Here is a 144,179-nt window from a genome sequence, read left to right on the forward strand (position 1 = left end):
ATTCATGCCTGAAAACACCGTGACTGTCATCAGTCCTCAAACGACCAACTATGTCAAACGTCAATACTCGGTCAAAGCCCTACGCTGGTTTCATTAATTGTGCGACAAGGAAGACAAGTGGATTCAGCATGCCCGCAAAGGAGGGGGTGAAAAGACCATCGGAACGTATTCGGTTGATGGCTGGGACTTAGAAAACCCCAAGATCGTGTACGAGTTTAACGGTTGCTTATTTCACGGATGTCCCGTCTGTTACCCTGATCGTAGCACTAAAAATCAGTTTTTACAACGAACCATGGAAGACTTGTAGCAGGACACTTGTCAGCGACGCCTAAAGTTAGAACAGGAAGGATACCAAGTGGTGGAAATGTGGGAACACGAGTACGATCACCGTTTGAAAACCGATCCCGAGTTTAAACGCCTCGTGGAAACTTACCAGTTCATGGACACGTTGAACGCGAGGGATAGTTTGTACGGAGGAAGGACCAATGCCACCTGTTTGCTGTACCAAGCCGACGAAGAGAAAGGAGAAGAAATCAAATACTTGGACGTGTGTTCGCTGTATCCCTATGTGTGCAAATATTGTAGCTTTCCTGTAGGGCACCCGCAATTGTTCACGGAACACATCGACCTGAAAAACATTCGACAATACGAAGGCTTGATCAAGTGTAAAGTTTTGCCTCCCACGAACCTCTACCATCCCGTCTTACCTCACCATTGTCAAGGCAAACTGATGTTTCCTTTGTGCCGTACTTGTGCCGAAACGTGCAACCAAGACCAACCTTGTCAGCACACCCAGGAAGAACGTGCCTTCACGGGAACCTGGGTCAGCGTAGAATTGTTCAAAGCTCTGGACATGGGATACCAACTGTTAGAAGTGTACGAAATTTGCCACTTTCCCAAGACACAACAATACCACAAGGGTGACCCCAGTCTGAAAGGCATTTTCGCAGACTACGTGGATGCCTTTTTGAAACTGAAGCAAGAAGCCAGTGGCTATCCGTCCTGGTGTCACACTCCCGAAGACCAAAAACAATTCAAAGAGAAATACTAATAACAAGAAGGCATCACTTTAAATCACATCGAGAAAAACGAAGGCAGGCGATCGTTTGCCAAAGTGATGTTAAATTGCTTGTGGGGTAAAATGGCACAACGACCGTGTTTACCCAAGACGGAATATTTGACAGAACCTTCCCGCTACTTCCAGATGATTCACGACAAAACCAAATACATGAAGCACGTGGACGTCGTTCGAGAGAATTTGATCTTGGTCAATTACGAAGAAGATCTGGACTTTGTACAGTACGACCCTTTTGGAAATGTCATCATTGCGGCTTACGTGACAGCTCATGCTCGCCTAAAATTGTACGAAGCTTTAGAACTGTTAGGGGAACGCGTCCTGTACTTTGACACGGACAGTTGCATTTACATCCATCACCCGAGTCAACAGCACCCTGAGATCGAAGGAGACCGTTTAGGAGCCTGGACAGACGAGCATCCCGACGACAAGATTCTAAGTTTCGTCAGTGGCGGTCCCAAAAATTACGGCTACGAATACCGGGACGAACAAGGAAAAGTGCACACGACGTGCAAAGTGAAATGACTGACTCTGAATTATCGTACCAGTCGTGTGGTTAACTTTGGGGTATTGAAAGAAGTCTTGCAATCCGGAGAGGATGGAAACATTAAAGTGACCACCTATCAACCGAACAAGATTGTACGTTTACCCACTCACCACATCGTCAGTCGGCCCTTGGAAAAAGTCTATCAAATCGTGTACCAGAAGCGAGTGCGACTTCCCAATCATTTCACCTTACCGTATGGACACGTCGGTATTGGTCTGTATATAAAAAGGAACCCTAGGCAAGATCGATAGTTCATTGTGACTACCAAGACCAAGCTAACAAGAAGAATACTTTCAGAGAAACACAAAACAAGTTGTTTAGAAAGGCACAATTCAAGTGTGGGGCTTCTGAATTGGAATGCGATTGTAAGCCTTGCGATGGGTACGATGCTGCACGTTGTGACCTTAGCGATGCCGTAAAGCATCATGGTAACTTTAGTGTCACTACCCCTATCATGGAAAGTGATGGTGTGCGTGTCAAACCTGAGGCATGCGAAAGTGATGCCGCTCGTCCTCTTGGACATTTTACTGGGTTTTGTTTTACCTTCACGTGTACCCCCCTACGGATGTCATCCAGCCCTGAGCAAACTCCTGTTCATGTCACACAACCCTCATCGAAACGGACCTGTGAAAGACGAATATTCGTTTCCTGTGCGTTTGTCGGAATACTGCGACTTTGAAAATCGTCTTCAATCGTTCAAAGGAAAATGGCCTAAGTATCTGGGAGGACCGACCCCCGAAGAATTAGCCAGAGCCGGATTTTTGTACTTGGGCGAAGGATATAAAGTCAAGTGCTTCAGTTGCGGTGTGTCACTTCACCACTGGGAACCGCAAGATTCGGCCTACGTAGAACATGCTCGATGGTCACCGAATTGTCATTACTTACCCTTAGGGGGACGAGACATTGAAGTAACTTACCATAATCTGTTCATGGATACTTTCCACGAGAACATTCGTGCTTTGCCTGTGGAGTTGAGAGAACGCATTTACCCAGAGCTGGTCAAAATACAAGTGAAACGTAAAGAACAATTGCATCCGTTACGTCACCAGTGTTTGAACCACTGGTACCTGAATGCTATACAAGGACTGATTGAGTTGAAACTGTTCCATTGGACAGACTTTGATCAACGACCTCCTGGTTATAAAAAGAATTGGTTTGGTATGGATGATTCTATCTACTACATTGTAAACGTACTGGATCCAATTCCAGAGGAAGAGTTAACGAATTACCAACATCTTTTACGCAATGTCAACTCAGTGAAAGAGGAAACCTCTGAACGAATTTTAATGTGTAGATTAGTGATGAAACGATTTAGATTCGACAATGAATTAAAACCATGTCTGTGCAAACAGTACATTTCATGTGTCAGACCAAGGAGGATTTATTATGACCTATTCATGGATACTTTGCTAGAGAACATTCGTGCTTTGCCTGTGGAGTTGAGAAAACGCATTTACCGAGAACTGATCAAAATACAAGTGAAATGCAAACTCAAAGTTATTCATCCGTTTTTAAATTATGCTCTGTTCCAAAGTATAAGAAGACTGATTATGAGTGGATATTACATCAGGCACAGAGGTAAATGAGGCTATTGGCCACCACCCAAGGATTCCAAAAACAGTGTATATACTTATGGATACTGTACAAGAGAACATTTCGGGCTTGCCTGAGGAGTTGAGAGAAAGGATTTACCGATAGCTGGTGAAAATACAAGTCAAACGTAAAGAACAATTGCATCCGTTACGTCACCAGATCTTTAACCACTGGTACCTGAATGGTATAAGAGAACTGATTCATCAGAAATTGTTTCAATGGTCAGACATTGTTCAAAACTTTGAGGTCGCCAATGATCGACATGTTCATAATTATGGTTACTTCGAGATTCACCTAGTGCAACGCATTGAGGAAGACAAGGTAAAGGATTACCAACATATTTTACGTGGAATCTACTTAGCGGAAGAGGAAACTTCTAAAAGAACTCTGACGTTTCGGTTACAGTATGCAAGATTTAGATTCCCTACTGGAGAACGAAGATCTCTGGCTAGAAAGTACGTGTATTGCATCCGAAAAAAGAGAATATAAAAACAGGCTGCCAAGCCACGACTTATGTCACATGTCATTGAACAGATTCCGTGGAAGGAACTCAATGACCATATTCAAACCGTGGATCATTACCATCGATTATTATAAGAACTGTATCCATTCAATTTGGGTCGACAAGTGGTGTGTGTCTTAGTGACTTGTTTTCTGGGATTTCGTTTACCAGCCGATTCTTTGTGGACTCTTTACGATCAGTACTTACCACATCCCCATGGCCTTAAATGGTCACGAAAAACTCCTTTTGCTCAAAGCCTTGCGTTTTCATCTGGATACTTCTCGACCTCAACAGGAAAAAAAGATTCGTCAACTTTTAGCTACCCAAGACGTGTATGACGATGTGTGTGTAGCTTGTGACTTACATCCCCATTGGACAGATGTCCGTGCCTGGAAAGAATGGGATTTTGAGGCTTGGACCCAAGAAGTGGCCCAGTATGCACAAGAGTTGTTCAAGGAAAAAAGTTACTTTTCAACCCGTGTTAGTGACGGTGCCAGAAGAACCCGTCACCCAGGACGGGACTGTCGTGGACAGGCCTGAAAGACCCTTTCGGGAGGACACTTGTGTGACCTTACACCCTATTATAGAACTGGTTAGAACTTTACCCAAAACATGTTGTACAGACACTTGTTTCTATTCCACGTTAATGGTTATCATGTGCATTTTATCCTTGTACTTAAGCCTTTGGCTTTTATGTATTTTTGTCTTTCGTATTCATGTTTAAAACATTCAATAAACGTGTTCTGAAAAAAGTATATAAACTCTTGTCTTGTTTGTTTTCGTGTCACAAGTGACATTTCTCACACTATGGCTACCTCTGCTGTCTCTGCTCCCTCTTCCTCTACTGTCAAAGTCATCGACGAACACTTAGATCGTGCCAGTTGGGAGGCTTTGTATCTTCGCCATCCCTTTAACATGCTCATTGCTGGACCTAGCGGTTCAGGCAAAACCGAATTCGTCAAACGTTTGATCGAACATAAACATCATTTGATCGATCGGCCACCTCAACGAATCGTGTGGTGTTACAAAGAGTGGCAATCGGCGTACAGCCTCTTGCGAGAAAGTCAAGGCGATTCCATCGTGTTTGTGGAAGGCATTCGTAAAGGAGACGACGGCATCGTCTCTGACTCCCGTCAAACCCATTTGGTCATTTTTGACGACATGTTAGGAGAAGACGAAGAAGAAATTAAACTGTGGTTCACTCGCAAAGGGCATCACCGTAATGCCAGTGTCGTTTACATCACCCAAAATTTGTTTCAACAAAGTAAAGCCCATCGCACCATCAGTCTCAATGCGCATTATGTGGTCTTGTTTAAAAGCCCTCGAGATAAATCGCAAGTGCAAGTCTTAGCCAAACAGTTAGGAACGCCTTGGCTGACTCAGGCGTACGACGATGCCACTCAAACTCCACACGCCTATTTACTCGTCGATTTGAAACCTACGACCCCCGAGGATTTGCGATTTCGTACCCACTTTTGTTTCACCACTGGTGTCAAGACGGAGGGCCTGTCCTGTACACGTCTCCGTCCTCGACTTCATTTCACTCCACATAAAAAAATCTATAAAAACCTCAGACCCTTTTTGTCTGTCTCACACAGTGTGAACATGACGTCCCTTCAGTCGCATCTTCCCGTCAAATTGATTCGTGCCTTGTATGGCATCAGTCGAGAAGAAAATCCACAAATACGAGCTCGTGTCTTAGAAGCTAGTCTCAAAGAAGTCTTACGATGGTTCACGGTGACGGCACGTCAATTACTCCAAGGAATCATTCAGATTCCTCATCAAACCAAACGCTTTTTCGATCGAAACAAAGTCGCTTTGGTCCAACTGGCCGATCCCCGCATCGACACTCAAACCAAAAAACAAATCATTTTGAAACCTGGAGGGAGTGGTACTCTAGGAGGGGTCATCATTCGCTCTCTCTTAAGATGGGATCATAATGTCCCCAAACTTCTCCCCAAGAAAAAAGTCAAACAAAGCCCCAAGAAGAAGAAAAAGACCAGGTCCCCAAGGAGAACTTCTCCAGTGGCGGGACCCTCCTCTTACCAGACGCCACCACCCCGGAAAAAGAAAAGAAGCCCCCAGAAAAAGAAACAGAGAAAAAGTCCCCAGAAAAAGAAAAGCCCACAGAAGAAAACTAGTCGCAAGAGAGGCACTTCTTCGTCGGCCAGGACGCAACCTTACACTCGCAAACCACGACCTGCCACGGCGATGACTGCGTCTCCGACAGCATCACGTTCATCCACTTCTCTGTTGATGACACCAAGAACTGAAGAGTACTTGGAGACGTTGATCACACCAAGAACTTGTCCGTTGATGACCCCAAAAAGAACTTCCCCAGTGGCAGGACCTTCCAATTTAGTGACAGTGGCTGCTGCTCACAAAGTACCTTCTCCCAAAATCAAAGTTCAAGAAAGATCGGGTATGTTACAAAGTTTACTGGATTTGTCCAAGCAAGAACTGGCTCGATTTTGTCCGTTACGTACCCCTGCGCGACGTGTCATGCCTGTCCTCAAACTAATACGACGTAAAGACAATCAGTGGCGACGCGTTCCAGTATAAAAAAGACCTGTGACCAAGTCGGGGGTATCAGTGCTTTATGGTGCTCCTGAAGACTCAAAGATGTCACCCTCCAGAAAACCCCAAGGAAAGAAAAGAAAAGGACTACCACCACGTTTAGTCAAACATGGGGACATGTTATCTGTCCTGTCCAAAGCTTCTCCACCTCTACGAAAAAAACTCATTCAATCGGCCTCCAAAGAGGTCATCGATACCGTGTGCGAATGTTGTTTGAACGTCTTGAAAGGCACGATCCCTTTGTCCAAACACCAGAAACAATGCTTAAGCAAACATCGTCACGTTCTTCGCCAAATGGTTCAAAAGAAAATTCCCATTCGTCAAAAGAAGAAGATGTTGGTCCAACGTGGAAGCATTTTACTCCTCTTGTTAGGTCCCTTGCTGAAAGGAGTCTTGGGAACCATGTTGGGAGGACTGGTGGGAGCAAGATAAAAAGGCCCTCGGAAGTCCCAAGATCTCAGAATCGACCCTTGACAACCCCATGGAAGGACGAAAACTAGCTTTAGTGCCTTACAAACGATGGATGGAATACCATCGGTGGCAAGAAAAACGCACCCCGCAATTACCTCCCAATCCCCATTTGAGCGAGATGTCTCAGTTACAACACGAATTGCAGTCCTTGATGGATCGCCAAGATTTGTCCGAAACAGAAAAATCGCAAAAGTACGGTCAACTCTTGCAACGACTACAACTCTTTCACCAGAAAGCTTTAGACGAAACAGCTCTACCCACTTTGAAAGAATTTAAGACCTTGATGAAAAGTCCAGCTCCATCATCACTACCACCACCACCACCACTACTACCATCCCCAGGGGTCACCAGATATGCTACCCCACGAAGACCTGAGGAAGAAGAGATGCGAGAAGTGTTTCAAACACCGTCAGCAGCTCCCATTTCGAGCAAGTTTGCAGCAACTTTGTTGACCCCGTCCCCCACACCCCAACGAGAAGAAATGAAAGCTTGGGTTAAAAATATGATGTCCACTCCTCCTTCGACAGAAGTGAAAAAGAAAGAAGGGAAACCAGAAGTGAAAAAAGAAAAGAAGACCAAAGCCATTCCATTGCCACCACCGCCACTACCTTCGACTTCTACTCCCGTAGCCCATCGGACACGTAAATCCGTTTCTAAACCACCCTTTCGTCCCACCCAAAGTAGCATCACCGAAGAGTGGGTGACTTATTAACACACCATCCAACACAAAAAATGGAAAAAGTCTTAGCCAGCATTTACTACGATCCCTCGCATCCTGCAGGTTACGCAGGAGTTCAAAAATTGTATCGTGCTGCCAAAACTCGACTGAAAAGTCTCCGTTTACCTCAAGTGCAACGATGGTTACAAGAACAAGCTACCTACACTTTACACAAACCCATTCGACGCAAGTTTGCCAGAAGTCGCACCCGAGTGGAAGGCATCGATCATCAATGGCAAGCCGATTTAGCCGAAGTCTCTCATTTGGCCAGCTACAATTGCGGCTACAAATATTTGTTTTGTGTCATCGACGTCTTTTCCAAATTTGCCTGGGTCGTACCCTTGACTTCCAAATCGAGCAGCGAGTTAGTGCGAGCCCTGCAACGGGTGTTGAAACAAAGCGGTCGTCACCCTCTTCGATGGCAAACGGACAAAGGCACCGAATTTCTGAACCAAGCTTTCCAAAAAGAATTAAAGAAACGTGACATTCATTTTTTACCACCGAGAATCCCGAAACCAAAGCCAGCATCGTGGAACGTTTCCAAAGCACTTTGAAAGAACGCATGTGGAAATATTTTATGCATCACCACACTCTGAAGTACATCGACATCTTACCGCACCTGGTGCAAGCGTACAACCAATCTTACCATCGAGGCATCGGACGTGCCCCACAAGAAGTGACTCCCGACAACGAAGTGCTGGTGTTTGAGCGCCTGTTTGGTACGTCCCCGACGAGGGCTGTCCCCAAGAAAAGTGGAGAGTTGGCCGTAGGAGATTGGGTGCGCATTGGCAAAACCAAACGCACTTTCGACAAAGGTTATTTACCTAACTGGACGACCGAATTGTTTCGCGTCACTGGACGAGTGCATGGACGTCATCCTGCCGTCTATAAATTGGAAGACATGAACGGAGAAGTGCTGAAAGGAACGTTTTATTTGCCCTAGTTACAACGTGTCACCAAAAAAGAAGACGACGTGTACGACATCGAAAGCATTCTCGAACGCAGAACCCGTAAAGTGGGCAAACGACGTGTCAAAGAAGTCAAAGTACGTTGGAAAGGATATCCACCCAGTTTTGATTCTTGGATCGACGCTTCGCAAGCCATCGACTATAAAAAGAAGTGACCATCATGCCTTTTTACACAGACGCAGCTACGTCGACCACTCCTTCACCTAGTTCTTCTGTGCAAGATTTACAAAAACAACCCTTGTGGGTGTGGTGTGGAGAACGTGTGCCTAAAACGCAAATCGTCTTTCTCTGCCAAATCTTCGTGGTGTATTGTGTCATCGGGGCAGCCATTGCCAATTTGAGTTTGCAACAAGGAGACAAACAATTGTGGACCATTTTATTGAGCAGTTGCATCGGTTACCTGCTTCCTAATCCCTCCCTGAAATTCACCTCTAACGGGAACCACGGGAACCTTGTGTCCAGTGCCAGTGTCAGTCACCACTCCATCAATAATAACCACAACCAGAACCCCATTTTGGGCGGAGACACGCCTCTAACGTCCAGTAACCCCTCGGAGAGCCACAGAACTCTGGAATTATGAGTCACCAAAACCAGTTTTACTTAACCTTACCCAGTGACAGTTCCATGGAGGTGTTTCCCCACAACACGTTGTGCTGTTACACGGCCAAATTACCTCAGGCCATCCCGTTAGATTACGAGCCCATTGGGAAGTGGCTTTAGTGGAAATCATTCACCCGACCCAAGTCCTCAATGTCCTTCCCAATCAAAATTTTTTGAAGGTGGAAGTTCATGACGAGCAAATGCAAAAGTACTTGAATAATGTCAAATATGACAATAAAACCTATGATTACAAAACTAAAACGTGGACCTACAACTTGTTTATTTCCATAGGCTATTATTTTAGTGGTCAACATTTGGTCAGCACCATAAGCTCCAGGTTTAATGTCGTGTTTATGAAAGGTTTGGAAAATGCCCAAAAATTGTCACCATGGAGTACCACAAAGCAGCTCGTCGCTTCTTGATGAAATTTGAGCGGAGTAAAATCGTGTTCATTTTATTTTGTCCTGAATTGTTTGACATGTTGGGCGGAGACATGGACATGAGAATGGTCATGCTCAAGAACAACGAATTACCAATCGTTTACGACAACGAGTCTTTTAGCAAGTTATTTCGTGCCCCGGTAGAATTGAACCAAGGACTGAATTTGATGTTCGTATACTCCGATGTGGTGGAGTACAACGTGGTGGGACACACCTTCGCACCGTTACTGCGTGTCATTCCTTTCAAAGTGGATTCTGCCACGAACGCTGACGAGGAAGGTGGAAACACTTACTATGTCCACCGCGAATTTGTCCATCCTCACTAGGAGGAGATTTGGGACAAAATATTCCATTCACCAAAGGAAAAGTCACAGTGAAACTCCATTTTCGAAAACGGTTCTCTCACGACTCTTAAGTCATGTATCCAGTGTACCGAGGGGTTGCTCGACAGCGAGGACACGGTTTAGGAGATATGTTAAAATCGGCCTTTCGTTCGGTGGCCCCGGTGTTGAAACCGATGGTGACACGCGGATTGCACGCCTTGAAGGATGCGGCACTGACGCAAGGCAAAGAATTTCTCCAAAATGTCATCATCGACAAACAAAACCCTAAAGAAGCCTTCATGAGGGCAGGCAAAAATATCTTGCTACAAACGGGTAAAGACCTTTTGGGTCGACGAGACACACCTATAAATGCCCTGCACGCTACCGAGTCAGGCATTCAGCAAGGACAAGGCAGAAAGAGACGACGAAGAAAACACCCTTTCACCAGACTTCAAGCTAGAAAGGCCAAGAAAAGAAGAACCGTTCGAGACTTAGACGTTTTCGATTATTGAGAAAGAGAAAAAAATGATGCACCGAGAGTCTTGCGCTTGTTCAAAGTCGGAACTGGATCTGTTTGCCATGCCCCCCACCATGATGACGATGCAAGAATCCCAGTCGGTGGAATTTCACCCGGTCTCCTCTTTGACAGATTCCGCTCCCATCGAGTTTGACATCAAAGGACAGCCCGAAGATTACATCGATCTGAATAGCAGTTACCTGAATTTGAAAGTCAAAGTGATCAAAGCGGCGGACAACATCAATCCAGGAGCCAATGATAGGGTAGCTCCTGTCAACAATTTCATGCATTCCTTGTTCAGCGAAGTGGACTTGTACTTGAATAATAAACTGGTCAGCAGCAGCATGGATACTTACCCGTATCGTGCCTACTTGGAAAATCTGTTGACGTACGGAAAAGAAGCCAAGAATACTCATCTGGATGCTTGCGTGGTATGGAAACCTAACACGGCAGGTGTAGGTACGTTTAACGACACAGCTCTGACAGAAGATGGGAATGCTCACAATGTGGGGTTTAACACACGTAGAAATAAAATTCTTCAAGGGCGAAGTTTAGAACTGATGGATCGTTTGCATTTGGACATGTGGTTACAAAAAAAGTATTTGCTGAACGGCGTGGATATCCGCCTGAGACTGAATCGTAGCACTGCTGATTTCCATTTGATGGCCAATGCCAATGAATACAAAACTGTTATCCAAGAAGCCAGGCTCTACGTACGACGTGTGGAAGTGTTACCCAAAGTGGGAAACGACGTCAGTCAGACGTTGAGCAGAACCACTGCCAAGTATCCGATCCGATCGTGGAAGTGAAAACGTTCACCATTCCTGTTGGACAGCGATCCATGATCGAAGATCATCTGTTCCAAGGACAGTTACCCAAAGGTTTGATTGTTGGTATCGTCAGAAATTCAGCTTTCAATGGACTTCACAACGAAAATCCTTTTGAGTTTCGACACTTTGGCGTGTCCAAGATCGAAGTCAGTCGCGATGGCAAGACCGTGTGTACCCGACCCTTTGAGCCTAACTTTACCCAGAACAATTACTTGAGGTCGTACTTGTCCCTGTACGAAGCTACTGGTCAGTTAGGAACCAACACCAGTCACGGCATTACGTACGAGGATTATGCAGGAGGCTATGCTTTGTGGGCTTTCGATTTCACTCCAGACCAAGGCAGCGACGAGGGACATTTCCACCCTATAAAATCTGGCCAGATTCGTGTGGAAATTCAGTTTGCAAACCGAGACCCTGCTGATCCAACGTTGAACGTCAAACTGTATGCAGAATTCGATAATACGATAGAAATCAACAGTTTGAGAGAAGTCATTCTAGATTACTAGAAACCATGTAAGACTGTTATCCCTCTTTAACTAGTGGAGAAACTTTAAAGGTGAAATGTGAGGAAACTGTGGAAGAAGAATCCCAAGACAAAGACGAAGAAGATATCATGATAAAGTCAAGATGGCCAGAACAAGAAGCCCATTTAGTCTGCTGTTTTGCCAAACACTTGGTCGAAAAAATGACGGAATTGATCAAGAAAGATTGCTATGGATGTCAAAACGATCATCCCAGTCAAATTCAACACGACAAATGCCTGATGTTGAGTCAAGAAGAAAAATTGGACGAGTATCTGGACGATGCTTGGAGTCTCATCTCGGACGAAGTCGTGTGGCATCAGTAGTATAAAGACTTGCGAGAACATTCTTGTCCACCATTAACCACTCAAGAGATCCATCGTATCGAAGCTCTCCTGAATCAGAGTGAGGAGACGAAACGAAGAAACGGTTATTTGTCAGACATTTTCAAGCAAAAAGTCAGGATCGAATTGATGACATATTATTACCTGTGAAGAAGAAAAAAACACACAAAACATGGATACCTGGGAACTTTATTACCTTTTGAACCACAGTTCGTATACGGCTTCTTGGAATCCTGTCGTCTGTGCTAAAGATGAACTCTCTCATCGCAAACCTCAAAACCATCAAGCTTATGTGATCAACACGGACGACAGTCATCTCCCAGGAACCCACTGGGTAGCCGTTTACTTTCCTCATGAAGGATGTGTGGAATATTTTGATTCCTATGGACTGTCCCCTTTGGAAGACGATATCATTGACTTTATGAGAAGAAATGCTCAAACCACCCGATTCAATAATGAGAAATTACAAGGCACAGATTCCTTGGTGTGTGGACAATATTGTGTGTATTTTCTGCATCATCGCAGCCTGGGCTATTCCTTAGAACATTTAGTGACTCATTTTGATCCTCGTTCTTCGTCTAGAAATGATGTGAAATTAGATCGATGGTTTTGTGACCATTATGCTTATCTTTTGTCTCAAGCTAGGAAACGTAGTGTCCATCAATGGTCTAATGACTTCCAACAATGGAAATCAAAATTTCATTCACAACGTTGTCAGCCCTGTTTAAAGTAGAGTGTGAATTGAAAAAAATGTTTGTAATTAGAAAAAAATTGTTTGATGTTATATTGTTGGATTATTGTTAAAAATGTTAGAGTTGTTGTTGGTTAGTATTAAGTGATTTTTGAATAAAAAATGTTGTGTTTTAAAAAAAAATGCCTTTGTCGTTTGTTTGGCTATAAGAATGTTTGATTCATGCTCTTTGACTTCTTACTGTCCCTCTCATGTCACTCATTGAACGTTGCGACTCGAAAAGCGTGGAGGGATGTTTTCCTTCACGTCCGCGCTTTGACTTTAAGAACCGGGGGTTGTTTCCAGTCTAACCATCCATTGTCGACTCATCCTCCTACGAAGATGTGCTCCAAACTAGCTAAGCTAAACGAAGCCTACGTAAATTTGCATAGGGTCAGACACAGTCTGATACCGAAGCCAGAAGAGATAGAGAATGTGAGAATGTTAAAAGTCACTGAAGACCTGATAGAAGAGCTCTTCAGAGAAGAAGTGAACAGGGAGAAAGAAGAATGGACAGAAAAGTACAGACTTCAGAGACAGCAGCAACAGCAACAACAACAACAACAGCAGCAGCAGGAACCTGAACCTGACAGAGGCTTTGTCGATTGTCGTATCGACACCAAAGAGTTCTTCTCTTTCCGAAGAAGCAGACCTATCGTCAGAAAGTCTATCCTCAGAGGACGACGCATTCTAAGAAACTAAAAGATTGCCATAGCAAACAAAAAAAACAGCCCTTTTCAGGGCTACCCAATACTCTAGAAAAGAAATAACCATCGATTTGCCAATGTGTGTAGGTAGAGTAGTGTGAATATAAACACTAACTCTTTTTTATAGTGCGAGTGTATGTGTTTGTGTGTTTGTGTTTGTAACCGCTCACGTAAGTTGGTATGGATAGTAGATTAAGATGATGTTTTTTTTTTGGCTGTTTGAGGTGTGGGGAGAGTAGATTTGGGGGTTTGTTTGGATTGCTTTGCGTATGTGAATAGTATATTGAAGTGATTAATGAAAAATTATTTAGAACAGGAATGGGTAGTATAAAAAAGTGAGTGAGTGTTTCTTTTAGGTCCGCGCGTTGTTTTTTTTTTTGGTCATGATCTAGGTAAGATCAATTTTATGTTTTTAGGGGATGTTTTCCTTCACGTCCGCGCTTTTAGTATAAATTAAAAGTCACTCGTCAGTCCAGCTACCCTTGTTGATTGATCAACGCCAGAATGAACACCAGACTAGCGAAACTGTTGGAACTTCATGTGCATCTGGAATATGCCAGGCGCCTGTTGAACGAACTGGCCGCGGAAGCCATTGTGGAAGAGGGAAGGATGAGAGAGGAGGAGGAGAGAAGAAACAAAGAAGAGGAGGAGAGAAGATACAAAGAAGAGGCGGAGAGAAGATACAAAGAAGAGGAAGAGGGGAGAAGAAACAAAGAAGAGGAGGAAAAGGAGAGAAGAAATTTTAGAATCCCAGAGACAGAAAATTGGGATTCTGAAGCTATTTATCCCGCCTCTGCTCTCTCCCCCCAAAAAGTAAAAAGCAACTGGAGAACAAAATGTGTATGCGGCGCCAGGCCTGGAAGGTGCCACCATTAACCAGGTGTCCATGAAGTTCCAAAAAAACAGCCCTTTTAAGGGCTACCCCATAATCTAGAAAAGAAATAACCATCAATTTGCCAATGTGCGTAGTTAGAGTAATGTGAATATAAACACTGACTCTTTTTTATAGTGCGAGTGTATGTTTTTGTGTGTTTGTGTTTGTAAGCGCTCACGTAAGTTGGCGTGAATAGTAGATTATGCGTTTGTTTATTGTTTCTTAGCGTATGTGAAGAGCATAGTTTGGGTTTTATTATACGAAATGAGAAAGTAGGGGGATGTTTTCCTTCACGTCCGCGCTTTTCGTATAGGAACCCACAACGTTCGTCGTTCGCACCATTCTACAAATAATAAAAAAGAAGATGGCTTCAAACCACCTTGACAAAATGAAAAAATTGCAAGACGTTTTGGACAATTTAGGAATAATGGAGCAGATGTTAGTAAGACTCAATGAAGACCATTATTCTTATAGTCCCCATCGAGTAAAGATGGAAATTAATAACTTAAGAAAAGTAAAGGACATAATAAGTGGTGTCATGAAATAAATAAAGGAGGAGAAGGAGGATGAAGAGGAAAGGATAAGGATAAGAGAATGGAATGAAAAAATTGAAAAAGAAGAAGAAAATGAGAAGAGGAAGAAAGAAGAGGAGAAGAAAGAAGAGGAGGAGAACAAAAGAAGAGAAAGAGTGTAGGAGAGAAAATAAGAAGCTGGTGGAGAAAAAGAAGAAATTAGAAGCAGAAGAAAGCAGAAGAAACCCAAAGGCCCTTTTCAGGGCCACCCACATTTCTCGAAAAGAGATAGCCTTTCGATTGCCTACCCCTTTTTTTAAAAACATTTAAAAAAAAAAAAATCCCATGTTCAATTTCCCTTGACGCTATACAGTCCCACCCTGTTTAAATTCCCTTGACGCTCAACAGTCCCACGATTTTTCTCCATGCTAAATTTCCCTTGACGCTATATGTTCCCACGATTTTTCTCCATGTTAAATTTCCCTTGACGCTATATGTTCCCAGGGGTGTTTTTAATGCTAAGTCCCATTGACGCTATAGTATCCCTATTCACTACTATAAAATCGCAAAATATCTTGGCAGAAAAATAATAGCCGTATTCATCCAAGGAGGATCATATGATCATAAACGACATTGTACAAGATTGATTACAGATGATGCTGAACTAGATTTTATAATTGCTGATACAACGAATAGAAACACGTTTATATGTCGAAGTAATATTAATTTATCAGACGGAACAAAATTAGGTACAACTGTGAGTTATATTGATGATGAGTCACTGCAGTTTACTCATTTAAGATCTTCAATGCTCGCATACGTTTCCATAAATCTATTATCAATGATAAAATGAGTTTCTGAGTTTGCTGTCAGAGTCGCTACGGATTCAGTTTATATCAATAAAGAAATACAACAACTACACATCGGCCTTTATGCATCATGGGGTGAATAGAGAAAAAACGAGAAAATATACTCAATTATTCTGAATCCGCCGACGTTGAAATTAATGGGTTTTTTTACCCCCAAAAAATAAAATATCAAAATTATCATCTGCGCCGTCTGTATTTGATCCTGTAGCTAGACATAAAACAGTTTTTCTCAATGAGCCACATTTTAAACATTTACCTGTAAGTGCACACTTTGTTGTTGTTGTTATTATTGCTGTTAATTCACTTGTGGGGGTAGATGCTTTGCATCGAACGCAATATAAATTCATATTATTTATTATATTTGTACAACAAGGATGTCATTTATTTCTCATCGATACGAAAACAAGAGCCAGTCAAACATATTTCAACATTACTGAATTCCATTAGAAAGATAATAATAGGTCCATCTGTGTCCGGTAAAACACAATTATTACTTAATTTGTTAATGATATGGTTGAAATGAGATAAGTTGTATTTAGTGCCTCCGTCAGTTGATGATCAGAGATGCTACGAAGTACTTAAAGATTTTAATGAAAATGCAAAACTGCTGGACGAAAATGATAATGATATTATTAATTTTATTACCAATATTGATGAAGCCCCATCTGTAGATGATCTTGATGGATTTATTAATAAGCTCCTGGTATACGACATGTAATGCTGGACAACCATTCGAATCCAGCAAGAATATTTTCTCGAGGCAGACATATAAATACTGATGTGATTTATGTTACTCAGCGATATACATACATACTTAAAGTGATCATAGATAACTGCAATATTTTAGTTGTGTTTAATGGCGTGTATAAACATACTTTGCGAAATATTCATCAGACTTGGTGTAGTGGACATGAACATGATTAGATGCAAAAACTTCTTTTCAAAAGCACAGTCTACTCCACACGGATTTATAACAATAAATTTACATCGATCGATATCATACTGGTCTTGATAAAATATTTGGTCGAGAGATTGGTTTAATTGCTCATACATTTATAGCATCAGATGAGGTGCGACCTCAATGAAACGTCCGGCGAGTGAACGAAAACGCGCATACAAATTTAGAAATACACAAACGACAACGATAAAGTAACAAAAATCTAACCTAATTAGAGAAACTCTGGGTAAGTTAGCGGCTTGGTTTGGCATTATTGACCGTATATTTTTATTATCTTTTTCGTATGAGGTTTTATTTTTCAAAAATGACGATTCAGCAAAAGGTCTGTTCGCCTCCTCTGCTGCTCCCTACCCAGGTTTTGGAAAGATGTATATTTAGCGTGGTTAGAAGTTATCAAAATAGGAAAGAAAACTGTCGCTCTATAATGTAGTACCCAGATTGAGTTCAGTCTCCTCTTGACGACATAGAAGAATTAACCAGAAATAAACATATTCAGCTAAGTCACCAAGATCAAACTACGACATTCATTTAAATAGAGACGGTCAAGCAGTTCAACTGTACTGCACCCATGTTGATAAATTAAAGTGAAATTGTCAGTCTTATTGCCGTATAGTCTACCTCCAAGCAGGTATATATTGAATATTATTACACGCACTCGAGTATTTACTTGACCAAGCGGTTGTCAAACCCTGGCGCGATCCTAGCTAGAAATCATAAGTTTACCCCGACTTTCCAAAGACTTCCATATAACTTCAGTGGTAAGTTAGAAAGCCAGACGTGTCCATTGTATACCTAAATTTTACTCTAAATAACGCAAGACCACATATAAAACAACCTGCCAAATATCTATTAACCGCACATCTGCATGGTTTATCTTCATCATGTTTCCGTACCGCCAACCGTTCACGCCTTAGAAAATATATGAGTATCCCCTAATACTGAGAACTATTTTAACTCTGCCACCTTAGGCCAGTCAATGTATGCTTTACAGGCACATTTCGCCAATATAATTGCACCACATTTGCCCACATGGCGACATAAATGGTATCTGCCAAGTCCCTTCTTATTTATTCCCTTGTGTAATTTACCTGTTTCCTACCGTAAATACTGCCCTTGCAGTCACACCACCAATGTACAACACTAGATTTTAATATGGACTATCTTACGACAGGGACATTCATTCGGTTTTGGCCTGAATTCACTACTAGTGAACCATGGCATCATGGAAACTTACTAACACTTCACTCCGTGACGTTTGCTCATAATAATTGGCTATTTATTTTTCGGGCTAGGAATATTTCCATTGCGCCGAATTCCAATAATCACACAAGTAATCAAACAATTCTAAGAATTCCTTAAAACGGGGCGCTATAACCAAGTGCGCATACTCCATAGTTATTACAATATTGTACACGGTTTATCAAGTAAATTGCTGTACATTCGAGCCGTATTCTTGTCTTGCTGAAATTGCAGACGACGTTCCGATTGAATACATAGTAACAAAGATGACGGTATAAGCAGAACATGACAAATTTAGAGAGGACTTGTTTGTTAATTCAGGGATTGGCAAACTACTGCACTCGGGCCGGATCCTACATGTGACCTAAACTTATCATTTAATTACATGATAGGGTGTGGCTTTTAAAACCACTTATTAGGCCCATTCGTGTTCTAGAATATATTCACAGGTTGGGTTCGTCTAATTGCTTACAATTTATTTGTACACATACGCTATATATATATATATATATATATATATATATATATATATATATATATATATATATATATATATATATATATGTGTGTGTGTATGGAAATTGATAGCAACTATACAAGCCCTTGTGAATATCATCTGGTATTTGAGAACAAATCGGTCACGCCAAATCAATTTAAATATCAGATGGGAGATAACCACTACAAATTCTCGACAGTGGCTTCAGATATTTAACCAGTCAAATGGCAAAGCGGGTGAAGTACAATGGATGGCCTATTAACTGACGGTTGACCTCACCCGACACATCGCCCGCAATAAATACTAGCAATACAGTTTTCCGTTGCAAAACATTGAGCCAGAGACCGCTTTCTGTGGAAGTGTAGACATTAGTGTTGCTCTCGTCGTGCAAGCATGATGCGATTGTGGGTGCTACTGTGCATTCTGTTCACCGGTAAGAGAATCTCATAATATGCATGATTTTTTTAGTGTAAGTAAATAAATAAATCTTACGTGGAAGGAGAACGAAGGATATGTACATACTTTTCAAAATATGCAATGTTCTTATTTGAGTAAGATCTGGGCTCTAGTAACTAGCAACTATATCGATTCTTTTGATACATTTACACTGTTACAGCATGTGCAACATCATACACATACTTCATGCAACATCGTTCGACACTCTGTGGATTAGAACAAAAGGTAGGAGTTGGGAAATGGTGTGGCGGCTAGGATAACCGTATTATTTATATTAGCAAACAAGGGATCAAGTTAATGTTGTTAGCCTAAGGCGTGTTATATACCCATTTTCCAGACGTAGCCGCACAATCTAACTATCCTTCTCCCATACTGTTTCACTCCATCCACTCCAACAGGGAGCGGTGAGCAGGAATGTGTCGGTCAGCGGTGTCAGATGATTAAAATCTTTAATGTGGAAATTTATTCCAATCGTATAGAACTTGTAAGAAACATAGAGTCTGGCCGGTGAGGGTTCGTATCCTGTCACGAACTGGCCACTTTGGTAGTTCCCTTTGCCCCAGTTGCATTGGCACGAAATAGCCTTTCATGTGTTTATGTACTGCGAAACACCAAGCAAACCAGATCAAAAGGAATATCGCTGTTGGAATGTGGGATTTTAACTGCTGGGTTTGTTTGCTCGTGACACGTGTCACTGTTATTTATTAATATATATGGCACGCGCATTTGTGAGTCTGTTATAAATATAGGCTTCTACGCAGTTTCATATGACCTCCCAACCTGTATTAGATTCTTCCATCCCCCCCCCCCCCCCCCAACAGAACACTTTTAAAAGTTACTAATATCGACACAGGATACAAATTACCGTAATTTCAACTTTCCTTCACGTCTCTCGGTACTGTACATATACTGTTCACGCTTATGTAACCATTTGTCACGTGTACAACCACTAGTCACGTGTACTCAACAACAGCAGAGAACGCAACGTGACAAGTGGAATGGATGTAAAATCAACTACTCCCAGGCACACTACAATATCTCTCTCCCTCTCTCTCTCTCTCTTTCTATATATATATATATATATATATATATATATATATATATATATATATATATATATATATATATATGTGTGTGTATATATATATATATATATATATATATATATATATATATATCACGTGTTTAGGCTCAAATATCAGTATCACAAGAAAGAGTGAAAACAACAAGCTTTCAAAATAATACAATAATTTATTTTCTATGGAAAAATTCTGTAAAAATGAAAAAATATAAGTTAGGTTTTATAGAATCAAATCCAGAAACTATCAAAGAGTAATCCAAGAATAAAGTTTTAGTAGTCCTAATAACAAAATGTTCTATTGATTTCAAGTTGGAATCCCAACGGAGAATCCAAGATGGAAGACGATGACCTATGGTGAAATATGTAGGGTTGAATTCTACAGTTCATTGTAGAAACAAGAAGTATCAGTCCCGTTTTTGATACCGGAATAAATTTTCATAAAAACTGTCCTTGTGATCAGTTTCACACGAGCACACGTATTTTCCAGAAAAATAAAAAAATAAAAGAATTAATCCTTTTGAATCCACGTAATTTGAAATAAGTCCAAACAGCACAACATAAGCTACTAGTGTAAGAAAAAGCCCAGCTGCAACTAGAACAATTCTCCAAAACACAGGTTTTATCGTATTCTAAACGTTAAAAAGGGGTCACGTGATCATCTTCTAAAGCATTTAGAAGCTACGTACTTGTTGAAGGTCACGTACACTCAGTGTGACCATGGCAAAAACCAATCATTTTACTTTAAGAAATAAAAAATATTTTTTTTTTTTTGCTGACATCTTAGACCTGAAGTCTCATCATGACATCGACAACAACCAATCATTTTAAAATAAAGATATAACTTGTTTACGTGATTGCCTCAAATTGTGAAACAATGTCAGGATTTAGATCAACACTTTGTGTTTATAAACTAACAGTCAAGGTCAGTCTATTTTCTGAAAAATGTGTCATATATAGTGAATAAATTTACATGACAATATTATGTAATGAAAAATAAAATAAAAAATAAAACTGAGAATTATATATATATATATATATATATATATATATATATATATATATATATATATATCACGTTCTTTTCCCATTTAGGAAATATATGTGCCCGTACGTATGTTATTAAAATCTGTATCAATTGTTATGCATATTCCATTTTTCATCCTCTTTTCTCCACCATTTCTCACTTTCTCTCTCTCTCTCTCTCTCTCTCTCTCTCTCTCTCTCAGGATGAGGAATAAATCGTAAAATGGCTCAAGTATGTATTTACTTAAGCAACGAGGAGTCGCCTTTAGCAAATGCCAGAAAACGAACTCCAAACTAAAATGTGGCTTAAAGTAAGAACTTTTTCTTATAACTAGATCCATATAATTAATGTATCCTGTTGTTGTTCGATATTGTGAGTCTTATGTTTAGCCCCCCCCCCCCCCCCATTGATTAAATATAGTAATAACATTGTATAAGTAGCGATTTTAACTCTGACCACAATCATAGTCATTTTTTTGCAAACGATGGATAAATCGGGCATAGTTGAATGTTAATTGCAAACGGAAATTATATGTCCATGAGAATTTTGGTGCAGGGTCTGCAGCCCAACTACTAGACTGCAAACTTGCTAAAGTCACACAAATCATGTTTGAATATATATATATATATATATATATATATATATATATATATATATATATATATATATATATATAGAGAGAGAGAGAGAGAGAGAGAGAGAGAGAGAGAGAGAGAGAGAGAGACCTGCGCGTCTTTAAATTTGTCTGATTTTCACAATTTTGAAAAATAAATTGGAGTATTTAATTTTGTTCTTAAGCTATATTGCTGTCTCCCAAACGCGAAGATATAAGACTTCACCTGATTGGCTTGTAAAATTAGCTATTATGGTCACCAAAACATGTCCCATTAAGCGGTTGCTGTCAGATCTTCATGTAGGACAATGGAGATCTGATTTTAATCCGGTTGCTTCTCCTTTTTTTCATGCTTTCTACTGGATTGCCTGGAATATTTGTGAGTGTAGCATGTTAAGGTCACAGGCTCCTGCTTTTAATATTTTACAGCTTGATGATGTGAGGGTAACAAAAAGGGGGCAGCATAGATTGTTGACAATATTATAATCCCCAAACTCCCGTCGTTAGTGGTCTCAACACCACCCACTGCATTTACTGAGCGCTTGTACATTTGCACAGAGAGCGTAGCTGTTTAGCGTCTGCCCGTTAGCCTGGCAGATCTTCTTTAGGCGAAACCCTTGTGGATTTTGCATACTTGGATATAGCGACATTATAATTCCTCTTTAAGCAGTGATATGGAATTTATTTGGAGGAAGTGGTGGGGTTAACTCCCCAGTGGACAAGTACCTAACCTTTTGCCGTCAGCCTAACATATCGCTGTCAGTTCCTGGTGAGACGTCGGCGATGTCAAAGAAGGCCTCTGGTGCTTGATATCAGTAGGTATGGAAATAATACTTTATTCAACACGTCACCAACACTCTCCTCAAGTGACACAACATTACTATAGAGTCATATGTTAGCAAGTTCACCGACCATTTGTTTTTCTTGTCAATTACTGTGACGCGGCGATTGCGTCTTTTTCGAATATAGGGCTGTGTTTTGTTTTGCCGATGAGCTGAGCGATAGGGAACCCTAGATAGCCCCCCCCCCCAATAATCTTCCAGGACTTTTCGCTAAATGTGAGTGACTTTGTAGTAACAGCCACGCCTAAGAGTTCTCAGGGGCTAGTACTTTTGGCTGTTGTTCTGACGAAGAAATTGAAATCAACCATCTGCTTTGCTTCATCTTTTTACACTAATCTGAATCGGTGCCTGTCACCCAAAAGGAAGCGCAGATACTCTCGCGAGTAGTTTGTATTCCTTGTTGATGTCATACACTTTTTGAGCGGGTTTCATCAATACTCCGACCTTCTTGTCGATTTAAAGATTGATATGCTGCAGAAATGATTAGTGCTTTTTGTATCTGTCTGATTATAGTAGCCGACAATCAATAAGGTTGTGCACTGACATTTAGGCCATCACACCGGATGGTGTCTACTGCGACTGATATAAACGCGATGCTGGTTGTAAAGCTTTCTTTTAAGACACTAACGGGAACAGCAGACGGATTACTTCTGTCAATTTGTGCCACTTACACTCCCATTGTATGGATCGCAAGCGTTGCGCACATTCCATTATTATTTCTATGGAGGGTAATTAAGTAAAAACCGGCACCCAGTATAGTGATGGTGTTGTTGTTGTCGCAGAGGATAAAGCCATCAGCGTTCTGAAAGTTTCGCGTCGAATCACAGCGATAGTAACCAGACACGTTATTGCGGTAATTCTCCTGACTGAACTGATAATTACTTGTACTTCTGCTGGCCGTGCTAGCACTGCTAGGTTCGTGGGCGAGAGTTTCAGCTTTAGGGGCGACATTAAGCAGGGGAAATAACTCAAAGGTGCGTTGAACGCTGTTACTGGAGAAGCTAGAACCGTATAGATTCATAATAAGCCAGTACGTTTTTCACAATCGTTTTTAATTTCAAGGGTGACAGTGCGCTGCAGCATATTGTCCGATGAATGTCTTTCGTCTATGGAGCCTGTCGAGATCTGCTGGATGCCGCCGTCATGCAGTCTGCATCAGCGGGAAATTCCGTAGGAGACAGTACGCAACTCTCTATAGGGGTTTCTTTCGATCATCAATATTCCTAGATGGGTCCATTGTTAGAGGTGACTTAAAGACGAGGTATGCTGATAAACGCTGGAATATTGGGTGCCGAATGTGTACTAGCTGCTTAAAAATCGAGGACGTATTTGGCACAAAGAGGTCAGCCTTTATTTTCTCTTTTGAGCGTAACCATGCTATAGTATCTACGGGAAACGTAACTACTCGCAACCAACCGGTTGGGGTCGATGTCGCAGGAAATCCGCTGGTGCCGAGCGCACTCAAAATGTTGAACCATCACGAGCTTAACGAAATTTCTTGGAGTCCTACACGGGTACCAGCGCAAGTGCAAATCACGAGTTCTAGAGTAATCGTTCCAGCTTGAGGATTGGTCAGTACGGCGTTCATTTGCAATATTGCCACAAGAATTTCATTTAAACAGTGAATCAAAAGATAACATCGGGGTAGTTTTAAACTACATTGTCGAGGGTAAGGCAAACGTTACTGAAGCATTGCCTAACCTCAACATCTTTGTGCAAGAGGGTGTTTCGTTTTAAACCATATTAATAAATATGACCAAGAGGAACCCGCTATCTGTGGGATATGTTCACAAAAACAAGAACTAACTGTCAAATGCATTGTTGAAAAAATGTTGTAGATTATATTATATATCCTAATTCTATTTTATTGTCTTTGTCATTCCAACGTAATGGCCTATTTCGGTTCAATTGCAAATGTCTTCATAGCAATCTTTGTCATTCCAACGTAATGGCCTCTTTCGGTTCAATTGCAAATGTCTTCATAGCAAAGTGTATATCGTTTTGGTCATTTGCTAAATTTCGGTAACTTTATAGATATAAGCAGTGATATAGAAATCATTGTCAAATTTGCTGAGATCCAACTTTTCATCGGACGTCTACGAAAACAACAGGTTACTTGTTTAAAAATTAATATTGTTGGTATCAGGATTCATTCACGGAAGTGATTAGAATTCGATGGCATACAAAAAGCACGAGTGATCATTGTTTTTAACTGATGTATAATCATTTTTGTTCTTAACCCATTTTGGCAAAATCTATGTAAGTCACGTGCTCAACTGATTTAAATTCGCCGATGTTCAAATAAATGTTATTAATTTTATCAAACGTACTTTTAGTAGTCACTGTCATTTTTAAGCAAGCAGAGAATTCATATTGTCAAACAGATCGTTTAATATATTTTCCTTGGTTGAATTTATTTAGCGCGTATCCTAATACATTTTTTTTTATACATTCTCTTAGACGATCATACGCTTGGTATTGAATACTATTTGAACTATTGCCGTTAGTTTCCATCATTGCTCAGCTCCGATAGTAGTAGTTAAGGGGGATCTTATAGCGTCAATGGGAATTAGCATTACAGACCCCCTTGGGAACATATAGCGTCAAGGGAAATTTAACATGGAGAAAAATCGTGGGAACATATAGCGTCAAGGGAAATTAACATGGAGAAAAATCGTGGGACTGTTGAGCGTCAAGGGGATTTGAACATGGGAATAGGGGACTGTATAGCGTCAAAGGAATTTAAACAGGGTGGGACTGTATAGCGTCAAGGGAAATGGAACATGGGATTTTTTTTAAAAAAATAAAAAAGGGGTAGGCAATTCAAAGACTATCTCTTTTCGAGAAATATGGCTGGCCCTGAAAAGGGCCTTTGGTTTATGTTAATATGCCCTTAACATAAAGGGCATTTGCGACATCTTCTTGTCCTCAAACTTCGTCTTACAGCAGGGCCATACATCAGAGTCCTCTTGAGGCAACCTTGTCTCTCTATATAGACTCTTCTTATCCACAGACTGCTGTTGGTCCTGTGGACAACGGTCCACTTGGATCGGACATACATGAGCATGTCCGTCCTGAACATCATTGTTGACACAAGGGTTGAAGATTCAACGACGGTCCACATGTTGAGGCTCCGACAATAGGTGAATCAATGCAGTGAACTGCGCTTATTTATAGGGACAGAAAGGATTGAAACGGATTGAGTTCATTCACCAATCCGAACACGCGTTACAGAATTCAGTCAGCCCGCATCCAATCCGAAGAGAGCAGTCTGTGACGTCACGTAGTCTATATAGATTCGCTAGCGCTTGTGTGCAGTCAATCTATGCGATAGTGATTCAACATGACGGAAACTCAGAAAACGATCCAGTGGGGTGCACCAGCAGGGGAGACCGCCCAAGGGAACCCGGACTTACTTTCAGAAGAGGTGAATTGGGATTTTGTCGATTTTCTCTCCTCGCAAGAATTTGTTCCGGAACCTTCGTTACATTCTTCATTACCGCAAGTGGAGAATTTTAGACAGAGACAGAAAGAAGAATTGGAGAAATTTATACAACGACAAAAGGAAGCGGAACAGGCTTTTCTCCTACAGCAACAGCAACAAGAAGAAGAGGTAAGAAAAAAACAACAGCAAGAAGAAGTAGCAGCAAAGAAACAAGAGGGTGAAAATCAAACGGTCACGGTACTGTTGGACATTTTAGCGGAGTTAAGAAGTCTGAAACAAATGTATCAGACTTCTTTATCACGACCGAAGAGAATACGACCTTCCCGAGCTAAACACGTCAACCCTGTGACTAAGCCTACCGTACCACCCTTAGTGATTTCAACCCAATCATTATCATCATCATCAACATTACGCAGTCCAGAAGTAGGCCTTGGCCGTGGCAAAGGCATAAGGCAGTTAAAGTTGATTGCTTAAACTCACCCCTACATCATAAAGAAAAAAGGCCCTTTTCAGGGCCACCCACATATCTCGAAAAGAAATACAATTTCAATTTGCCAATAACTCAAAAAAAAAAAAAAAAAAAAATAACCCACCCATTTTACCCTATAGTACGTGTCTTTGTATGAGTGCGTGAGTGTAGCTTCTTATTTTAAAATCAAAACTCAAAGACTCTTACCTTATATCATTCATTTATTCTTTTCTCCATTTTTTACAATCCAATTCACAATTCACATCATAACACTTTAATTTAAAGTTCATTGACTTCTTCTTTTTCCTTGTTTAGTCTCTCTGTTTTTTGAATTTCTTCACTGTCACACTCTTTTCCTCTTCTTCCTCCTCACTTTCTTCCCTTCTTCTTTTCTTCTCCTGTTTCTTTTTCTTCACCTGTCTGCTTTCTTCCTCTGAAGAATTCCTCTCTTCTTCTGAAGAATCCCTCTCTTCTTCTGAAGAATCCTTCTTTTCTTCTGACTCCTCTTGTTTCTTTTTTGGGCAATCTGGAGACCAATGTCCTTTTTCTTTACAATAATAACAGGTATCTTGACTTTTGTCTTTTTTAGTCCCTGTTTTTGTTCTTTTTTGACGGTCTGGACACTCTGAAGACCAATGCCCTTTCTTCTGACAGATATAGCAAGTATCTTGACTTTTATCTCTAAAGGAAGGAGAGTAGTCCGTAGGCTGGTCTGAAGAGAATTTTCTAATGACCCCTCGCAAAGCTCTGACGAAACGTTCCATCTGGTTAGTCTCTTCCATCGTTGTGCTCGGCTTGAGAGTGAAATGAATAGTGAAAGGACAAGACACACACCCTTTTATATACGCTGGTATGCTATGACTATAAAGTAGCTCATGGTGTTTGAACTTGAGTCATTTGACTTTTTGCTTTCAAGATGAAACGATCTAATTCATTCGAGAAGAAAGAAGAAGAAGAAAGAAGTAAGAGGCAGAAACGTGATCTATCGCCTCGTACCAGGGCTGAAATCTTGGCACAAATTCATGCCAGTGATTTTGAAGAGGACATGAGTGAACCAGAATCAGAACCCTCTAAACCAAGTTCACCACCCTTAGTTAACCCTGAAAAGTACTATTCCATTCGAGAGACGGAAAAGCGCTCCTCTAGAAAATTTAGAACTACGGCTTACAAATACACAGTGAAGTTTAAAGATTTCAAGGCTGAAGTGCCGTTAGAGAAAGCAGAAGTGTTTATCACCGGAGTGTGGGATTCTTTGCTCACTTCACTCAAGCAACAATGTCAACCCAAAGAAGACGATCGCTTGAGACTTTCCATACAACACGACGGTTTGAAATCCCCTGTTTGGATCGAGTTTAGCACCCCTGCAGAATTGACCGCTTCCAAAGTCATGGACAAGATTCAACACGTGCAACAATCTAATGACCAGTTTGACATCACCGATGGAAAAGCCACATTGGACATGACCCACGTCTCTCCTCCTCAAGGGACCGGACGCAAAAAGATGTTATTGGTGAACGACCTTCGCAGCATTAAGCGTAGCCTTGTCCAAATTCACAACCCTCATGACCAGATGTGTTTAGCCCGTGCCATCGTGGTGGGACGAACCTATGCCAACAAGAACGACACGGTAGAATGGAAAAGAACCTGGAAAACTATTCAACAATCCGACCGAGCCAAACAACGAAACGAAGCAGAACTCCTGTTGCAACAAGCTGGCCTGTCCAAAGACACACCCTGTGGCATTCCTGAGATGCAAAAATTGCAAGATGCCCTAGCTCCACGCTACACCTTGAAAGTGCACCCTCAAGAAGTGCGAGGGCCTATGTTGTTTCGAGGGCAAGATTTTAAGGACGGAAAATACATTCATGTTTATCATCACGATGACCATTTCGATACCATTACCAGTATCACTGGATTCCTGGGATACGGTTATTACTGTGAGAAATGTGACCATGGTTATAATAATCGAGAGCAACACAAGCATTGTGGATGGAAATGCTCAGGATGTTTGGCCTCTCAACCCTGTCTGAGCGAAGAACCAGTGCCTTGTTCAACTTGTCTGCGTACGTTTGTCAGCCCTACCTGTTACCAACAACATCTGAAAACGCAAGGTTCACAGAAGAAATGTGCTTGTCAACTCCTGAGATTGTGCCCTACGTGTGAACAAGTCATACGTATCAATAATACCAATGCACACGTATGTTCAGGAAAGAAAAAATGTCACATTTGTCACCACATCGTGGACTTGGAACACCAATGTTACGTGCAAAAATACCAACCCCCACCAGAGAAAGAGGACGGTCACAAGAAGAAAGGCAATTTCATCTTTTTCGATTTCGAATGCATGCAAGAGACTGGCATTCACATTCCTAATTTCTGTGTGGCTCATCGAGCGTGCGAGAAGTGCATTCAAGAACCTATCTTCAGTCATTGCCCTCACTGCAGCAAGATTCCTGGAGGGCGTGAAAAAATATTTCGGGGACCGAACACGTTAGCCTATTTTGCCCAATGGGTCTTAGACCCCATCGACAAGATGTGGAGCCAAGAGGACATCGAACTTTACGGAGATTGTCATCGTCATGCCACGGTGATGGCTCACAATTTCTCCGGATACGATGGACAGTTTCTTTTGAGGTACTATGCGGAACAAGGCACCGAACGTCCTAAAGTGACTTTGAACGGAGCCAAAATCATTTTCATGCAAGTGGGACAAGTACAGTTTAAAGATTCGATGAGCTATTTGGCCATGCCTTTGAGTCGAATGCCTAAAACGTTTGGAATGACAGAAATGGCTAAAGGGTACTTTCCACACTTTTTCAATACGGAAGCCAATCAACACGCCGTTCTACCCCATTTGCCCGAGGCTCACTATTACGACCCCGACAACATGCGTACCGAACAACGAGAAGCTTTCTACGCTTGGTACAAGGCTCACGCTTTGGACCCTTTCGACTTTCAGGAAGAAATGTTAAAGTATTGTCGTTCCGACGTGGACATTTTACGGCGTTGCTGTGGAAAATTTCGAGAACTGTTCATGGAACACGGAGGGGTCGATCCTTTGAAAGAAGCTTGCACCATTGCCAAAGCGTATTCCTTAGTGTATCGACAACGATTCATGCCTGAAAACACCGTGGCTGTCATCAGTCCTCAAACGACCCACTTTGTCAAGCGTCAATACTCGGTCAAAGCCCTACGCTGGTTACATTACTTGTGCGACAAGGAAGACAAGTGGATTCAGCATGCTCGCAACGGAGGGGGTGAAAAGACCATCGGAACGTATTCGGTCGATGGCTGGGACTTAGAAAACCCCAAGATCGTGTACGAGTTTAACGGTTGCTTATTTCACGGATGTCCCGTTTGTTACCCTGACCGTGGCACTAAAAATCAGTTTTTACAACGAACCATGGAAGACTTGTACCAGGACACTTGTCAGCGACGCCTAAAGTTAGAACAGCAAGGATACCAAGTGGTGGAAATGTGGGAACACGAGTACGATCACCGTTTGAAAACCGATCCCGAGTTTAAACGCCTCGTGGAAAGTTACCAGTTCATGGACCCGCTGAACCCGAGGGATAGTTTGTACGGAGGAAGGACCAATGCCACCTGTTTGCTGTACCAAGCCGACGAAGAGAAAGGAGAAGAAATCAAATACTTGGACGTGTGTTCGCTGTATCCCTACGTGTGCAAATATTGTCGCTTTCCTGTAGGGCACCCGCAATTGCTGACGGAACACATCGACCTGGTCAACATTCGACAATACGAAGGCTTGATCAAGTGTAAAGTTTTGCCTCCCACGAACCTATACCATCCCGTCTTACCTTACCATTGTCAAGGCAAATTGATGTTTCCATTGTGCCGTACTTGTGCCGAAACGTGCAACCAAGACCAACCTTGCCATCACAGCCAGGAAGAACGGGCCTTGACGGGAACCTGGGTCAGCGTAGAATTGTTCAAAGCTCTGGACATGGGATACCAGCTGTTAGAAGTGTACGAAATTTGCCACTTTCCCAAGACACAACAATACCACAAGGGTGACCCTACTCAGAAAGGCATTTTCGCAGACTACGTGGATGCCTTTTTGAAACTGAAGCAAGAAGCCAGTGGCTATCCTTCCTGGTGTCACACTCCCGAAGACCAAATACAATTCAAAGAGAAATACTACGAACAAGAAGGCATCACTTTAGACCACATCGAGAAAAACGAAGGCAGGCGATCGTTTGCCAAACTGATGTTAAATTGCTTGTGGGGTAAAATGGCACAACGCCCGTGTTTACCCAAGACGGAATATTTGACAGAACCTTCCCGCTACTTTCAGATGATTCACGACAAAACCAAATTCATGAAACATGTGGACGTCGTTCGCGAGGATTTGATCTTAGTCAATTACGAAGAAGATCTGGACTTTGTACAAGACGACCCCTTTGGAAATGTCATCATTGCGGCTTACGTGACAGCCCATGCTCGCTTAAAATTGTACGAAGCTTTAGAACTGTTAGAAGAACGCGTCCTGTACTTTGACACGGACAGTTGCATTTACATCCATCACCCGATTCAACATCACCCTGACATCGAAGGAGACCGTTTAGGAGCCTGGACAGACGAGCATCCCGACGACAAGATTCTAAGTTTCGTCAGTGGCGGTCCCAAAAATTACGGCTACGAATACCGGGACAAACAAGGAGAAGTGCACACGACGTGCAAAGTGAAAGGACTGACTCTGAATCATCGTACCAGTCGAGTGGTCAACTTTGGGGTATTGAAAGAAGCCTTGCAATCGGAAGAGGATGGAAACTTTAAAGTGACCACCTATCAACCGAACAAGATTGTACGTTTACCCACTCACCACATCGTCAGTCGACCCTTGGAAAAAGTCTATCAAATTGTGTACCAGAAGCGAGTGCGACTTCCCAATCACTTTACGTTACCGTACGGTCACGTCGGTATTGGTCTGTATATAAAAAGGAACCCTAGACAAGATCGATAGTTCATTGTGACTACCAAGACCGAGCAAACAAGATGAATACTTTGAAAGAGACATCGTTCCAGTTTGGGGATTGTAAAAAAGTTGTATCTTCCTCTAGTGTGACTAATATTGGATGGATAAGACCCAGGCATTGCGACGGAAAATGTCCGGAAGGAAACTGCGATTGTCCATGTGGTTACCATTGTAATTGCGTAACGGAGTTTGCAGATGAGTGCGATTGTGAGCCTTGCGATGGATACGATGCTGTACCTTGTGACCTGAGCGATGCCGTAAAGCATCATGGGAACTTTAGTGCCCCTACCCCTATCATGGAAAGTGATGCTGTGCGTGTCAAACCTGTGGGATGCGAAAGCGATGCTGCTCGTCCTCTTGGACATTTTACTGGGTTTCGTTTTAAAGGGGAATGTCGACCTTCACGTTTACCTCCCTACGGATGTCATCCAGCCCTGAGCAAACTCCTGCCCATTTCACTCAACCCTCATCGAAACGAACCTGTGAAAAACGAATATTCGTTTCCTGTGCGTTTGTCGGAATACTGCGACTTTGAAAATCATCTTCAATCGTTCAAAGGAAAATGGCCTAAGTATCTGGGAGGACCGACCCCTGAAGAATTAGCCAGAGCCAGATTTTTCTACTTGGGCGAAGGAGATAAAGTCAAGTGCTTCAGTTGCAGTGTGTCACTTCACCACTGGGAACCGCAAGATTCGGCCTACGTAGAACATGCTCGATGGTCACCGAATTGTCATTACTTACCTTTAGTGGGACCGAGACATTGAAGTAACTTCTTACCATAATAATCTGTTCATGGATACTTTACAAGAGAACATTCGTGCTTTGCCTGTGGAGTTGAGAGAACGCATTTACCGAGAGCTGGTCAAAATACAAGTGAAACGTAAAGAACAATTGCATCCGATACGTCACCGGTGTTTGAACCACTGGTACCTGAAGGCTATACAAGGACTGATTCAATTGAAAGTGTTCCATTGGACAGACATTGATCAACGACCTCCTGGTTATAAAAAGGAATGGTTTGGTATTGACGATTTTATCTACTACATTGTAAACGTACTGCATCGAATTCCAGAGGAAGAGTTAACGAATTACCAACATCTTGAACACAATGTCAACTTGGTGAAAGAGGAAACTTCTGAACGAATTGTAATGTGTAGATTAGTGACTCAACGATTTAAATTCGACACTGAAGTGAAACCATGTTTGTGCAAAGAGTACATTTCTTGTGTCAGACCAAAGAGGATTTAGTATGACCTATTCATGGATACTTTGCTAGAGAACATTCGTGCTTTGCCTGTGGAGTTGAGAGAACGCATTTACCGAGAGCTGGTGAAAATACAAGTCAAACGTAAAGAACAATTGCATCCGTTACGTCACCAGATCTTTAACCACTGGTACCTGAATGGTATAAGAGAACTGATTCGTCAGAAATTGTTTCAGTGGTCAGACCTTGTTCAACACTTTGAGTTAGTGAATGATCGAAATGTTCATTATTTTGGTTACTTCGAGATTCACCTACAGCAATACATTGAGGAAGACAAGTTAAAGGATTATCAACATATTTTACGTGGAATCTACTTAGAGGAAGAGGAAACTTCTAAACGAACTCTGAAGTTTCGGTTACAGTATGCAAGATTTAGATTCCCTACTGGAGAACGAAGATCTCTGGCTAGAAAGTACGTGTATTGTTTCCGAAACAAAGAGACTATAAAAACAGGCTGCCATGCCACGACTTATGTCACATGTCAACAGATTCCGTGGAAGGAACTCAATAACCATATTCAAACCGTGGATCATTACCATCGATTATTACAAGAACTGTATCCATTCAATTTGGGACGACAAGTGGTGTGTGTCTTAGTGACTTGTTTTTTTGGATTTCGTTTACCAGCCGATTCTTTGTGGACTCTTTACGATCAGTACTTACCACCTCCATGGCCTTAAATGGTCACGAAAAACTCCTTTTGCTCAAAGCCTTGCGTTTTCATCTGGATACTTCTCGACCTCAACAGGAAAAAAAGATTCGTCAACTTTTAGCTACCCAAGACGTGTATGACGATGTGTGTGTAGCTTGTGACTTACATCCCCATTGGACAGATGTCCGTGCCTGGAAAGAATGGGATTTTGAGGCTTGGACCCAAGAAGTGGCCCAGTATGCACGAGAGTTGTTCAAGGAAAAAAGTTACTTTTCAACCCGTGTTAGTGACGGTGCCAGAAGAACCCGTCACCCAAGACAGGACTGTCGTGGACAGACCTGAAAGACCTTTTCGGGAGGACACTTGTGTGACTTTACCCCCTGTTGAACTAGTTAGAACATTACCCAAAACATGTGATTGTTGTACAGACACTTGTGTTTATTCCACGTTCATCGTTATCATGTGCCTCTTATTCTTGTACTTAAGCCTTTGGCTTTTATGTATTTTTGTCTTTCGTATTCATGTTTGATAAAAAACATTCAATAAACGTGTTCTGAAAAAGTATATAAACTCTTGTCTTGTTTGTTTTCGTGTCACAAGTGACATTTCTGACACCATGGCTACCTCTACTGTCTCTGCTCCCTCTTCCTCTACTGTCAAAGTCATCGACGAACACTTAGATCGTGCCAGTTGGGAGGCTTTGTATCTTCGCCATCCCTTTAACATGCTCATTGCTGGACCTAGCGGTTCAGGCAAAACCGAATTCGTCAAACGTTTGATCGAGCATAAACATCATTTGATCGATCGGCCCCCTCAACGGATCGTGTGGTGTTACAAAGAGTGGCAATCGGCGTACAGCCTTTTGCGAGAAAGTCAAGGCGATTCCATCGTGTTTGTGGAAGGCATTCCTAAAGAAGACGACGGCATCGTCTCTGACTCCCGTCTAACCCATTTGGTCATTTTCGACGACATGTTAGGAGAAGACGAAGAAGAAATTAAATTGTGGTTCACGCGCAAAGGGCATCACCGTAATGCCAGTGTCGTTTACGTCACCCAAAATTTGTTTCAACAAAGTAAAGCCCATCGTACCATCAGTCTCAATGCGCATTACGTGGTCTTGTTTAAAAGCCCTCGAGATAAATCGCAAGTGCAAGTCTTAGCCAAACAGTTAGGAACGCCTTGGCTGACTCAGGCGTACGACGATGCCACTCAAACGCCACACGCCTATTTACTCGTCGATTTGAAACCTACGACTCCTGAGGATTTGCGATTTCGTACCCACTTGTTTCACCACTGGTGCCAAGACGGAGGGCCTGTCCTGTACACGTCTCCGTCCTCGACTTCATTTCACTCCCCATCAAAAAATCTATAAAAACCTCAGACCCTTTTTCGTCTGTCTCACTCTCAGTGCGAACATGACGTCCCTTCAGTCGCATCTTCCCGTCAAATTGATTCGTGCCTTGTATGGCATCAGTCGAGAAAAAGATCCACAAACACGAGCTCGTGTCTTAGAAGCTAGTCTCAAAGAAGTCTTACGATGGTTCACGGTGACGGCACGTCAATTACTCCAAGGAATCATTCAGATTCCTCATCAAAGCCAACGCTTTTTCGATCGAAACAAAGTCGCTTTGGTCCAACTGGCCGATCCCCGCATCGACACTCAAACCAAAAAACAAATCATTTTGAGACCTGGAGGGAGCGGTACTCTAGGAGGGGTCATCATTCGCTCACTCTTAAGATGGGATCCTAATGCCCCCAAAGTTATCCCCAAGACAAAAGTCCAACGAAGCCCCAAGAAGAAAAAGAAAAAGACCAGGTCCCCAAGAAGAATAACTTCTCCAGTGGCGGGACCCTCCTCTTACCAGACACCACCCCGAAAAAAGAAAAGAAGCCCCCAGAAAAAGAAACAGAGAAAAAGTCCCCAGAAAAAGAAAAGTCCACAGAAGAAAACTAGTCGCAAGAGAGGCACTTCGGCCAGGACGCAACCTTACACTCGCAAACCACGACCTGCCACAGCAGTGACTGTGTCTCCGGCATCCTCACGTTCATCCACTTCTCCGTTGATGACACCCAGAACTGAAGAGTACTTGGAGACGTTGATCACACCAAGAACATCTCCGTTGATGACCCCCAAAAGAACTTCCCCAGTGGCAGGACCCTCCAATTTAGTGGCAGTGGCTGCTGCTCACAAAGTACCTTCTCCCAAAATCAAAGTCCAAGAAAGATCGGGCATGTTACAAAGTTTACTGGATTTGTCCAAGCAAGAACTGGCTCGATTTAGTCCGTTGCGTACCCCTGCACGACGTGTCATGCCTGTCCTCAAACTGATAAAACGTAAAGACAATCAGTGGCGACGCGTTCCAGTATAAAAAGAGCCTGTGACCAAGTCGGGGTATCAGTGAACTTGTAAAAGATGTCACCTCCAAGAAGCCACAAAAGAAAGAGACAAAGGCAGACGCGTCATCCGACAAAGCGCTTAGCCAAGCATCGACATTACCCTAAGAAAAGACACAGTCGTTCCAAGAAAAAGAGGCGTCAACAAAGGGGAGGATTCCTTGGCGATTTTGGGAAAAACATTGTCACCTTTATGACAAAGCGATAGTCCCAAAAAAGATAAAAGGGTGTGCGTTAAGTCATCGACGTTAGTGTCTGTTCGGTGAATGTCCCGGAACCCACAAGCAAAAATGTCACCCTCCAGAAAACCCCAAGGAAAGAAAAGGAAAGGACTGCCACCACGTTTAGCTAAACATGGGGACCTGTTATCTGTCCTGTCCAAAGCTTCTCCACCCCTACGAAAAAAACTCATTCAAACGGCCTCCAAAGAGGTCATCGATACCGTCTGCGAATGTTGTTTGAACGTTTTGAAAGGCACGATCCCTTTGTCCAAACACCAGAAACAATGCTTAGGCAAACATCGTCACGTTCTTCGCCAAATGGTTCAAAAGAAAATTCCCATTCGTCAAAAAAAGAAGATGTTGGTTCAACGTGGAGGCATTTTGCCTCTCTTGTTAGGCCCCATACTGAAAGGAGTCTTGGGAACCATGTTGGGAGGACTGATGGGAGCAAGATAAAAAGGCCTTCGAAAGTCCCAAGATCTCAGAATCGACCCCTGACAACCCCATGGAAGGACGAAAACTAGCTTTAGTGCCTTACAAACGATGGATGGAATACCATCGGTGGCAAGAACAACGCACCCCGCATTTACCTCCCAATCCCAATTTGAGCGAGATGTCCCAGTTACAACACGAATTGCAGTCCTTGATGGATCGCCAAGATTTGTCCGAAACAGAAAAATCGCAAAAGTACGGTCAACTCTTGCAACGACTGCAACTCTTTCACCAGAAAGCTTTAGACGAAACAGCTTTACCCACTCTAAAAGATTTTAAGACCTTGATGAAAAGTCCAGCACCATCATCATCATTACCACCACTACCATCCCCAAGGGTCACCAGAGATGCTACCCCACAAAGACCTGAGGAAGAAGAGATGCGCGAAGTGTTTCAAACACCGTCAGCAGCTCCCATTTCGAGTAAGATTGCAGCATCCTTATTGACCCCGTCCCCCACACCCCAACGAGAAGAAATGAAAGCTTGGGTTAAAAAGATGATGTCCACGCCTCCTTCGACAGAAGTGAAAAAGAAAGAAGGGAAACCAGAAGCGAAAAAAGAAAAGAAGACCAAAGCCATTCCATTGCCACCACCACCACCACTACCTTCTACTTCTACTCCCGTAGCCCATCGGACACGTAAATCCGTTTCCAAACCACCCTTTCGACCCACCCAAAGTAGCATCACCGAAGAGTGGGTGACTTATTAAAACGCCAACACAAAATAAAAAATGGAAAAAGTCTTAGCCAGCATTTACTACGATCCCTCACATCCTGCAGGTTACGCAGGAGTTCAAAAATTGTATCGTGCTGCCAAAACTCGACTGAAAAGTCTCCGTTTACCTCAAGTGCAACGATGGTTACAAGAACAAGCTACCTACACTTTACACAAACCCATTCGACGCAAGTTTGCCAGAAGTCGCACCTGAGTGGAAGGCATCGATCATCAATGGCAAGCCGATTTAGCCGATGTCTCTCATTTGGCCAGCTACAATCGTGGCTACAAATATTTGTTTTGTGTCATCGACGTCTTTTCCAAATTTGCCTGGGTCGTACCCTTGACTTCCAAATCCAGCAGCGAGTTAGTGCGAGCCCTGCAACGGGTGTTGAAACAAAGCGGTCGTCGCCCTCTTCGATGGCAAACGGACAAAGGCACCGAATTTCTGAACCAAGCTTTCCAAAAAGAATTACAGAAACGTGACATTCATTTTTTTACCACCGAGAATCCCGAAACCAAAGCCAGCATCGTGGAACGTTTTCAACGCACTTTGAAAGAACGCATGTGGAAATATTTTACGCATCACCACACTCTGAAGTACATCGACATCTTACCGCACCTGGTGCAAGCGTACAACCAATCTTACCATCGAAGCATCGGACGTGCCCCGCAAGAAGTGACTCCCGACAACGAAGTGCTGGTGTTCGAGCGCCTGTTCGGTACGTCCCCGACGAGGGCTGTCCCCAAGAAAAGTGGAGAGTTGACCGTAGGAGATTGGGTGCGCATTGGTAAAACCAAACGCACTTTCGACAAAGGTTACTTACCTAACTGGACGACCGAATTGTTTCGCGTCACTGGACGAGTACATGGCCGTCATCCTGCCGTCTATAAATTGGAAGACATGAACGGAGAAGTACTCAAAGGAACGTTTTATTTGCCCGAGTTACAACGTGTCACCAAAAAAGAAGACGACGTGTACGACATCGAAAGCATTCTCGAACGCAGAACCCGTAAAGTGGGCAAACGACGTGTCAAAGAAGTCAAAGTACGTTGGAAAGGATATCCACCCAGTTTCGATTCTTGGATCGACGCTTTGCAAGTCATCGACTATAAAAAGAAGAAGTGACCATCATGCCCTTTCACACAGCAGCAGACGCAGCTACGTCGACCAGTCCTTCTTCCCCTAGTTCTTCTGTGCAAGATTTACAAAAACAACCCTTGTGGGTGTGGTGTGGAGAACGTGTGCCTAAAACGCAAATCGTCTTTTTCTGCCAAATCTTCGTGGTGTATTGTGTCATCGGGGCAGCCATCGCCAATTTGAGTTTGCAACAAGGAGACAAACAATTGTGGACCATTTTATTGAGCAGTTGCATCGGTTACCTGCTTCCCAATCCCTCCCTGAAATTCTCCTCAAACGGGAACGTTGTGTCCAGTGTCAGTGCCAGTCACCACTCCAGCAACCACAACCAGAACCCCATTTTGGGCGGAGACACGCCTCTGACGTCCACTAACCCCTCGGACAGCCACAGAACTCTGGAATTATGAGTCACCAAAACCAATTTTACTTAACTTTACCCAGTGACAGTTCCATGGAGGTGTTTCCCAACAACACGTTGTGCTGTTACACGGCCAAATTACCTCAAGCCATCCCCTTAGATCACGAAGCCCATTGGGAAGTAGCTTTAGTGGAAATGATTCACCCAACCCAAGTCCAAAATATCATTGCCCAGCAAAATTGGTTTAAGGTGGAAGTTCATGACAAACAATTGCAAGAGGAGTTGGATAAGACTAGTAGCACATATACCAATAAAACCTATGATGACAAACTTAAAACGTGGACCTACAACTTGTCCATTCTCCCAGGCTATTATTTCAGTGGTCATCATTTGGTCAGCGCCATAGCCTCCAGGTTTAATGGCGTGTTCCATAAAGCTTTGGGGAATGTCCAAAAAAGTGTCACCCTGGAATACCACAAAATAGCTCGTCGCTTTCTGATGAAATTTTCTGAGGGGTCCAAAAAATTCATGTCTTTCATATTTTGTCCTGAATTGTTTGACATATTGGGTGGTGACACGGAGATGAGGAAGATAGGAGAACAAAAAAAAAGCCCCGAATTACCAGTCATTTATGACAACGACTCTTTTGCCAAGTATTTTCGTTTCCCGGTAGAACTGAACCAAGGACTGAATTTGATCTTTGTGTATTCCGATGTGGTGGAATACAATGTGGTGGGACACACCTCCGTGCCGTTACTGCGTGTCATTCCTTTCAAAGTGGATTCTGCCACAAACGCTGACGAGGAAGGTGGAAACACTTACCACGTCCACCGCGAATTTGTCCATCCTCACTATTTACCCGTCAGCAAGTCGTATTTGGACACGGTCAACATTACTATAAAAGGAGATTTGGGACAAAATATTCCATTCACCAAAGGAAAAGTCACGGTGAAACTCCATTTTCGAAAACGGTTCTCTCACGACTCGTAAGTAAGTCATGTATCCAGTGTACCAAGGGGTGGCTCGACAGCGAGGACACGGTTTAGGAGACATGTTAAAATCGGCCTTTCGTTCGGTGGCCCCGGTGTTGAAACCGATGGTGACACGAGGATTGCACGCCTTGAAAGATGCGGCACTGACGCAAGGCAAAGAATTTCTCCAAAATGTCATCATCGACAAACAAAACCCTAAAGAAGCCTTCATGAGGGCAGGCAAAAATGTCTTGCTGCAAACGGGCAAAGACATTTTGGGCCGACGAGAGACACCTATAAATGCCCTGCACGCTACCGAGTCAAGCATTCAGCAAGGAAAAGGCAGAAAGAGACGACGAAGAAGAAAACACCCTTTCACCAGACTTCAAGCGAGAAAGGCCAAGAAAAGAAGAACCGTTCGAGACTTAGACGTTTTCGATTATTGAGACACAAAACAAAATGATGCACCGAGAGTCTTGCGCCTGTTCCAAGACGGAACTGGATCTGTTTGCCATGCCCCCCACCATGATGACCATGCAAGAATCTCAATGGGTGGAATTTCATCCCGTCTCCTCACTGACCGATTCCGCTCCCATCGAGTTCGAAATCAAGGGACAGCCCGAAGATTACATCGATCTGAATAGCAGTTACTTGTACTTGAAAGTCCAAGTTCTAGAAAAAGATAATGGTGGAGTAGATGACGCTGACGAAATAGCTCCCGTCAACAATTTCATGCATTCCTTGTTCAGCTCAGTGGATTTGTACTTGAATAACAAACTAGTCAGCAGCAGCATGGATACATACCCTTACCGTGCCTACTTGGAAAATCTCTTGACGTACGGAACAGATGCCAAGGATAGTCATCTCAATGCCTGTGTGCTGTGGGTACCTGACGTAGCGGGCAAGTTCGACACAATAGATGGAAGCAATTCCGGCTTTGAGGCAAGAGAAGAAAAAATCTTAAACAAGAAAAGTTTAGAACTGATGGATCGTTTGCATTTGGACATGTGGTTGCAAGAGAAATATTTGCTGAACGGGGTGAATGTCCGCTTGAGACTGAATCGCAGCAGTGCCGCTTTCCATTTGCAGGCTGCTGATCCTGCTAAGGCTCCTAAAAGCATAATCCAGGAGGCCAAACTCTACGTACGACGCGTGGAAGTGTTACCCAAAGTAGGTAACGACATCAGTCAAACGTTGAGCAGAACGACCGCCAAGTATCCGATCCGACGTGTGGAAGTGAAAACCTTCACCATTTCTGCTGGACTGCAATCCATAACCGAAGATCATCTGTTTCAAGGACAGCTACCCAAGCGTTTAATCCTTGGTATGGTCTCGAATTCAGCCTTCAACGGAGCCATCAAAGAAAATCCTTTCAACTTTCAACACTTTTTAGTGAAGAAAATCGAAGTCAGTAGGGATGGCAAGACCTTGTGTACCCGACCTTTCGAACCTGACTTTGCCAACAACAATTACTTGAGATCGTACTTGTCCCTGTACGAAGCCACCGGCCAGTTAGGAACCAACACCAGTCACGGCATTGAGTACGAAGATTATGACAAAGGCTATGCTTTGTGGGCTTTCGATTTCACTCCAGACCAAGGCAGCGACGAAGGACATTTCCACCCTATAAAATCTGGCCAGATTCGTGTGGAACTTCAGTTTGCAGAAACACTGAAACAGACAGTGAACGTCATCCTGTATGCAGAATTCGATAATACCATAGAAATCAACAGTTTGAGAGAAGTCATTCTAGATTATTAGAAACCATGGAAGACTGTTATCCCTCTTTACCTAGTGGAGAAAGTTTGGAGATGGAATGTGAGGAGACCGTGGAAGGAGAATCCCAAGACAAAGACGAAGAAATTGTCATGATGAAATCGAGATGGCCAGAACAAGAAACCCATTTAGTCTCCTGTTTTGCCAAACACTTGGTCGACAAAATGACGGAATTGATCAAGAAAAATTGTTATGGATGTCAAAACGATCATCCCAGTCAAATTCAACACGATAAATGCCTAATGTTAAGTCAAGAAGAAAAATTGGACGAGTATCTGGACGAAGCTTGGAGTCTCATCTCGAACAAAGACGTGTTGCACCAGTGGTATAAAGACTTGCGTGAACATTCTTGTCCAGCATTAACCACTCAAGAGATCCATCGTATCGAAACTCTCCTGAATCAGAGTGAGGAAACAGAACGAATAACCGTTTATTCGTCAGACATTTTCAAGCAAAAAGTCAGGATCGAATTGACGACTTATTATTACCTGTGAAGAAGAAGAAAAAAACACAAAACAATGGATACCTGGGAACTTTATTACCTTTTGAACCACAGTTCGTATACGGCTTCTTGGAATCCTGTCGTCTGTGCTAAAGATGAACTCCCTCATCGCAAACCTAAAGACCATCAAGCTTACGTGATCAACACGGACGACAGTCATCTCCCAGGAACCCACTGGGTAGCCGTCTACTTTCCTCAAGAAGGATGTGTGGAATATTTCGATTCGTACGGATTGCCCCCTTTGGAAGACGATATCATCGACTTTATGAGAAGAAATGCTCAGACCACCCGATTCAATAATGTGAAATTGCAAGGCACAGATTCCTTAGTGTGTGGACAATATTGTGTGTATTTTCTGCATCATCGCAGCCTGGGCTATTCCTTAGAACATTTAGTGACTCATTTCGATCCTCGTTCTTCTGCTAGAAACGATGTGAAAGTAGATCGATGGTTTTGTGACCATTATGCTTATCTTTTGTCTCAAGCTAGGAAACGTAGTGTCCATCAATGGCCTAATGATTTCCAACAGTGGAAATCACATTTTCATTCACAACGTTGTCAGCCCTGTTTAAAGTAGATTGTCCATTGAAGAAAAGAATGTTTGTGATTTGAAAAAAATTGTTTGATGTTATAGTGTTGGATTATTGTTAAAAATGTTGTTGTTTAGCGTTAAGTGATTTTTGAATAAAAAATGTTGTGTTTAGAAAAAAATGTCTTTGTCTTTTGTTTAGCTATAAGAATGTTGGATTGATGCTCTTTCATTTCTTACTATCCCTCTCATGAACGTTGCGGCTCGAAAACCGTGTGGGGATGTTTTCCTTCACGTCCGCGCTTTAACTTTAAGAACCGGGTTGTTCCCAGTCTAGCCATCCATTGTCGACTCATCCTCCTAAGAAGATGTGCTCCAAACTAGCTAAGCTCAACGAAGCCTACGTGAATCTGCATAGGGTCAGACACAGTCTGATACCGAAACCAGAAGAAATAGAGAATGTGAGAATGTTAAAAATCACTGAAGACCTGATAGAAGAGCTCTTCAGAGAAGAAATGAACAGGGAGAAAGAAGAATGGACAGAGAAGTACAGACTTCAGAGACAGCAGCAACAGCAACAGCAGCAGCAACAACAGCAACAGCAGCAACCTGAAGCTGACAGAGGCTTTGTCGATTGTCGTATCGACACCAAAGAATTCTTCTTCTCTTTCCGAAGAAGCAGACCTATCGCCAGAAAGTCTATCCTCAGAGGACATCGCATTCTTAGAAACTAAAAAAAGAATGCCATAGCAAAAAAAAACAACAAAAAAACAGCCCTTTTCAGGGCTACCCAATACTCTAGAAAAGAAATAACGATCCATTTGCCAATGTGTGTAGGTAGAGTAGTGTGAAAATAAACACTAACTCTTTCTTAAAAAATGTGAAGGTATGAGTTTGTGTGTTTGTGTGATTGTGTTTGTAAGTGATAAAGTAGGTTGGTGTGGATAGTAGATTAAAATAATGTTTGTTTTTTGGGCTGTTTGAGGTGTATATTTTGGGTTAGATTGGATTGCTTTGCGTATGTGGATAGTCTATTGAAGTGATGGGTAGCATAAAAAAGTGAGCGAGTGTTTCTTTTAGGTCCGCGCGTTGTTGTTGATTCTTGGTCATGATCTAGGTAAGATGAATTTTATGTTTTTAGGGGATGTTTTAGTTCACGTCCGCGCTTTCAGTATAAATTGAAACTCGTTCGGCAGTCCAGCTACCCTTGTTGATTGATCAACACCAAAAATGAACACGAGACTTGAGAAACTGTTGGAGCTTCATGTGCATCTGGAATATGCCAGGCGCATATTAAATGAACTGGCCGCGGAAGCCATTGTCGAGGAGGGAAGGATAAGAGAGGAGGAAAGAAGAAACAAAGAAGAAGAAGAAAGAAGATATAAAGAGGAAAGAAGAAACAAAGAAGAGGAGGAGGAAAAGGAGAGAAGAAATTTCAAAATCCCAGAGAGTGAAAATTGGGATTCTGAAGCGACATATCCTGCCTCTGCTCTCTCCCCCCAAAAGGTAAAAAGTAACTGGGGGATAAGATGTGTATGTGGCGCCAGGCCTGGAAGGTGCCACCATTAACCAGGTGCCCATGAAGTTCCAAACAAAACAGCCCTTTTCAGGGCTACCCAATACTCTAGAAAAGAAATAACTATCGATTTGCCAATGTGTGTAGGTAGAGTAGTGTGAAAATAAACACTAACTCTTTATTAATAGTGGAAGTGTATGTGTTTGTGAGTTTGTGTTTGTAAATGATGAAGTAGGTTGGTGTGAATAGTAGATTATGGGTTTCTTTATTGTTTCTTAGAGTATGTGGAGAGTATAGTTTGGGTTTGATTATATGAAATGAGAAAAGTGGGGATGTTTTCCTTCACGTCCGCACGTTGTTAGGTTATGATCTAGGTAAGATCAATTTTATGTTTTAGGGGATGTTTTCCATCACGTCCGCGCTTTTTGTATAAGAACCCACAGTATTCGTGGTTCAAACCATTCTGCAAAGAATAAAAAAGAAGATGGCTTCAAACCACCTTAACAAAATGGAAAAATTGCAAAACGTCATGGACAATTTAGGAATGTTTGAGCAAATGTTGGTTAACCTAAACGAGGATCACTACTCATATAGTCCCCATAGAGTGAAGATGGAGATAAACAATTTACGAAAAATGAAGGTAATCATCAGTGATCTGTTAAAAGAAATAAAGGAGGAAAAGGAGGATGAAGAGGAAAGGATAAGGATGAGAGAATGGAATGAAAAAATTGAAAAAGAAGAAGAAAATGAAAAGAGGAAGAAAGAAGAGGAGGAAGAGAAGAAGAAAGAAGAGGAGGAGAAGAAAAAAAAGAAAGAGAAGAAGAGTGTAGGAGATAAAATAAGAACTTGGTGGAGGAAAAGAAGAAATTAGAAGAAGAAGAAGAAGAAAACCCAAAGGCCCTTTTCAGGGCCAGCCATATTTCTCGAAAAGAGATAGTCTTTGAATTGCCTACCCCTTTTTTATTTTTTAAAAAAAAATCCCATGTTCCATTTCCCTTGACGCTATACAGTCCCACCCTGTTTAAATTCCTTTGACGCTATACAGTCCCCTATTCCCATGTTCAAATCCCCTTGACGCTCAACAGTCCCACGATTTTTCTCCATGTTAATTTCCCTTGACGCTATATGTTCCCACGATTTTTCTCCATGTTAAATTTCCCTTGACGCTATATGTTCCCAAGGGGGTCTGTAATGCTAATTCCCATTGACGCTATAAGATCCCCCTTAACTACTGATAGTTATATGGCAAAACTGTTTCAATACTGGTAGCAAAAAAGATTTCGTTTTGAAATCCTTGCTTGATATCGTTGTTGAATTCTGATATTTATATTGTAAAACCATATTAACATAGGTACTGGTACACTACTCAGTTTTTTACTTTCGTTTCCCCCATCCTTCAAAAGTAAGAAATATACCAAATGAAACAACAATAAAAACATGTTTACGCTTTGTCATTCAATGTTTTCAACATAAATTTATCATGCACCTTGAGTTTGTATGTAACTATAGTACATGTCACACGTGTCATATATGCTCATTTACTCATTTTAAATTAAATATAACTTACTCTTTTAAATTTTAACACTGATTTTCATTAACTAAAGTCTATTTAATCCAGATTATTGAATGCTCTGCACCTTAACTGTCATCACAAAACTTGCAGACGATCGCTATGGACTTTTACAATGGTGGCCATGTTCTAAACTTGGGTCAAAATATGAGCGCGTCGAGTGGAATCGTCACAATCGAGGGTAGTACGAATTTGTTTATCGATATGCATAAGTAGGAAATGGGGTGAGATTAGCGACAATGGGAATTAGCATTACAGAGACCCCTGGGTCAGATTAGCGACAATGGAAATTTAACATGGCGAAAAATCGTGGGTCAGATTAGCGACAAGGGAAATTAACATGGGAATAAATCGTGGGTCACTCTAGCGACAAGGGGAATTTAACATGGAACTATAGTGTGGGTCTGTCTAGCGACAAGGGGAAATTAACATGGGGAATAGAGTTCGGGCTTTTGGGATTTTTTTTTTAAATTTAAATTTAAATTTAAATTTAAAAAAGGGGTAAGCAATGGAAAGGCTATCTCTTTTCGAGAAATATGGCTGACCCTGAAAAGGGCCTTTGGGTTTATGTTAATGTATTCATTAACATAAATGGTACCGCATTGGTCTTCTTCTTGTCCTTAGGCTACGTCTCACTGTTGGTCCATAAATCAGCACTCTTTTCAGGCATCCTTGTCTTTCAACGTAGATCCTACATATCCACAGGCTGGTGTTTGTCCTGTGGACTATGGTCCACTTGGATCGGACATACATGAGCATGTCCGTCCTAAACATCATGGAAGACACAAGCGTAGAAGATTGCACATCGATCCACATCTTGAAGCGACGAGAACAAGTGAATCAATGCAGTGAACTGCGCTTATTTATAGGTACAGGAAGGATTGAAATGGATTGAATTCATTCACCAATCCGAACACGCGTTACAAAATTCAGTCAGCTCGCATCCAATCCGAAGAGAGCAGTCTGTGACGTCACGTGGTCTATATAGATTCGTTAGCGCTTGTGTGCAGTCAATCTATGCGACAGTGATTCAACATGACGGAAACTCAGAAAACGATCCATTGGGGTGCACCAGCAGGGGAGACTGCCCAAGGGAACCCGGACTTACTTTCAGAAGAGGTACATTGGGATTTTGTGGATTTTCTTACCTCGCAAGAATTTGTTCCGGAACCTTCGTTACCTTCTTCATTGCCGCAAGTGGAGAATTTTAGACAGAGACAGAAAGAAGAACTGGAGAAATTTATGCAACGACAAAAGGAAGCGGAACAAGCTTTTCTCCTACAGCAACAGCAACAGCAACAAGAAGAGGTAAGAAAAAAACAACAGCAACAACAGCAAGAAGAAGTAGCAGCAAAGAAACAAGAGGGTGAAAATCAAACGGCTACGGTACTGTTGGACATTTTAGCGGAGTTAAGAAGTCTGAAACAAATGTATCAGACTTCTTTATCACGACCGAAGAGAATACGACCTTCCCGAGCTAAACACGCCAACCCTGTGACTAAGCCTGTCGTACCACCCTTAGTGATTTCAACCCAATCATCAGAAGTAGGCCTTGGCCGTGGCAAAGGCTTAAGGCAGTTAAAGTTGATTGGTTAAACTCACTCCTACACCATAAAGAAAAAAGGCCCTTTTCAGGGCCACCCACATTTCTCGAAAAAAAATACAATTTCAATTTGCCAATAACTCAAAAATAAACCCCACCCATTTTACCCTTATAGTACGTGTCTGTGTATGAGTGCTTGAGTGTAGCTTCTTATTTTAAAATCAAAACTCAAAGACACTTACCTTATATCATTCATGTATTCTTTTATCCATTTTTTACAATCCAATTCACAATTCACCACAGAACACTTTAAAAAGTTCTTACACTTCTTCTTTCTCCTTATTTAGTCTCTCTGTTTTTTCAATTTCTTCACCGTTTTTTCCTCATTTTCTTCCCTTCTTCTTTTCTTCTCCTGTTTCTTTGCCTCTTTTAAATAGAATTGTCTTTCTTCCTCTTCTTCCTCTGAAGAATCCCTCTCTTCTTTCGAAGAATCCCTCTCTTCTTCTGAAGAATCCTTCTTTTCTTCTGACTCCTCTTGTTTCTTTTTTGGGCAATCTGGAGACCAATGTCCTTTTTCTTTACAATAATAACAGGTATCTTGACTTTTGTCTTTTTTAGCCCCTGTTTTTTTTTTTTTGACGGTCTGGACACTCTGAAGACCAATGCCCTTTCTTCTGACAGATATAGCAAGTATCTTGACTTTTATCTCGAAAGGAAGGAGAGTAGTCCGTCGGCTGGTCTGAAGAGAATTTTCTAATGACCCCTCGCAAAGCTCTGACGAAACGTTCCATCTGGGTAGTCTCTTCCATCGTTGTGCTCGGCTTGAGAGTGAAATGAATAGTGAAAGGACAAGACACACACCCTTTTTATATACGCTGGTTTGCCAAGACTATAAATTAGTCTATGGTGTTTAAACTTGAGTCATTTGACGTTTTGCACTCAAGATGAAACGATCCCATTCATTCGAGAAGAAAGAAGAAGAAGAAGAAAGTAAGAGGCAGAAACGTGGTCTATCGCCTCGTACCAGGGTTGAAATCTTGGCAAAAATTCATGCCAGTGATTTTGAAGAGGACATGAGTGAACCAGAATCCGAACCCTCTAAACCAAGTTCACCACCCTTAGTCAACCCTGAAAAGTACTATTCCATTCGAGAGACGGAAAAGCGCTCCTCTAGAAAATTTAGAACCACGGCTTACACCTACACGGTGAGTTTAAAGATTTCAAGGCCGACGTACCCTTGGAGAAAGCAGAAGGGTTTATCACCGAGATGTGGGATTCTTTGCTCACCGCACTCAAGCGACAATGTCAAGCCAAAGAAGACGATCGCTTGACACTATCCATAGATCATGACGGTTTGAAATCCCCTGTTTGGATCGAGTTTAGCAGACCCGCAGAAATGACCCCTTCCAAAGTCATAGACAAGATACAACAGGTGCAACAATCTAATGACCAGTTTGACATCACCGATGGTAAAGCCACACTGAAAATGGCCCACGTCTCTCCTCCTCAAGGAACTGGATGCAAAAAGATGTTATTGGTGGACGACCTTCGCAACACCAAAAAGAGTCTCGTCCGAATTAACAACCCTCAAGACCGGATGTGTTTAGCCCGTGCCATCGTGGTGGGACGAACCTATGCCAACAAGAACGACACGGTAGAATGGAAAAGAACCTGGAAAACTATTCAACGATGCGATCGAGCCAAACAACGAAACGAAGCAGAACTCCTGTTACAACAAGCCGGACTGTCCAAAGACACACCCTGTGGCATTCCTGAGATGCAAAAATTGCAAGATGCCCTAGCTCCACGCTACACCTTGAAAGTGCACCCTCAAGAAATGCGTGGAACTCTGTTGTTTCGAGGCCAAGATTTTAAGGACGGAAAATACATTCATGTCTATCATCACGATGACCATTTCGATACCATTACCAGTATCACTGGATTCCTGGGATACAGTTATTATTGTGAGAAATGTGACTATGGTTATAACAATCGAGAGCAACACAAGCATTGTGGAATGAAATGCCCAGGATGTTTGGCCTCTCCACCCTGTCTGAGCGAAGGACCAGTGCCTTGTTCGACTTGTTTGCGCACGTTTGTCAGTCCTACCTGTTACCAACAACATCTGAAGACGCAAGGTTCACAGCAGAAATGTGCTTGTCAACTCTTGAGATTGTACCCTACGTGTAGACAAGGCATACGTACCAACAGTACCAAGGCACACGTATGTTCAGGAAAAAAAAAATGTCACATTTGTCACCGCATCGTGGACTTGGAACACCAATGCTACGTGCAAAAATACCAACCCCCAGCAGAGAAAGAGGACGGTCACAAGAAGAAAGGCAATTTCATCTTTTTTGATTTCGAATGTATGCAAGAGACCGGCATTCACATTCCTAATTTCTGCGTGGCTCATCGAGCGTGCGAGAAGTGCATTCAAGAACCTATCTTCAGTCATTGCCCTCACTGCAGCAAGATTCCCGGAGGGCGTGAAAAAATCTTTTGGGGACCAAACACGTTAGCCGATTTTGCCCAATGGGTCTTAGACCCCATCGACAAGACGTGGAGCCAAGAGGACATCGAACGTTACGGAGATTGTCATCGTCATGCCACGGTGATGGCTCACAATTTCTCCGGATACGATGGACAGTTTCTTTTGAGGTACTATGCGGAACAAGGCACCGAGCGTCCTAAAGTCACTTTGAACGGAGCCAAAATCATTTTCATGCAAGTGGGACAAGTACAGTTTAAAGATTCGATGAGTTACTTGGCCATGCCTTTGAGTCGAATGCCTAAAACGTTTGGAATGACAGAAATGGCTAAAGGGTACTTTCCACACTTTTTCAATACGGAAGCCAATCAACATGCCGTTCTACCCCATTTGCCTGAGGCTCACTATTACGACCCCGACAACATGCCTACCGAACAACGAGAAGCTTTCTACGCTTGGTACCAGGCTCATGCCTCCGACCCTTTCGACTTTCAGGAAGAAATGCTAAAGTATTGTCGTTCCGACGTGGACATTTTACGACGTTGCTGTGGAAAATTTCGAGAACTGTTCATGGAACATGGAGGGGTCGATCCTTTGAAAGAAGCTTGCACCATTGCCAAAGCGTGTTCCTTAGTGTACCGCCAACGATTCATGCCTGAAAACACCGTGGCTGTCATCAGTCCTCAAACGACCCACTATGTCAAGCGTCAATACTCGGTCAAATTGGTTACATTACTTGTGCGACAAGGAAGACAAATGGATTCAGCATGCCCGCAACGGAGGAGGTGAAAAGACCATCGGAACGTATTCGATAGATGGCTGGGACTTAGAAAACCCCAAGATCGTGTACGAGTTTAACGGTTGCTTATTTCACGGATGTCCCGTCTGTTACCCTGACCGTGACACTAAAAATCAGTTTTTGCAACGAACCATGGAAGACTTGTACCAGGACACTTGTCAGCGGCGCCTAAAGTTAGAACAGCAAGGATACCAAGTGGTGGAAATGTGGGAACACGAGTACGATCACCGTTTGAAAACCGATCCCGAGTTTAACGCCTCGTGGAAAGTTTCCAGTTCATGGACCCGCTGAACCAGAGGGATAGTTTGTACGGAGGAAGGACCAATGCCACCTGTTTGCTGTACCAAGCCGACGAAGAGAAAGGAGAAGAAATCAAATACTTGGACGTGTGTTCGCTGTATCCCTACGTGTGCAAATATTGTCGCTTTCCTGTAGGGCACCCGCAATTGTTGACGGAACACATTGACCTGAAAAACATTCGACAATACGAAGGCTTGATCAAGTGTAAAGTTTTGCCTCCCACGAACCTATACCATCCCGTCTTACCTCACCATTGTCAAGGCAAACTGATGTTTCCCTCGTGCCGTACTTGTGCCGAAACGTGCAACCAGGACCAACCTTGCCATCACAGCCAGGAAGAACGTGCCTTGACGGGAACCTGGGTCAGCATGGACTTGTTCAAAGCTCTGGACATTGGATACCAACTGTTAGAAGTGTACGAAATTTGCCACTTTCCCAAGACACAACAGTACCACAAGGGTGACCCTACTCAGAAAGGCATTTTCGCCGACTACGTGGATGCCTTTTTGAAACTGAAACAAGAAGCCAGCGGCTATCCTTCCTGGTGTCACACTCCCGAAGACCAAATGCAATTCAAAGAGAAATACTATGCACAAGAAGGCATCTCTTTAGACCACATCGAAAAAAACGAAGGCAGGCGATCGTTTGCCAAAGTGATGTTAAATTGCTTGTGGGGTAAAATGGCACAACGACCGTGTTTACCCAAGACGGAATATTTGACAGAACCTTCCCGCTACTTCCAGATGATTCACGACAAAACCAAAAACATGAAACACGTGGACGTCGTTCGAGAGGATTTGATCTTGGTCAATTACGAAGATCTGGACTTTGTACAAGACGACCCTTTTGGAAATGTCATCATTGCGGCTTACGTGACAGCTCATGCTCGCTTAAAATTGTACGAAGCTTTAGAACTGTTAGAAGAACGCGTCCTGTACTTTGACACGGACAGTTGCATTTACATCCATCACCCGATTCAACAGCACCCTGACATCGAAGGAGACCGTTTAGGAGTCTGGACAGACGAGCATCCCGACGACAAGATTCTAAGTTTCGTCAGTGGTGGTCCCAAAAATTACGGCTACGAATACCGGGACAAACAAGGAGAAGTGCACACGACGTGCAAAGTGAAAGGACTGACTCTGAATCATCGTACCAGTCGAGTGGTCAACTTTGGGATATTGAAAGAAGCCTTGCAATCGGGAGAGGATGGAAACTTTAAAGTGACCACCTATCAACCGAACAAGATTGTACGTTTACCCACTCACCACATCGTCAGTCGACCCTTGGAAAAAGTCTATCAAATTGTATACCAGAAGCGAGTGCGACTTCCCAATCACTTCACCTTACCGTACGGTCACGTCGGTATTGGTCTGTATATGAAAAGGAACCCTAGGCAAGATCGATAGTTCATTGTTCATTGAAGTAACTTACCATGTCGTTGACGAAGAAGAAACCAGATTGGTTAGGAGTCAAATGTTGGACATCACCGAGACCAGGGTTTTGAGGCTTGGACACAAGAGGTGGCCCAGTATGCACGAGAGTTATTCAAGGAAAAAAGTTACTTTTCAACCTGTGTTAGTGACGGTGCCAGAAGAACCCGTCACCCAGGACAGGACTGTCGTGGACAGGCCTGAAAGACCCTTTCGGGAGGACAATTGTGTGACCTTACCCCTACTATAGAACTGGTTAGAACTTTACCCAAAACATGTTGTACAGACACTTGTGTTTATTCCACGTTAATGGTTATCATGTGCCTTTTATTCTTGTACTTAAGCCTTTGGCTTTTATGCATTTTTGTCTTTCGTATTTATGTTTGAAACATTCAATAAACGTGTTCTGAAAAAGTATATAAACTCTTGTCTTGTTTGTTTTTCGTGTCACAAGTGACATTTCTCACACCATGGCTACCTCTGCTGTCTCTGCTCCCTCTTCCTCTACTGTCAAAGTCATCGACGAACACTTAGATCGTGCCAGTTGGGAGGCTTTGTATCTTCGCCATCCCTTTAACATGCTCATTGCTGGACCTAGCGGTTCAGGCAAAACCGAATTCGTCAAACGTTTGATCGAACATAAAGATCATTTGATCGATCGACCCCCTCAACGAATCGTGTGGTGTTACAAGGAGTGGCAATCGGCGTACAGCCTCTTGCGAGAAAGTCAAGGCGATTCCATCGTGTTTGTGGAAGGCATTCCTAAAGAAGATGACGGCATCGTCTCTGACTCCCGTCTAACCCATTTGGTCATTTTCGACGACATGTTAGGATAAGACGAAGAAGAAATTAAACTGTGGTTCACGCGCAAAGGGCATCACCGTAATGCCAGTGTCGTTTACATCACCCAAAATTTGTTTCAACAAAGTAAAGCCCATCGCACCATCAGTCTCAATGCGCATTACGTGGTCTTGTTTAAAAGCCCTCGAGATAAATCGCAAGTGCAAGTCTTAGCCAAACAGTTAGGAACGCCTTGGCTGACTCAGGCGTACGACGATGCCACTCAAACGCCACACGCCTATTTACTTGTCGATTTGAAACCTACGACTCCCGAGGATTTGCAATTTCGTACCCACTTGTTTCACCACTGGTGCCAAGACGGAGGGCCTGTCCTGTACACATCTCCATCCTCGACTTCATTTCACTCCCCATAAAAAAATCTATAAAAACCTCAGACCCTTTTTCGTCTGTCTCACACAGTGCGAACATGACGTCCCTTCAGTCGCATCTTCTCGTCAAATTGATTCGTGCCTTGTATGGCATCAGTCGAGAAAAAAATCCACAAACACGAGCTCGTGTCTTAGAAGCTAGTCTCAAAGAAGTCTTACGATGGTTCACGGTGACGGCACGTCAATTACTCCAAGGAATCATTCAGATTCCTCATCAAACCAAACGCTTTTTCGATCGAAACAAAGTCGCTTTGGTCCAACTGGCCGATCCCTGCATCGACACTCAAACCAAAAAACAAATCATTTTGAAACCTGGAGGGAGCGGTACTCTAGGAGGGGTCATCATTCGCTCACTCTTAAGATGGGATCCTAATGCCCCCAAAGTTATACCCAAGACAAAAGTCCAACGAAGCCCCAAGAAGAAAAACACCAGGTCCCCAAGGAGAACTTCTCCAGTGGCAGGACCCTCCTCTGACCAGACACCACCACCACCCCGGAAAAAGAAAAGAAGCCCCCAGAAAAAGAAAAGTCCACAGAAAACTAGGCGCAAGAGAGGCACTTCGGCCAGGACGCAACCTTACACTCGCAAACCACGACCTGCCACGGCAGTGACTGCGTCTCTGGCAGCTTCACGTTTGTCCACTTCTCCGTTAATGACACCCAGAACTGAAGAGTACTTGGAGACGTTGATCACACCAAGAACTTCTCCGTTGATGACCCCCAAAAGAACTTCCCCAGTGGCAGGACCTTCCAATTTAGTGGCAGTGGCTGCTGCTCACAAAGTACCTTCTTCCAAAATCAAAGTTCAAGAAAGATCGGGCTTGTTACAAAGTTTACTGGATTTGTCCAAGCAAGAACTGGCTCGATTTAGTCCGTTACGTACCCCTGCACGACGTGTCATGCCTGTCATGAAGTTGATACGACGTAAAGACAATCAGTGGCGACGCGTTCCAGTATAAAAAGGGCCTGTGACCAAGTCGGGTATCAGTGTTTTTTGGTGCTCCTGAAGACTCAAAGATGTCACCCTCCAGAAAACCCCAAGGAAAGAAAAGGAAAGGACTGCCACCACGTTTAGCCAAACATGGGGACATGTTATCTGTCCTGTCCAAAGCTTCTCCACCCCTACGAAAAAAACTCATTCAAACAGCCTCCAAAGAGGTCATCGATACCGTGTGCGAATGTTGTTTGAACGTTTTGAAAGGCACGATCCCTTTGTCCAAACACCAGAAACAATGCTTAGGCAAACATCGTCACGTTCTTCGCCAAATGGTTCAAAAGAAAATTCCCATTCGTCAAAAAAAGAAGATGTTAGTGCAAGGTGGAGGTATTTTACCTCTCTTGTTAGGCCCCATACTGAAAGGAGTCTTGGGAACCATGTTGGGAGGACTGGTGGGAGCAAGATAAAAAGGCCTCGGAAGTCCCAAGATCTCAGAATCGACCCCTGACAACCCCATGGAAGGACGAAAACTAGCTTTAGTGCCTTACAAACGATGGATGGAATACCATCGGTGGCAAGAACAACACACCCCGCAATTACCTCCCAATCCCCATTTGAGCGAGATGTCCCAGTTACAACACAAATTGCAGTCCTTGATGGATCGCCAAGATTTGTCCGAAACAGAAAAATCGCAAAAGTACGGACAACTCTTGCAACGACTGCAACTCTTTCACCAGAAAGCTTTAGACGAAACAGCTCTACCCACTCTGAAAGATTTTAAGACCTTGATGAAAAGTCCAGCACCATCACCAGTACCAGTACCAGTACCACCAGTACCCGTGACCAAGACAGAAAAAGGAGAAGAAGAGGAAGGGTTTCAAACTCCACCAGAAAAAGTACGCAAGTTAACAACACCACCTACCTCCAGAATTGGATGGATTAAAAAGATGATGGCCACCCCTTCTTCCTCACAAGAGAAAAAGAAAGTGAAGACAGAAGTGAAGACAGAAGTAAAACAATAACCGATATCCCCCGCTCAGACATCCTTCTCCTCTTCGACACCTATTGCTGGCCGCACACGCAAAGCATTGCAATCCAAGAAAATACCCCAAGAGAAAAAGAGTAGCATCCTCCAAGAGTGGGTGTCTTATTAACACACCAACCAACAGAAAAAAATGGAAAAAGTCTTAGCCAGCATTTACTACGATCCCTCCCACCCTGCAGGTTACGCAGGAGTTCAAAAATTGTATCGTGCTGCCAAAACGTGACTGAAAAGTCTCCGTTTACCTCAAGTGCAACGATGGTTACAAGAACAAGCTACCTACACTTTACACAAACCCATTCGATGCAAGTTTGCCAGAAGTCGCACCCGAGTGGAAGGCATCGATCATCAATGGCAAGCCGATTTAGCCGATGTCTCTCATTTGGCCAGCTACAATCGTGGCTACAAATATTTGTTTTGTGTCATCGACGTCTTTTCCAAATTTGCCTGGGTCATGCCCTTGACTTCCTAATCGAGCAGCGAGTTAGTGCGAGCCCTGCAACGGGTGTTGAAACAAAGCGGTCGTCACCCTCTTCAATGGCAAACGGACAAAGGCACCGAATTTCTGAACCAAGCTTTCCAAAAAGAATTAAAGAAACGTGACATTCATTTTTTTACCACCGAGAATCCCGAAAACAAAGCCAGCATCGTGGAACGTTTTCAACGCACTTTGAAAGAACACATGTGGAAATATTGTACGCATCACCACACTCTGAAGTACATCGACATCTTACCGCACCTGGTGCAAGCGTACAACCAATCTTACCATCGAAGCATCGGACGTGTCCCGCAAGACGTGACTCCCGACAACGAAGTGTTGGTGTTTGAGCACCTGTTTGGTACGTCCCCGACGAGGGCTGTTCCCAAGAAAAGTGGAGAGTTGGCCGTAGGAGATTGGGTGCGCATTGGCAAAACCAAACGCACTTTCGACAAAGGTTACTTACCTAACTGGACGACCGAATTGTTTCGCGTCACTGGACGAGTGCATGGCCGTCATCCTGCCGTCTATAAATTGGAAGACATGAACAGAGAAGTGCTCAAAGGAACGTTTTATTTGCCCGAGTTACAACGTGTCACCAAAAAAGAAGACGACGTGTACGACATCGAAAGCATTCTCGAACGCAGAACCCGTAAAGTGGGCAAACGACGTGTCAAAGAAGTCAAAGTACGTTGGAAAGGATATCCACCCAGTTTTGATTCTTGGATCGACGCTTCGCAAGTCATCGACTATAAAAAGAAGTGACCATCATGCCCTTTCACACAGCAGACGCAGCTACGTCGACCACTCCTCCTTCACCTAGTTCTTCTGTGCAAGATTTACAAAAACAACCCTTGTGGGTGTGGTGTGGAGAACGTGTGCCTAAAACGCAAATCGTCTTTTTCTGCCAAATCTTCGTGGTGTATTGTGTCATCGGGGCAGCCATCGCCAATTTGAGTTTGCAACAAGGAGACAAACAATTGTGGACCATTTTATTGAGCAGTTGCATCGGTTACCTGCTTCCTAATCCCTCCCTGAAATTCACCTCGAACGGGAACCCTGGGAACCTTGTGTCCAGTGCCAGTGCCAGTCACCACTTCAATCACAACCAGAACCCCATTTTAGACGGAGACACGCCTCTGACGTCCAGTAACCCCTCGGACAGCCACAGAACTCTGCAATTATGAGTCACCAAAACCAATTTTACTTAACCTTACCCAGTGACAGTTCCATGGAGGTGTTTCCCAAGAACACGTTGTGCTGTTACACGGCCAAATTACCTCAAGCCATCCAGTTAGATCACGAAGCCCATTGGGAAGTGGCTTTAGTAGAAATGATTCACCCGACCCAAGTCCTCAATGTCCTTCCCAATCAAAATTTTTTTGATGTGGAAGTTCATGACGAGCAAATGCAACAGTGGATGGATAGCAATGTCAAATATGACAAGAAAACCCGTACACAAAAGTACACCACTTATCACTTGTTCATTCCCCCAGGCTATTATTTTAGTGGTCAACATTTGGTCAGCACCATAACCTCCAGGTTTAATGTCGTGTTTCTGAAAGCTTTGGAGCATGTCAACAAAAATGTCACCATGGAGTACCACAAAGCAGCTCGTCGCTTCTTGATGAAATTTGAACGGAGTAAAATCCTGTCCATTTTATTTTGTCCTGAATTGTTTGACATGTTGGGCGGAGACATGGACATGAGAAAGACCATGATCAAGAAAAACGAATTACCCATCGTTTACGACAACGAGTCTTTTAGCAAGTTATTTCGTGCCCCGGTAGAACTGAACCAAGGACTGAATTTGATGTTCGTGTATTCCGATGTGGTGGAGTACAACGTGGTGGGACACACCTCCGTACCGTTACTGCGTGTCATTCCTTTCAAAGTGGATTCTGCCACGAACACTGACGAGGAAGGTGGAAACACTTACCACGTCCACCGCGAATTTGTCCATCCTCACTATTTGCCTGTCAGTAAGTCGTATTTGGACACGGTCAACATTGCTATAAAAGGAGATCTGGGACAAAATATTCCATTCACCAAAGGAAAAGTCACGGTGAAACTCCATTTTCGAAAACGGTTCTCTCACGACTCTTAAGTCATGTATCCAGTGTACCGAGGGGTTGCTCGACAGCGAGGACATGGCTTAGGAGATATGTTAAAATCGACCTTTCGTTCGGTGGCCCCGGTGTTGAAACCGATGGTGGCACGCGGATTGCACGCCTTGAAAGATGCGGCACTGACACAAGGCAAAGAATTTCTCCAAAATGTCATCATCGACAAACAAAACCTTAAAGAAGCCTTCATGAGGGCAGGCAAAAATGTCTTGCTGCAAACGGGCAAAGACATTTTAGGCCAACGAGAAACACCTATAAATGCCCTGCACGCTACCGAGTCAGGCATTCAGCAAGGACAAGGCAGAAAGAGACGACGAAGAAAACACCCTTTCACCAGACTTCAAGCGAGAAAGGCCAAGAAAAGAAGAACCGTTCGAGACTTAGACGTTTTCGATTATTGAGAAAAGAGACAAGAAAATGATGCACCGAGAATCTTGCGCTTGTTCCAAGACGGAACTAGATCTGTTTGCCATGCCCCCCACGATGATGACGATGCAAGAATCCCAGTGGGTGGAATTTCACCCCGTCTCCTCACTGACCGATTCCGCTCCCATCGAGTTTGAAATCAAAGGACAGCCCAAAGATTACATCGATCTGAATAGCAGTTACTTGTACCTGAAAGTCAAAATTCTAGATAAGACTGGAGGTGCTATAGACGATGAAGCAGTAGCTCCCGTCAACAATTTCATGCATTCCTTGTTTAGTGGAGTGGACTTGTACTTGAATAACAAACTGGTCAGTAGCAGCATGGATACTTACCCTTATCGTGCCTACCTGGAAAATCTCTTGACGTACGGAATAGATGCCAAGAACACTCATCTCAATGCCTGTGTGGTATGGGAAGCTGACGAACCTACCAAGTTTGAAATATTGGAAACTGATGAAAAGAAAGACAACAATGATGGATTTGTAGAACGAAGAAAGAGAATCACGGGAGCCGACACAAGTTTAGAACTGATGGATCGTTTGCATTTGGACATGTGGTTGCAAGAAAAGTATTTGCTGAACGGGGTGGATGTCTGCCTGAGACTGAATCGTAGCAGTGCCGCTTTCCATTTGATGGCTGATAGTGACGGTTACAAAACCAAAATCCTAGAAGCCAGACTCTACGTACGCCGTGTGGAAGTGTTACCTAAAGTGGGAAACGACATCAGTCAGACGTTGAGCAGAACGACCGCCAAGTATCCCATACGACGCGTGGAAGTGAAAACCTTCACCATTCCCAAGGGACAGCGATCCATGATCGAAGATCATCTGTTCCAAGGACAGTTACCCAAACGTTTGATCGTTGGTATCGTCGAGAATACAGCCTTCAACGGAGCTGCCGAAAAAAATCCTTTCTACTTTCAACACTTTGGCGTGTCCAAAATCGAAGTCAGTCGCGATGGTAAGACCTTGTGTACCCGACCTTTCGAACCTGACTTTAAAAAGAAGAATTACTTGAGATCGTACTTGTCCTTGTACGAAGCCACCGGACAGTTAGGAACCAATACCAGTCACGGTATTACGTACGAGGATTATGCAGGAGGCTACGCTTTGTGGGCTTTCGATTTCACTCCAGACCAAGGCAGCGACGAGGGACATTTCCACTCTATAAAATCCGGCCAGATTCGTGTGGAAATTCAGTTTAAAGACCGAGACCCTGATGAAACGGTGAACGTCATCCTGTATGCAGAATTCGATAATACCATAGAAATCAACAGTTTGAGAGAAGTCATCCTAGATTACTAGAAACCATGGAAGACTGTTATCCCTCTTTACCTAGTGGAGAAACTTTTAGTGTTGCATTGTTGTTAAAAAATGTTAGAGTTGTTGTTGTTTAGTGTTAAGTGATTTTTGAATAAACAATGTTGTGTTTTGAAAAAATTGTTTGATATTATATTGTTGGATTATTGTTAAAAATGTTAGAGTTGTTGTTTAGTGTTAAGTGATTTTTGAATAAAAAATGTTGTGTTTTGAAAAAAATGCCTTTGTCTTTTGTTTAGCTATAAGAATGTTGGATTGATGCTCTTTCATTTCTTACTATCCCTCTCATGACACTCACTGAACGTTGCGACTCAAAAACCGTGTGGGGGATGTTTTCCTTCACGTCCGCGCTTTGACTTTAAGAACCGGGGCAGTTTCCAGTCTAACCATCCATTGTCGACTCATCCTCCTAAGAAGATGTGCTCCAAACTAGCTAAACTCAACGAAGCCTACGTGAATTTGCATAGGGTCAGACACAGTCTGATACCGAAGCCAGAAGAAATAGAGAATGTGAGAATGTTAAAAATCACTGAAGACCTGATAGAAGAGCTCTTCAGAGAAGAAATGAACAGGGAAAAAGAAGAATGGACAGAGAAGTACAGACTTCAGAGACAGCAGCAACAACAACAAGAGCAGCAGCAGCAACCTGAAGCTGACAGAGGCTTTGTCGATTGTCGTATCGACACCAAAGAGTTCTTCTTCTCTTTCCGAAGAAGCAGACCTATCGCCAGAAAGTCTATCCTCAGAGGACATCGCATTCTTAGAAACTAAAAAGAATGCCATAGCAAACAAAAAAAACATCCCTTTTCAGGGCTACCCAATACTCTAGAAAAGAAATAACAATCGATTTGCCAATGTGTGTAGGTAGAGTAGTGTGAAAATAAACACTAACTCTTTTTTAAAAAAAATGTGAGGGTATGTGTTTGTGTGTTTGTGTTTGTAAGTGGTTAAGTAAGTTGGTATGGATAGTAGATTAAAATGATGTCTTTTTTTTTGGTGTTTGAGGTGTAAATTTGGGGTTAGATTGGATTGCTTTGCGTATGTGGATAGTCTATTGAAGTGATTTATAAAAAAATTTTAAAATAGTGATGGGTAGCATAAAAAGTGAGTGAGTGTTTTGTTTAGGTCCGCGCGTTGTTTTATGGTCATGATGTAGGTAAGATCAATTTTATGTTTTTAGGGGATGTTTTCGTTCACGTCCGCGCTTTCACTATAAATTGAAACTCGTTCGGCAGTCCAGCTACCCTTGTTGATTGATCAACACCAAAAATGAACACGAGACTGGAGAAACTGTTGGAACTTCATGTGCATCTGGAATATGCCAGGCGCATATTAAATGAACTAGCCGCGGAAGCCATTGTGGAGGAGGGAAGGATAAGAGAGGAGGAGGAAAGAAGAAACAAAGAAGAGGAGGAGAGAAGATATAAAGAAGAGGAAAGAAGATACAAAGAGGAGGAGAGAAGATGCAAAGAAGAGGAGGAGGAGGAAAAGGAGAGAAGAAGAAGAAATTTCAGAATCCCAGAGAGCGAAAATTGGGATTCTGAAGCGACATATCCTGCCTCTGCTCTCTCCCCTCAAAAGGTAAAAAGTAATTGGGGGATAAGATGTGTATGCGGCGCCAGGCCTGGAAGGTGCCACCATTAACCAGGTGTCCATGAAGTTCCAAACAAAAAAAAAAACAGCCCTTTTCAGGGCTACCCAATACTCTAGAAAAGAAATAACGATCGATTTGCCAATGTGTGTAGGTAGAGTAGTGTGATTATAAACACTAACTCTTTTTTAAGATAGTGTGAGGGTATGTGTTTGTGTGTTGGTGCTTGTAAGAGCTCAGGTATGTTTGTGGGAATAGTAGATTATGGGTTTCTTTATTGTTTCTTAGCGTAGGTTAAGAGTATAGTTAGGTTTCTGTAAGCGCTCACGTACGATTGTGTGGATAGTAGATTATGGATTAGTTTATTGTTCTTAGCGTATGTGTTTGTGTTTGTGTGTTTGTGTTTGTGTTTGTACCCGCTCACGTACGATTGTGTGAATAGTAGATTATGGATTTGTTTATTGTTCTTAGCGTATGTGAAGAGTATAGTTTGGGTTTTGTAAGCGCTCACGTAAGATTGTGTGGATAGTAGATTATGGATTTTGTTTATTGTTTCTTAGCGTATGTGGAGAGTATAGTTTGGGTTTTTATTATATGAAATGAAAAAGTATAGTTTGGGTTTTATTATATGAAATGAAAAAGTAGGGGGATGTTTTCCTTCACGTTCGCGCGTTGTTTGGTCATGATCTAGGTAAGATCAATTTTACGTTTTAGGGGGATGTTTTCCTTCACGTACGCGCTTTAAGTATAAGAACCCATAGTATTCGTCGTTCAAACCATTCTGCAAAGAATAAAAAAAGAAGATGGCTTCTAACCAAATGGACAAAATACAAACATTACAAGACGTTTTAGACAACTTAGGAATGATGGAGCAGATGTTAATAAGACTGGTTGAAGACCATTATTCCTATAGTCCCCATCGTGTAAAGATGGAAATTAATAACTTAAAAAAGGTAAAGGACAAGATTAGTGGTGTCATGAAAGAGATAAAGGAGGAGAAGGAGGATGAAGAGGAAAGAATAAGAATAAGCAAATGGAACGAAAAGATTGAAAAAGAAGAAGAAAATGAGAAGAGGAAGAAAGAAGAGGAGGAAGAGAAGAAGAAGAAAGAAGAGCAGGAGAAAAAGAAAGAGAAGAAGAGAAAGAGTGTTGGAGATAAAATAAGAACTTTGTGGAGAAAAAGAAGAAATTAGAAGCAGAAGAAGAAAACCCAAAGGCCCTTTTCAGGGCCAGCCATATTTCTCGAAAAGAGATAGCCTTTCCATTGCCTACCCCTTTTTTAAATTTAAATTTAAATTTAAAAAAAAAAATCCCAAAAGCCCGAACTCTATTCCCCATGTTAATTTCCCCTTGTCGCTAGACAGACCCACACTATAGTTCCATGTTAAATTCCCCTTGTCGCTAGAGTGACCCACGATTTATTCCCATGTTAATTTCCCTTGTCGCTAATCTGACCCACGATTTTTCGCCATGTTAAATTTCCATTGTCGCTAATCTGACCCAGGGGTCTCTGTAATGCTAATTCCCATTGTCGCTAATCTCACCCCATTTACTACTTGCATACCGTACATTGTGACATTACAGCAAGCGACATTCAGTCTGGATTGTACTGGATCAAACCTTTAGGATCATTTCGTCCAAAAATGTCTACGTACTTTAACATTCATTTTGCCGTATGCACCTATGACCTTTCAAAGGAATATGGATTTATACGACTCCAAATGAAGTGAATACTTGCCTCTTAAAGGTACGTAGAATCATTCTCTAAATCATGTCACCCATAACTGAAATAGTCGGTGTTGAATGCCTACATGACCCAAGTGAATATGCATTTTTCTTCCATATCCACGTTCAATATTGTTTTCCACACGTTTTATGATAAACCCGTTATTCCCATTGTGCATTCATCTTGCTGGTGTAAATGCCAAACAAATAACCTTACAAGCCAGAGCATACAAAACAAAACAAAACAAAATTAACCTTGAACACATGCGGACAGGTAGAAACAGTTGAACACACTCTGTTAGAATATAAATTATAATAAATTATACAACTCTGAGGCAACATTCCGTTATAAATTTCGTTTGTTTCGGCACTTTTGATCAAATCCAACAGACGTTACAAGTTCACAGCCACCAAGACATTTTTTTTAAATATCTTTGTTACTAACCCGAAAACAACAGAGCAACACATTGGCATCATTTATGTTGCCGTTTCTAAAACAAAACGAAAAGGTTTCATTTCATTAAATTAAATTAAAGGCGTAGTGCAAGAGACCTTTCAGAAACCATCCGAATTCTACGCATTAGCCATGATGTTGAACTCACAGGTGTTCGACGCGAGCTTGATGTTAAAAAAAAACAACACAATAATCTAAATGAAAAAAATCATACAGAGTGAAAAAAATACCTTAGATATCCTCGATGACCCGTTCTGACATAGGACCCTCTCTATCATAATATATATATATATATATATATATATATATATATATATATATATATATATATATATATATATATATATATATATATATATTATTATTATTATGATAGAGAGGGTCCTATGCCAGAACGGGTCATCGGGGTAATCTAAGGTATTTTTGTCACTCTGTATGATTTTTTTCATTTAGATTTTTTTTTTTCTTTTTCTTAACATCAAGCTCGCGTCGAGCACATGTGGTTGAACTCAGTAGCGACCGCATTTCCTGAGTAGGCGTCAGTAATGCTTTTTATTGAGTCTAAGTAACTTTCGTCATTGGTTAACAAATCTCCATGAACAATCAGATTCAAAATATGAATGATTTTCCTTGGGACTACAAAGTGCAGCCGATCTGATATGTTCAGTTAGAGATATGATACTTTAACTCTTTGGCTTATTGACTTCCGGTCAGCGCCAGTTCAGTCAATGTCGGGTTATAGAGGTCAAAAGTAATCCCAGGATTGCATTGGTTATTAGGATGGAATCCATTAATATATAAAACTCCAAATGTCACATCATGCTATCATCTGCTCTATTTTCGAAATAAAATAATGCATCTAATGATATGAAGAAAAGAGCAAAAATGAACAGAGAACTCTTTTATTTCCTTACGTATGGACTGAGTTGAACAAATGGAAAAGTTGAAGATTTAAAAATTTAATAAGTTATTAAGTTGAAGAGACACAATAATTAATAAAGCTGTAACCACAGTGTGGTGACATCTCAGAAATAGTGTCTATGATCTTTGGGGCGACTTCAGGCACAGTAGGGCGATTTCACCAACTATCGTGGAGGGCCTTATCCTGACATCTGGGGTGAGTTCTCCATGGGGCAAGTCACATGGGAAAGGATTCAAACCTCTTTGGCAAACATCAGCAACCACCTTTATTTTAGGCATGCTATCAGTTGAGGCTGGCATTTTGCCTACAAAATAAAACAACAAGAACTTAAATAAAAAATCAACAAACTGATCATGGATACACCTGCGCAGTTGACAGTGGATACACTAGCAAAAGGGACTGAACTGTTGGAATGACAAGCTCAAGAAGTGACACAGGTCACCAAGGTTAAAGACCTAGGTACAGTTGCTGCCGGGTTGAGAACATAGCATGGACAACCAATACGACTGCTTCTCCAGTAGAAACGACGGCTCAAGAGAAGCAGCAGGTGGTGATGCCATCTTATGTTCCCTGGGGTGGCCTAGCTTTGATAAATGGCATCCTTTACTTCTCATCCCACGCTTCAGCACTACTTCGTGGAATGGTAGTGCAAGACTTATGCATATGACCTTGGAAACCTTGCTTACCATGGAGCCCTATTTGGCGGCCTTATTTTGGGTTACTCAGTAAATGCTAAAAACAGAGATCAAGATTGATCTCAAAGATGGTACATCATTCCTCCTATTATTATAAAGTCTGCATGATGTCCTCAGGTGCAATAATTGTTGTCAGAGCTATTGTTAACGCCATTGTATTTGCAGGCTTAAACTACCTTTTATATTTGCTAAACCCAACAAGAAGCCTACACTGAATGAATATGCCCTGACAGAGCATTGGAACATTACCAGACTGAATACATCAGCAAGTGCAGCCAGAGTATCTGATGTCTTCCTGGAAAACAGATGAGTAAGGCTGGTTCAGCAGACACCACAGCCATTTCCAGCTCCACTACTGCCAGTCCTGACTATTAAACTGTCAAAACAGTTGTTTATAACTTTATGGGAACAACAAACTGTTTCATGGTGTAATAATGCATTGCCTTAAAAGTTAACAAGTTCTGGAATAGATGAGCAGATATATTGCAAACAGCTTGAGGTTACACTCATGGAAAGACGATGTGGCATGGAGATGCCTTTGGTTCAAACTATTCAAAACAATGTATAATGTCTACTACATGCAATAGGCAGCCACATTAGCTGTCTGAATGGCATCATTTTAATTTTGTATAAGCAAGACAAAATTATAAGTCTTTAAGTGAACAACCATGTTGGTTTGACGATCTATTCAGACAGAGTAGCTATAAGTTTCATACTGGTTCTCTGAGCAGCATAATTTCATTTAGAAGAACATCTAGACCACTGAAAGTGGAAAGTTTCATAGCAAACCTAAATGAAGTTTAGAAGCAGTAGTGATAACAAGCTTGCAATAACAGATGGATTTAGGAAGGACAACAGACCATTCAGTAAGGTCTTCTGTTCTAAGGCCAGCAGAGCTAAACAATGAAATACACAAAACGGTTGCCAAGCTTTCCAGTGTACTTGTGCAAGGTGGCAGAACGCCATTACAGGCTAGCCTTCTCTTGGTCATTAGAGGAAAAAAAGTAGCCTTGAGCTTAGATTGGGAACAAAATCTAATATGTAACACAAGTTTGAAACTGAATGTCATATATCCCATGCGCAGAGACACTAATGATTACGGGAGGGAGGCCATCACTCTACAGCGCCTGATCAACCACAGACCTGAGTGTGCTGATGGAGATGCCACCATTGACTGCTATGACTAGGTCCTCTGTGATGATATTCCCACCTTGTCTTAAGAAACCCAAGCAATACTCTGAGAAAAACTGCCCCAGAATGTAGGATTTTGGGGATGAACTATTGAGATTATGCAGGCAGCAAAGGAAACCATGAGAACGACAAGCACACGTGTGAGAATGGATTCAGAACAATGGGAGAACAGTATGCAATATGGACTGCATGAATGCCTGGGTGCATGACAATGAACACGACACAAGCCAATAGAAGATTGGCAACCATGCGATCAGCTGCACACATTTGTTGGGTGGCAGAAGGGACAAAGATCAACTGAAAGGTCAAATATTTCAGCAGGTTTTGAGGCTGTGACAGTGTGGACCAGATGTTGACATGAAACAGTGCTCCTAAACTCCTTCGTAGGTCATGTATCACAAACGTAGAGAGATGACCACAAGACAACACTCTACATTCACTGAGCCATCAGCAGACTGGTGATGTTCAGATCGTTCTGCAGAGTGTTCAAGCTCTGTCACATTATGACTAAAGTTATAGTCCCACATGACCATCTCATGTGCCTCTCTTATCTTATAATCAAAAAGTGAATCCAATGGTGCAACATTGCGGACAAAGTTGACCCCAAAATCATGGAAACAAAAATAGATGACAACCGTGCATGTGCAATACATGGATTCTTATATTTATAGAAACACATTAGGACAATTGCCCCGTCTTGATGACAAGCAAGTGCAAATATGACACAAAACAAATCGGCTAGCGTTTACCATAAGGAAGTGTCCCGCATTGATCAGTGAACATCCATCGGATGGAAAACCATTTTGATGTGGGACCGTTCACCTTGAAATGCATGTTTGGGACCTTTAGGTATTACATGCTACAAGAGGCCTCCGTACCAGCTAGTGCATCACATGCTGTACTTGCGTAATCGGTAACAGTGGTAACACAACAAGAACAAATCGGGGGCCAGGTTGATTGAAAACTGGCCTATGAAGATTTCACACCTCAAGCTATCCACAACATTTACACAGTGGTACCAGCCAATGAGACTGCTGCGCTTACATTCATCAGAATGATGCTATACAGTCGCACAAAGCATATTTGATGCTTGCTTGTGTTCTGCTATGAAACGCCACACTATTTATAAACATTCAAGAACGAATCACTGACAACAGTATCATTTTATACCATTGCTAAAGGCACGTAAAAGTCACAAGGCTTTGGCTGCTATAAGTTTGGACATCTTTTCCCGTATTCCTGAGCTAACCTGTACCAAAAACATGTTTTGCCATAAGTCATGACATCTTTTCCCATATTCCTGAGCTAACCTGTACCAAAAACATTTTTTGTCATAAGTCATGACATCTTTTCCCATATTCCTGAGCTAACCTGTACCAAAAACATGTTTTGCCATAAGTTTGGACATCTTTTCCCATATTTCTGAGCTAATCTGTACCAAAAACATGTTTTGCACTAAGTCATGACATCTTTTCCCATATTCCTGAGCTAACCTGTACCAAAAACATGTTTTGCCGTAAGTCATGACATCTTTTCCCATATTCCTGAGCTAACCTGTACCAAAAACATGTTTTGCCGTAAGTTTGGACATCTTTTCCCATATTCCTGAGCTAATCTATACCAAAAACATGTTTTGCACTAAGTCATGACATTTTTTCACATATTCCTGAGCTAACCTGTACCAAAAACATGTATTGTCATAAGTCATGACATCTTTTCCCATATTCCTGAGCTAATTTGTACCAAAAACATGTTTTGTCATAAGTCATGACATCTTTTCCCATATTCCTGAACTAACCTGTACCAAAAACATGTTTTGCCATAAGTCATGACATCTTTTCCCATATTCCTGAACTAACCTGTACCAAAAACATGTTTTGCCATAAGTTGCATTTTAGTGGCTTCTCTTTTAACCGTTTGCCTTCTACTGCAACTTGGCGAGATAATTTATTATAACATAGCTAATTCCCTAAGACCAAGAAAAGTAAAACTAGTAGGGATATTGCATGTGACTTGTTGACCAATGGTCAGTTTTTGGAAGACCCTTTAGCCACCATGTTATTGTTATATCAACTAGCCGTAAAAGGTCTTTCTTTTAGTCTAGATTAATGCCAATAACTGTTTGGATTTACAAATAAATTGGAGTCAGGTGAGTGATATGGCCGCTTACTCTTTTTGTTGTTTTACTGACAGTGCCTTGCCATGGCGATTCGACAGGAGAGTGCTCAGAGGCCAAACGGACCAGTAACCCCAGTACCTGTTTGCGTATGATGATGATCAAAGCTCAGAACGTTGATGAGTTTTGGTTTGGCACAGAATATTCCCAGCGGTGTCCTCCTGGTTCTCCTGCTTCTATGTCACTGGAATGCTTTAATCCTGATTCCAGGGTAAATGACAGCCTAGCTAGTAGGATGTTCCTATCGACCTTTAACCCTGCTTTGGTGGATAGATATCTGGATGTGGTGTTTCAAGTTCAAGCAGGTAAAGTATTTTTCTTTTCTCAACAAACGAAGCCTTGTTTTCATCAGCCAATCTCAAGTCCAGAATTAACTAAACAAAAGAATACAAGAATACAGAAATCTGATTTTCTTTTCAATTAAATTTGACTTACAATTGAGCAATCAAATGTCTTAAATCTGGATTAAATTTTAGAATTAAGCTGGGTCAAATATGGGGCATGGACCCTCATAGGTTATAAATATCCATGAATTACTGTACTAAAATTTTGATACTGTTGGGCCTAAGTTTCCAGCTAACCATTTTTATGTGAATACAGGGCCAAGAAAATGAAGTCTTTATCTCGTTGTCTTTAAAACAAATCAGTTTTCCTCATTCACAGCAAAATGAAGGAATAAAAATCGAAACAGATTAAAAAATAAAAGAAAAAGAAACTAGGATTAAAGGAAATAAAGATTTAAAAAAATGAATTCATTGTGGTTGTTTATAGAATTTGTATGTTGAATCTCATCCATTCCTGTTCACACAGAGAGAGAGAGAGAGAGAAAATCTTACAAAGCTGTCATTTTCATGATTCTTGCATTTTTGTCATTTTTGTCAGCATCATTATGTACAGGGACTCACAAAACAAACTGATATTGTTTTAATTCATCATTGTCTTTTTCCTCTGATATTAGCAAAATCCACTCATAGTGCAGGACAGAAAGCACCAGATAAGAAGTATATGCTAATAAGATACAATATTAACATTAACTGTTTGGTTTAGATACCATTTTTGTAAAGTTTAAGGCATCAAGGAGAGAACATATGGGAGATTGTTTATTCTAGTTTTTCTTTGTATAATTATTTGGGCTTGACCTTTTGTGTTATTTTACATAAAATGAAACTGTTAGCATTTTGGCACAGTGTAAGCTGTGAGGGGCATGATAAACATTTGGCATGATATAGAGTAACTTCATATGTATGACGTGATGTCAGTAAGATATATTGTATATGTCAGCATAACCAGTGAGGGGCATGATAAACATTTGGCATGATATAGAGTAACTTCATATGTATGACCTGATGGCAGTTAGATATATTGTATATGTGAACTATACCATATTTCTTTGAGTATAAAAAATAACTATGTCTTCATGTAATGTGCCATTAGATCAAAGTCCAAGTTCACCGGATATCCCAAATTTCATTACAAATTCAGTAAGCATCAAAGATTTTTTCACAGTTATGTTGTCTCGAATTAATTTTGAAATGAATCTTATTTCATATGTGATGAAAATTTGAGGAATTCCTCAACTTACTTTTCAAGAATACTGTTTTAGAACTAACTTGATGTTTTTAATTCATATATCATAAAGGAGATAAATAAAATTTCAGTTTAGGGAAACATTTTGAGACATGTAATGAAACTAAGGATTGGGACCATCAAATCATGCATAGAATGTACAGGATACACCCTGACCTGTAGGTATACTATAACAATTTAGATTGGGGTCTGTGTGTTTGCAGTTGGAACTGGTATTATACACAATCAGATAGATCGATTGCATGATAACAATAGTCTCGATAGTCTCAGATATCAGCCAATAATAATAGTAGTCTCTGATATCAGCCAATAATAACAGTAGTCTCAGATATCAGTAAAGCCTCACAGTAAGGATTTGTAGTCCCTTGTATCAATACATAATATCAGTAGGGACAGTAGTCACATATATTAGTAAATAATAATGGAAGGGATTGTAGTCTCATGTGTGAATACATAATATCATTAGGGACAGTAGTCACAGATATCAGTAAAGCCTCACAGTAAGGATTTGTAGTCCCTTGTATCAATACATAATATCAGTAGGGACAGTGGTCACAGATATTAGTAAATAATAATAGAAGGGATTATAGCTTCATGTGTGAATACATAATATCAGTAGGGACAGTGGTCACAGATATTAGTAAATAATAATAGAATAGATTGTAGTCTCATGTGTGAATACATAATAAAATTAGGGACAGTAGTCACAGATATTAGTAAATAATAATGGAAGGGATTGTAGTCTCATGTGTGAATACATAATAAAATTAGGGACAGTAGTCACAGATATTAGTAAATAATAATGGAAGGGATTGTAGTCTCATGTGTGAATACATAGTAAAATTAGGGACAGTAGTCACAGATATTAGTAAATAATAATGGAAGGGATTGTAGTCTCATGTGTGAATACATAGTAAAATTAGGGACAGTAGTCTCATATGGCAGTAAAAGTTCATTATTCTTGTAATATGTGGATTTTTTATTAGTTGAGCTCATGTTGAATAAACAAAGATTATTTTTTCTTTACATACTGATTGCAAGAAAATTTTACTGACTTCTATTGACATTTCCTGGGCTTAAAATTACATCTTTCTTATTTGCCTTTCAGACTTTGAAAGATTTTCCTTTTTTGCAAATTGTTTTATTGCAGTAATAGCAGTTATTCCTTCAGAATGAAAAACAGTGATAAAAAGTGCCAACATATGTATTTTAGGTTACATGAAAATACTGAAATATTATCGTTATAAAGTTTGAAAAGACCAGGTGCTGTTCATTCTTTCTTTTCATTCTTAATAATAATAATAATAACAATACTACTACTACTACTACTATTATTATTATTATTATTACTATTATTAAAGGTCAGTACAGTGCATGTGGGAATACCTATGTGAAGGACGGAATAGAAAACTTAGCAGTTGACCCCCTAACCACCCAAACCTTGACCCCATGGGATGTTAAGATGATGCCATCTATCAAATGGAACAGCAACCCCGGGGAATACTACATGATGTTTGTGTACGATGTTGGATACTACATAATTCATGGCGTTTATATCAATATACAGAATAATGATATTAAAAATGCAGAGGTAAGATTTTGATGTTTGTGTATGATGTTGGATACTACATAATTCATGGCGTTTATATCAGTATACAGAATAATGATATTAAAAATGCAGAGGTAAGATTTTTTATCTCGCCAAGGACATGAAGAAAGTCACATGGTGAACATAGCTTCTGCTTGGAATCAGATTAAAAAATCATGATTGATTATTAGTTTCTCCAAACCAATATCTTCTAGACACATTTAATTTTAAAGCTCCTTCATTCCCCTTTACAATGATTTTCTTATCAAAATAGTGGGAGAGGCTTTTAATCCAGAAAAAAGTGAAATATGTCATCTACAGGACATAGTGTCAAGAATGCTTCCTATAAGACATCACAAACATAAATCATTGGCTGTGATGCTAAAATATCTGTTGGTCTAACACATAGAAAATTTCAGATTTATTTGTGAAATTGAATGTTCAGGTTTAGAAACCTGAGCTCATAGAAATAGTCATTCTCAATACTGGAAGTGTTACTAGTAGGTCACATGTATAGGTTATTCATAAGGTCTAATTTACCGTCTAAAGGGGTAGTTATGTAATGGTAATTTACCATCTAAAGGGGTAGTTATGTAATGGTTATATTTATGTTTTTTCAGTTTGAATAGGACAAAAGCAAAAAAGCAAACCATTTCATGGCATTTAAGATGCATTTGTCAAGACTTTGTTTCCTTTAGGGTCACATAACCGACTGACATCATTATAGCTGGGTATTCAATAAAGATGCAGTGAGTGTTTTCTCTTGACTTTTTTCTTCTCTGGTTTGAACTAATGTTACTTGATTTTATAATGTATTTAATTCTACCAATAAAACATTGGTTTTAAGTGAGCAATAATATTCTTCTAGTGAAGAATAACATCCGTCTAACAGAAACTATCATACTACAAGGTGCTACAAAGTTGAAAACCTTAAGTAGAAGATTATTTTAGTATCATCTGTCTCTTGGTTTCACCATAGTCCACTTGTCTCCTAAATTCACCTCCATGAATACCTAAACGGCATCAACAAGTGAATGATACCCTTCAAGTGCATAGTTTTCAATGTTAATTGCCTGATGAGAACAATTTGTCAGGTTTATGCTGCTGCCAGCAGTCATTGATCCACCATGTTAAATTTAAAAAAATCCGATTTCTGTATTCTGAAGGTTAATCCTGTGTCTCAGGCTCAAGAGTTAATTTACATATGTTTGAGCATCTGCCATTATTCTTGTCTTTCTTTCTGCATCAGGTAGTGGCAGTTTGCCATTTTGAGTCTGCATTCTCTTGTTCTGTTTGTTTATCTCGCTTTCATATCACAGTGTCTACCTTTAGTTTGATTGTTCTTACAGAATAATCAATATATAAAATATAGGTATATAGCATATCACTAACTTTATATTATTCCAGATAATTTTAAAATGTTTGCATGTAGTGAATGATGTATGTGTGGTGAAAACATAACATCAGTTCAACTTGTGTGTTTGTGTGAGGAAATATTACAATGTAGCAAGAGGTTACAAATAAAGAAGGTAGAAAAATGGGAATGATCTGTGCATGATGCAGTCATAATATCTAGATGCTATAGTTGAAGTGGAAGTATTAGCTGTGGGGTTTAACAGCACATCAGCACACTACTGACTACACACTGCTGATTAAAAGTTGATCAATAAAACTGTAAATAAAATGAATTACCCAAGTATATTTAGGAAAATAAAGCCTTCCAGACTGCATAAACTTTAAGTACCAAATGATAATAGTTGAATGTAAAGAAGTTACATTTCTGTAAAAGGTATGTACAATGAACGATAAATGCAAAACATGTAATCCTTAAAACATGTTGTCAGATATTATTTTATAAAAAGTTTCCCTCAAATAGACTTTAATTCATTGGTGCTATATTGTCATAAACTTCAATGAGTTCACATAACAATACTTTTCTCTCATCTCTTTACTTTAAACACAGCATCACACAGTATACAAATATACCTGGTGGATAGATTATCGCACAGATTCATCAGTGGCTGTGATTTAGAGGACATATTTGCCCAAAGGCTAAATTATCACAATTATAATACATATTTTGTATATTGCCTTGAAATCTTTAGTGTGTACTTAGTATAAGAAAGGGAATTCACTTTTTGTAACCAAAATAAAATAATTATGATTAGACCAATCAATGCCGGGGAGTGTGTTTTGCGTTATCACTTGCCACTAGTAATAGTATCAAGTGTGAAACACAAGTTTTACTAATAATTTTTATTTTTTCTTGTACTACAGGTAATAAAATCATATCGAGGAGCATTGATTACTACGACTTTAAAGAATCCATATGCTTTCCTGTTATTTAAGCAAAATGGGACTCTCAGACTTACAGATGAATGGAGAAACAAATTTAATTCAACAGTACCAGGGCTCTTCAGACTTTCACAAATGGTTACAGCATTGTCTTTGACAGGTACATAATCATGTCTTGCACGATTTCTGTTGTTTGCAAGTAAGACAAAAGGTTGAGAATTATTTTCAGTGCAAACAAGTTTTATCCATTATTACTGCACTGTGTTCTTAAAATAAGTGACAGTAAAGAGTGAGAAGCATCAAGTTTTGTAAAATTCAACAAATTTATTTCCCTAAAATACAAAGTTGAAAATGTAAGAAGAATGTATGTTATTGCAAATTACATCTCAAATGATCCTAGAATTACTAACACAAGTCCTAATGATTAAAGTTTAGTTATAATTGAAAAGTATGTTACTATAATTATGATAAAGAACATGGTAAATTCAATGTCTTTGACTCAGGCTAAGATAATAATCCCAATAGTTACAGAAAATATTAGCCATGTGAACGTTGTTTATAGAGTTGAAGAAACCCAAACAATTATTGAATTATTTGCTTACCAGAAAGAGATTCATACCCCATATCTTAGAGCTATGATTATTTTTTGAACAAATTCAACAATATTATTATACTAATAATGAATATGCAAGTAAGTTATAATTTTATAGATAATGTTTCTTATATAATACAATTCAAAGTTTAAAGAAGAATTTTTGTCCAAGCCTACTATTGTTGTCTTACATCCATAGCATTTCCCAGTTGATGCGGTGTTAAGCAACTGAAAATAGTGATTCCCATACAGCACAGTCTATTGGCTGTTAATCCCAGTTCATTAAAAGCAAGGTTGATTGAGCCAATATGGGATAATTGAACAATGTTTCCAGATTCACTTATGTTCATCAGTGGTTTGACTTCACATATCTTGTTGGTGAAGCTTTAACAAAGTTCAAAAACTTTATTAAAATAGTTATAAATGAAATTGTCTTTGATACTGCTTCATAGAGAGTAGATCTGTGACTAAAGGATATACACATTTTCGAAAGTATATCATGTATTTAGCTTCCAAAAAGATTGAAGTTCACTTAATAAGAAAGTTTAGAAAATGTTTAGAAAAATATAAGAAATGAAACAAAACAAATATGACAGTACAAAAAAAACAGAAAATGATAAAATGAAAAATAAAAACATACTATATCCAGAGTTGAATATTAATTTGAGATGTCCCAGTCATAAGTCCACAATGACAGCAGCTGATATGTGCTACAACTTCATCTCATTGTCTTGGAAGATATTATTATTCCATCATAATTCAATGCCATATTTTAAAGTTATTATTATTCCACCATAATTCAATGCCATATTTTAAAGTTATTATTATTCCATCATAATTCAAAGCCATATTTTAAAGTTATTATTATTCCATCATAATTCAAAGCCATATTTTAAAGTTATTATTATTCCGTCTTAGATCAATGCCATATTTTAAAGTTATTATTATTCCACCATAATTCAATGCCATATTTTAAAGTTATTATTATTCCATCATAATTCAAAGCCATATTTTAAAGTTATTATTATTCCATCATAATTCAAAGCCATATTTTAAAGTTATTATTATTCCATCTTAGATCAATGCCATATTTTAAAGTCATTATTATTCCATCTTAGATCAATGCCATATTTTAAAGTTATTATTATTCCATCTTAGATCAATGCCATATTTTAAAGTTATTATTATTCCATCATAATTCAATGCCATATTTTAAAGTTATTATTATTCCATCATAATTCAATGCCATATTTTAAAGTTATTATTATTCCATCATAATTCAAAGCCATATTTTAAAGTTATTATTATTCCATCATAATTCAATGCCATATTTTAAAGTTATTATTATTCCACCATAATTCAATGCCATATTTTAAAGTTATTATTATTCCATCATAATTCAATGCCATATTTTAAAGTTATTATTATTCCATCATAATTCAATGCCATATTTTAAAGTTATTATTATTCCATCATAATTCAAAGCCATATTTTAAAGTTATTATTATTCCACCATAATTCAATGCCATATTTTAAAGTTATGATTATTCCACCATAATTCAATGCCATATTTTAAAGTTATTATTATTCCACCATAATTCAATGCCATATTTTAAAGTTATTATTATTCCATCATAGATCAATGCCATATTTTAAAGTCATTATTATTCCATCATAATTCAAAGCCATATTTTAAAGTTATTATTATTCCATCTTAGATCAATGCCATATTTTAGTTATTATTATTCCATCATAATTCAAAGCCATATTTTAAAGTTATTATTATTCCATCATAATTCGGGGCCACGAGTGGCCGAGTGGTCTAAAGCGCTCTCCGTTACGGATCACTGCCATCTCACCTCTGTCTGCATGGGTTCGAGTCTCGGATTCGGCCAATGTGGATATGTGAGAAAGCTTGCCAGTAGCTTCTCGAGGGTCGGTGGTTCTTTCCGGGGATTTCCCGGGTTCTTCCTCCACCATTAATACTGGCCGCCATGTATAGCCTATCGTGTGCTGAAAAATGGCGTTAAAACACTACAACAACAACAACAATTCCATCATAATTCAAAGCCATATTTTAAAGTTATTATTATTCCATCATAATTCAAAGCCATATTTTAAAGTTATTATTATTCCATCATAATTCAATGCCATATTTTAAAGTTATTATTATTCCATCATAGATCAATGCCATATTTTAGTTATTATTATTCCATCATAATTCAGTGCCATATTTTAATGTTATTCCATCATAATTCAATACCATATTTTAAAGTTATTATTATTCCACCATAATTCAATGCCATATTAGGAAAAATGTTTTATTTGTATCAGGTCCAGTTGCTCTCAATTGGTTTGTCGCTACCGGAGACCCGTATGCTATACAGCAAATGCTGACCATGCGGATTATGAACCTTTGTCCACGTCTTGTGACGACTGGTACGTAATACCATGTCCTATCATTTTTTTGTATTTTTTACTGTTATTTAACTAGAGGCTAAATGCAACTCGAATGAGCCAATCAACCTCACACTAAATAGAAAACAAACCCTATGAAACATATTTTTCTTAAAAATTGAAGAACAATTTTGACCAGATTAAACAGATATTTTAAATATGTTCAGATGATGCATATCTACCTTCCAATAAGGCCATCATAACTAAACACAGAAAAATAAATATCCTATCAGAATTCACTCAACAAAATTTGACTAAATGTCACAAAAACTAAACACAGAAAAATAAATATCCTATCAGAATTCACTCAACAAAATTTGACTAAATGTCACAAAAACTAAACACAGAAAAATAAATATCCTATCAGAATTCACTCAACAAAATTTGACTATATGTCACAAAAACTAAACACAGAAAAATAAATATCCTATCAGAATTCTCTCAACAAAATTTGACTAAATGTCACAAAAACTAAACACAGAAAAATAAATATCCTATCAGAATTCACTCAACAAAATTTGACTAAATGTCACAAAAACTAAACACAGAAAAATAAATATCCTATCAGAATTCACTCAACAAAATTTGACTAAATGTCACAAAAACTAAACACAGAAAAATAAATATCCTATCAGAATTCACTCAACAAAATTTGACTAAATGTCACAAAAACTTTCTGGCCTTCAGATATAGTTGTCAGTATTAAAAATAGAAACTGATCAAAATTGCTAAATAGAATTTGACCAAATCTGATATAAATCATTCTGGCCAATATATTTCTAAACTTATTCAAATAATTCAGATATGACATCAACTGTGGCCATTATGATAAAAATAGAAGACATTTACATGACTGCTTAGAAGGTGCTTAACAGGATTTGGCAAAATTTGCAGAAAGTATGCTGTTGTAAAGGCCACTAAAAGCATCAGAAATAATGGCGATCTGTCCTAAACAAATGGGCATCGATACTAAACTCAGAAAAGAAATCCTATAAACGAACCTTTTAGAAAAATGTCAGCAGTTTTTGATCAAATTTGACAAACTAGCATTTTATGACAGGTTGTCAAATTTATACAAATGATTCTAAGCAACCATCAAATATAGCAACCATTGCAACATTTAGAAAACAAAAGATTAAACTAAAAAATTGTACCACATTGGACAGAAATCATACCACATCAAAGGATTTCAATTTTATATAAATAATGTCAATCCACCATCAACTATGGCAACCTTTAATAAATTAGAACAAAAATATAATGCATTTTCTCAGAAGTTGCTAAACTTAATTTATCAAATTTGACAAAAGGCATCCTGGCCTCAAAAGTGTTTAGATATTGTACAATTAATGCTAGATTCTTTTTCAAATTTCTATTAGTCTTCTTCATTGTATATCTGCAAGAATTGTATTATGCATTCAGTAATCTTCTGAAATGCTCTTGAATCTTTTTTAGTGGCCAGAAACCGAAATGAAAGCTTTATTCCCATTAACATCAACTTAGTTGTCTCAGTTGATGTAACATTCCACCCACCACCTCTTACCTTCCAAAGCTGTTGCACAGATTATACGTATCCGTAAGTATTATGTCATATTATGAGTCAAAATGTCTGTCTGTCTGTCCAGACTCATTAAAACTTAGTTTGCCATCTCTATATCGGATTTGGAAGTTTTGATTGGATCTCTGAGTTCTTTCCGATAGAGTAGGAATAACACTGTATATGATTTTTATGGTTTTATTTTATTTGGTTATTTGTCTGTTTTTTCCCCCAGAATTTGCAATTTTCTGAAATAAAGATAACATAGCTTTGAAATATCTGAGGTAAGTAGCATAAATATAAATGTATAATATTTTTTTCTCTTGCATTAGCAAATTATTTAACTAATAGAGTTAATTTTAATGAAAAATAGTCTTTGATCCTTATTTGTGTTGGTATGATTTAGTATTCAATCACTTCAAAATCTTATTTGCTAATGAACTGTGTTTATCTCCCTTAACCTAGTCAACCTCAGACTGCTGAGCCTTGCACTCACTAAAACTGGAAAAGTGTTGGAGTGAACATAATACAGATTTCAAAGTCTTTCACAGTAGAATGCATTTTGAGCATTCTGGACCGGTGATATTTTTGTGTGTGACAATTTGTATCCCTAAAAATAGGTAAATTACTGGGCCAGGGAGATAGTGGAATGGATAATTGAAAATCTTGTCCACTAGAATAATAAATAACATATATATGCTAGTAAGCAATACATCTTCGTTTGAACATTTTGATACTTGATATTGCAGTGCTAAATCAGTTAAAAAATGTATGGACTCTTTAAATACACTTTCCAACTAGAACAGAATAAAGGAGAATGTATAAATATAAATTAAAAAAAACAACTAAACTACATAGAGATTAATTTACAAGAAGTTATAGTGAGCACATACTTTACAGATTTTTTAATAAAAATTTGTATGAATTTTAAATGAAATTAAGTATATTGGAAGAGTAGCTTCGTTCCAAATTTCAAATTTGTATGAATTTTCAATGAAATTAAGTATATTGGAAGAGTAGCTTCATTCCAAATTTCAAATTTGTATGAATTTTCAATGAAATTAAGTATATTGGAAGAGTAGCTTCGTTCCAAATTTCAAATTTGTATGAATTTTCAATGAAATTAAGTATATTGGAAGAGTAGCTTCATTCCAAATTTCAAATTCGTATGAATTTTAAATGAAATTAAGTATTTTGGAAGAGTAGCTTCATTCCAAATTTCAAATTTGTATGAATTTTCAATGAAATTAAGTATATTGGAGGAGTAGCTTCATTCCAAATTTCAAATTTGTATGAATTTTCAATGAAATTAAGTATATTGGAAGAGTAGCTTCATTCCAAATTTCAAATTTGTATGAATTTTCAATGAAATTAAGTATATTGGAAGAGTAGCTTCATTCCAAATTTCAAATTCGTATGCATTTTCAATGAAATTAAGTATATTGGAAGAGTAGCTTCATTCCAAATTTCAAATTTGTATGAATTTTCAATGAAATTAAGTATATTGGAAGAGTAGCTTCATTCCAAATTTCAAATTTGTATGAATTTTCAATGAAATTAAGTATATTGGAAGAGTAGCTTCATTCCAAATTTCAGATTTGTATGAATTTTCAATGAAATTAATTGTATGAATTTTCAATGAAATTAAGTATATTGGAAGAGTAGCTTCATTCCAAATTTCAAATTCGTATGAATTTTCAATGAAATTAAGTATATTGGAAGAGTAGCTTCATTCCAGATTTCAAATTTGTATGAATTTTCAATGAAATTAAGTATATTGGAAGAGTAGCTTCATTCCAAATTTCAAATTTGTATGAATTTTCAATGTAATTAAGTATATTGGAAGAACAGCTTCATTCCAAATTTCAAATTTATATGAATTTTCAATGAAATTAAGTATATTGGAAGAGTAGCTTCATTCCAAATTTCAAATTTGTATGAATTTTCAATGAAATTAAGTATATTGGAAGAGTAGCTTCGTTCCAAATTTCAAATATGTATGAATTTTCAATGAAATTAAGTATATTGGAAGAGTAGCTTCATTCCAAATTTCAAATAGGTGTGGCATAGATGTTCAACTTTACTTTTCTAAACTGAGAGGACAATGTAACCTGGTACAATACACATATTTGGCTATCTGTAACATTTGTTTAGGCTTGATATTGCTGGGGGTGTATTCAGTGTATTATATGCATTATTAAGATTATTAAGGTAGTAGTATTTATTTCCTTTGATGATTTCCAACTTGTGAGAAGTTATCTATTTTTCATAATTTACCATTTTGGGCTAAATTGGGTCCTGTAGAATTTCACAATCTTATTGTTCAAGATCCTGTTTCTTTTTTCTGTTTTCATTATGTTCTGCAGCTTTCTCTCTGATATTATTCCATGACAATATTAGGTTAAAGCTTTTTGGTTTTATGAAAGTGTCATTAGAAACCAACCAAGAAGAAGACAACTTAGTTGCACAAATTTTACTAACTCAAAACATCTTTTAGCCACATACATTTTAGCATTAATGTTATATTTTTGTCAATCTTCTCTTTTTATGTTATCTCTTTAATTTTTAATTAGCCAATTCTAACATCCCCTGCAAGATTCTTTTTACCTATTTCTCTGGTCATTTAAATGTAATGTAAGACTCTTTTTCATACATTTGCAGCTGTTTGTCCTGTTTTGTTTCGACATCACTGAAACATTTCCCCAAGTGTTGACACATTAACCCCTGGAGGCTTTTGTCATTTTTGCCTGAAAATCGAGTAGGAAACACGTTTTGAAAGCTATTTCTAAATAGATCCAAAAACACCAGATCCCCAGTGATCTTTCAATAACATACTGCCTAGTTGTGTTAGAAACATCATTTTTCATTGGCTATTTGACTCGTGCATGAGCAGAAGGGTAAATTTTTTTTTGTTTTTTATGTTGCTAAACGCAGCCATTATTTTATTATTGACACCACTCTTTATTCCAAATGCCCATCTTATCCTACTTTTTGCAAAGGCTCATCTGTCTGTTTGCAGTTATGCCAGTTTGCCTTAGATCTGAGACCAAAAAGACTAAAATCCTGACACAAAATCGGATTCCGAACATGGACGAATTTTGGGTAGAAAAAAGTCGGGTCCAAAAAAGGAGGAATTTTTATCTGTATTTTGTAGTGCAACCAGATATTCCAGATTATTTGGTATCATTGTAGAGCTACATCTGTCTACCTTTCTATAATACCACCCACTTTAGTGTATCCTGCATGACCATGATGCTACAGAGCTTGGCAGTAGACTACTACCTCCTGCCACATCAACTCATCGCTAGGGGTTAATGTGTTAACCTTGCATTTATTTCATCAATGTTACCTTGTACCACACTGTTATTACTAACTAGTTTTCAGTCAATATATTCTTTCGATTGCTCAATCTCAGCATCTAAGTAAGAAAATGTAATAAATGCAGCTTCTTTTATTGTTTTGATCTTATCACTCAAAGACATGATATATAAATAGTAAACTGTATTGCTTTCATTAACATTCATTTTGCTTTTTTCACGTCAGCTATCCATTTTGGTTATCTGTGCCAAATCTTTTCTTTTCTGCATAGCTAAGAGGGAACTAGTTTGGTAACTATTTTTGTTTTCCTGTAAATTTCATCTATTAACATTTCATTATCTTGATCATTATTTTCAAATCTTTCTGCAACATGGTTCATCTCTGATTGTAAAGGGCTATAATCTGCAAGGGATGTGTTTTTCCTTTCCCTCTCATTCTACAAGTTATTAATCTCACTCCTTATCTTTCGATCAATTGGTAGTAAATATTATTGTACGTTATTTGACACTTTACCATACAAATCTATTGACAGGTCTAAAGAATTTAACAATTAGAACGTTGGAGATTATATTTATTATTGATAGTTTTTTATTATAGAACTGAATCTTCTTCAGGCATTATATAAGAGAGATACGCACACTTCTACATGGACATTTATGTTTTGATAATTATAAATAATAATGATTTCGTGTTGAAAAAACTCTGACATATGCTACAGATGTGTTTATTTCCTTGGTTTCTGTTTTTCTATGATGATAATATCACTGGTCAACAGTGAAATCATTACTGACTTGAAAAGGCCCTAATCTGTAGTATTTTGGTGTGCCGAACACGAATATAACTGTGAAAAATTTGTATTGGCTCTCGTTTTGAAGATATTCATATACCTCATTTTCTATGTTTCACTGTGTAAATTTCTCCAGTAGGACTGCAGCAACATCTGGAATAATGATGTAACATTGCATAATACCATCATGCTCACATCATCCACAGTTGACTGCATCATTTTCTGATGCAATGCAATACTAATGCCATGCGGCTGCTGAAGTAAGTTGACGTCAGCAGTGTACTATACATGTGTAGGCCTATTATACTAATGCCAGGCGGCTGCTGAAGCTGACGTAAGCAGTGTACTATATAAAGCCCAATCAGATAGGTTCAGCATTTAAAATATTTTAGACGTTGTGCGAGACAGTTCAAGCTACTGTTACATAAAACTTATTATTTTATCCATTTACGTACAATAAAGAACAGTAATGCCTCGAAAGTGTGTTAATACCGTGGACAATTTTTGCTATATTTGTGGGGAAGTGACATTTGCCAACCAGAAGAAAAGTATCAATTCTCAAGTGAAGAAGGCATATCATCTTTACTTCGGATGCAAGGTTGGTGACCAAGACAAGCCTTGGGCTCCGCATATATGCTGTGCTACATGTACAACACAGCTTTCACAGTGGTTGAATTGCAAAAGGTCATCAATGCCGTTTGCAGTCCCAATGGTGTGGAGAGAGCCAAGCAACCACCTAAATGACTGTTACTTCTGCTTGGTTCCTCCTCTTTCCGGCGGAATAACGAAGCGAAAGAAGTCGAGAATAGTCTACCCAAACATTCCGTCTGCATTGAGACCAGTTCCACATGGTGAGGGACTTCCTATTCCAGAACCTCCAGCAGAATATTCTCTTGATTCATCTGACGAAGACAAAGGTGAGTCGACCTGTTCTTCTCCTGGTCCATCAGCATGCAGTGATCCAGATTTTCACTGTGGTGCATCATCAACCCCACACAGAATAACACAGGAAGAACTAAATGACCTGATTCGTGATTTGGACTTATCAAAGAACAAGGCAGAATTGCTAGGATCAAGACTCCAACAATGGAATCTTCTAGAAGAAGATGTCACAATTACTGCATATCGAAAGCGCCACCAGCAATTGGAGCCTTTCTTCAGAAAGGAAAGTAATCTGATATTCTGTTCCGATATTGAGGGCCTCATGAATGCTTTAAAAATCACTCATGACCCACAAGAATGGAGACTATTTGTGGACTCTTTGAAACTGAGTCTCAAGGCTGTGCTTTTGCACAATGGAAACATTCTTCCATCTATTCCAGTAGCGTATGCTGTCCACATGAAAGAGACATACGATAACTTAAGGCAGCTACTGAATTCCATTGAGTATAACAAGTACAGCTGGCACCTCTGTGGTGATTTGAAGGTAGTTGCCCTTTTAATGGGACTGCAGCAAGGATATACAAAATACATGTGTTTCTTATGCGAGTGGGATAGCCGAGCAAGGGAAATGCACTACATGAGGAAGGAATGGACTCACAGGCAGAATGTAGCCATTGGAGAGAAGAATATCCAACACCCAGCTCTGGTTGAGGCTCAGAAAATCTTGCTACCACCCCTTCACATCAAACTAGGTTTGATGAAGAACTTCGTGAAAGCCATTGACCGGACTTTGCCAGCATTCCGATACCTGCATGAAAAATTCCCTCGACTCAGCGAAGCAAAGATTAAAGAGGGAGTTTTTGTGGGTCCTCAGATTCGAGAGCTTTTCAAAGATGACCGGTTCAACAACTTGCTGGAAGGTGACGCGAAACAAGCATGGAATGCTTTTCGCCTAGTTTCTACAAACTTCCTCGGAAATGTTAGGGCAGAAAACTATAAGGAACTAGTAGAAGACATGTTGATGAAGTATAAGAAACTTGGCTGCAATATGTCTCTAAAGATTCACTTCCTTCATTCCCATTTGGATTTCTTTCCTAGCAACTGTGGTATTGTTAGTGATGAACACGGCGAACGTTTTCATCAAGATATCGCAACAATGGAACAAAGATACCAGGGAAAATGGTCCACTACAATGCTGGCTGACTAGTGCTGGACACTCCTCAGAGATGCTCCCGAACAGCTGTACAAGAGACAGGCGAAGAAATCTAAGATGTAGTCAATGACTTGATTTTTTATAGGTAGGCTATTACAGTTGACCTTTTACTATTGGAATGCATTTCGTTATGTAAACATTAATTTCTTGCAGATTACAAAAAAACTAGAGCCAATTTTGCAATTTGACTGTCATATTCGTGTTCAGCACATAAAAATTGATAAGAATTGACTAATTTTATTTCAGTAACATGACTTTTGTAAAAATTTGTTGTCCAGTGTATTGTAAGCTTTTTATTCAGCATTATGATATATTTAATTTCATTAAGCCATATTGAAATATGATTAACATGTTGGTATATGTCTTTATATTTCCATTTATTTCAAATAGTTTTACAGAATACAAATAACTATTTCATACCATATACAAATAATCAAATTCATTTCCATGTATTCTTGTTTCCTTTTACATGACATAACTGTATATATCGAAATTGTATTTACATCTTTGAAAATAATCTGTTTATTTTTTTGTTATTTTTGCTGATTTATTCTTTGCTCATTCAGGCCAATCTCTTTAAGATACTCCAAGGAGTTGATATCTATCTCTGTGCAGTTGTCAATATTATATTATTATGAATCTTTGGTCTTAAAATAAGTAATAGAAAAGAGAGAGAAGCAACATGTTTGTCAAATTCATCAGATAATTTATTTCCCTAGAATTCAAAGTGAAAAATGTAAAAACAAGGAACTTATGTTGCAAATTATATCCCAAATAATCCAGTAATTACAGGCACAAGTCCTACTGAATAAAGTTCTGAATTGATGTGCCTATGGTGGCTTGTGTAGTGATGGTGTGCCAACAGTTTTTTGTTGGATCACAATAATACAATCCCTATTTGAAATTTCACTTTAAATCCAAGTCTCCATTTCCAAAAATGCTATTTGTGATGACCACTTTGTTTCTTCTTTAAATACGTTACCAATCCATAATACCTTAGGAGAGCTGCTATTACTTCACAAACCCAGCCCTCCCAGATCTACTTTTATTTAAAGGGAGCCAAAAGTTTTCTGCTGATCCATGTGGCAGTCAGTCAGGCAGACTGATCTCCCTTAGGTGTAAGGATTGGTGGCAAAATGTATGAACCTGCCACTTACAACCTCTGCTCATGCCAAGATGCACGCTTTCATCACAAGAGACCTCGCAAAAGCCAGAATCTAATTGGAAGATAAATCATTACAAGTTGGAGGAGTTTTTTACTTCTAAGGAAAGCACACTCCTACTTTTTTCTTCCTATGCTAATGAAGTTCTGCCTTTACAATTTCTAATACTTTTTTGTCTCCAGACATGTAGGTACTTGCATGGAAGTCTAAGTGAATTCATATTAAGCTTGTGGTATAATTATTTTATGTACATGCAAGTCTCTAATGCTTACAGAAAAGTCCTAATATATGTGTAATTCCGTTATGAACAAGTACATATCGGTGAGTTTCTTTATCATGGCATTTATAGGGTCTGGGCAGCATGCTCCAAATGATTTTAATTGTACAGTCAGTCTGTGGGCCTTTTTCCTATAGGTAAAATTGCCTCATAAATGATATTGTTGCACCTACTTTGTAAGTATCTATATTGATGCCTACGGTTGGTTTTATATGCAGGTTTTTGTTTGTAATGTAGACACTTGTGTACCTTCCTGTATTGCTTCTGCTCTGGTTTGTAAAGTACAGGTAAGATTTCTATACATGGTTTACTCAGTCATGTCTTGCACATTCATATTAGTTTAGCAGGAGCATATGTTTTATAATTTTATATTCATGTTTTAATTAGGAAGAAGTAGGTATTTTATTATTTTATGTAGTTAATGTTTATTATTGAGTGAAATACAGTCATCAGCTGCAATTATTGTGTTATTCTCATTTTACACATATTTAGCCATTTAGGTAACCTTGAGCCAGGATTATCTGTTAGAGTTTTGTTCACTGAGCAATGCAACTACCCTGATTGCTGGTCATGCTGGGTTGTTCTGTTGTATGACAAGTGGTAAACAACTTTCTGATTGGTTAGTTTGCTACTTCTCTGTATAAACAACATAGTATGAACAGCATATTAGTGGTGGTCAGTCCATTGGAGCTTTTGAAGGGTGCTGTTCATGGCATTGCATTAAAGTGCCTGATGATTCTTTTGCTTGCAAGAACATGTAAATTGGCCTTTGTCCCATATGATAAGGTAAATAGATTTATGATATGGTTAATGTAATAGTTTATTTTATATGTACTCTGCATATTTCTCGGGAATGCATGTTGATGTATTTTAGTACATTTTAATAGGTTATCAACCTGCATTTTATTATTAGCATATCGTTCTGTCCATACCTTTGTCTGTCTGTCTGTTCCCTACTTTTGCTCTAAACACTGACTGTTGTTTAGGTTTAATTGATCCACTATGTCTCTAGATGGATAATTAATAAATATATGGAATTGTAAGTTATTCGTATTAAATGTACTGTAAAGAGAATCAATGTAAACATGCAGAACAATAATGCACTGATGACGATATTATTTATTATTGTAGAATGTATTTTTATTTTATTTTTAGGATGTATGTAACAAAGCAGGAGAAATGTCTCAATCTCCACCTATCAACCCAATAATGTACAATAAATCCAATACTGAACAAAATGCTGGACTTGTATTGTCTCACCAGTGAGTAGAAACACATAAATATCAGTCTATATAAGCACAGGATGAATATCACTGTCAATCACAAGATTCAGATGATCCACAATGTCTCGATGAAAATGATTGACAAAACGTTTCTTGAATCCCATGAATGAAACAATAAACACAGCCAGAGTTCCATATGTATTCTTCTAAATTGATACGGCTGGAGTACCCACATGTCCACATCCACTGGCAGCGTGATACCGAAGGGATTGCATCTATTGCGTCTATTCTTGTTTAATCCACTTGGTCCTGCCCTCCTGCCATCATATACATATACACAACCTCAGCTTCAGCACAATAAGTCCTAAATCGATTCATACAGTGTTGCTGGTTGTTGGATACATGGGATGCTGAATGCTCCTTAAGCATCTTCACTTCATTTGACAGCTGCAGGACAAGATCTCTCAATTCACGTAGCTCCTTGTTTTGTGATGTGGTTGAAGTTGATGCCATATTAAGACTGGTTGTTCTCTTGGTACGTTTTAGCTCATCTTCCCGTTGCCTGTGTTCAGATTCAATACGACGAAGAGCTGTTCTCAATTCGTCAAATGTCTTGAGTGAATCAAACTTATGGCCAGACACATCCTTAAGTGTCTGTTTAAGTCCTGTCCACAACATAGCCCTTAGCATATCATTTGTCTCACTGGTCTTCACTAACCCGTGTTGGATGGCTTTGTTTAACAAATCTTCCAGCTTACAACTCCATGTAGAAATATCTTCATCCTCTTTCTGATAAGCACTGTAAAAGTCAGGCACTTTAATGCAGTGCCATGACCAGCACCATTCAGAAACTCTAATGGACTGACCACTAATATGCTGTTCATGCTATGTTATTTATACAGACAAGTAGCAAACTAACCAATCAGAAAGTTGTTTACCACTTGTCATACAATAGAACAACCCAGCGTGACTAGCAATCAGGGTAGTTGCATTGTCTCAGTGAACAAAACTCTAACAGGTAATCCTGGTTCAACTTGATTACCTAAATGGCTAAATATGTGTAAAATGAGAATAACACAATAATTGCAACTGATGACTGTATTTCACTCAATAATAAACATTAACTAATAAAATAACGAAATACCTATTTCTGCCTAATTAAAACATGACTATAAAATTATAAAACATATGCTCCTGCTACACACTTCCCTCCACACATTTAAATGATGTCCTCATCATTTAGGAGTATCCACCATGATGAAAATTATGGCTTTGGAAATGGTATCAGGCATGCTGTTGAAAACTCCTTTTGTGTGCAATGACTGGCGGATACAGACTTTTGTTGGCCAGTCTGGCTCATTAACGGCTTGGGACATCACATAGTCTCCAAAGGTCATCCATGAAGGTGATTTTGTCACTGGACTAGAACGTCGTGGTGCTGGAACAGGCAAGGAACTCTTCTCTGTTCGTAACTGATCAGTAACTACTACATTACTGGAGCTCTCAACCTTGGTTTGCCCTGGTACTGCAGAGTCATTATCAATGTTGATCACAGTATCTTCTGGATTTATAGCTCCAGACTGTTCAGCAGTATGACCACTCTGCTCATCATCATCAACTGCACTAGCTGAAACCAGCTCTCCTCCCACACTGGGATTACCATCATCTTGGTTGGAAGAGGTTTCATCATCCACTGTAAGACTCTCACTGGAGGAGTCTGTAATTGAATTTTTGCCAGCTAGATCATCTTCAACACTGTTCCTGACAGATATATCTCCCAGATCTGCCATTGCGGAACCACCAGTTACACCAATCATTTCATTATCACTTGGAAGATAAAGCGATATAGAGTTCTTTTCATCCTGGTCAGAATCTGTTTCCCTGAAATTATTCTTGGTTGAATTTCTAGTCTTGGATGTTGCAGACTTGAAAGCTTGTTTCTCTTGCTTACGATTATTATGATCCATCTGAATTGGCAAGGCGCCAATAGGAAGCAGCAAATTTCTATGAAGAGTGTGTTTCGGTCCTTTGCCATCTTCCGATCGTACAACGTATACTGGGATATCCGGATTTTGTTGGGATTCCACAATGTAAACATTAGCTTCCCAGCGATCAGCAATTTTGTGTTTTCCATCAAATGCCACTATCTTCACAAGAACCCTATCCCCAGGCAGAAGAGTTGCAGCTCTTGCTTTTATGTTATATGCCCTCTTCTGTTTTTCTTGAGATTTTTCTGCAAGACATGTGGCTAGTTAGTACGATTCTTCCAATCGGTTCTGAAGAGATTTAATATAAATAGACAAATTGCCTGATCTACTACCCTTATCTAATTCAAATACAAGGTCAATAGGTAAACGTGGCTCTCTTCCAAACATCAGAAAGAGAAATGTATTTTTATTGTATTTGTAGGGTGTATGTAACAAAGCAAGGAGAAATGTCTCAATCTCCACCTATCAACCCAATAATGCACAATAAATCTAATACTGAACAAAATACTGGACTATCGTCTCACCAATGAGTAGAAGGCAAGTGCTGTAACATTTGTATAGGTGAAACTTGAGTCATGTTTATCTGCATAAGCATTCCATCATATTTAAATAGCACTTGGTCACTCACACCGGTAGTCTATGAAGCTTTTGAACATTGGTTTGGGCTAAACTATTTTTATATGCATGCATGTCTTCATGCCCTTAAGAAGTCCTTATATGTTTATAATTTCATCATTACTTGTACATACAGGATCGTTTCCTATACCATGGCATCCTTAGCCTTGGAACACCATGCTTAAATGATTCTACTTGTACATGCCATCTTTGACCTTCCTTGCAGGTCATATTGTAATTAAGATCATCTCTTATCACTATTTTCAAGGTAACCATCTTTTGGTATAGTTCTGTGTCCACTGTGTTCAAACAAGTGGACGCCAACATTTTTATACTTCTCCCTACAGGTGATATTGCCATTATATTTTAACTGTATGTTTCACTACTTTATTAGACTGTCTATTATCAATTTCCGAGTCAGCTGTTTAAGATTTAGGTCATTATAAACATTGACTGGTGCAGAGCTACAGTTTTACATTTTGCTCTGTTTGTCTTGCAGATTAGAACTATAGGTAAAGTACAGAAACGCACAGCTAAGGGCAAAGACATCAAGAGTTTTCATGCTGACCTTTACTCAGCATGATAATTTCTAGAGGACAAGGGAGATAAGTCAAATTTTACCCTTCGGCTACTAAGCAGTGGACATTGAAATGCTCCAAAACATCTCTGGCACCCAAGTCACCACCACTAGACTCAGCATTATTGGTAACTACTATTGACATTGCCTCCATGGCGTTTGACTCTATTTCTATTGTGGAACAGGGAGGGAAAGAGCTACACAAACAGTCAAGTTCCCTTGTGCTCATATGGATAGGTTATGTGGATCAAACATCCTGTGCCCTGTCCAAACCTGACGATTCTGATGACATCCTACCAACACAGATGGCTTCTTTCCATTGCGACCAGCATAGACCATATACTAGAGATCATGAGGGGCCAAAACAACAAATATTATCATCTCAATCACAAAACAGCCCAGCTTCCAGTACATTGAACCCTACTTATGCAGAAAAGTAAAGGGACCAGTCTAATCCATATAATGCCTTGAGACAATTTTTCAGTATTATGCTAGTATTAGTTCCTCACACTTCAACAAATGTTGCTTTGCAAATTTATACATTCTGCCACAAAAAGAGACTCTTTACTCAGCGACTGTCTGGAAGTCATGGTTACTAATTCAGGGCATTCTATGAGCTTAGAGGGTCAGACCTTGTCACTCTTTGCCAGATAAGTCTCAAACATTTCAGGAGACTTTAGTCTCACCATATGCAATCAAGGAGATGCTGCTTGTTCTCAAGTGATGTCATAAATTTTAGACTATAATGTCACAGAGTTTTGTCTTTCTCTTTCCAGAGCTTCAGCATCTGTTGATCTTATGACAACAAGGAAGAGTCCAGCTTCAATTACTTCCACAGTCAAAGGGAGATACTGACTGTGTGATCTACCTGCAACATCAATTCATCGGTATTTCTATCTTTGCCATGCACCAGTATTTCATTTGGAAACCCCAGCAGCCGACACTGATATCACTGCTTTGGAGATACCACATATATGTATTGGATGGCCATTGATAACATTTGGCAGCTAGTGCACAATATCGCTGCTGTGGCTTTGGTGTTGGACATCATCTCTGTGGCTATCTTCCAACAGGCAGATCAGAGCTTATCTTCTCCCACTCCAACTACTTTGGGGCATGCATGGAAATTGGTCTCAAGAACGGCCTGTGTACTAAGCAGAGCCTCTCAACACACTTTGGCCAATGCCATAACTGCAGATACAATTAGAAATTGGTGCAATTTCCTGAAGGACCACCGTAAAGCCAAGCTAAGAGCACAGTCTTTATCCTCTACCTTATATTTAATGACTAGATTGAAGGATTCCACAAACAAGCCACCAAAGAGACCGCTTTCCCACAACCACAACACATATACAGGGATAATACGGGAAGTCAACAAATAGATCCAAGGGCCACACATAGGACACAAACCTCTGAAAACCATCCTATCAAAGATCCACCCTGCAAAAGCTACACTTTTCACAAACCAAAGTGGATAAAGCACCGAGAGGGTCATATCGATCATTCCAACATTTCTCCTCCCGGCATCCTCCTCCCCTTAGAAAAAGAGGATGTCATCTCCACTTTGACCTTTCCACACATCCTGGTCAGTGGAAGGCTCTAAGTCTTTGCTGCTGAATGGAACAAGATTTGCTCTGATGATCCAAGGACTGGACAAGTGGTTTTCAAGGGACTCTACATCACTTTCCACACCCATCCTCTTCTGCTCAACGTCCAACAGACCCATTTAATGCCATCACCTTGCAGCAAGAAATAAATGACCTTCTCCAGAAAAGGGTGGTAAAACATTTTTGAAACACAGATTCTCCAGGTTTTTTCCCTGGATCTTTTGTGGTCCCAAAGTTAACAGCACTGTATCTAGTCATCGACCTAAGTGCCCTGAATAAATTCATTCTTTCCCTTTGGTTCTCAATGGAAACACCATGGCATATTTTGAATGCCATCCAAGAGGGAACTTCCCCATAGGTGTAAACTTAAAAGACCCAAACCTCCATGTCCCTATTCAGAATGCTTCCAAGACGTTCCTCTGAGTCGCCTAAAACCTCGTATACCAACTCAGGGTACTCCCACTAGAACTCAACATTAGTCCCTGGGTCTTCACCGGTTTGATGAATTGAGTAATGGCATATGTCTGGACCATTTCTACGTTGGCAACATCAAGTTACCTGGATGACATCCTGCAGAAACGTCAGATGAGTTTTATCTAAACATGACATTATAACCCTTTTTATACTGCTTACCAACCTGGGCTTTCTCATCAACAAGGGAAAATCCAACTTAGATCATCTCAACAATTTGTTCACCTAGAGATGGAGTTCAGTACACATGCAGCATAGTTCATCACACTCATGATCTGGCATTGATGATCCAAACCATGGTGGCATTTTCGCTTTCAAAGAAAACTCTATCTGCACAGGAATTCCCTCCTAGGCTTGCTTAACATAGCACTGGAACTCATTGCCATAGGTCATCTTTTCTGGTGCCCATTTTTAATTCTTCTGTCCCAATGGAGACTAAAAGTTTGCCCACTGGACCAACCCCTCACCATCTGCACACAGTTAAGGCACCATCTTTGAAATTGGGGCAACCTAACTTGACTCTCAGCAAGTATGCCTTTGCAAGTACCACCACCTGAGATTAGTCTGTATGGATGCAAGTGCAGAAGGCTGAGAAGCCCACCTACCATCCCTTCATGAAGATTGCGGTGCATGGTCTCCCTAGGAACGACATTTGCATGGTCTCCCTAGGAATGACATTTACATGGTCTCCCCAGGAATTTGAATATCAGTATCAGGAGAGGACAGCAATTGTGAAAGTCTTTCATTGGTGGCAGGGATATTTAAATGGCAAGAGAGTTCTTATTATGTCCCACAACTTTACAGTGGTCTCAGATGATAAGGAGGATCCAACTTTCCAGACCTTTGCATCCTGGTGTGGGACTTTCAAAAGTGGTATTGTCAACAACATATTCATGTTCAAGCTTGCCAGATCCTTGGACACCTAACATACTAGCCAGAGTCTTTGTCCCAGAATAAATCAACTAACACTGACAGAATGGTCTTTTCATTGCTCGGTTTTTACTCAGATATGTAACCGAAAGGACAGACCATTGATAGACCTGTTTTTGATTAGGTGGAATACCAAACTCCAGCCGTTGTATCTTCAGTCCCAGACTCAAAAGCCTGGGCAGTCAATGCTCTATTGATAGATTGTAATGGCCTGGATGCATACTCCTACCCTCTTACACCTCTGATTTCAAAAGTGATTAGACAGCAAGACAATTAGAGTGTCACCTTTTCCTCATTGCACCAGTCATATGGAAGAAGTTGTGAATCAACAACCTCATTACTCTCGCAATTGAAACCTGATTAACTATTACCATGCTTGAAGTCTTGTTATTAATGAGGTAATCTTGCACCTGATTAATTGTTACCATGCTTGAAGTCTTTTTATTAATGAGGTAATCTTGCACCTGATTAATTGTTGCTTGAAGTCTTGTTATTAATGAGGTAATCTTGCACCTGATTAATTGTTACCATGCTTGAAGTCTTTTCATTAATGAGGTAATCTTGCACCTGATTAATTGTTACCATGCTTGAAGTCTTTTTATTAATGAGGTAATCTTGCACCTGATTAACTGTTACCTTGCTTGAAGTCTTGTTATTAATGAGGTAATCTTGCACCTGATTAACTGTTACCTTGCTTGAAGCCTTATTATTAATGAGGTAATTTTGCACCTGATTAATTGTCACCTTGCTTGAAGTCTTATTATTAATGAGGTAATCTTGCACCTGATTAACTGTTACCATGCTTGAAGTCTTTTTATTAATGAGGTAATCTTGCACCTGATTGACTGTTACCTTGCTTGAAGTCTTATTATTAATGAAGTAATCTTGCACCTGATTAACTGTTACCTTGCTTGAAGTCTTATTATTAATGAGGTAATCTTGCACCTGATTAACTGTTACCATGCTTGAAGTCTTATTTGTGATCTGATTTTGATCTCACTTGGAATATTCTGTCATCAGGATCCTGGACTATTTCAATAATACACGAGTTCATTGCATATTAATGAGGTGTTCGTGCATCTGATTGACAGGGCTTCTTATTTCTAGTTTTCGACTGCTGGGTTTATAATGAAGCTTGATCCTGGATGACTTCAGTTATGAGCAAGAGACTGCTTATCAAGTATTACATTGTTTTTAGAAAGCATTATTACATGGGTATATGTCAAATAGGTTGAAGGAACCTGATGGAAAGTTTGGGGGATAGGATGTACACTTACAATACTACATAAGCCTATAGACAATTGTTTATTTTGTACCCAAATGAATGATATGAGGCCCACATGGATGTCTTGTTTTATATTTATACTTACACAATTCTTCTTCTTCTTCGGATTATTATTATTATTATTATTATTATTATTTAGACATAGAGAAGTGAAACTGAATCCCATTGGAAATGGGCTGATAAAGGCAGGAGAGGTACGCACTGGACTTACCCCGTATGTGACATTGACAAAAGAAGGAGTGTGGGGCAATGCAGACCTGGAGAACTTTTCTGGTTAGGACAGTTTTTAATATCCTGATTAGGTCTACATAGAATATTGTCCGATATATATTTCATGCAATTACACAATAAATATAGAAGTTTCCCCACTTCTGTAATCCATTAGGTATTTACAGTATATACAATGTACAGTATATACAATGTTAGATGTATTAAGATGTATTGTGTCTTAATCTTGTGAACTTTAAAATTTCATCGAAAATATCAGTGTTGGCCATCTCTCTAATTTGAAGTCTTTAAAAACTGTCATGTCTTTTTAAAATCGGGTACTTGACATACTAACAACAATATTTAGAAAATGCATTAAGAAAAAAAGAAATAAGATAAATTCAATTAAAATCATCACAATGCATGGTGCTATGGCAAAATGTTACATGAAACTGCACCAGGAACAGGCAATATCTGCCATTTACCATGGAGTAATGCTAACATTCTGCACAATGGTTTTATTTATTGCATAGCATTAGATAGTTAAGGAAAAAGAATTGATCAGGTTTTAGAGCCTACTTTGCCCTGGTTATTTAAAAAAGGACATTTTTATGTTTGATATAGCTAAATTCTCATTTAATTCCTTTTAATTTGGTTTATTATGGACTGAATTTAGGTTATAGAGTACAGCATTGCCTTACTTTAGTTGAGCATATTTCGATCATTTTCAATTCCTGGATATGAGAGGTAAATTGAAAAAGAAAAGAAATGGTCGATAAAATATTTTTGGTATATTTTAAAAATCTGTTATTGAATGTTTCAAAGTTAGTATTGCCAATTCTGCCAAAAATATTTTTCCCTATTTTAATAACTGCTAAATTTAGTTAAATTTTGACTATTTGGTTTCTCAAGTACATGGGAGCATACATTTCAGTTGGCTTTATTCTTCAGGCAGCGCATTGTTTCCTTAGTACAAAATATAAAACAATTTCAGTCACAGTACCTGGAAGTTGCATAGAGGTATGTCAGCATTCTCTACACTGCTTGTTACAATTGCACACAACTTAACCTTGTACCAGTGCAGGCTTCAGAATTATGTAAAAGTGTAGATTAGAACCGTATACTGTACTTCAGTGCAGTAATAACTTAATTTGGTACCATTTATGTTCCAGATAAACTATACACACTACTCTGCATTGATCCTGATGTACCAATCAGTTCTGTTGGTACTAAAGACAGTCCTCTTATCCACATGATGACGATCAACATAAATGGGTCTGTAGCTAAAGGCAACACACTGGTAACGTACCGTGGACCAATGCCGCCCAATGACGTCCCACACGCCTACTACTTTCTACTGTATGAACAGCGTATGGAAATGAATACGATAACTCCATCACGGTATTCTCCTTCTACATGCAGCCCTGCAGGAAGGTGTGTAATTTCTAACGTCTTTGTTTCTGTGGTTACACACATCGGTGGAGATCTCTGTAAAGCATGTTGGCTTATATCAGAAGATAAAATAACAAATGTGTTTATGCCACTATATATTTTTAGCATACATGGCATCATCTTTGGTGATAATCCAGTATTTGTTTTATATGACAAATGAATCTTCTAACATGATTAGGAAAACTGAATAGAAAGAATGTATGCTGTTTTGACTTTCCACTCTTAGAAAATTACCAGAGGCATAGTTTATAGCAGGAATGATTGTGTGTGTGTATATATATATATATATATATATATATATATATATATATATATATATATATATATACAGTCCTACCCGTTATATATATTACATCATCATCTATGTTCCTTAGAGGAAAAATCAATTTTCATCCAAACATGCAGATTATTACAGATTACATCACAATTTAACTGTAATGATATACTTAGTTTTGGAAATGGCACACTTTTAGGATTGTGTTGTCTGTTAATGATATACTTAGTTTTGGAAATGGTACACTATTAGGATTGTGTTGTTCTCGTGATATAAAGTTATGCTTCACCGTAAGCCCCTAACTCTAGAAATGGCCTGAAATGTATGTGTGAATGGCAAGAGATGTGCTCTAACAAAAGTTAAATACAAATGGACATGGTCTTCAAATATCATTCTGCATTTTTTCCACGTATCAAGTTAATCAGTGCATAGAAATCTTGTGAACAGTAGTTAGCTGAATAAAGTCAATCCAACAAAGTAAATATGTAAATCTGTTTCAGGTGTTTGTTTAATATCCGTGGATTCACAGCAGACAACAATCTGACATTAGTTGGAGCCAGTTGGATGCTATCAGAAAAAGATGAGTACGTCCGATATGCATATATTCAGAGTGGCAGAAATGAGACCGAAATGTGTGGAGGGGTCAAGGGTTATGCATATCCTTGTCCAGTTGCTAAAGCACATTTGTTTGGGCCATGTGGCTATTATGTTTATATTTCTTGCATTGTATTTTATCTGCTATTGTCACTGTAATTTAAACTGTAAAGGCAAGATATTTACTGCTAAAGAACTGTTTGTAGGAAAGTGCACTATTCAAACTTCCAAAGTATTTCTAACCAGATGATTTCTTTCTTTCCAGAATCTTATAGGCTTGTAATCCTTAAACTTTAAATTTTAAAACTTATCCATTCTACCTATGATAATCCATTTCCATAGTTTTATTTATGCAGCTGTCTGAAATCAGCTGAAACCTCTGTACGCAATGCAATTGTCATATTTTCATATGCAACACAACAGAAATAACTAATTCAGTGATAGCTTGTTTTCTGTCTCTTTCTGGCTAAGCTCAATAAAATCATTGACTTGATGGCTTTTGTACTTGATTTGTCTCCCTTGCCTCTTTCTAACACATTAATCTCACTAGTGCAAATAATTCAGCAGTTTTTATTGATTGCGGTGAAGGTTGGTAAATATTATTGTCTTCACTTGAAAATACTCTCAACTACAAATCACTTTGCTCCAGCTGTTTTTATAAGACATATTGCCCATTTCTGGCTTGTAGCTGAAAGCAATGTGTACCAATATTTTGGGAACACATTTAAAGCAAACATTTTAAAATTGATGTCCATGAAGCTTGGCAAATGTTATATTTATTACCTAATGGTGTGCATATCAACAAGGCAATTTACTTCGATATTTTGTTAGGGTTATTGCTTTTCTTTGTCTTGCAGATTAAAGGAAACTCACTGCTTTTGATAAACCAATTTCATTATGTGGGAAAATAGGTTTTTGACTGAAGGTTGTAAAGGATAATTTCTAGATTTCTTTTCCGCAGTCAGTGACTTTTTTGAAGCAATGGATGTTACCTAATTTGTAATCTCTTCTAGGCGAAAGCAGGGATTTTCTTTTCCTGCAATTTAGTCCATTCCGTTTTTGCAACGAGATAATAATTGGTTGAACTTGACTCTAACTTTTGACAGTTGTTCGAAGGTTTTGATTTTTGATTGGGAGATGATATGATTTCAAATGAAAAAGTACATGACTTAACAGTATCTTGAAGTAATGCAATAAACATTCGACATATAAAGAATCACATATAGTTTATACATTGATTAGGAGTGATACTATTTTCCCATAGTTCCTCTGTAGCTAAATTTCAGCGGAACATTGTTGTCTGGTTATTGTATTTAGTAGATGAGCAGTCAAATTGACGGCTATATAAAATTGAACATAAAAAGCATTTTAATAGTTTCTATAACTATATACTTCAGGTTATTTGTTTAAAGCTAAATTCCAGTCCTGCAGTAAAGTCTTTAAGACACTAGATGAAGTTGAGCAAATAGGTTTTTCATCTCCTACATCCTGTGCATACTAAATATAACTAAATCCATATCAGAAGAGTATGTCACAAAGTTTTGTTTTATTTCAGCATAATATAACATTGCCTTATATACTGGGTGTCACCCATGCTAATCAGCCCACATCATCCTCGTGGTAGGAGTATGTTTGTCTAGGAACATTCAGGGATCCGGTACAAAACCTATCATTTGCCTTTCTAATTGTGTTAGCCCATTTCGTTACTTTATCTTTGTTGCTTGTGTTTTCAAATTTGTATGTGTATTTGTTTACCCACCTAAACACTCATTATTGATCGCACCCTCCCTGCTACTATGTCTTAACCAAAACCTTTATCAACACCCACATGATATTGCGACAGAAGCTCATGTAAATTAATTGTGATAAATCCATGTGGAGAAGCTTGTACTTTTGAAAAGAAGTTTTTAAAGTTAATCATATCCATATCTCCTGTACACCAGGTCTGATGAATGTTTCGCAGAATATGTGCATCGACTCCATTAAACACAACTAAAATATTACAATTATCTCTGATTACTTTAGATATTTGTGTATATCACTGAGTAACATAAATAACATCTGATCTGTGTTTTTATGCCTGTCTTAGGGAAAATATTCAAGCTGGATTTGATTGTTTGTCCAGCATCATATCATCATATGCTATGAGATTATTAATAAATCCATTGAGGTCATCTACAGATGGGGCTTCATCAATATCATTGATAAAATTAATAATATCATTGCCTTCCTCATCCAACAGTTTTGCATTTTCATTAAAATCTTTAAGCACATCATAGCATTGCTGATCATCAACTGACAGAGCCAGTGACCAAATACAACTTAACCCATTTAAGCCATCTCATTATTAGATTAAGTAACAATTGTGTCTTTCCAGATCCAGATGGACCTATGATAATTGCTCTGATTGAATTTTGTAGCGCTGGATGATGTTTGACTGGCTCTTGCTTTTGTGTTGCTGAAAAATCAATGACATCCATGTTATAGAAATATTATAAATAATATGAATTGTGTTCATTGCAGAGCATCTACCCCCTACAAGTGGATTAACAACAATAATAACAAAAAATAAAAAGCCTGCCGTTACAGGTAAGTGTGTAAAAAACGGTACAATCAAATACAAATTCATCTCCCTGGACAAGTCAAGGAAAACAGGTGGTGATATTGCTGCTTCATTAGGAAAATTACCAGGAGATCCATGGGCTAAGTATTCAGGAGAAAAACATCTTCCCGGATATAATTATCATGGAACCCAACATGATACGTGACTTTACAAGCGAGCTCAACCAAGACCTGGAGAGTATCCAATAAATGTGATCAATCAAACATATCACGTTCATGATGTAGCGTATGAAAATAATGATTTACGACGACATATCAATTAAAAAGTGTTCTCCATGGTATAGCAGTATTAGGGACCAGCTTCGCACTGCTAAAAGAGACCGCCGTAAAGCTGAGAGGCTCTGGCTTTCCACCAGACTCACTATTCATAAGCAAATCTATGAAGTCGCTAAAAAGAACGTCACAAATATAGTCCATGCAGCGAAATCAGCCCACTACACTACTAAGATCATGGAAAGTTCCAGCTGCAAAGAGCTCTTCGAGATTACTAACAAACTAATGTCAAGGAACAAATCCACACTACTTCCAACTACCTTCTCTCCAGTTGACCTTCCGGACATGTTTGCAAATTTTTTCTGTGACAAAGTACAAACTATTAGAGATAAGCTTGACACCACAATTTCAATTGACTTGTCATCACCATACAGTTGGGATACAGAATTTGAGCGGCAACCATTAGCAGCATTTGAACCTGTCTCTATGGATTTCGTACATACAATCGTGATGAAGAGTGTACCAAAGCCATGTGAACTAGATCCAATTCCAACATCACTGCTGCTTGAGTGCTTAGATCCAGTATTACCTTCACTAACTGATGTTATTAATACCTCTCTCTCATCTGGGGAATTCCCATCATTTTTCAAAACTGCCATTGTAAAGCCTCTGCTGAAGAAACCAACACTAGACCATAACGATTTAAAGAACTACCGCCCAGTTTCTAATCTCCCATTCATTTAAAAAATCTTAGAAAAGATTGTTCTATCCCAGCTTGTATCTCATCTAAATTCAAACAGTCTTTTTAGCAATGTACAATCTGCATATCGTCCTTGCCCAGTACTGAAACTACTCTTCTAAAAGTAGTTAATGACATTCTCTCTGCATTGGATAGCGGAAAGATTACACCCTCCTTGATTTGTCTGCAGCATTTGACACAATAGACCATGATATATTACTTCACCATCTCCAGCATGTATTTGGCATTCATGATACAGCCTTACTGTGGTTCAAGTCCTACTTGGTCAACAGAACACAAATTGTATCTGCAAATGGAAAACACTCCAGCCCAGTTGATCTATGTTGTGGTGTTGCACAGGGGTCTGTTGTTGGACCTGTTTTCTTCATTCTGTACACTCAGTCGCTCTCAAGTGTCATAGATTATCATCCAGTGTCTCATCAATTGTACTCTGATGACACGCAAATATACAAATCTAGCCACCCAACTGAAGTTGATGCTACCATCCAAGGTGTAGAGAGGTGCATTTCTGATGTGAAATTATGGATGACTTGTAACAAGCTGCAGATGAATGATGATAAAACTGAGGCCATTCTGATCACAACACAAAGACTTTCTCATTCACATCCTTTACCTAAAACAATAAACATCAGCAACACCAACATTAAATTCACACAATCAGTACAAAACCTAGGTGTTACTCTGGACAGTACTCTCACATTGCACCAACATGTCATGAACATATGCAAGGCTGCGTATCTTGAGCTGAGACGCATCAGCTCAATTCGCAAATATATTTCAGTTGATGCCACTAAAACACTTGTGTGTTCATTAGTACTTTCAAGACTGGACTATTGTAACTCAATTCTGTCTGGTTCATCTCAATATCTGCTCCAGAAACTTCAAAAAGTTCAAAACACAGCTGCTCTGATCATGCTTAGAGTACCATGATCAGAGCACACCTCCCCACTGCTCTGTACCCAACACTGGCTATCCATTCGATCCAGAATCAAACACAAAATTTATTCTCTGTGCTACATTTCACTGTCGGACTCTAGTCCAACATACCTATCTGACCTCACCCATGTGTTCACACCAGCAAGATACTTACGATCCTCTTCTGACAATTGTATACTCATTATTCCAAGTATGAAAACAAAGTCATATGGACAGCGTTCTTTTGCATACCAGGGCCCAGCAACGTGGAATGAATTGCCCACTGAACTTAGACACAAAGACACAGTGATCACATTCAAGAGGGCTCTCAAAACTCACTTATTTCGACAGCAAGAACAAGCTTAAAGACCTAATAATGTTTCCTACCTGAAATATTCTCAGCATGTTTTTTATTATTTTTAAAAATGTTTTTCTAATTTCATGTTGTTTGTTTTTGTAATAATATTATTGTGTTTCTTATCTTATAGGTGTTGTCTAAAGTTGTAAAGCGCTTAGAGCTTCTAAAGGTTAGGCACTATACAAAGTCCTCATTATTATTATTATTATGTGAAGTGAATTCTCTTGTTAAATTCCATAAAAAGTAAATCTCTCAGAGAAAAACTTGCTAGCTTCCTAGTAAAATCTGCAACGAAAGGTAAACTAGTGCTAAGGGCTGGTAATTAATCAACAGATTATTAAAATAATGGAATCTATTTATTATAGCCCAAGAGGATACAGGAGGGGCGAGCAGCGATTAGTAAAATTGCTGATGCAGCAAATGTCACACATTCTGTTGCTGCAAACTGGTGAGCATGACAGGCAGTATGGCTAATTCATCTACCACCACCTAAATAAAATCAGTATGCACATTTTAATGTCAGCACTCCCAATGAAGTTCATCAAGCAGATATTTTGTTTTTGCCACACGATACTATTAAAATTGGTAAACGTCAATCACGCACATAAAAATACGCGTTGATTGTCGTTGACGTTGCAAGTAGATATACAGAAGCAGAACCATTATCAACTAAAACAGCAACTAAAGTTGCATCTGCGTTTGAACGAATTTATCAGTGTGGTGGTCTACAATGGCCACAGTTTCTAAAGGTGGATCCTGGCAATGAATTTCTTGGTGCAGTATCATATCTAATGAAAAAAACATAACGTCAAAATCAGAAGAGGACATACCGCAATTCATTGTGATCAGGCAATTGTTGAATGATTTAATCAAACACTTGCTGAACGGTTTTTTGGCTATCAGTATGTGAATGAATTAATTCAGAAAGATGAGAGATCTTGTGAATGGGTTGCAAAACTACCAAGTGTAACAGCTAAGATAAATAATGAAATTACTTGTGCAATTTCTATGAAACCTACCAATGCGATCACAAAAATACATATACCAATACAACAACATGACTCTTTCTCAAAACAACCATTACTAAGTAATGTGACTGTAAGATATTTATATGAACGTGGTGAATTTGAAAGTGGTAAAAAAAGAGCAGCTCATCCTATTTGGAGTGTGACGACACATAATATTTCTAGTGTGGTAAGATCCATGGGTAGACCTACAACCTACGGGCTAAACAACACTGTTCCTCAATGTGGATTTGTACGTGAACAATTACAAGTAATTCCTGAAGATACTCAATTACCACCACATTCACTTTTGTGAACTAGTACCTCAACGTCGATTACATTCGAGACAGGTCAGCATCACATTTTCACATGTGTGACCAAGACAACTATTAATTCTATCTACAGTAAACTGTCTTGGATTATCATTTGAATACGGCCACATCATTACTGTGTTACAGCTCGCACAATGATTATTCTGTTGTTGTTTCAGTGTCGTGATAAATTCAGTATCAATATCAAAGTCACGCTTTTTTTGTCACACTGTTTAGAAACTAATTTTGTTCTTACCACATTATCTAAATTGCTAGCAGTTTGATTATTATTTTTTGTGAAGATTTTGATAATCCTCCGCAGCTGAGATATTCTTCTGACTCGAGACACTGTGAGATAAACTAAGTTTGACCATTCAATACAATCTTCAACAATCCAGATATTAGTATCAGAAACAGTTAATCCTTTTGACGAATGAATCGTTATAGCATATCCTAGCATCCATGGAATTTTGCCCATCGTTAACCTACTCTCAACAACACTCATAGAAACTTAAACAATATCATTTAACACAAGAATTTGTTTACTATCACAATCTGGAATTTCAATGTTGATATTTTGCCATCGAGTATCTGCTGGGAGATAACAATGGTACAGGTAGATTTTAAAAAGTTTCTTTATGTAACAGTAATAATTGTTGCAGTGTATCACAAATTATCTTCCTACTTGCAACTATTAAATCATCTGGTTTCCACATATTCCAAAAATCATACAAAGGAGTTTCTGAAATTATCGTACGCATTATTTCACACTGAATTTTATTTGGTTGTAGTCCGATAAATTTCTCAGGCTCTCTTAATTCTGGATCAAGTGCCCTACGATCATTATATATTTCTTCATAATAATCAAAAAAATTCCTAATCCCAGATAATAATCTTTGGAATATATTTTTCACCATTTGTATCTCCTTTCCATTAGCCGAAGCTGTGATAAGTATGAGATTTTACTCCTCGTTCGTTCGTCTCTCTGGCGAGTCTATGTGCAGGGGTTAACACAGTTATGTCAAGTCCATGAAATAATTCAATCACACGTGTTGTTTTACCATAACGTCCCAGTCCATTGAGATAAACAGTCTTATGTCTGGTCACAGGATCATATACCGATGGTGCAGATGACAATTCTGACAGTTGATTAATTTTGTTATAAATAATCTATGATTTCCACGTCGGCAGATTCAGAATAACTAAGTATCTTTTCTTGTTTAATTCTCCATTCGCCCCATGATGCATCAGCACTGGTATGTAGTTATTCTTGCAATCCTGTATTTTGTATTGATATAAATTTAATCTGTGGCGACTCTAATAGCAACATTAGGAAATCTATTTATCACCGATAATAAATTTATCGAAACATACGCAAGCAAGATCTTAAATGAGTAAACTGCTGTGACTTACAATCAGTGTAACTCACAATTGTACCTTATTTAGTTCCGTTCGATAAGTTAACATTACTACAACTTATAAACTCTCCATGGTATCAATAATTATAAAATCAAGTTCAGCATCTTGTATAATTAATCTTGTACAATGTTGTCTATGCTCATATGATCCTCCTTGGGTAAATTTACCAATAATGTTTCTGCCAAGATCTTTTGCGATTTTATTCTCAAAATCAGCTATATCAGGATTTTCATCATCAAAATATTTCTTTTGTTATGGTAACCACACTTGTTTCTGCGGACTATATGATATAATTGCTTCATTTAACAAGCAACGATATCAATAGTTTTACATCAAGCATATATCATGACAAAACAATTGGAACCCAACCAAGTTCGCTAAAGTGTTTTCCAAACCAGACAACAAATCAGATGAAGACATTCGGCAAACCTAAATGACTCAATGCGTGCAAATCTCGTCAGGCCAAAAGCTGGTAAGGGTCCGTTTACTGAAACTTTGATCATCACGTGTGTTGGATGTCCAAATCTCTTAAAATATACTGAAAACTCTCCCATTCCAAGAAAACTTCTTTGATAACATGCAACCATATCAACCGAGAGAACATCATTATAATCGTATCTGGTATTCCACAATCCGCCGTGTCCGTGTTCCACACAGCTGCTTTATATTTCTTCAAGATATTTCAACTTTGATGGTTTCCATGAATTTTCCTTGTGAGCAAAATAAGCAGCAACTGACGGAACGGTAAAATAATTAGCGATTGTTCAGTATCGTCACGGGTATATTTCAACTCAAGATTTTTCATTTCTTCATGGCGAGATTCTGTACGATACATATCTCCATTAGGCCATACAAACAGATCATTATTTCCATCATCGGAATTTTGAAACAGCCACATGGATACATAATTGTTTTTACTGATATTTCTGATAAAATCATACAGATCAGAATTTAGAATTTAAAAGTTCGATATCATGGAAATATTATTATAGTCGAAGTCCACACATGCACATTATGATCAATAATATGTATTGGAGCCCCTTTCGATTTATATTTTGATTTGTACAAAGCTCTCCGGTTAATGTATTTATCATTATTGAAAATTTTAGTTTTCATCGCAGTTCAGCAGCTTCTTTGATAGACGCTCAGGTATCTTTAACTATTTCTGCCCACTCATTTTTTTTACGTCTTCGATCCGTTAAACCGTTTCCACATATCGCGGTTATGAAATGTTCTATAATATTTATTCTGATTTTATTTAGATTTAATTTTATTCAGATTATAATATTTATTCTGATTAAAATTTAATGTTATTCAGAAATATTTATTATTTGTCATGTAATTTTTTTTATTTTTGATTTTGACAGGATTTTCATTTTTTGAGTATTATTAACCTCATGAAATTATAAAATCTAACTAATATTTACAATTTTGAGTTCACTTTACTTGAAATCTGGACGAGAATCAGTAAAAAACAAACTTCTGATATAATATATTATTTACTCCTTGACAAAATCTAGGGTGAAATTATTTTGTAATTGTTTCTTCTTTTGTTTTTGACGGGATTTTTATTATTTTGAGTTACATTTACACCATCAATTAAATGAAATTGATTGATAATCTGATTGAATGTGGGTAATATACCCATCAATTTAATAAAAAAATATTTTTATTCTGAATCAGATTTAATGATATTTATTTTTATTCTATCTTGACTTAGTGAATGAAATAGATAATATTGTTTTTAGCTGGTAAAATTTAATGCAAGAATGTGCATAATTCAGAATCTGATATCTATCGCATATAATCATAATAATATGTTCTCGATGTAGCTTCTTTAACTGATCCTGCGTTAACATAATTCTTCATCGCCATATTCATCAATAATTATATTAACACTAAATTTTTCTGCCTTGACTTTGTCAAGGGTGGATAGTTTCAATATTATTCTGATGGCATTTTCAAGTATCTTTGTTGTATATAAAAACTCTCACGAGTTGACACATATATAATAACTTTGATTAAATCGAGAAATAATTGTTTATAAAACGCCAACTTCGAGCGTGAAGATCTACGAAAAGATCAATGATCTTCCATACAGATTTAAATTTAAAAATCCATGTCTTAAACCAAGAAGGTGTCTGGTCTGGTCAATGCGTTTGAAATGTATCCTTGATAATGGCGGATTATGGCATTGCAGATGAACCGGATTAATGGGTTCTTATACGATCAAATATCCAGGATGTACTTGAGGTGTAAATGTGTATAAAATATATCCATGCTGGGCCTGACTGGATTTTTTAAGATCTACTTTATAGCTGACATCAGTTGCATCACGTGCAAGATTGACTACGATTATCGATGTTATATTAACAACACCTGGCGAAATATGACGACGTCCACCGTACGGATCATTGCTATGTCTGAGAACATCTGCTGGCGGCGCTGTTTTTCTCCATGCGTCAACGATTTTGGGAAAGGTTTCATCGATAAGATAGTTAACTGATTTTTTAGCTCGTCCGTGGTAAACTCCTTTATTACTAACGTTTTTAATTGTTCTTCGGTTATTTTAAACCGTGTTAAAAATAATTGCCTAAATATGACTTTGGATATATTAACATTTGAAGCACCAAATCTTTTCTTACCTGGGTCAGTCACTGCTTTAACGATATTTTCATTAACACGAACAAGAGCTGATGTAACCTGGTTTAGATGTTTTTATGTTTCAACGATCTGTTGTTTTATTTCTTCAGAAAACAATTGTGTTATACCAGAAGTTAAATTTCGTAATTTACCAAGTACACGTGTGTTTTCAGATTTAATCTCTCCAGAACTTGCGTTAATATATTCTCCATCGAGATATACTTCTCCAGTTCCTGGTATAACATCATACAAGGTTCGTTCTAATATCTGAAGGATCTTATCATAAACAGTAAAACTAATTTTATCTCTTATATCATGTGTAAAATATCTCCATAGCCTCTTTCGATATTCTGGATCCATTACAAATATTTTCTTGTCTTAATACAATCAGCGAGTTTTGGTTTTAACGGTCCTTGATATTCTGTCAGTGCCTCAGGCCATCCTAATATTGTTTGTATTGACGATTATATATATATATATATATATATATATATATATATATATATATATATATATATATATATATATATATATATATATATATACAGCATAATCAAGAGAGTTTTTTCTATCGCCGCTGATAATTTTGGTTCGCGAACAGTGATAGCAATTTTAGATTTTGCGCTCAAATTCATCATTGATTTGTTCAAATTGATAACTACCTATGGGAATACTACCAACGTGCCAATCGGGGTTTCCATCTGGTTTATGTTTATGTGCAAATACTAACTAGTGAATTATTTTCTGGCAATCCAATAAACGATTTTGATCTAACATTTGACCAACTATTATATACTCGTAATTGTGCTAGTGCTATTTCTTTCGCTGGTATTCTAGTTGGAAAAAACACGATGAACTCCGGATTGGTTGGACTTGCTGATATCATTGTGGTTTTTGACTGAGTTATATTAGCGACGATCTGTTTTTGTAATTACTGCGATGACGAGATTATTTGTAACCCTTGATTTTGAATCAGGATTCTAAATCCCGATTTTATAAATAGGACATAGATTCTGACACAGTCATTGCATCGTTTTACATGTTAATCATTTCTGTGAACACAGTATCTGATATTATTCCATCACTAAAGCATGATGATATCAGCGAAGATAATTTGGAGTATGCTAGCGTCGCTGTATGCACCTTTCTCGCATACTCATGTAATTTTGTATTTGTACATGTATATATTTTTTGCGATGATATTAAGAATACCAGCAATTGTTGTTGCAGCTAAAACACAAATTGTTACATCTGCTGGCTATGTCATTGTTATTGTTGATAACAATACACCAGTTCCAGCGATAACAGCGGACGCCGAATACACAATTATGTCAATAACAACTACACGTCTGCAATATTTTGTTACTTTTACTGTATACTCGTCAAGGATATTTTTCATTTTGATTTGTGACTCACATACTTTGATTGTAACTAGAGTGTTGAACGTCGATTGGGGAGCTCATTATATGTTAAGTACGTAGTAGTTTGGCGACTAATTCAAGACACCAATATAATACAAACCTAATTTTCTTCTTCGGCTTCCTCAACAAATGTTTCCTCGTCGTTTTGCTCCAACATTACTAACATATATCCAGAGGATTCAATTAGTGGATAACGCCGTGCAATTGTGGTAGAGATAATTTGGATATACCGGTAACCTCAGCGCGATGTTTGATGGATTTATTAAGTGATGTCCATAATGATGATTCACACGCCGCTGTATACACTGAACTGTCGGTATTTTTTTAAGTCTGAGAGTTTAATACCGGTAATTACTGGTTTTCCAATGGAATCATCAATAATTCCATATATTTGTTTGCGATAATTCAAAAATGTGTTAACATGAGTGGTATAATCAAATTTAAATGTGGTCGTTTCATTATTAATTGAAACTAACGAGTTCATCATTGGGAGGTTCCTATTGTCGATATCATTCTTTGTTAGAGCGTCATCGTCTGATTCTGGTTATCCAAGTTGAGTAATTTTATTGTTAGTCAAATTGTGAGAACCAGTCATTGTATCACCGGTAGATTGTAAACGATGAGCAACACATTTTATAATTTCATTTCTGATTGTTGCGATTTATACATTTGAGTCTCTGATTCTACTACCGTCAGTAAATACTGGAATGGTATCCGTGGTAGTACCGAGAACTCTTCGAACTATCAATCCACTTAATGATACTCGTCTTTAAAAAACCTTATTTATCCTGAAAAATAACAACATCATCACGGTTAACTCCAAAGAGGTTCATAATATCATCAAGATCATCTCTTGTCGCGTAATTCGACAAATCAATATCATCTCTTTTCTTTTTGATAGAAGATCTTCCGTAAATATCAACCATTATATGATTATTATTAATTATTTAAAAAAAGAACTCGTTTACTCATGTACAACTTTATGAGGTGAATCGGAAGATTTTGATACAATGTCGAGTACAGCAATTACTTCATGGCCACATATTGGCGGATCAGTTATTATTGTTTTGGTAATGTTCAACACCAGACGGGAGTGTTTTGAAGATGAGTGCTTTGCTCTCTGCCGACATATTTTAAGACCGCTTTTGGTGGCGCCAACTCATACGACTAAAAAAATATCCCGAATTCCACTTCGATCAATCGCGTATGCAACCCAACGAGTACCTTTTCCAAAACTTTCATTGGGATTAATGATACCATTTTATACATTGTTTGGTTGTGCTGGCAATTGATCACGCATAAAAACACCTCTGATGTTTTTGATATTGAATTTTTTTAGGAGCATCAATTAAATGAAAATTGGACATGTGAAGGAGACGATTTGCGTCTAACGAAGTGTCCCGGGAAGTCCCAGACCTTTTCCGTATCACGAGTGATGAGTTCCTGGCAATCTTAGGCAGCGACCGTATCGTGGGCCTGATAATCTTAGACAGCCGTGCTGTGGAACGCTTGGCGCTCTTAAATGTCTTCCGTGTTGTACCTGTCGTGTTCTTTTTTAAGCTTTCTGCGTGCATATTTCCCTTTCCAGTTGCTTTCTTTAGTGCCATTCCATCAGCAGCTCCAACAGCACCAATGCTGGTTTAGCTGCAAGAAGTGGAAATATACCACCCGTCTTGACTGCGTATGTAATGGCACCCGTAGATATAATAAAGTTTAACGCACGTCTTTGATTTTGGGCTTTATTGAAGTGTTAGAGTTGACGTTCTGTCAGTGATAATTTATTTGGACCACCTGCGAATTTTTTTTTTTTTTCGTTATTTAGTGATATTTTATTTCACAGTTCTCTTTTGATATTGATTGTAATTTTTTTAATCTGACCTGGTGTCAGACTGACACTAACTTGATGATATGACATTATAATATCATGAGCGATTTAAATACATGTCTACTGAGGCATCAATAATTCTCATTCGTCCACAAATACCTTCAAGCAATATTGTTTTATCTGAGAGTATAACAGTGATTGCTCTATAACTACCAGCGAGCAGTCGAGCTACACGAGCTCGGAAAAGTATATCAACGACAGATTGCCTGATTAAATCTAAATGTTCCAACAAAGCGTCATAGATTAGATACAGCGTTGTGGAAGTCCGCTATATCTGCAAACCAGAATTCAAATCCTGATCACGCCGCATGAATGTCATCAACCGATGATAAACGCTTGAAATTTGATTTTGATCAAAATTTAGCAAAACTTCTTCAAAAGGTTCTTGATGTCCATTTGCAATGATTATATGTCGTGGTGCTGACACTCTTTGCTGTGATGCTATCAGCCACGTGAATAACCCAGTAGCGTTACTTTGAATACTGTCTGTGGTCATTATCAATCATGTTAATGCTGACTTACCACCTTGATCCACGAAAGAAGCAACCATTGTTCTTCGGCAAGTGATGGAATCATTACTGGCATCCACAGCGAAAGTTTTCTTAGTATTACTTTACCTGCGTCAACTGAGTTGGGTCGCCATTTTGCGTCAATGTCGGTGGCTTTTCTGACAAGTACCACGGTGCGTTTAGCGCCAAATATAACTTTCTTAACATTTATACAGAATCCAAATATATGTGATAATGAAATCGCACATGAAACATGTTCTTCTCGATTTAATATTGATCTACGTGAGGAAAATTCTCAGTTGAAATCGACATTCATTGATAACACTGCGTTAACAACCCCAGCTCCTGCAGTTTCTCTTACATCACCTATATTTACATTTCTGCATTCTGGATAATCAATGATATCCTTTGCGAACATCATTGACGGACCATCTGACCTCTAGTAATCATCGGAAACCTTGGCAAACCCAGTATCGCCGTGGAAACATCACGATTCAATATTTTTTCCGTCATTCATATATATGGTGCTTATAAATAACGCCATGACGCTATTGTTAGCAAAATAAGGTCGATCTAAAAGTCCATACGCTTTATCATCTGCTTTCAAAAGTCTACCTTCGATCTCAATGAATGCCTCAGCGGACAAGAAATACTTATATCATGAACTTGTAATTCAATTCTTCCACGTGCGTTAGGTACACGTGGGTCATAAAAATAATATTTAAAATCGCGGACATGATTCCTCTTTAAGAATTGGCACATTGATGTCAAATGCTGGATCTGATATACGTTTTAACATTTTATTATAATTGTTATTGTCTAACACGAAGATCATTTCCTACTATCAAACTAGCAGTTATTTTTTTCTTTTTCTGGGTTACACGAGCCAACTCTAATAATTTTTGATTTTCAGCTTTATTTACTGACATTTAAAGGCATAACTTCGGTACTGGGTAATTTTACTGGGTGGGTTTTCATAGCATTATTCCTTTCAGTCTGTTCTTGATTGCTGAGAAAGTTTTACTAGCAACATCATCAACAGCACCAATACCTTTATCTCGAACAACGTCCAAATAGCTTTGCAATCGGTATTGCTTTTAGGGCTACTCTTCAAAATAGACACTGAACAACATCACCGAGTCCATCACTATAGGTATCCTTATATGTTGGTAATTGTGAATATTTCATCCTGACCATTACAAGTCCACGTTGAACATTATGTATGATCATCTTATTTTCTTGTCACTGATGTAATTACATACCATCAATCACTGTGAAAATCATCAGTGATTTCATCGATCAGAGATCGATAAACATTAATGTCCATGATACCACCTGTAAATAATCGTTAACGAATATCGGCTGCTTCATTTATAATTTCTGGGGAATTATTACCCGCTCGTCTTCCGCCAATCAGAATTTCTAATCCTTCAACGTCTACAAGGACGTTGCTGGGACAGAGTTTAACAACGAGACCGTTGGACAAACCACTTCCAGTCGTTTCTTTAGCTTTTGTAATACTTAGTGAAGAACGCAATTTTCTCCTTTATCTAATTTGTTCAGATATTAAATCTTCTTCTTTTTGTTTCCTTTCTAGTTCAATCTCTTTAAGTTTCGACTTCTGACTCTTTTCTTTATCTTGCTGTTTATCTTTTTTTTTTTTTATGTTGCTGCTCCATTTCGGCGTATCTTTGTTGCCTTTCCTGAATTGATTGTCTAGCATACTCATCTACTTCCTGGTTAAAAAGGTCAAGCTGATTAGCATCTCTTTTAGATCTGATTTGCGGATTAGTTAACGATATAAATCCCTAATCCAATCGACCGATCTCATCGTTTTAATATATTCGGGTTTTATATATTTTTCTTTTTCATAATATGCAAATGCGGTAATGTCAGTTATTCGGTCTCGATCCTTGATAGCGGCAATACACTCAGGCGTGAATGTATATATGACGTTAATTCTGGCTATTGGCAGAGGTTGTGGTTGAACGTATGGTTCTGGCTGAAGAGGTTGCTGGGGTGGTGGTTGAGCTGCTGAAGAGGGTCTGCAATATCAACAGGCGATGTTTCAAGAGCTTTTATGTGTCGCTTCAGTTGCTGTAACAATTTTCTCATTTGGTTTGACACTTGGTTAAAATATTTGTTCTGTATCTTTCGCAAATCCCACCTGAGATTCCTGGCTTGTAAGTTTTGTTTGACAGAATCACGGACCAGAAGATATTTATTAATCGTCTCTGATCGCTCTCGAGCTAATCTAGCGGTGTAAGATTCCAATATTGATATAATAATGTTTAATTACTCACACACTACATCAGCAGGGACGGTGCGATCAAAACTAAGTGAGCGAGTGGGTAAACAAACAAATTTGAAAACACAAGCGATAAAGATAAAGTAATAAAATAAGCTAACACAATTACAGAAAATCTCGGTCGGTTAGAGGCTTTGATTTTGACGTTATTGACCTTGTAGTTTTATTTTTTTCTCGTATGTAGTTTTATTTTCAAGGAAGACTTGCTTCAAAATTGGCCTGTTCACCGTCCCTGTTGCTTAAACACATATGCGAGTATGATAAAAGAGGGACCATGGATACTTTGATGTTGACTTGGAATAACCGGACTAGCTTTACCGTGACCACAGTGATAATCCACTAGCTGCAGCTGCGTTGTCTGTGCCAAGCGAGTGGTTGTCACCGTAACAGTGATCGATTGTGAACAATTATCGACGTAAATTTACCAAATGCATCATATTTGTCTTTATCCTGTGCCACAAGCTCATCTGTGTCTTCCAAGTACGAAGTTTGCAGTTGTATCTCGGTTGGAAAGTTTATTGTGTAAATGTCATCGGATGTTGCGGGTTCGCCTGTGGTGTGGATGGTGTGGGAGTAGATGGATCGTTACACCCAGGTGAAGACGGATCTGCAAACGATAGTCACGAACGAATTTGCAAATGACTTCTTTAAGCCTAAGAACAATGCCGCGTTCAAGAAAACCATGGAAAATCTACGAAAACAAATTCACGTTGGCCGTGTCCGGGACAGTAAACAACACAATCTTTACAGCAGAATGGTATTAGGTGAAACCTATAATGTATTAGCAATGACCCGATTGAACGATATATGCAGTTTCGCGTTTGACATTGATAAGCTTCTTTCGTATCATTGAGACATCCAAGATTTTCAGCATTATTTATACCTAGATAGCTACCCTGATTAAAGTGATCTTATAGTTTTTTCACGTCTTAGACCTTCTTGAAAATGGATGGGAAACTTGTACATAACGGAAACGGCAACGATTACGCCCATGGTACCTAGGATTGGGCTTGTTAACAATATCATCGTGGTGTTGTTCACCAGCGCACAATATGTCATCTTCGATGAAATCGAATTTATATATGTTTGAGCAACGTTGATATTGCCACAATTATTAAACTCGCCTGTTACAGTGATTACGTGTGATTTGTTATTCCTTAGTACGTAAGGATGGAGCAGAGAATACAGATCACCTAGGCGACCTCGAAACAATTCAGGCGATGCAAATGCAGATATGTCACCCGTACTTAATATACACTCAAAGTATAACATATTTCGGAGCGTTGAGTATGTATCACGAACACTAGTTTTGCATGCACCTCCATGAACAGGTAGAGAAGGGTGTCTAGATTTCCGCAAAATTTTATCTACATTGTGCTCTATATATTGTTTTTCGTTCAAAAACCTGTATCTCGTCAAGCTGTTTGTGATTGATTAGCACATTCATATAGGGGTAACAGAGCACCCCCCTCCCCAGTTACAAGCGCATTGCTGCAATCGTCTACTTTACGTTCATGTTTTTGGAAACCTTGGGTGTTTGAATGAGGTATTGACGTTCCTTTAGAAAAGCTATCATAATCCTCCAAAACAACACAGTGGCTGTACTTAAGCAGCGTACATAAAAATGTCATGTCACGAAATCAAAGTTTGTCTTAGTGAAAACCCTCTTGCGAAAAAAAAACGTGTGATACAAAACGATTGCTGGATCACATAAAGGCTTTATACAGCAATGTTGACTTGAAATGTTCTGTTGTTGCGAACTCGAACAAGGCTTAAGTTTTAGGCGGCTAAAAAAAGAGCACCTTAAAATCATTAAAGCTGTGAAAGACAGAAGTGGCACAAATGTAAAATAGATTTGGAGGCAATTCCAGCATGGCTCTAGTGAATGCAGAAACAGATGTTTTAGGGGCCTTTGGGCCTGCAGAAGGGAAGGCTCTGAATAGACAATGGTAGTCTAAAAGGAAAGGTTTTCGATTATGCGCAATGGCTAGCGAAATGCTCTCAGGCTACAATATCGACTAACCTGGACAGCTAGCAAAATACCCTCCAGCCACGGTATTGTTTAGTGATCTCGCCCTAATAAATAATGATATACGAACATGGGGAAACCGGCATCATCGACCGGGTTTCGACAATAAGATCTGGAAATCATAAGGTTGCATAGGTGATAACGCTTGGACATTTTTTTTGTATTTGTACTCGTACGAACTTGCATCGATACGTGAAGTCTTTGATTATCTGCATGGTCGTTGTTGTTGTTGTTGTAGGGTTTAACGCCATTTTTCAGCACAATATAGGCTATACATGGCGGCCAGTATATTTAGTGGAGGTAGAACCCTAGAACACCCCGGGAAGAACCACCGACCCACGAGAAGCTACTGGCAGGCGTTCTCACGTACCCACGTTAGCCGAGCCTGGGACTCGAACTAACGCAGACAGAGGTGAGATGGCAGTGATCCGTTACGGTGAGCGCTTTAGACCACTCGGCCACTCGGGGCCCCCAATCTGCATGGTAGCGGAGCTTCTGGATGACAAGTCGTCTACGGCATTTTAATACAAGGATGCTATTACAAAACCGAAGAGGTGGCCCAATATGTTCACATCTAGTCGTTGAAGTACTGCATACACTCTTTGGGTAGCTAAGATCTTTCACTGACACTACATGCTCTGATTTTATATTGTCACTTAGAAACTACGCTTCAAACATATACTAATTGGATGTTGAAATTTACGGACCCACAAGCCGAGTGACTGGAAACTTCGCAGATGAGGATCTGACCAGGTTTGCCACCAAAGCAGATTTATTTGTTTGAGGAACCGGTTTGTTTCTGGCATCCACAAGAAACGATCTTTTGATAGTTCAGGATGAATATAGAAAGCGTCCAATGTGGATATCAGCAAACTTGCTCTGAAGCAGCTTGACGCCGTAGCAAAAGACCTAGCAGAAATTGCTGTTTATCAGGGAATCAGAGAATGTTGTGTGTCGGTTGCCTTGTTTTAGAGACTTCTTCAGTTATGCCAATGATGGCAGAAAGAATTTGTAGATGTAAAGTCGCTGGGTTGCTACTGACCGTCTTCTCGTCAATGCACACTGTGACTTCATCAATTATTTTTGAAGGAATATTATCCAGCAAAGCAGAGTGAAAAATAAGGACGTATTAAATGACTGACATATTTTCTTGTCATGTATAACTGTATGCATAGACCTAATCTTAACATGCTAGAGGTGCCTTAGATTGGTTAATACTTGATTACCTTAACCGGATGTAAAATGATTTGGGTACAATCGCGAAAATGATAAATAAGCATTTGCATCTTGCTTTAACAAAACCAATATCACAGATTTGCAGCTATTTTATATATCTTTTCAGATAGACAGTATTAACATCATTGGTCGCCGAGTTTAAAATTCACTTTGAAGTATATATCGTCTATGCGGAAGTGTACCAGGCTATATTTAGTATTTGTATTTAAGAATTATTATTAAAAATACATGATGGGTTTTGAACAGCATTTGGCTTAAGAAATAGAAACGTATGTGTGTTGTCGTCGATGCTTTTAGTGGACTCACCGTAGCAACAGCTACTGGCCTTGTTATGGCGGCAATCGCGATTAAGGCAAGTATCACAGGAATTCGAATCAGGATTGTTATCGGATAGATACTGGTAGAAACCGATATCACTGGCAGCTCTGACAAAATAATCGAATTACAGTTACAATCTTGAATATGCATTTAGTCAGAAAGTCTCTGCCTAAAATTGTCTCAGCACAATTTACCACACTGTACTCGATGGCTAAAAACGATAAAATGATTGCGATGGTGGATTTCGAAGCGGTAGGAGTATATGGGGATATTAGAGCCTCAATGGGACTTAGCATTAAAAACACCCCCTGGAAACATATAGCCTCAAGGGAAATTTAACATGGAGAAAAATCGTGGGAACATATAGCCTCAAGGGAATTTAACATGGAGAAAAATTGTGGGACGATATAGCCTCAAGAGGAATTGAACATGGGAATAGGGACTGTATAGCGTCAAAGGAATTTAAACAGGGTGGGACTGTATAGCGTCAAGGGAAATTGAACATGGGATTTTTTTTTTTTTTTTAAAATAAAAAAAGGGGTAAGCAATCGAAAGTCATTCTCTTTTCGAGAAATGTGGGTGGCCGTGAAAAGGGCCTTTGGTTTTTCTTCTGCTTCTAATTTCTTCTTCTTCTCCACCAACTTCTTATTTGCTCTCCTACACTCTTTCTCTTCTTCTCTTCGTTTTGTTTCTCTTCTTTCTTCTTCTCCTCATCTTCTTTCTTCCTCTTCTCATTTTCTTCTTCTTTTTCAATTTTTTCATTCCATTCTCTTATCCTTATCCTTTCTTCTTCATCCTCCTTCTCCTCCTTTATCTCTTTCATTACACCACTTATCATGTCCTTTACTTTTCTTAAGTTATTAATTTCCATCTTTACTCTATGGGGACTATAAGAATAGTGGTTTTCATTTAGTCTCACTAGCATTTGTTCCATCATGCCCAAATTGTCCAGGACGTCTTGCAATGTTTGCATTTTATCCAGGTGGTTTGAAGCCATCTTCTCCGTAGAATGGTTTGAACGACGAATACTGTGGATTCTTTTACGAAAAGCGCGGACGTGAAGGAAAACATCCCCTACTTTTCTCATTTCATATGATCTACTATCCACATACGTGAACCATCAATAAACAATCCCCAAATCTACTATTTACACACGCAAATCATTAAAACTAAATCCATAATCTACTATCCACACAATCGTACGTGAGCGTTTACATAACCCTAACTATACTCTCCACATACGCTAAGAAACAATAAACAAACCCATAATCTACTATTCACACAAACTTACGTGATCCGTTACAAACACAAACACATACACTATTAAAAAAAGAGTCAGTGTTTATATTCACACTACTCTACCTACACACATTGGCAAATCGATGGTTATTTCTTTTCTAGAGTATTGGGTAGCCCTGAAAAGGGCTGTTTTTTTTTTGAACTTCATGGACACCTGGTTAATGGTGGCACCTTCCGGGCCTGGCGCCACATACACATCTTGTTCCCCAGTTGCTTTTTACTTTTTTTGGATAGAGAGCAGAGGCAGGATAAATAGCTTCAGAATCCCAATTTTCTGTCTCTGGGATTCTGAAATTTCTTCTTCTTCTCTCCTTTTCCTCCTCTTCATTGTTTCTTCTCTCCTCTTCCTCTTCTTTGTATCTTCTCTCCGCCTCTTCTTTGTATCTTCTCTCCTTCTCTTCTTTGTTTCTTCTTTCCTCCTCCTCTCTCATCCTTCCCTCTTCGACAATGGCCTCCGCGGCCAGTTCGTTCAACAGGCGCCTGGCATATTCCAGATGCACATGAAGTTCCAACAGTTTCGCTAGTCTGGTGTTCATTCTGGTGTTGATCAATCAACAAGGGTAGCTGGACTGCCGAACGAGTTTCAATTTATACTAAAAGTGCGGACGTGAAGGAAAACATCCCCCTAAAAACATAAAATTGATCTTACCTAGATCATGACCAAAACAACGCGCGGACCTAAAAAAATACACTCACTCACTTTTTTATACTACCCATCACTATTCTAAAAAATTTTTCATGAATCACTTCGATATACTATCCACATACGCAAAGCAATCTAATCAAACCCCCAAAATCTACTCTCCCCACACCTCAAACACCAAAAAAACATCATCTTAATCTACTATCCACACCAACGTACGTGAGCGGTTACAAACACACAAACACATATACTCACACTATTAAAGAAAGAGTTAGTGTTTATATTCACACTACTCTACCTACACACATTGGCAAATCGATGGTTATTTCTTTTCTAGAGTATTGGGGTAGCCCTGAAAAGGGTTGTTTTTTTTGTTTGCTATGGCAATCTTTTAGTTTCTAAGAATGCGATGTCCTCTGAGGATAGACTTTCTGGCAATAGGTCTGCTTCTTCGGAAAGAGAAGAAGAACTCTTTGGTGTCGATACGACAATCGACAAAGCCTCTGTCAGGTTCAGGTTGCTGCTGCTGCTGCTGCTGCTGTTGTTGTTGTTGTTGCTGTTGCTGCTGTCTCTGAAGTCTGTACTTCTCTGTCCATTCTTCTTTCTCCCTGTTCACTTCTTCTCTGAAGAGCTCTTCTATCAGGTCTTCAGTGACTTTTAACATTCTCACATTCTCTATCTCTTCTGGCTTCGGTATCAGACTGTGTCTGACCCTATGCAAATTCACGTAGACTTTGTTTAGCTTAGCTAGTTTGGAGCACATCTTCGTAGGAGGATGAGTCGAAAATGGATGGTTAGAATGAAACTTGCCCGGTTCTTAAAGTCAAAGCGCGGACGTGAAGGAAAACATCCCTCCACGGTTTTTCGAGTCGCAACGTTCAATGAGTGTCATGAGAGGGATAGTAAGAAGTCAAAGAGCATGAATCAAACTTTCTTATAGCCAAACAAACCACAAAGGCATTTTTTTTTCAAAACACAACATTTTTTTTCTTCAAAAATCACTTAACACTAACCAACAACAACTCTAACATTTTTAGCAATAATCCAACATTATAACATCAAACATTTTTTTAAAAAAATGACAAACATTTTTTTCTCAATTCACACTCTACTTTAAACAGGGCTGACAACGTTGTGAATGAAATTGTGATTTCCACTGTTGGAAGTCATTAGGCCATTGATGGACACTACGTTTCATAGCTTGAGACAAAAGATAAGCATAATGGTCACAGAACCATCGATCTACTTTCACATCGTTTCTTGAAGAAGAACGAGGATCAAAATGAGTCACTAAATGTTCTAAGGAATAGCCCAGGCTGCGATGATGCAGAAAATACACACAATCTTGTCCACACACCAAGGAATCTGTGCCTTGTAATTTCACATTATTGAATCGGGTGGTCTGAGCATTTCTTCTCATAAAGTCAATGATATCGTCTTCCAAAGGGGGCAGTCCATAGGAATCAAAATATTCCACACATCCTTCTTGAGGAAAGTAGACGGCTACCCAGTGGGTTCCTGGGAGATGACTGTCGTCCGTGTTGATCACATAAGCTTGATGGTCTTGAGGTTTGCGATGAGGGAGTTCATCTTTAGCACAGACGACAGGATTCCAAGAAGCCGTATACGAACTGTGGTTCAAAAGGTAATAAAATTCCCAGGTATCCATTTGTGTGTTTTTTTTCTTCACAGGTAATAATAAGTCGTCAATTCAATCCTGACCTTTTGCTTGAAAATGTCTGACAAATAACCGTTTCTTCGTTTCGTCTCCTCACTCTGATTCAGGAGAGCTTCGATACGATGGATCTCTTGAGTGGTTAATGGAGGACAAGAATGCTCACGCAAGTCTTTATACCACTGGTGCTACACGTCTTCGTCCGAGATGAGACTCCAAGCATCGTCCAGATACTCATCCAATTTTTCTTCTTGACTCAGCATCAGGCATTTATCGTGTTGAATTTGGGATGATCATTTTGACATCCATAGCAATTTTTCTTTATCAATTCCGTCATTGTTTCCATAAAGTGTTTGGCAAAACAGGAGACTAAATGGGCTTCTTGTTCTGGCCATCTTGACTTCATCATGATCACTTCTTCTTTTTCCATGGTCTCCTCACTTTTCATGTCCAAAGTTTCTCCACTAGGTAAAGAGGGATAACAGTCTTCCATAGCTTCTAATAGTCTAGAATGACTTCTCTCAAACTGTTGATTTCTATGGTATTATCGAAGTCGGCATACAGGATGACGTTCACCGTGTGGAGTAGAGCACTCGCAAACTGAATTTCCACTCGAATCTGGCCCGATTTTATAGGGTGGAAATGTCCCTCGTCGCTGCCTTGGTCTGGAGTGAAATCGAAAGCCCACAAAGCATAGCCTCCTTCATAATCGTCGTACGTAATGCCGTGACTGGTGTTGGTTCCTAACTGTCCGGTAGCTTCGTAAAGGGACAAGTACGATCTCAAATAATTCTTCGCGGCACCAAAGTTAGGCTCGAAAGGTCGGGTACACAAGGTCTTGCCATCACGACTGACTTCAATCTTGGACACATTGTAGGGTTGAAAGTTGAAAGGATTGTCGTTGTAGGCTCCGTTGAAGGCTGCATTGCTTACGATGCCAAGAATTAAACGCTTTGGTAGCTGTCCTTGGAACAGATGATCTTCGATCATAGATCGCTGTCCAGTGGGAATCGTGGACGTTTTGACTTCCACGCGACGTATAGGATACTTGGCGGTCTTACTGCTCAACGTCTGACTGATGTCGTTTCCCACTTTAGGTAACACTTCTACGCGACGCACGTAGAGCCTGGCTTCTTGAATAATGGTTTTGTAAGTGGCATCAGCAGCAGCCATCAAATGGAAAGTGGCACTGCTGCGATTCAGTCTCAAGCGGATATCCACCCCGTTCAGCAAATACTTTTCTTGTAACCACATGTCCAAATGCAAACGATCCATCAGTTCTAAACTACGACTTAGATGAATTTTCTTTCGTCGTTCTACAAATCCCATTGGATTTGAAGCATCCCCAGCAAGTGTAATGCCGTTGAACTTAGTCGCTTGGTCAGGTTTCCATACCACGCAAGCATCCAGATGAGTGTTCTTGGCTTCTTTTCCGTACGTCAAGAGATTTTCCAGGTACGCTCGGTAAGGGTAAGTATCCATGCTGCTGCTGACCAGTTTGTTATTCAAGTACAAGTCCACTTCGCTAAACAAGGAATGCATGAAATTGTTGACGGGAGCTACTGCATCATCATTGTCTAGGTTAGCGTTGGGTGGTTCGATCACTTTCACTTTCAAGTACAAGTAACTGCTATTCAGATCGATGTAATCTTCGGGGTGTTCTTTGATTTCAAACTCGATGGGAGCGGAATCGTTCAATGAGGAGACGGGATGAAATTCCACCCATTGTGATTCTTGCATCGTCATCATGGTGGGGGGCATGGCAAACATATCCAGTTCCGACTTGGAACAAGCACATGACTCTCGGTGCATCATTTTTTTCTGTGTCTCAATAATCGAAAACGTCTAAGTCTCGAACGGTTCTTCTTTTCTTGGCCTTTCTAGCTTGAAGTCTGGTGAAAGGGTGTTTTCTTCGTCGTCTCTTTCTGCCTTGTCCTTGCTGAATGCCTGACTGGGTAGCGTGCAGGGCATTTATTGGTGTGTCTCGTCGGCCCAAAAGGCCTTTACCCGTTTGCAGCAAGACATTTTTGCCTGCCCTCATGAAGGCTTCTTTAGGGTTTTGTTTGTCGATGATGACATTTTGGAGAAATTCTTTGCTTTGTGTCAGTGCCGCATCTTTCAAGGCGTGCAATCCGCGTGTCACCATCGGTTTCAACACCGGAGCCACCGAACGAAAGACCGATTTTAACATATCTCCTAAACCGTGTCCTCGCTGTCGTGCAACCCCTCGGTACACTGGATACATGACTTACGGATCGTGAGAGAACCGTTTTCGAAAATGGAGTTTCACCGTGACTTTTCCTTTGGTGAATGGAATATTTTGTCCCAAATCTCCTTTTATAGCAATGTTGACCGTGTCCAAATACGACTTGCTGACAGGCAAATAGTGAGGATGGACAAATTCGCGGTGGACGTGGTAAGTGTTTCCACCTTCCTCGTCAGCGACCGTGGCAGAATCCACTTTGAAAGGAATGACACGCAGTAACGGTACGGAGGTGTGTCCCACCACGTTGTACTCCACCACATCGGAACATACGAACATCAAATTCAGTCCTTGATTCAGTTCTACCGGGGCACGAAATAACTTGCTAAAAGACTCGTTGTCGTAAACGATTGGTAATTCCTTTTTCTTGAGCAAGGTCATTCTCATGTTCATGTCTCCACCCAACATGTCAAACAATTCAGGACAAAATAAGAAAGACAGGGTTTTACCCCCCTCAGGAAATTTCATCAGGAAGCGACGATCTGTTTTTTGGTATTCCAGGGTGACACTTTTTTGGACATTTTCCAAAGCTTTCAGAAACACGACATTAAACCTGGAGCCTATGGTGCTGACCAAATGTTGACCACTAAAATAATAGCCTGGGGGAATGAACAAGTGATAGATAGACAACTTTTGATTTTTTGTGCCAGGGGTTTTCTTGTCCTATTTGACATTGGTATCCATCAACTGTTGCATTTGCTCGTCATAAACTTCTACATCAAAAACATTTTGATTGGGAAGGACATTGAGGACTTGGGTCGGGTGAATGATTTCCACTAAAGCCACTTCCCAATGGGCTTCGTGATCTAACTGGATGGCCTGGGGTAATTTGGCCGTGTAACAGCACAACGTGTTGTGGGGAAAAACCTCCATGGAACTGTCACTGGGTAAGGTTAAGTAAAACTGGTTTTCGTGACTCATAATTCCAGAGTTCTGTGACTGTCCGAGGGGTTACTGGACGTCAGAGGCGTGTCTCCGCCCAAAATGGGGTTCTGGTTGTGGTTGTTGTTTGGAGTGGTGACTGGCACTGGCACTGGACACAAGGTTCTCGTGGTTCCCGTTCGAGTTGAATTTCAGGGAGGGATTAGGAAGCAGGTAACCGATGTAACTGCTCAATAAAATGGTCCACAATTGTTTGTCTCCTTGTTGCAAACTCAAATTGGCAATGGCTGCCCCGATGACACAATACACCACGAAGATTTGGCAGAAAAAGACGATTTGCGTTTTAGGCACACGTTCTCCACACCACACCCACAAAGGTTGTTTTTGTAAATCTTGCACAGAAGAACTAGGTGAAGGAGTGGTCGACGTAGTTGCGTCTGTGTGAAAGGGCATGATGGTCACTTCTTTTTATAGTCGATGACTTGCGAAGCGTCGATCCAAGAATGAAAACTGGGTGGATATCCTTTCCAACGTACTTTGACTTCTTTGACACGTCGTTTGCCCACTTTACGGGTTCTGCGTTCGAGAATGCTTTCGATGTCGTACACGTCGTCTTCTTTTTTGGTGACACGTTGTAACTCGGGCAAATAAAACGTTCCTTTGAGCACTTCTCCGTTCATGTCTTCCAATTTATAGACGGTATGATGACGGCCATGCACTCGTCCTGTGACGCGAAACAATTCGGTCGTCCAGTTAGGTAAGTAACCTTTGTCGAAAGTGCGTTTGGTTTTGCCAATGCGCACCCAATCTCCTACGGTCAATTCTTCACTTTTCTTGGGGACAGCCCTCGTCGGGGACGTACCAAACAGACGCTCAAACACCAGCACTTCGTTGTCGGGAGTCACTTCTTGTGGGGCACGTCCGATGCTTCGATGGTAAGATTGGTTGTACGCTTGCACCAGGTGCGGTAAGATGTCGATGTACTTCAGAGTGTGGTGATGCGTAAAATATTTCCACATGCGTTCTTTCAAAGTGCGTTGAAAACGTTCCACGATGCTGGCTTTGGTTTCGGGATTCTCGGTGGTAAAAAAATGAATGTCACGTTTCTTTAATTCTTTTTGGAAAGCTTGGTTCAGAAATTCGGTGCCTTTGTCCGTTTGCCATCGAAGAGGGTGACGACCGCTTTGTTTCAACACCCGTTGCAGGGCTCGCACTAACTCGCTGCTCGATTTGGGACTCAAGGGAACGACCCAGGCAAATTTGGAAAAGACGTCGATGACACAGAACAAATATTTGTAGCCACGATTGTAGCTGGCCAAATGAGAGACATCGGCTAAATCGGCTTGCCATTGATGATCGATGCCTTCCACTCGGGTGCGACTTCTGGCAAACTTGCGTCGATTGGGTTTGTGTAAAGTGTAGGTAGCTTGTTCTTGTAACCATCGTTGCACTTGAGGTAAACGGAGACTTTTCAGTTGCGTTTTGGCAGCACGATACAATTTTTGAACTCCTGCGTAACCTGCAGGATGCGAGGAATCGTAGTAAATGCTGGCTAAGAATTTTTCCATTTTTTTTGTGTTTGTGTGTTAATAAGACACCCACTCTTGGAGGATGCTACTCTTTTTCTCTTGGGGTATTTTCTTGGATTGCAATGCTTTGCGCGTGCGACCGGCAATAGGTGTCGAGGAGGAGAATGTCTGAGTAGGGGATATCGGTTCTTGTTTCACTTCTGTCTTCACTTCTGTATTCACTTTCTTTTTCTCTTATCATGAAGAAGGGGTGGCCATCATCTTTTTAATCCATCCAATTCTGGAGGAAGGTGGTGTTGTTAACTTGCGTACTTTTCTGGTGGAGTTTGAAACCCTTCTTCTTCTTCTCCTTTTTCTGTCTTGGTCACTGGTACTGGTACTGGTGATGGTGCTGGACTTTTCATCAAGGTCTTAAAATCTTTCAGAGTGGGTAGAGCTGTTTCGTCTAAAGCTTTCTGGTGAAAGAGTTGCAGTCGTTGCAAGAGTTGACCGTACTTTTGCGATTTTTCTGTTTCGGACAAATCTTGGCGATCCATCAAGGACTGCAATTCCTGTTGTAACTGGGACATCTCGCTCAAATGGGGATTGGGAGGTAAATGCGGGGTGCGTTGTTCTTGCCACCGATGGTATTCCATCCATCGTTTGTAAGGCACTAAAGCTAGTTTTCGTCCTTCCATGGGGTTGTCAAGGGTCAATTCTGAGATCTTGGGACCTCCGAGGGCCTTTTTATCTTGCTCCCACTAGTCCTACCAACATGGTTCCCAAGACTCATTTCAGTAAGGGACCTAACAAGATGGGTAAAATGCCTCCACGTTGGACCAAGATCTTCTTCTTTTGACGAATGGGAATTTTCTTTTGAACCATTTGGCGTAGAACGTGAGGATGTTTGCCTAAGCATTGTTTCTGGTGTTTGGACAAAGGGATCGTGCCTTTCAAGACGTTCAATCAACATTCGCACACGGTATCGATGACCTCTTTGGAGGCTGATTGAATGAGTTTTTTTCGTAAAGGTGGAGAAGCTTTGGACAGGACAGATAACATGTCCCCATGTTTGACTAAACGAGGAGGCAGTCCTTTCCTTTTCTTTCCTTGGGGATGTTTAGAAGAGGGATGTTTTCTGGAGGGTGACATCTTTGAGTCTTCAGGAGCACCAAAAAAACACTGATACCCTACTTGGTCACAGACCTTTTTTATACTGGAACGCATCGCCACTGATTGTCTTTACGTCGTATCAATTTGAGGACAGGCATGACACGTCGTGCAGGGGTACGCAACGGACTAAATCGAGCCAGTTCTTGCTTAGACAAATCCAGTAAACTATGTAACATGCCCGATCTTTCTTGGACTTTGATTCTGGGAGAAGGTACTTTGTGAGCAACAGCCACTGCCACTAAATTGGAGGGCCCTGCCACTGGGGAAGTTCTTCTTGGGGTCATCAACGGAGAAGTTCTTGGGGTCATCAACGTCTCCAAGTACTCTTCAGTTCTTGGTGTCATCAACGGAGAAGTGGATGAACTTGAGGCTGTCGGAGACGCAGTCACCGCCGTAGCAGGTCGTGGTTTGCGAGTGTAAGGTTGCGTCCTGGCCGAAGTGCCTCTCTTGCGACTAGTTTTCTTCTGTGGGCTTTTCTTTTTCTGGGGACTTTTTCTCTGTTTCTTTTTCTGGGGGCTTCTTTTCTTTTTCCTGGGTGGTGTCTGGTAAGAGGAGGGTCCTGCCACTGGAGAAGTTATTCTTCTTGGGGACCTGGTCTTTTTCTTCTTGGGGCTTCGTTGGACTTTTTTCTTGGGGAGAAGTTTAGGGGTATTAGGACCCCATCTTAAGAGAGAACGAATGATGACCCCTCCTAGAGTACCGCTCCCTCCCGGTTTCAAAATGATTTGTTTTTTGGTTTGAGTGTCGATGCGGGGATCGGCCAGTTGGACCAAAGCGACTTTGTTTCGATCAAAAAAGCGTTTGGTTTGATGAGGAATCTGAATGATTCCTTGGAGTAATTGACGTGCCGTCACCGTGAATCATCGTAAGACTTCTTTGAGACTAGCTTCTAAGAAACGAGCTCGTATTTGTGGATTTTTTTCTCGACTGATGCCATGCAAGGCACGAATCAATTTGACGGGAAGGTGCGACTGAAGGGACGTCATGTTGACGTTGTGTGAGACAGACGAAAAGGGTCTGAGGTTTTTATAGATTTTTTTGTGGAATGAAATTAAGTCGAGGACGGAGACGTGTACAGGACAGGCCCTCCGTCTTGGCACCAGTGGTGAAACAAGTGGGTACGAAATCGCAAATCCTCGGGGGTTGTAGGTTTCAAATCGACGAGTAAATAGGCGTGTGGAGTTTGAGTGGCATCGTCGTACGCCTGATTCAGCCAAGGTGTCCCTAACTGTTTGGCTAAGACTTGCACTTGCGATTTATCTCGAGGGCTTTTAAACAAGACCACGTAATGCGCATTGAGACTGATGGTGCGATGGGCTTTACTTTGTTGAAACAAATTTTGGGTGATGTAAACGACACTGGCATTACGGTGATGCCCTTTGCGCGTGAACCACAGTTTAATTTCTTCTTCGTCTTCTCCTAACATGTCGTCGAAAATGACCAAATGGGTTTGACGGGAGTCAGAGACGATGCCGTCGTCTTCTTTAGGAATGCCTTCCACAAACACGATGGAATCGCCTTGACTTTCTCGCAAGAGGTTGTACGCCGATTGCCACTCTTTGTAACACCACACGATCCGCTGAGGGGGTCGATCGATCAAATGATGTTTATGTTCGATCAAACGTTTGACGAATTCGGTTTTGCCTGAACCGCTAGGTCCAGCAATGAGCATGTTATATGACGGCGATGATACAAAGCCTCCCAACTGGCACGATCTAAGTGTTCGTCGATGACTTTGACAGTAGAGGAAGACTGAGCAGAGACAGCAGAGGTAGCCATAGTGTGAGGAATGTCACTTGTGACACGAAAACAAACAAGACGAGAGTTTATATACTTTTTTCAGAACACGTTTATTGAATGTTTTAAACATGAATACAAAAGACAAAAATACATAAAAGACAAAGGCTTAAGTGCAAGGATAAAACGCACATGATAACCATTAACGTGGAATAGAAACAAGAGTCTGTACAACATGTTTTGGGTAATGTTCTGACCAGCTCTATAGGGGGTAAGGTCACACAATTGTCCTCCCGAAAGGGTCTTTCAGGCCTGTCCACGACAGTCCTGTCCTGTTTGACGGGTTCTTCTGGCACCGTCACTAACACGGGTTGAAAAGTAACTTTAATCCTTGAACAACTCTCGTGCATACTGGGCCACTTCTTGGGTTCAAGCCTCAAAATCCCATTCTTTCCAGGCACGGACATCTGTCCAATGGGGATGTAAGTCACAAGCCACACACACATCGTCATACACGTCTTGGGTAGCTAAAAGTTGACGAATCTTTTTTTCCTGTTGAGGTCGAGAAGTATCCAGATGAAAACGCAAGGCTTTGAGCAAAAGGAGTTTTTCGTGACCATTTAAGGCCATGGGGATGTGGTAAGTACTGATCGTAAAGAGTCCACAAGGAATCGGCTGGTAAACGAAATCCCAGAAAACAAGTCACTAAGACACACACCACTTGTCGACCCAAATTGAATGGATACAGTTCTTGTAATAATTGATGGTAATGATCCACGGTTTGAATATGGTCATTGAGTTCCTTCCACGGAATCTGTTGGATGACATACGACATAAGTCGTGGCATGGCAGCCTGTTTTTATAGTCTCTTTGTTTCGGAAGCAATACACGTACTTTCTAGTCAGAGATCTTCGTTCTCCAGTGGGGAATCTAAATGTTGCATACTGTAACCGAAACGTCAAACTTCGTTTAGAAGTTTCCTCTTCCGCTAAGTAGATTCCACGTAAAATATGTCGGTAATCCTTTACCTTGTCTTCCTCAATGTGTTGTACTAGGTGAATCTCGAAGTAACCAAAATGATCAACACGTGGATGATCGGAGGGCTGGAAGTATTGAACAAAGTCTGACCACTGAAAAATTTTCTGACGAATCAGTTCTCTTATACCATTCAGGTACCAGTGGTTAAAGATCTGGTGACGTAACGGATGCAATTGTTCTTTACGTTTGACTTGTATTTTGACTAGCTCTCGGCAAATGCGTTCTCTCAATTCCACAGGCAAAGCACGAATGTTCTCTTGCAAAGTATCTATGAATAGGTCAGTCCGTACAATTCACAATCTTCTCCTAGAGCAAAAGTAATCCACATAGTGAGTAATTTCTGGCCACTGCCATGCAGGGTAACGGCCAAGAATGCCACTGAACTCTTTTGATGTAAACGGTCTAGAGTAATACAATAAGACGAATGCACACTTGACCCAAAGAAATCTAACACACTGGTTGACTTTTTTCACTTTCCTCTTATGAATTTCTCGGCACAAAAGTTCTACAGTCACCCATTGAGATTTCACTCTGGCAAGTCCCTGCCAAACTTCCTTGTAAATCTTCTCTTGCAGTTCTTTAGGTAATGATTCAATATCGTTTTTGAAATGAAGTTTAAATACTGGTCTCGTTGATGTCGAACATTTGACTCCTAGCCAAACTGGTTTTTTCTTCGTCAATGACATGGTAAGTTACTTTAATGTCTCGGTTCCACTAAGGGTAAGTAATGGCAATTCGGTGACCATCGAGCATGTTCTACGTAGGCCGAATCTTGCGGTTCCCAGTGGTGAAGTGACACACCGCAACTGAAGCACTTGACTTTATCTCCTTCGCCCAAGTAGAAAAATCCGGCTGTGGCTAATTCTTCGGGGGTCGGGCCTCCCAGATACTTAGGCCATTTTCCTTTGAACGATTGAAGACGATTTTCAAAGTCGCAGTATTCCGACGAACGCACATGAAACGAATATTCGTCTTTCACAGGTTCGTTTCGATGAGGGTTGGGTGACATGAACAGGAGTTTGCTCAGGGCTGGATGACATCCGTAGGGGGGTAGACGTGAAGGTGAACATTCCCCTTTAAAACGAAACCCAGTAAAATGTCCAAGAGGACGAGCGGCATCGCTTTCGCATCCCTCAGGTTTGACACGCACAGCATCACTTTACATGATAGGGGTAGTGACACTAAAGTTCCCATGATGCTTTACGGCATCGCTGAGGTCACAACGTACAGCATCGTACCCATCGCAAGGCTCACACTCGCATTCCACTTGAATTGTGCCTGTCTGAACTTGTTTTGTGTTTCTCTGAAAGTATTCATCTTGTTCGCTCGGTTTTGGTAGTCACAATGAACTATCGATCTTGCCTAGAGTTCCTTTTTATATACAGACCAATACCGACGTGTCCATACGGTAAGGTGAAATGATTGGGAAGTCCAACTCGCTTGTGGTACACGATTTGATAGACTTTTTCCAAGGGTCGACTGACGATGTGGTGAGTGGGTAAACGTACAATCTTGTTGGGTTGGTGAGTGGTCAATTTAACGTTTCCATCCTTTCCCGATTGCAAGGCTTCTTTCAGTACCCCAAAGTTGACCACTCGACTGGTACGATAACTCAGAGTCAGTCCTTTCACTTTGCACGTCGTGTGCAATTCTCCTTGTGGGTCCCGGTATTGGCAGCCGTAATTTTTGGGACCGCCACTGACGAAACTTAGAATCTTGTCGTCGGGATGCTCGTCTGTCCAGGCTCCTAAAGGGTCTCCTTCGATGTCAGGGTGCTGTTGACTCGGGTGATGGATGTTGATGCAACTGTCCATGTCAAAGTACAGGACGCGTTCCCCTAACCGTTCTAAAGCTTCGTACAATTTTAAGCGAGCATGGGCTGTCACGTAAGCCGCAATGATGACATTTCCAAAAGGGTCGTCTTGTACAAAGTCCAGATCTTCTTCGTAATTGACCAAGATCAAATCCTCGCGAACGACGTCCACGTGTTTCATGTATTTGGTTTTGTCGTGTATCATCTGAAAGTAGCGGGAAGGTTCTGTCAAATATTCCGTCTTGGGTAAACACGGACGTTGTGCCATTTTTCCCCACAAGCAATTTAACATCACTTTGGCAAACGATCGCCTGCCTTCGTTTTTCTCGATGTGATCTAAAGTGATGAATTCTTGTTCATAGTATTTCTTTTTGAATTGTATTTGGTCTTCGGGAGTGTGACACCAGGACGGATAGCCGCTGGCTTCTTGCTTCAGTTTCAAAAAGGCATCCACGTAGTCAGCGAAAATGCCTTTCTGAGTGGGGTCACCCTTGTGGTCTGTATATAAAAAGGAACCCTAGGCAAGATCAATAGTTCATTGTGACAACCAAGACCGAGCGAACAAGATGAATACTTTCAGAGAAACACAAAACAAGTTTAGACAGGCACAATTCAAGTGTGGGGCTTCTGAATTGGAATGCGATTGTGAGCCTTGCGACTTTTCAACCTGTGTTAGTATCGGTGCCAGAAGAACCCGTCACCCAGGACAGGACTGTCGTGGACAGGCCTGAAAGACCCTTTCGGGAGGACTCTTGTGTGACCTTACCCCCTATAGAACTGGTCAGAACATTACCCAAAACATGTTGTACAGACACTTGTGTTTATTCCACGTTGATGGTTATCATGTGCCTTTTATTCTTGTACTTAAGCCTTTGGCTTTTATGTATTTTTTTGTCTTTCGTATTCATGTTTGAAACATTCAATAAACGTGTTCTGAAAAAAGGTATATAAACTCTCGTCTTGTTTGTTTTCTTGTCACAATTGACATTCCAGACACTATGGCTACCTCTGCTGTCTCTGCTCCCTCTTCCTCCACTGTCAAAGTCATTGACGAACACTTAGATCGTGCCAGTTGGGAGGCTTTGTATCTTCGCCATCCTTTTAACATGCTCATTGCTGGACCTAGCGGTTCAGGCAAAACCGAATTCGTCAAACGTTTGATCGAACATAAACATCATTTGATCGATCGGCCACCTCAACGGATCGTGTGGTGTTACAAAGAGTGGCAATCGGCGTACAGCCTCTTGCGAGAAAGTCAAGGCGATTCCATCGTGTTTGTGGAAGGCATTCCTAAAGAAGACGACGGCATCGTCTCTGACTCCCGTCAAACCCATTTGGTCATTTTCGACATGTTAGGAGAAGACGAAGAAGAAATTAAACTGTGGTTCACGCGCAAAGGGCATCACCGTAATGCCAGTGTCGTTTACATCACCCAAAATTTGTTTCAACAAAGTAAAGCCCATCGCACCATCAGTCTCAATGCGCATTACGTGGTCTTGTTTAAAAGCCCTCGAGATAAATCGCAAGTGCAAGTCTTAGCCAAACAGTTAGGGACACCTTGGCTGACTCAGGCGTACGACGATGCCACTCAAACTCCACACGCCTATTTACTCGTCGATTTGAAACCTACAACCCCCGAGGATTTGCGATTTCGTACCCACTTGTTTCACCACTGGTGCCAAGACGGAGGGCCTGTCCTGTACACGTCTCCGTCCTCGACTTAATTTCATTCCACAAAAAAATCTATAAAAACCTCAGACCCTTTTCGTCTGTCTCACACAACGTCAACATGACGTCCCTTCAGTCGCACCTTCCCGTCAAATTGATTCGTGCCTTGTATGGCATCAGTCGAGAAAAAAATCCACAAATACGAGCTCGTGTCTTAGAAGCTAGTCTCAAAGAAGTCTTACGATGGTTCACGGTGACGGCACGTCAATTACTCCAAGGAATCATTCAGATTCCTCATCAAACCAAACGCTTTTTTGATCGAAACAAAGTCGCTTTGACCCAACTGGCCGATCCCCGCATCGACACTCAAACCAAAAAGCAAATCATTTTGAAACCTGGAGGAAGCGGTACTCTAGGAGGGGTCATCATTCGCTCTCTCTTAAGATGAGATCGTAATGCCCCCAAACCTCTCCCCAAGAAAAAAGTCAAACGAAGCTCCAAGAAGAAGAAAAAGACCAGGTCCCCAAGGAGAACTTCTCCAGTGGCGGGACCCTCCTCTAACCAGACGCCACCCCGGAAAAAGAAAAGAAGCCCCCAGAAAAAGAAAAGTCCACAGAAGAAAACTAGTCGCAAGAGAGGGACTTCGGCCAGGACGCAACTTTACACTAGCAAACCACGACCTGCCACGGCGGTGACTGCGTCTTCGGCATCCTCAAGTTCATCCACTTCTCCGTTGATGACACCAAGAACTGAAGAGTACTTGGAGACGTTGATCACACCAAGAACATCTCCGTTGATGACCCCAAGAAGAACTTCCCCAGTGGCAGGACCCTCCAATTTAGTGACAGTGGCTGCTGCTCACAAAGTACCTTCTTCCAAAATCAAAGTCCAAGAAAGATCGGGCATGTTACAATGTTTACTGGATTTGTCCAAGCAAGAACTGGCTCGATTTAGTCCGTTACGTACCCCTGCACGACGTGTCATGCCTGTCCTCAAACTGATACGACGTAAAGACAATCAGTGGCGACGCGTTCCAGTATAAAAAAGGTCTGTGACCAAGTAGGGGTATCAGTGTTTTTGGTGCTGAAGACTCAAAGATGTCACCCTCCAGAAAACATCCCTCTGCTAAACAGCCCCAAGGAAAGAAAAGAAAAGGTCTGCCTCCTCGTTTAGTTAAACATGGGGACATGTTATCTGTCCTGTCCAAAGCTTCTCCACCCCTACGAAAAAAACTCATTCAATCGGTACCGTGTGCGAATGCTGTTTGAACGTCTTGAAAGGCACGATCCCTTTGTCCAAACACCAGAAACAATGCTTAGGTAAACATCGTCACGCTCTTCGCCAAATGGTTCAAAAGAAAATTCCCATTCGTCAAAAGAAGAAGATGTTGGTCCAACGTGGAGGCATTTTACCCCTCTTGTTAGGTCCCTTACTGAAAGGAGTCTTGGGAACCATGTTGGGAGGACTGGTGGGAGCAAGATAAAAAGGCCCTCGGAAGTCCCAAGATCTCAGAATTGACCGCTGACAACCCCATGGAAGGACGAAAACTAGCTTTAGTGCCTTACAAACGATGGCTGGAATACCATCGTTGGCAAGAACAACGCACCCCGCATTTACCTCCCAATCCCCATTTGAGCGAGATGTCCCAGTTGCAACAGGAATTGCAGTCCTTGATGGATCGCCAAGATTTGTCCGAAACAGAAAAATCGCAAAAGTACGGTCAACTCTTGCAACGACTGCAACTCTTTCACCAGAAAGCTTTAGACGAAACAGCTCTACCCACTCTGAAAGATTTTAAGACCTTGATGAAAAGTCCAGCACCATCACCAGTACCAGTACCAGTACCACCACTACCAGTGACCAACACAGAAAAAGGAGAAGAAGAAGAAGAAGGGTTTCAAACTCCACCAGAAAAAGTACGCAAGTTAACAACACCACCTACCTCCAGAATTGGATGGATTAAAAAGATGATGGCCACCCCTTCTTCATCACAAGAGAAAAAGAAAGTGAAGACAGAAATGAAGACATAAGTGAAACAAGAACCGATATCCCCCGCTCAGACATCCTCCTCTTCAACACCTATTGCCGGTCGCACACGCAAAGCATTGCAATCCAAGAAAATACCCCAAGAGAAAAAGAGTAGCATCCTCCAAGAGTGGGTGTCTTATTAACACACAAACACAAAAAATGGAAAAAGTCTTAGCCAGCATTTACTACGATCCCACTCATCCTGCAGGTTACGCAGGAGTTCAAAAATTGTATCGTGCTGCCAAAACTCAACTGAAAAGTCTCTGTTTACCTCAAGTGCAACGATGGTTACAAGAACAAGCTACCTACACTTTACACAAACCCATTCGACGCAAGTTTGCCAGAAGTCGCACCCGAGTGGAAGGCATCGATCATCAATGGCAAGCCGATTTAGCCGATGTCTCTCATTTGGCCAGCTACAATCGTGGCTACAAATATTTGTTTTGTGTCATCGACGTCTTTTCCAAATTTGCCTGGGTCGTGCCCTTGACTTCCAAATCGAGCAGCGAGTTAGTGCGAGCCCTGTAACAAGTGTTGAAACAAAGTGGTCGTCACCCTCTTCGATGGCAAACGGACAAAGGTACCGAATTTCTGAACCAAGCTTTCCAAAAAGAATTAAAGAAACGTGACATTCATTTTTTACCACCGAGAATCCCGAAACCAAAGCCAGCATCGTGGAACGTTTTCAACGCACTTTGAAAGAACGCATGTGGAAATATTTTACGCATCACCACACTCTGAAGTACATCGACATCTTACCGCACCTGGTGCAAACGTACAACCAATCTTACCATCGAAGCATCGGACGTGCCCCGCAAGAAGTGACTCCCGACAACGAAGTGTTGGTGTTTGAGCGCCTGTTTGGTACGTCCCCGACGAGGGCTGTCTCCAAGAAAAGTGGAGAGTTGACCGTAGGAGATTGGGTGCGCATTGGCAAAACCAAACGCACTTTTGACAAAGGTTACTTACCTAACTGGACGACCGAATTGTTTCGCGTCACAGGACGAGTGCATGGTCGTCATCCTGCCGTCTATAAATTGGAAGACATGAACGGAGAAGTGCTCAAAGGAACGTTTTATTTGCCCGAGTTACAACGTGTCACCAAGAAAGAAGACGACGTGTACGACATCGAACGCATTCTCGAACGCAGAACCCGTAAAGTAGGCAAACGACGTGTCAGAGAAGTCATAGTACGTTGGAAAGGATATCCACCCAGTTTTGATTCTTGGATCGACGCTTCGCAAGTCATCGACTATAAAAAGAAGCGACCATCATGCCCTTTCACACAGACGCAGCTACGTCGACCTCTCCTTCACCCAGTTCTTCTCTGCAAGATTTACAAAAACAACCCTTGTGGGTGTGGTGCGGAGAACGAGTGCCTAAAACGCAAATCGTCTTTTTCTGCCAAATCTTCGTGATGTATTGTGTCATCGGGGCAGCCATTGCCAATTTGAGTTTGCAACAAGGAGACAAACAATTGTGGACCATTTTATTGAGCAGTTGCATTGGTTACCTGCTTCCTAATCCCTCCCTGAAATTCTCTTCGAGCGGGAACCACGGGAACCTTGTGTCCAGTGCCAGTGCCAGTCACCACTCCAACAACAACCACAACCAGAACCCCATTTTGGGCGGAGACACGCCTCTGACGTCCAGTAACCCCTCGGACAGCCACAGAACTCTGGAATTATGAGTCACCAAAACCAATTTTACTTAACCTTACCCAGTGACAGTTCAATGGAGGTGTTTCCCAAGAACACGTTGTGCTGTTACACGGCCAAATTACCTCAGACCATCCCCTTAGATCACGAAGCCCATTGGGAAGTGGCTTTAGTAGAAATGATTCACCCGACCCAAGTCCTCAATGTCCTTCCCAATCAAAATTTTTTTGATGTAGAAGTTCATGACGAACAATTGCAATAGTACTTGGATACCTATGGCTAATATGACAAGAAAACCCCTGGCACAAAAAATCAAAAGTACACCACCTATCACTTGTTCATTCCTCCAGGCTATTATTTTAGTGGTCAACATTTGGTCAGCACCATAGCCTCCAGATTTAATGTCGTGTTTGTGAAAGCTTTGGAGAGTGTCAAAAAAAGTGTCACCATGGAATACCACAAAGCAGCTCGTCGCTTCTTGATGAAATTTGACGGGAGTAAAATCCTGTCCTTTTTATTTTGTCCTGAATTGTTTGACATGTTGGGCGGAGACATGGACATGAGAATGGCCTTGCTCAAGAAAAACGAATTACCAATCGTTTACGACAACGAGTCTTTTAGCAAGTTATTTCGTGCCCCGGTAGAACTGAACCAAGGACTGAATTTGATGTTTGTGTACTCCGATGTGGTGGAGTACAACGTGGTGGGACACACCTCCGCACCGTTACTACGTGTCATTCCTTTCAAAGTGGATTCTGCCACGGTCACTGACGAGGAAGGTGGAAACACTTACCACGTTCACCGCGAATTTGTCCATTCTCACTATTTGCCTGTCAGCAAGTCGTATTTGGACACGGTCAACATTGCTATAAAAGGAGATTTGGGACAAAATATTTCATTCACCAAAGGAAAAGTCACGGTGAAACTCCATTTTCGAAAACGGTTCTCTCACGATTCGTAAGTCATGTATCCAGTGTACCGAGGGGTTGCTCGACAGCGAGGACACGGTTTAGGAGATATGTTAAAATCGGCCTTTCGTTCGGTGGCCCCGGTATTGAAACCGATGGTGACACGCGGATTGCACGCCTTGAAAGATGCGGCACTGACGCAAGGCAAAGAATTTCTCCAAAATGTCATCATCGACAAACAAAACCCTAAAGAAGCCTACATGAGGGCAGGCAAAAATGTCTTGCTGCAAACGGGCAAAGACCTTTTGGACCGACGCGAAACATCTATAAATGCCCTGCACGCTACCGAGTCAAGCATTCAGCAAGGACAAGACAGAAAGAGACGACGAAGAAAACACCCTTTCACCGGACTTCACACGTGTAAAGCGAGAAAGACAAAGAAAAGAAGAACCGTTCGAGACTTAGACGTTTTCGATTATTGAGACACAGAGCAAAATGATGCACCGAGAGTCTTGTGCTTGTTCCAAGTCGGAACTGGATCTCTTTGCCATGCCCCCTACCATGATGACGATGCAAGAATCCCAATGGGTGGAATTTCATCCCGTCTCCTCTTTGACGGATTCCGCTCCCATCGAGTTTGAAATCAAAGGACAGCCCGAAGATTACATCGATCTGAATAGCAGTTACCTGTATTTGAAAGTGAAAGTGATCAAAACGGACAATACCAATCCAGGAGGCGATGCTAGAGTAGCTTCTGTCAACAATTTCATGCATTCCTTGTTCAACGAAGTGGACTTGTACTTGAATAACAAACTGGTCAGCAGCAGCATGGATACTTACCCATATCGTGCCTACTTGGAAAATCTCTTGACGTACGGAAAAGAAGCCAAGAATACTCATCTGGATGCTTGCGTGGTATGGAAACCTGACACGGCAGGTGTAGGCACGTTTAGCGACACAGTCCTGACAGAAGATGACAATCCTCACAATGTGGAGTTTAACGACCGTCGTAAGAAAATTCTGCAAGGGCGAAGTTTAGAACTGATGGATCGTTTGCATTTGGACATGTGGTTACAAGAAAAGTATTTGCTGAACGGGGTGGATATCCGTCTGAGACTGAATCGTAGCAGTGCCGCTTTCCATTTGATGGCCCATGCCAACGAATACAAAACTTTCATTCAAGAAGCCCGACTTTACGTGCGTCGTGTGGAAGTGTTACCTAAAGTGGGAAACGACGTCAGTCAGACGTTGAGCAGAACGACCGCCAAGTATCCGATACGACGCGTAGAAGTGAAAACGTTCACCATTCCTGCTGGACAGCGATCTATGATCGAAGATCATCTGTTCCAAGGACAGTTACCCAAGCGTTTGATTGTTGGTATCGTCAGGAATTCAGCCTTCAACGGAACCCACGATCAAAATCCTTTTGAGTTTCAACATTACAATGTGTCCAAGATCGAAGTCAGTCGCGACTGCAAGACCTTGTGTACCCGACCCTTTGAGCCCAACTTTGGTGTTGCAAAGAATTATTTGAGATCGTACTTGTCCCTGTACGAAGCCACGGGACAGTTAGGAACCAACACCAGTCACGGTATTTCGTACGATCATGATTTTTCTAGAAACGATGAGAAAGTAAATCGTTGATTTTGTGACTAGTATGCTTATTTTGTTGTCTTAAGCTAGGAAACGTAGTGTCCATCCATGACTCAATGACTTGCAACAGTGGAAATCACAATTTCATTCACAACGTTGCCAACCCTGTTTAAAGTAGAGTGTAAATTGAAAAAAATGTTTGTCATTTGAAAAAAATGTTTGATGTTATATTGTTTGATTATTGTTAAAAAATGATAGAGTTGTTGGTTAATGTTAAGTGATTTTGAACAAAAAATGTTGTGTTTTGAATAAAAAGATGCCTTTGTGGTTTGTTTGACTATAAGAATGTTGATTTATGCTCTTTGACTTCTTACTATCCCTCTCATGGCACTCATTGAACGTTGCGGCTCGAGAACCGTAGAGTGATGTTTTCCTTCACGTCCGCGCTTTGACTTTAAGAACCGGGTTGTTTCCAGTCTAACCATCCATTGTCGACTCATCCTCCTACGAAGATGTGCTCCAAACTAGCTAAGCTAAACGATGCCTACGTGAATTTGCATAGGGTCAGACACAGTCTGATACCGAAGCCAGAAGAGATAGAGAATGTGAGAATGTTAAAAGTTACTGAAGACCTGATAGAAGAGCTCTTCAGAGAAGAAGTGAACAGGGAGAAAGAAGAATGGACAGAGAAGTACAGACTTCAGAGAAAGCAGCAGCAACAGCAACAACAACAGCAACAGCAGCAGCAGCAGCAGCAACCTGAACCTGACAGAGGCTTTGTCGATTGTCGTATCGACAGCAAAGAGTTCTTCTTCTCTTTCCGAAGAAGCAGACCTATCGCCAGAAAGTCTATCCTCAGAGGACATCGCATTCTTAGAAACTAAAAGATTGCCATAGCAAACAAAAAGACAAAACAAAAACAACCCTTTTCAGGGCTACCCAATACTCTAGAAAAGAAATAACCATCAATTTGCCAATGTGTGTAAGAGAGTAGTGTGAATATAAACACTGACTCTTTTTTAAAAAGTGCGAGTGTATGTGTTTGTGTGTTTGTGTTTGTAACATCTCACGTACGTTGGTGTGGATAGTAGATTAAGATCATGTTGTTTTTGGCTGTTTGAGGTGTGGGGAGAGTAGATTTGGGGGGTTTGATTGGATTGCTTTGCGTATGTGAATAGTATTTTTAAGTGATTAATGAAAAATTTTTTTAGAATAGGAATGGGTAGTATAAAAAAGTGAGTCAGTGTTTCTTTTAGGTCCGCGCGTTGTTTGGTCATGATCTAGGTAAGATCAATTTTATGTTTTTAGGGGGATGTTTTCCTTCACGTCCGCACTTTTAGTATAAATTGAAACTCGTTCGGCAGTCCAGCTACCCTTGTTGATTGATCAACACCAGAATGAACACCAGACTAGCGAAACTGTTGAAACTTCATGTGCATCTGGATTATGCCAGGCGCCTGTTGAACGAACTGGTCGCGGAAGCCATTGTGGAAGAGGGAAGGATGAAAGAGGAGGAGAGAAGAAACAAAGAAGAGGAGGAGAGAAGATACAAAGAAGAGGCGGAGAGAAGATACAAAGAAGAGGCGGAGAGAAGATACAAAGAGGAGGAGGAGGAGAGAAGAAACAAAGAAGAGGAGGAAAAGGAGAGAAGAAATTTCAGAATCCCAGAGACAGAAAATTGGGATTCTGAAGCTATTTATCCTCCCTCTGCTCTCTCCCCCCAAAAAGTAAAAGGCAACTGGAGAATAAGATGTGTATGTGGCGCCAGGCGTGGAAGGTACCATCATTAACCAGGTGTCCATGAAGTTCCAAAAAACAGCCCTTTTCAGGGCTACCCAATACTCTAGAAAAGAAATAACCATCAATTTGCCAATGTGTGTAGGTAGAGTAGTGTGAATATAAACACTGACTCTTTTTTCATAGTGCGAGTGTATGTGTTTGTGTGTTTGTGTTTGTAACCGCTCACGTAAGTTTGTGTGAATAGTAGATTATGGGTTTGTTTATTGTTTCTTAGCGTATGTGGAGAGTATAGTTTGGGTTTTGTAACCGCTCACGTACGATTGTGAGGATAGTAGATTATGGATTTTGTTTTAATGATTTGCGTGTGTAAATAGTAGATTTGGGGTTTGTTTATTGTTTCTTAGCGTATGTGGAGAGTATAGTTTGGGTTTTGTAACCGCTCACGTACAATTGTGTGGATAGTAGATTATGGATTTTGTTTTAATGATTTGCGTGTGTAAATAGTAGATTTGTGGTTTGTTTATTGTTGCTTCACTTATGTGGATAGTATATTATATGAAATGAGAAAACTAGGGGGATGTTTTCCTTCACGTCCGCGCGTTGTTTGGTCATGATCTAGGTAAGATCAATTTTATGTTTTTAGGGGATGTTTTCCTTCACGTCCGTAATTTAACTATAAGAACCCACAAGGTTTGATGTTCGAACCATTCTACGGAATAATAAAAACGAAGATGGTGGTTGCAAGTGAGTTGTTCAACAATTTGGTACATATATACAATTGGATAATGGATGGTATCTATGTAGTGGAGAGACTAGAAAAAGAATGGAAGATAGCAGAGTATCTGGACTACGCTAAATGCCTAAACGTAGCAAAAGAAGTGATAGCAGAAATGATAGAAGAGGAGGAAAAGAGATTGAGAGGTATGATAAAATTAGTAAATGGGGATACCCTAGCCTCAATGGGAATTAGCATTACAGGACCCCCCCCCCCCCGGGACAATCTAGCCTCAATGGAAATTTAACATGGAGAAAAATCGTGGGACAATCTAGCGTCAAGGGGAATTGAACATGGGAAAAAGTCTTGGGACACTCTAGCCTCAAGGGGAATTGAACATGGGAAAAAGTCTTGGGTCACTCTAGCCTCAAGGGGAATTGAACATGGGATTTTTTTTTAAAATTTTTTTTAAATTTAAATTTAAATTTAAATTTAAAAAAAGGGGTAGGCAATTGAAAAGTCATTCTCTTTTCGAGAAATATGGCTGGCCCTGAAAAGGGCCTTTGGGTTTATGTTAATGTATCCATTAACATAAAGGGCACCGCATTGGTCTTCTTCTTGTCCTTAGGCTGCGTCTCACTGTTGGTCCGTAAATCAGCACTCTTTTCAGGCATCCTTGTCTTTCAACGTAGATCCTACGTATCCACAGACTGGTGTTTGTCCTGTGGACAACGGTCCACTTGGATCGGACATACATGAGCATGTCCGTCCTAAACATCATGGAAGACACAAGCGTAGAAGATTGCACATCGGTCCACATCTTGAAGCGACGAGAACAGGTGAATCAATGCAGTGAACTGCGCTTATTTATAGGTAGAGGTAGAATTGAAACGGATTGAGTTCATTCACCAATCCGAACACGCGTTACAAAATTCAGTCAGTCCGCATCCAGTTCGAAGAGAGCAGTCTGTGACGGCACGTAGTCTATATAGATTCGCTAGCGCTTGTGTGCAGTCAATCTATTCAACATGACGGAAACTCAGAAAACGATCCATTGGGGTGCACCAACAGGGGAGACTGCCCAAGGGAACCCGGACTTACTTTCAGAAGAGGTGAATTGGGATTTTGTGGATTTTCTCTCCTCGCAAGAATTTGTTCCGGAACCTTCGTTACCTTCTTCATTACCGCAAGTGGAGAATTTTAGACAGAGACAGAAAGAAGAATTGGAGAAATTTATACAACGACAAAAGGAAGCGGAACAAGCTTTTCTTCTACAGCAACAGCAGCAAGAAGAAGAGGTAAGAAAAAAACAAGAAGAAGAAGAAGTAGCAGCAAAGAAACAAGAGGGTGAAAATCAAACGGTCACGGTACTGTTGGACATTTTAGCGGAGTTAAGAAGTCTGAAACAAATATATCAGCCTTCTTTATTACAACCGAAGAGAATACGACCTTCCCGAGCTAAACACGTCAACCCTGTGACTAAGCCTACCGTACCACCCTTAATGATTTAAACCCAATCATCATCAACATTACGCAGTCCAGAAGTAGGCCTTGGCCGTGGCAAAGGCTTAAGGCAGTTAAAGTTGATTGCTTAAACTCACCCCTACACCGAAATAAAAAGGCCCTTTTCAGGGCCACCACATTTCTCGAAAAGAGATAGCCCTTCAATTTTGCCAATAACTCAAAAAAATAACCCACCCATTTTACCCTTATAGTACGTGTCTTTTTGTATGAGTGCGTGAGTGTACGTTCTTATTTTAAAATCAGAACTCAAAGACACTTACCTTATATCATTAATTTATTCTTTTCTCCATTGTTACAATCCAATTCACAATTCACAACAGAACACTTTAATAAAAAGTTCATTGACTTCTTCTTTCTCCTTGTTTAGTCTCTCTGTTTTTTAAATTTCCTCACCGTCTTTTCCTCATTTTCTTCCCTTCTTCTTTTCTTCTCCTGTTTCTTTGCCTCTTGTAAATAGAATTGTCTTCTTTCTTCCTCTTCTTCCTCTGAAGAATCCCTCTCTTCTTCCTCTGAAGAATCCCTCTCTTCTTCTGAAGAATCCTTCTTTTCTTCTGACTCCTCTTGTTTCTTTTTTGGGCAATCTGGAGACCAATGTCCTTTTTCTTTACAATAATAACAGGTATCTTGACTTTTGTCTTTTTTAGCCCCTGTTTGTTTTCTTTTTTGACGGTCTGGACACTCTGAAGACCAATGCCCTTTCTTCTGACAGATATAGCAAGTATCCTGACTTTTATCTCGAAAGGAAGGAGAGTAGTCCGTAGGCTGGTCTGAAGAGAATTTTCTAATGACCCCTCGCAAAGCTCTGACGAAACGTTCGATTTGGTTAGTCTCTTCCATCGTTGTGCTCGGCTTGAGAGTGAAATGAATAGTGAAAGGACAAGACACACACTCTTTTATATACGCTGGTCTGCCATGACTATAAATTAGTCTATGGTGTTTAAATTTGAGTCATTTGACGTTTTCACTCAAGATGAAACGATCCTATTCATTCGAGAAGAAAGAAGAAGAAAGTAAGAGGCAGAAACGTGATCTATCGCCTCGAACCAGGGCTGAAATCTTGGCACAAATTCATGAAAGTGATTTTGAAGAGGACATGAGTGAACCAGAATTTGAAACCTCTAAACCAAGT

The 144,179-nt window shown here is 40.1% G+C and overlaps 2 protein-coding genes across 2 annotated transcripts; one reads left to right on the forward strand and one right to left on the reverse strand.

The window, feature by feature from the left end:
- The first annotated feature begins 18,506 nt into the window (after window positions 1–18,506).
- Window positions 18,507–97,727, forward strand: LOC149772686 (uncharacterized). The gene is made up of 9 exons (XM_089947492.1): window positions 18,507–18,844; window positions 68,333–68,620; window positions 71,264–71,493; window positions 73,768–73,945; window positions 76,712–76,816; window positions 78,290–78,410; window positions 94,847–94,980; window positions 96,087–96,348; window positions 97,141–97,727. The coding sequence occupies exons 1-9, from the start codon at window positions 18,805–18,807 to the stop codon at window positions 97,391–97,393; spliced, it is 1,611 nt and encodes a 536-aa protein (XP_089803618.1). The 5' UTR covers window positions 18,507–18,804; the 3' UTR covers window positions 97,394–97,727.
- On the reverse strand, window positions 88,335–92,140 carry LOC149772687 (uncharacterized). The gene is made up of 2 exons (XM_089947483.1): window positions 91,984–92,140; window positions 88,335–89,482 (listed from the first exon to the last, which is right to left on the reverse strand). Exons 1-2 carry the CDS (start codon window positions 92,138–92,140, stop codon window positions 88,470–88,472), a joined length of 1,170 nt encoding a protein of 389 aa, XP_089803609.1. The 3' UTR covers window positions 88,335–88,469.
- Window positions 97,728–144,179: the final 46,452 nt, after the last annotated feature.

The sequence above is a fragment of the Sinohyriopsis cumingii genome, unplaced genomic scaffold, assembly GCF_028554795.1.
Source record: "Sinohyriopsis cumingii isolate HCF-2022 unplaced genomic scaffold, ASM2855479v2 utg001276l, whole genome shotgun sequence".
Classification (NCBI taxonomy): Eukaryota; Metazoa; Mollusca; class Bivalvia; order Unionida; family Unionidae; genus Sinohyriopsis; species Sinohyriopsis cumingii.

Bases quoted from the DNA above. Each gene is read 5' to 3' on its own strand.
- LOC149772686 (XM_089947492.1), top strand. From the start codon at position 18,805: ATGATGCGATTGTGGGTGCTACTGTGCATTCTGTTCACCG. The intron at 71,494-73,767 runs GTAAGATTTTGA...CTTGTACTACAG, and splicing joins ATGATATTAAAAATGCAGAG to GTAATAAAATCATATCGAGG. The intron at 73,946-76,711 runs GTACATAATCAT...TATTTGTATCAG, and splicing joins TACAGCATTGTCTTTGACAG to GTCCAGTTGCTCTCAATTGG.
- LOC149772687 (XM_089947483.1), bottom strand. From the start codon at position 92,140: ATGGGTCTGTTGGACGTTGAGCAGAAGAGGATGGGTGTGGAAAGTGAT. The intron at 89,483-91,983 runs GTCAAAGTGGAG...CGTACTAACTAG, and splicing joins TGACCAGGATGTGTGGAAAG to CCACATGTCTTGCAGAAAAA.